Source organism: Gobius niger (assembly GCF_951799975.1).
Source record: "Gobius niger genome assembly, chromosome: 10".
NCBI lineage: Eukaryota > Metazoa > Chordata > Actinopteri > Gobiiformes > Gobiidae > Gobius > Gobius niger.
The window spans coordinates 22,896,635-23,016,701 of NC_136861.1; the positions used below are offsets into that span (position 1 = coordinate 22,896,635).

General features: G+C 40.9%; 11 protein-coding genes across 11 annotated transcripts in view; 4 read left to right on the forward strand and 7 right to left on the reverse strand.

The window, feature by feature from the left end:
• Positions 1-8,055: 8,055 nt before the first annotated feature.
• mosmoa (modulator of smoothened a) lies at positions 8,056-18,702 on the reverse strand. The gene is made up of 3 exons (XM_079565486.1): positions 17,738-18,702; positions 10,720-10,932; positions 8,056-8,990 (listed from the first exon to the last, which is right to left on the reverse strand). Exons 1-3 carry the CDS (start codon positions 17,841-17,843, stop codon positions 8,806-8,808), a joined length of 504 nt encoding a protein of 167 aa, XP_079421612.1. The 5' UTR covers positions 17,844-18,702; the 3' UTR covers positions 8,056-8,805.
• A 599-nt stretch (positions 18,703-19,301) lies between these two features.
• On the reverse strand, positions 19,302-24,755 carry uqcrc2a (ubiquinol-cytochrome c reductase core protein 2a). Its single transcript, XM_079563947.1, has 14 exons — positions 24,647-24,755; positions 22,961-23,062; positions 22,703-22,852; positions 22,534-22,598; positions 22,311-22,367; positions 22,085-22,209; positions 21,899-21,996; positions 21,754-21,811; positions 20,895-20,990; positions 20,568-20,767; positions 20,341-20,421; positions 20,180-20,256; positions 19,952-20,105; positions 19,302-19,874 (listed from the first exon to the last, which is right to left on the reverse strand). Exons 1-14 carry the CDS (start codon positions 24,677-24,679, stop codon positions 19,791-19,793), a joined length of 1,380 nt encoding a protein of 459 aa, XP_079420073.1. The 5' UTR covers positions 24,680-24,755; the 3' UTR covers positions 19,302-19,790.
• A 1,020-nt stretch (positions 24,756-25,775) lies between these two features.
• Positions 25,776-30,112, reverse strand: LOC306969712 (kelch-like protein 24). The gene is made up of 12 exons (XM_079565414.1): positions 30,003-30,112; positions 29,426-29,708; positions 29,226-29,360; positions 28,961-29,152; positions 28,722-28,865; positions 28,400-28,586; positions 27,702-27,848; positions 27,385-27,513; positions 27,088-27,264; positions 26,877-27,023; positions 26,548-26,713; positions 25,776-26,472 (listed from the first exon to the last, which is right to left on the reverse strand). Exons 2-12 carry the CDS (start codon positions 29,687-29,689, stop codon positions 26,319-26,321), a joined length of 1,842 nt encoding a protein of 613 aa, XP_079421540.1. The 5' UTR covers positions 29,690-29,708; positions 30,003-30,112; the 3' UTR covers positions 25,776-26,318.
• Positions 30,113-30,420: 308 nt separating this feature from the next.
• anks4b (ankyrin repeat and sterile alpha motif domain containing 4B) lies at positions 30,421-32,383 on the reverse strand. The gene is made up of 2 exons (XM_079564861.1): positions 32,101-32,383; positions 30,421-31,533 (listed from the first exon to the last, which is right to left on the reverse strand). The coding sequence occupies exons 1-2, from the start codon at positions 32,259-32,261 to the stop codon at positions 30,453-30,455; spliced, it is 1,242 nt and encodes a 413-aa protein (XP_079420987.1). The 5' UTR covers positions 32,262-32,383; the 3' UTR covers positions 30,421-30,452.
• Positions 32,384-33,885: 1,502 nt separating this feature from the next.
• Positions 33,886-36,920, forward strand: slc25a17l (solute carrier family 25 member 17-like). The gene is made up of 9 exons (XM_079565047.1): positions 33,886-34,089; positions 34,175-34,235; positions 34,636-34,702; positions 34,771-34,925; positions 35,008-35,124; positions 35,381-35,526; positions 35,611-35,706; positions 36,365-36,447; positions 36,516-36,920. The coding sequence occupies exons 1-9, from the start codon at positions 34,015-34,017 to the stop codon at positions 36,658-36,660; spliced, it is 945 nt and encodes a 314-aa protein (XP_079421173.1). The 5' UTR covers positions 33,886-34,014; the 3' UTR covers positions 36,661-36,920.
• Positions 36,921-37,393: 473 nt separating this feature from the next.
• On the reverse strand, positions 37,394-39,601 carry dxo (decapping exoribonuclease). The gene is made up of 7 exons (XM_079564847.1): positions 39,513-39,601; positions 38,825-39,297; positions 38,526-38,752; positions 38,039-38,258; positions 37,830-37,965; positions 37,655-37,749; positions 37,394-37,592 (listed from the first exon to the last, which is right to left on the reverse strand). The coding sequence occupies exons 2-7, from the start codon at positions 39,277-39,279 to the stop codon at positions 37,478-37,480; spliced, it is 1,248 nt and encodes a 415-aa protein (XP_079420973.1). The 5' UTR covers positions 39,280-39,297; positions 39,513-39,601; the 3' UTR covers positions 37,394-37,477.
• A 36-nt stretch (positions 39,602-39,637) lies between these two features.
• On the forward strand, positions 39,638-41,313 carry whr1 (winged helix repair factor 1). The gene is made up of 7 exons (XM_079565063.1): positions 39,638-39,764; positions 39,948-40,043; positions 40,114-40,256; positions 40,395-40,630; positions 40,720-40,817; positions 40,908-41,055; positions 41,137-41,313. The coding sequence occupies exons 2-7, from the start codon at positions 39,950-39,952 to the stop codon at positions 41,180-41,182; spliced, it is 765 nt and encodes a 254-aa protein (XP_079421189.1). The 5' UTR covers positions 39,638-39,764; positions 39,948-39,949; the 3' UTR covers positions 41,183-41,313.
• A 1,208-nt stretch (positions 41,314-42,521) lies between these two features.
• Positions 42,522-43,899, forward strand: smim10l3 (small integral membrane protein 10 like 3). The gene is made up of 2 exons (XM_079564228.1): positions 42,522-42,928; positions 43,153-43,899. Exons 1-2 carry the CDS (start codon positions 42,749-42,751, stop codon positions 43,171-43,173), a joined length of 201 nt encoding a protein of 66 aa, XP_079420354.1. The 5' UTR covers positions 42,522-42,748; the 3' UTR covers positions 43,174-43,899.
• A 6,437-nt stretch (positions 43,900-50,336) lies between these two features.
• On the forward strand, positions 50,337-80,413 carry cyth3b (cytohesin 3b). The gene is made up of 13 exons (XM_079563941.1): positions 50,337-50,676; positions 68,786-68,868; positions 69,688-69,752; positions 71,551-71,617; positions 71,708-71,826; positions 72,159-72,239; positions 72,746-72,858; positions 73,516-73,664; positions 73,855-73,966; positions 75,313-75,389; positions 77,180-77,251; positions 77,330-77,484; positions 79,122-80,413. The coding sequence occupies exons 1-13, from the start codon at positions 50,658-50,660 to the stop codon at positions 79,192-79,194; spliced, it is 1,185 nt and encodes a 394-aa protein (XP_079420067.1). The 5' UTR covers positions 50,337-50,657; the 3' UTR covers positions 79,195-80,413.
• A 436-nt stretch (positions 80,414-80,849) lies between these two features.
• On the reverse strand, positions 80,850-89,765 carry cacng5b (calcium channel, voltage-dependent, gamma subunit 5b). Its single transcript, XM_079563942.1, has 6 exons — positions 89,639-89,765; positions 88,049-88,259; positions 84,778-84,864; positions 83,017-83,157; positions 82,791-82,936; positions 80,850-81,512 (listed from the first exon to the last, which is right to left on the reverse strand). The coding sequence occupies exons 2-6, from the start codon at positions 88,242-88,244 to the stop codon at positions 81,252-81,254; spliced, it is 831 nt and encodes a 276-aa protein (XP_079420068.1). The 5' UTR covers positions 88,245-88,259; positions 89,639-89,765; the 3' UTR covers positions 80,850-81,251.
• A 7,287-nt stretch (positions 89,766-97,052) lies between these two features.
• prkcab (protein kinase C, alpha, b) overlaps positions 97,053-120,067 on the reverse strand; it is a 102,506-nt gene continuing 79,491 nt past the window's right edge. Inside the window, 14 exon segments of the mRNA XM_079563940.1 lie at positions 97,053-97,295; positions 97,298-97,432; positions 101,027-101,167; positions 101,681-101,788; positions 102,622-102,702; positions 103,246-103,384; positions 103,842-103,904; positions 104,230-104,321; positions 105,224-105,397; positions 105,537-105,677; positions 108,460-108,489; positions 109,461-109,554; positions 110,728-110,862; positions 112,109-112,265. Coding sequence (XP_079420066.1) covers positions 97,197-97,295; positions 97,298-97,432; positions 101,027-101,167; positions 101,681-101,788; positions 102,622-102,702; positions 103,246-103,384; positions 103,842-103,904; positions 104,230-104,321; positions 105,224-105,397; positions 105,537-105,677; positions 108,460-108,489; positions 109,461-109,554; positions 110,728-110,862; positions 112,109-112,265 — 1,589 coding nt within the window. The 3' untranslated portion in view covers positions 97,053-97,196.

Here is a 120,067-nt window from a genome sequence, read left to right on the forward strand (position 1 = left end):
TCTGTCTCGCGGACAATGCGCGCCCCTCTCGTGAGAATAACCCCATACACCTAGCTTTAACAGACACCGCAGCCCGGCCCCCAGCGTCAGGCACCTGTACGCTCGTCCGATTGGCGCGTGCGTAACGAGCGTTTGGTGACTCGGATCATCAGGTGAATGAGTGGTTCGTTCATCAATTATCGGTAAAGCAGTTTATGATAATGTTTGTGAACAGGTTAAAAAGTTGACACTTAGATAAATAGGTGGGCTAGGGGAGCAGGAAAAAGCAAATGCAGAACGTTTTTTTTTTTTTTTTTTTTTTTACAAATAAACGAGATCGATGTTTAAAACCAAAATGTTAATGTAAAGTATAGCCTCATGATGAAAAACGGATTCATAAATCACATGGAGAAAGTCAAATGAGGCTATATCAAGCAAGCAGTGTTAATTTTGACATTTTTTTTTAGTCTTAGTCTTTTGACTAAAATGTAATTTAATTTTAGTCGAGAGTCAAATTTTTTTTTTCAATTTTAGTCTAGTTTTAGTCGATTAAAATTGCATGTCAATTTAGTCGACTAAAATTAAGACTAATTTAGTCGACTTTGCATTTATAATATTCATTGTAATCATATTTAATCAAGGTCCTCGACTTAATGGAGCTGCTCCACATGAACAAAGCTCAGAGCTGATCCTTTTGCAGAGAATTTAAATGATCTGAGGCTCTTTCAGACGGTCAATAGAAGTTTGGCTGATTTTAGTCTCTCCTTTTCATTTTTATTTAGTCTTATTTTAGTCGACTAAAATATCTGGACATTTTAGTCATAGTTTTAGTCTCATGAGAAACTTTTAATTTAGTTTTAGTCCAATTTTAGTCGTCAATATCACTTTGACTAAAATTAAGAAATTAACACTGCAAGCAAGTCAATGTTTTCAAGTAAGTAACAATACCTATATGTCAAACGAATTAGCAATTTTATAGTAAATATTACAGTAAAAACAGAGGTCAGACTGAATAGCAGACATCATAAAATACTTTTATCGAATAGGCCTGTAGGATGAGACAGGTAAGAATCATTGGGTGAACAGGGTGCAGATGAATAGGCAAAAATCCTCATGTCTAACTTATGTAATCCTGAATCATGCTGAATGCAAAAACTCTGGCACATACGGTATGGTTCTCGATGTGTGTGTCTGACCGTCTTCACTGGCTGTTCTCACACATGCCCACACACTCCCCAGTGACTCATCAGAAGGAACAAAAATCCTTGGAAAAACAAAACAGGCATTAGCATTGTTGCCCATCATTTAAATTTAATGTGAATTGGTAAATGGACTCCACTTTTCTACCTTTATCAGGCCCAAAGCGCTTTACAGTAAGGAACCACTCACCCATTCACATTCTCATTCATACGCCAATGTACACAGACACTGGAGGCAAGTAGGGTGAAGTGTCTTGCCCAAGGACACAACGACAACGTGCATTTGCGGGAGCTGGGATTCGAACCCACGACCTTCCGATCCCGAGCTGACCCGCTTCACAAACTGTGCCACCGTCGCCCCAATGTGATTTAATTTACACTTTACCCAGTTTAGACCAGATTTAGTCACATTCAGTCCTATTTTAGACCTTTTTTATTTTTTATGGGCCCACTTTAATCCTGCTTTGATCTTGATCTAGGCCTGGTGACACTTGGAAAGTCAGACATTTTACGAGTTTGTAAGTTTGAGCCTCGGACTTAGTTTGTAAAATAAGGCTGTTTGGTCCTATGATTCCCTTGATTGTTGGAGCTATTAAATTGAGGAAGACTCTGGTTTAGGCAAGGCAAGTTTATTTGTATGGCACAGTTCATGTTCATGTACAACTCAAAGTAACTCACAAGAACACCAGACACCCAGACACAATAAAAGATGTGTTTGGGCCTAATAGGGCCTTTAATGAAATTCCTATTAGGCCCAAACACATTTTTTTTAGGGGTGTCCATGATTTACCGTTAAAAATTGTGTAACAGAGTATAAGCATTTTGCTCAGTTAATTGGTGTCCATAATTTGCCGGGTTGGTGAACACACACTACTGCTTCACTGAGTATTACCCAATGGGGCCTCGGTCAATGGTTAATGAAAAACTTGAAAATGTGCTATACCTACCATAACGCCCTATACCTGACGATGAACAATGAAAGCCACTAAATTATTAGTTGTGGGCCAAACTCATTCCTAACTTTTCTAATATATTTGTAATATCCCGACAAGTTTTTAGGCTCATTTCACAATTTGCAGGGTCACTTTTTAGGGTCATTGTCACAGAAATGCAAAAAAAAACCTGCCTAGGAGTTCATACAAATGCTTTGTAATTGTAACGCCCAGAGTTCTGTCTGACAACCAGTAGGTGGACAAAATTCACAGAGCCAGGTATTTGTTCTTAAAAGGTCAAGTTTTATTATTACAAAAAGTTAAAATGTTAAAATGTTAAAAAGGTAGGATAAAAGGGGGGATTAGTCCAAAAGTGCGGTGTGCGTAACGATCAGGAAGGGGAAAAGTTAATGGAGGAGTTGGGTCGGTTCTGTTGGTCCGACTGACAAGACCGGGCAGCTGTGGCGCGAAGCGTTGCTGGGCTGCGGTGTGTCGGACCTTTGGCTTGGACCCACTTTGCTTCTCCAGAGGGCCACGCCCGTAGCTTCCCCTTCCGCACACCTGCACATGTTTAACCAGAGACACAGAGAGAGAGAGAGAGCGGTTAGTCACATATATACACTCATTTAACAAAAGGTAAGCCTTCGTCAAGTGGTTAAAGTATAGTTTCGAAAGGTAGGGCTGCTGTGAGTTACCTGCACAAGTTTAACCAGAGACACAGAGAGACAGAGTGTTGTGTGCCTGCTGCTTAAGTAGAGTGTTCCCTGAGCTGATTCCCAACACCTGTGCTGCCACACCAAGACACGCCCACAGCACATACAAACACAAACACAAACACAAACACAAACACAAACACAAACACAAACACAAACACAAACACAAACACAAACACAAACACAAACACAAACACAAACAGGAGGAAGTGGGGATACAGCTCTACCAGGTTACATAATTAGATGGACAGTGCAGACAATTTCAATTCAATTCACAGATTTACTTGTCAGTTCATTTCAAAATTAATTGAAATAGCTCATTCTCTCATCCTTGTTGTGGAGCATGTCGTGGGGAGTAAGGGGTGAAACACAGAGAGGGAAGGGAGGGAGTTCAGCTTCCTGATAGCCTCGTGTGTGAAACTGTTCTTCACTCGACTCGAGCTGGCCCGTGGATTCCACAGTCTCCTCCCTGAAGGCATTACCTTGAAGGGACTTGTGATGGGTGCGAAGGGTCCCTGGTGATTCTGACAGCTTTGCGGGTGGAGCACATGTCCTTAATGGAGGGGAGAGGGGCTCCGCAGATCTTCTTCGCTGCTCTCACGATGCGCTGGAGGCTCCTTCGGCTGGAGGCTGTGCTGGCGCCGTGCCACACAGTGATGGAGCTGGTCAGGATGCTATCGTTCCTCTATAGACGTTGCACATAACGGAGGCTGGGACTCTTCTCAACTTGCGGAGAAAGTAGAGTACTTTTCTTGACTTGAGTGATGTAGTGTGCATGGTCCAGGAGAGCTTCTCTGTGATGTGCACACCCAGGAACTTAGTGCTGGTCTCCTTCTCCACTGCAGCACCATTGATTGTTAGAGGAGCATGCTGGACCCGCGCTCTTACAAAGTCCACAACAATCTCTTTTGTCTTCTCCACATTTAGAGAGAGGTTGTTCTGTGTGCACCACATGGCCAGACAGCTCACCTCGCTCCTGTAGTTTGACTCGTCTCTGTTGTGTCGTCTGCAAACTTGATAAAGAAATTTGAGTCGTACTTTGGAGTGCAGTGATGGGTCAGCAGAGTGAACAGGAGGGGGCTCAGCACACAGCCTTGGGGAGCCCCCGTGTTCAGTGTGATGGTTCTGGAGGACTTGCCGCCGATACGTACAGCCTGTGGTCTCCCCCGTCAGAAAGTCCAGCAGCCCAGTTGTACAGTGATGTGTTAAAGGAATAGGCCACCGTTTTTACATACTGAGATATGTTCTTACCTTAGCTTTGACGAGTTCTTTAGGACCTGTCTGGTCTTCCTCCGTGCCTTCAATCACGTAAACACAGCGCAGACGGCGTTAGTTAGTTTGTTTGTTTGTTTGTATACTTTATTGTCCCCGTAGGGAAATTTGTCCTCTGCATTTAACCCATCCTTCGATGCCGCTGGGGCAACCCGTAAGGAGCCAGGCTGATGGTCAGAATCACCTGGCTGGAGGATTCACCTATTGCACATGTTTTTAGTGGTAGGGGAAACCGGAGTACCCGGAGGAAACCTACGCAGACACGGGGAGAACATGCAAACTCCACACAGAAAGGCCCCGTCCTGGTGGGAATCGAACCCGGGACCTTCTAGCTGTGAAGCGGAGGCGCTAACCGCTGCGCTAGCCTCTCCCCCTCTCCACTATAGCTCCAAAACAGGTCAAGATAGAAGCTACCAAGCTCTTCCACGTTTTCCCTATTTAAATTTGGTTACGTGTTCCACTACAAAGTATAATTACACAAAATTAAGCAAAATCTGGATTTTCTAAGCGGATAAAAGGGGGAACTATAATGTAAGGCGTAGTAATACCAGGAGTAGTTTGGCATCCGCACAGTAAAGTGAAGATTACTGCGTGGATTTTGAACTACTCCTGGTATTATTATGCCTTGCAATATAGTTCCCCCTTTTATCCGCTTAGAAAATCCAGATTTTGCTTAATTTTGTGTAATTATACTTTGCACTGTAACACTTCACGTAACCATATTTAAATAGGGAAAATGTGGAAGAGCTTGGTAGCTTCTATCTTGACCAGTTTTGGAGCTATAGTGGAGAGGGGGAGAGGCTAAATGCTAACGCCGTCTGCGCTGTGTTTACGTGATAGAAGGCACGGGTGAAGATCAGACAGGTCCTAAAGAACTCGTCAAAGCTAAGGTAAGAACATATCTCAGTATGTAAAAACGGTGGCCTATTCCTTTAAACCCCAAGTGGAGGGGGGGGGGGGGGGGGGGGGAGTAGAGATGGCATCTTTGTTCCAGTACAAGAAAAAAAAAAATCATGTATAGTGCCTTTAAAGTTTGCAATTGTCCCTCATCTTTATGTATGTCCTTGAGTAACACTAGAAACTACATCATGTCATGAGCCACTTCTGTTTTCCACTGCTGCCATCTGGTGGAGTCTAATTAGTGTCAAAAGGCTACTGTTTCAATGGTGTGTGATTATACCTTCACACTTCACATTGACATTGTGAAATTGTCAGTGTGAAGGTTGTCAGGGCCGGCCGAAGCCACTTTGGTGCCCTGGGCAAGAGTGGCTTTTGCTCATTCCTATAAATAAGACATTGACATTGGAGCTATATATACATACACATCGGTATATGGAGATATATTTTACCAACTGATTTCAGACAATACTTTCTCTCCTGTTTTCTATGGAGTACATTGACCCTGATGAGGTTCAATGATTCAAATGTATTACATTTTTTGATAGATCTACATATTGGAGAGTGAATCCTAGGCCTCCTAACGGTGCAGTTGTGTTAAATAAAGCAGTCCACACAGTTTCATTGTCACACACACCCATCTTCTCTTTTTATTGAGTGATAAATAATTTCCTATGATCGTAGGCTTTATGTGTAGACATCCGATCAAGGCAAAAAGACAAAATTAGAGGGCACACAATGCCACCATTAGAAAATAATAGCAGAAACTTAAACAATGAGGTAAGAAGTTCTTTTTTTTTTATACATTTGCGGTGCTTCTAGTTCTGTTGCCTATACTGTTTGAATGCACAGTGCTTTCTAATACAGATCCTGTCCTTTGTGTCTGTACATTATAAAACAAAAACAGGTCATGGCACAATGATAAGCCCAACAGGACGCTAAAAGTTCACACCAGACCCAGTAAGAAAAACTCAGAAACAAAACAAAGGCTTCGACAATAAGCATTGAACCTGTTTAACACACACACTACACAGTGCTCCTAGCTCTGCAAGTCCTTTTACAGGCCTTTTATTTCAATGGATCAGCAGTGAGTGGGTTAACGGTGTCCTCAATTATGTAATTTAACAGTTTTCAGTTTTCTCTCGTCTTTAGTGCGGAGTGTAAATAGACGGAAAACCAATAAAAGTGTCCTCATGAAAGTCCACATGAAGACCTACAGTGCCGACCCAAACAAACAGACACTTGTACATTTGCCGCTAAACAAATGATCACAACTGGATCAAAATATGAATGGTTGCAGTTATCTGCATGGGGTCCCAGGACAACCTGCCAATCCTGACATTCAGACCTCGGCAAACATGGTCTGAAATGCATGTGATTTTTGTAATAGTTTAATATGTCTCATTTCTGTCTCTCAAAAGCACTTAAAACTAAAGATTGATTTTAAAACACAGAGATATTCTTCCAAAATCATGCAGCCTCTAATTGCAGAGAATAGCTGTGTGTTAAACATTTCCAAAGCTTCAGAGCAACAAACCGAGGCACAGCCCCATGCATGGACCTGACCCGCAGTCCCAGTGCCTTCACTGAATATAAAACTCAAATACTCCTGATCATTCATACTGTGATACTCAAGGGCAAAAGGAGGGTACTGTGAACCGAGCCAGGTTAATGCAGCTCCTTCATTTCTCAGTTCTCAACATACTGAGAGACGGCCGCGAATTAGGGCTACACAATATAATCCACAAATATTAGGTAACGCAATATTCATTTGGTAAGAAACCACTATAAATAACTAAAGTCTTATTTGGACAAAATTTGCTGAATAAACAAATGCTGAACAATTTTAGTTTGAAATGTACAGTGTAGTTTAGACATTAAGCTTCAAATCTCACTATTTTGTCTCATTGTGCAGCTTTATTAGAAATATTCTCAAACAGTAGTGACGGCAATATTCTTTAGATCAGGGGTCTCCATTCTTTAACTTTTATAAAATATAAAAAGCTGCTTATTCTTTAAAGGCACACTGCGTAACATTTTAGATTATACTGTTGCCAGCAACACAAAACATAATCTTAATGACCAGCTAGACACAAATAAGGCTATTTTTGCAGTGGGTAATCAAAGTATGGATTTGGATGAGGACCTATTTAAATCTCATATTTGTCAGCATCTCCATGGAGACGACCTGCTCCCAGTGAAGTTGTGTCAGGTCTTTGGAGACATGAGCCACTATGAACAAAAACTCATGTTTGTTCGATAAGTTTGTAAGCATTTTTCAATAATAAACATAACTGTAATAAATAAATGCTGTGTTTTTCCTGTTCATTGGATGAAATGTTGCGCAGTGTGGCTTTAAGGATACTTGAGCAAGTATGGGACTTGGGTGAAAGACACCCATTCAACACAAATGTGGTTTCCTCTTAATGCTTTAGCCATTAATGCTGTTCAAGGCGTTCATAAGGTGCATAAGGAGAACATTTGACTTGAAATCAGTCGTCAAAGTACTTGGTTTCATTACTTGAGAAAAAGTACAGATACAACCGGTCAAATATTCCTCCAATAAGAATAAAACATGCTCAGTCACCTTAGCCTCAAGTCAAAGTCTAAACCATTTGCTGTAGAAAATAAAGTATTCAAACTGGTATGTAAAAATCAGTTTACATAAGTGTTGCGAATAATGACTTTGTGGATTCAAAAACATGAACACTGCATCTGTACGGCAACACGACGGGGACAAATCTTCTTCCTTGTTCTGGGTCGCTGACAATGACCACACATTTACACACCGTCACCTACTGTCATAGAGCGTGCATCAAAGAGCTTCAAAATGAAACAAATGTAATACTTTTTGCTTTGGAGCTGTGTAGTATTAGCAACAAAAATGCCCCTCAAATAAAGTACAGTTTTGCCAGGACAGTAGCTTTAACAGGTTGGAGACCCCTGTTTTTTATCACTGTGGGTTAGGAACTACAAATATTTTAAGAACTATTCTGTATTTTCACAGTTAGAGATGTATGAACTGGTCTAATGTAAATCAGGTTTGATCTTTCAATAGTTAACAGAATATCCCATGTAAAGCAGTACCCTCCTTCAGCGTCCTTGGTCTCTGCTGCTGTTTGACACTCACAGGCTGCACACCTGCCTCTGCCCACAGCAGCAGCAGCACCTCAGGCCGACAGCTGCCGCAACAGCTGCCCCCTCCGCCGCTTTTACACCTGGAGGGCACGACAGAACAGCCCTCACACTAACCCCCCCCCCCCCCCCTCCCTCCCTCCAAGCCTTCAGTGAACCTCAACTGCTCTCTGCGACTTCGGTGAAAAGGCAGGGGGTGAGGAAAAAGCGCCCGACAGAAAATGAACGAGAACAGAAAAACACACACCGAAATAGCTCAGGGAAACCAAAAATAGCAACAGGAGCGATCGTGACGGAGCCAGAAGTGTGCTCAGGCAACCAAGCGTCAGAGCGGCCGCAGTGGTCCCCGACAAATGTGCGCCAGCATTGTGGCCGCGGTTGCCATGACAGCGGCACATAGGCACCCTCATCAAGAGAACAACAGAGGCGCCATATTGGAGCGCCACAGTGGCAGAGAGCCTCGGCTGCCCTCTGCGTCCGTGTCCATTTCTTTGTAGCGTTTGTTCATTTATTTATCTTCGCGGTGCTGCTCTCGCGCGCCGCAAACGTTTTCCCCCCGTTTTTCGGCTTCAGGACAGGAGTCTTTGTTTTCCTTTTCGAGTCTGTGCGTTTTTTTTGTAAATTCCATTAAGTATTCACAGCCCCTTGGTTTAGTTCAGAGGCAGGCGGGCGGGGACCTCAGCCCGGGAGGCACACCTTGCCTGCAAACAGCAGTCCCACTATCGTGAAGAAAATGGACAGGACGAAGAGCACGTAGGAAGAGCCCACCACAGTGTTGTTAGGCAGCTTGTACGGCTGGCCTCCCACTTCATTGATATAGAAACCTATGGGGAAGATGAGTGCCGCCATACAGAACAGGATCACTGAAAACAAGAGAGAAGAACAAGTTAGATCACCACGTGTGCGCTCCTGAAACATCCTGGTTATTTTAGAGCTGTGAATTTTATGCAATAATTTTGATATTATACTTCAATCTAGGTTTAAAAATGGCTGAACACACTCTTTTAAAACATCAGTGCCCGTTCCTTACTTTAGCAAAGCAGGAGGCCATTAAGGAGGCAGCCTGTGAGCGCAAAAACTATGTTATGGAAGCTGAAGTAGAGCCACAAAAATGTAGCTCAGCAGTTTTCCTGCGAGAAGCAAATGTGCCGCACGGCCCAAAGTGAGGACACGGGCGGCTGCACAATTCCATTGTACTTAAAAAAAAAAGACGAAGGACAAATGTGTGAAGCATAATGACACAAAGCAGGCCACTAATATGAAATACAAAATTATATTAAAACAGAAACAAGGAGAAAAAAATATCTCTCTCTATATATATACGTTTCGGGGGGTTTTTAAGCTAAAGTGCTGCATGTTGAGAGTAAAGTTATCTGCCTGTAATGAAGTTGTAATAATCATAAGTTGTAAAAAATTCACTTTACTTTTTGACAGACCCCCTAAAACCATATCATTAAAAATCAAACCTCTTCAGCTACGGACAGATTACTCGATTGCATTTGTAAATAGGCGATTAACAACATAATGAGCACATTTATGCGCAAAGGGCAGAGTTCAAATAGCCGTTTCTTAAAAGTGAGTTTTGGGGAAACTGTAGAAATAAACCTGATATTCAAGACACGTCCGTAGACAGAAAATAAACAGCACACTCAAGCCTCCCACTCAGGGAGCTGCATTAGTGAATATTTCAGCTCCAGGCGTATAAAAGGTCCAGCAGACTAACGCATCACTCTGACTGTGCACTGACTGTAATGTTTTTCACAACAGATGAAGTTGTGTGAATTCAACCTAAAAAGATTTATTTTCCATTTCTGCACCTCGGCCAAAATAAGCCTTGATCTGTAGCCTCAAGGACATCACATGACCAAAGCTTTGTTGGTGTAAATTAAGAATAAATTAGCTTTTGTGAGTGCATTTTTTATGTATTTATACCGGGCATGTTTGTATTGTCCCTAGTCTTGTGTTTTTATGTGTCGGTGAAAAGATGAATTGCTACCTCGATAAACAATAAAAACCTATTCAATTCTACTGGTTTATTAAATCGGGACAGTGAGGAAACAGCCCCCATGCGCACTCTCAAACACACTCTCATTCATTCTGGCCTATTGTACATGTTTCAGTGGTAGGGGGAAACCAGAGTAACCCAGAGGAAACCTACGCAGACACGGGGAAATGTTTTATAAATATTACTCATAACCAACAAAAGGTCAGATCTGCTGTATTCAACTCAGTGGTGAAAAAGCTGAAAAATGATCATATTTTTAATGAACCCAACAGAAGAGAAAGGCTGTATCGTACAAGATGCCATGAAGCTCCACTGCTTCAAAGTCCCATCACTTCAATTATGTAATAAAAAAAACTTTCTGGCATTCGAAACTACCCCGGGTAAATAGGCACTGACGACATGTGGACAGGGTAAGCACTTCCACAATTTTCATTATAAACAGTACCATCAACGAAAGTGTCAAAACACCTAAATTAAAATGGTCATAACTCCGCGTTGAAACTCATTTGGTTTCTGTTGCCATACCGTTGCTGTGCTGTGATATCATGTGCATAACCCCCGCACAGGTCGCCAAACTGAACACTTACTTCCAGTGAAGGCGATCCAGCGAGCATACTTGGTGGCTTCTCGACGCCAGTGCGACGCCACCAATAGCCCGCATGTGACGGTGAGAGAGATGATGCCCATGATGATGAAGAAGAGCGTGGTGACCCACTCCGGAGGCAGCCGCGGGGGAATGCAGGTGCGGTCACGCCCGTGGATGGTCTGACACTGCCGGACGAGACCCACCGTCAGAGCACCTGTGCACAGAGGGGAGACGAAATACACCACAGTGATTTATGCTTTCAATACTTTTTTTGCATCAGGGAATCGTAAATACATTAGGATTACATATCATTTCCAGATACAAAACTAGGATCATCACAACATCAAATCTGCACCCAACACATAAAGTAAATGGAGTGAACTATACAGTGATTTAACAAAAGACAATTCCAAACCACTGAAATCACAAACGGCAACTTGACTAATCTATCAAATAAACTTTATTTATTCAGCGCTCTTCATATATTTCATGAAACACAAAAAGAGCTTTATAGATAATAAATTATCATCATCATTATTTGGACCGGAGCCCTACTTTTAACTACTAAAAATAAATTACTAATTACTAAAAATAAAAAAGAGCCACTTTTTGTTTAAAACCACAATTATATGAAAGGGTTATTGATCCTCTTACCAGGTTTGACTGCAGTCACAAAGTATTAATATGATTTTTTCTTTTCTTATACTTTGCAAAACGGTTTCACTGTTAAGCAAGATCTGGACAGCAGGTTGGACAGTCGTACATCAATGAAATGGTTTAAACACTGTTCTTGCTACGTTCATGTCAGTAAAAATGGTGCAAAAAAAAAACTAACACTGCATTTTGTTTTGTTTTTCTTTTTATATTGGCTACACACTGTAGGCAAAAACATCCAGAGAATAAAAATAGCTCCAACAGCTTCATGAATTGAGATGCAGCTCCAAAGTGTTGCCATGACAACATTTCTACAAGACTTGGGACAAAATTTACTTTTCGCTCTTCATAAACAGCAGCAAGGTCTTGTTCAGCTAAATGTCTGGTCTGGTTTTTTGGCTTGTATTTATTGCATTAACAAAGCCAGTACTGTGCCACAGGAAGGCCAGAGGGAATTGGTAAAAGCGCACGTGCCAGCCTTTGTACCGGCCTCAGCATCGTGAGATTGACTCCCAAATCTACAAATTGCCGAATGTTGATCCATCGCCAAAATGCTTATTTTAAAACTTCTTTTACATGGCATGTGGTAGAAGGTTTTAGCCCCTTGAGTATAGTTCTTGCAATAAAACCAGAACCCTAAAGTTGTGTGGATGAGTTCAGACTTTGCATTTGCACGTTTGGCCTTGAACACAGGCGATAAGGTGAGGCTTGGACCTGATGGCTTTTGTTAATTGCACAGTTTTATGGCCACAGGAGAATCTGGGCTCCTGCAGTTTCATTACTTCATGATGAAATTCCTTCTCAACAGCAGCCAGTCACGCTATTGTACACATACTTGCACAGGTAAACAAGCTGCTTAGAGCCAGCGAGAGGATAACACAAGGAACTTTCATTTTAGTCAATAACAGCTGGGTTTGGGCCCATATCAGCTCGTGCCCCTTCCATGCCTCTATAGCAGCTGCCTAAACTAACGTAGCTACCATCATTTTCCCTTATTAAACCTTTCTGCAGCATGATATTTAACAAATAACAGGTGTTCAATACTGCGATAACGATATTATTTTGATATTTCACTAAACCGCTTCAACATGGTATGTTCCATTACACTTAAACACAAATCGCAATGAATTTGTTTCTGGGCAAATTGTGTCAAAACAGGACTTCAAAACTTTAAATCAGGATCAAGCTAATGTAACAAAATTAGGAAAATAATGACTAAAACTGAGCTTTTGCACATTTATAAGTTCACATTTTTTGGCTTCATGCAATATTGATACATTATGCACAATGCAGCCCTAAACACGCCTTTCAGTCATGTGACTTTTGTTGTTATGGCGGCCATTTTGAATACCAGAGTAGAATTATGCAGTACTACAACATGTGACAATATCTCTACTCAGGGTATAAATGAAAGACAACTGACTGACAGCGGCATTTTTATGTAATGGTAATAATTTCTCAAGAAGATAACAGTAAGCTCAAGACGTTAGCATGCTACCGGTTAGCATTCAAACATCTAGCCTTAGATTCAACATGCGACAGAGGTCAGAGCTGAACTGTTACTGTAGTATTTCCTCAGTGTTCATAGATGTGAGCCACACATGTGTTTATCGTGTTGAAGCCATTTACAGTTCATTGAATAACTGTCAATGGTTGACAGTTGCTAACCAGTATCATGCTAACGTCTTGAGCAGCTTAAACACTGACTTAGACTGAGACTCTGTGGACATGACAAACTGTAAAAATCACAGAGAAAGGTTTTCTGTTTCCTCTTTGATGTGTTAATTTAGTCTGAGGAGTGAAGCAGATCTTCAGTAGATCCTGCTGTAGCTCGACAGACAGAGCTGCTACGTCTGTGCCACATCTGCTGGTTATATCACAGAAACGTGCATCTCTGGGGCCATGTTTTAACTGTTATCTTTTTGAGCAATGATCACAGTAACATAAAAATTGTAGAAATTGTTGTTGTGCTGCACAATGCTACTTCGAAGGCCAGCCAGAACTATGCATGATGTCATTGGAAACGCATGTAGATCGATATTTATGTATTTAATGGTAATTATACATCATATTAGTTGCTCCAAAATCATTCAAATATGCCCCAAAATATTGAAAGAGACAATCGGCAGCTCTGGAATTTAAAAATCTGTATGGACATTGGCCCTGACACTGAAATAAGCCGATTTTCTAGTGACTATATGATTGTGTAGATGACGGTTGTTGAATGTTACGGCTCTCCAACTATGAAGATCTAAATCAAATGAAAGAGGAGTTATTTAGTTTTGGGCGGGCCTTTTTCTTTTCTTATTGTTCAATAATCACCAAACTGTCAAACAAGAGCGTACAAAAGCACGGGTCTGACCTTGCAGAATGCCTTGAAAAGAAATGCAGACAGTTTTCTCTTCCACAGGATAGAGATGTTGTCACTGAGGGAGCGCTGATCGCGGCTAAAAGCATCGGACAGATGACTCAAAGAGAATTCTGACCTGCAGTAGGCGGCAGGTAGGAACTGTTCAAGCGTCTGTCTCCGTGTGGCATTTCAGCACACTTACATGGGGCAATGGGAGGGAAGTTGTTGTGCAAGACACTGCAGTTAAAAACTACCAACAATGTGCTAATAATAAACAATGCTTGTTCACCAGTTTGGATAATTACTTCTCCAATGCCAACTAATCGTCAATATAGACATAAAGGCCTTGTGGTTCAGGTTCCTACCCTCTCCCTTGATGCACCACTGCACAAAGGGAGCTTTTAATGTACATACTCCTGAAAATCCATCTTGATTTGTGACTCACACTAATTAATACTGTAATAATAGTTGTTCTCTCTCTTCACAAACAATCTCCGGAGCATTACAGAGCCATTGTGCTCGTCTTATTGACACGGCAATACTAATGCGATTACAATTAATCCCGATGACGGAATTGGTTCAAGTACAGGCCACATTAATAGGTGTTTTTTTTTCAGGGGGTAGAGGGGCATCAGTCCGTGTGGGTGGTGACAGTGGAAACAGGTTCTTAGAGTCTCTACAGCAGCTGCCTCAAGGACTACAGAGAGAAAATAGCTTGAAAAATGTGTCTGATAGAAACACTTTGCTTTCCAGTTAACTGATATCATGCACGGCCCTGATAAATCCTCAGATAAATAAGAACTAAATTAAACAACTAGGGAGCTGATGTGAAATGCTTTGTGTTTCTCTTATTGGCTTTCTCACAACACAGATGAATCACGCACTTTCAGGCTGTCCTTTGTAGTTCTGAGCAAACAAACATTTTCTCCACAGCTCCTGTAGAGTTTTCTGTTTTTCAGGCCTTTTCCGCTCTTCCAGCTGGCTCATATTGGCTGCCGGCGTTGTCAGCCTGATAGTGAATGTCCTTATGCTTTAGTAAAAGGCACGTTTTTAACTACTCTGTCAACCAGGTTACAGATGTTTGGCTCTACCTGCTTAACACTGGCAGCAACCACCGCAACAATAGAGCATTGATTCATAATTTTAGTGATTTGTATCAACTGATTTGTATCAACTGTAGCATGAGGGAAGGCAGCCTGCACCAAGTGAGTCTCATTGCTTATAGATTCAATTTGACCTCCCTGGCAGCTCACCAATAGCATTCAATATGCAGCATGTTTTTCCCTCAAATGCTGAATAAATTAACCCAACAGACCACCTTTGCAGGAAGCACCATTACTGAGGAGTGTGTATGCATACAAAGAGTGTTAAAAGGTTATTCAAGGTCTAGCCAAGGATAACTGCAATGTGACATCTATCTGGTATTTCTGACTTTTGTGTGAGAGCAAATTAATGTGACGATTATGTCTTCAAACCAGACATAATCAGCCGCACATCCTTCATATATCAGCTTTAAGGCAATGATTAATACTTTTAAACATGTTTCAAATGTGCCCAAGGAACTCAAATGTTGATTTATAAACAAAACCTGCTAATCTAATCTAATCTAAACAAAAAGAGCACATGATGTAACTTTTCAAAAATTCCTCACCCCAATTCACCCCAGAGGAAGATGCCTCTTTCTCCACGCTTCACTATCAAAGAAGAGTCGCACAGGGACAGGGCAAACACCAGGGGTCTCCAATAATATGAACAACAACCCAAGGGCTGAGAGGACCTTCTACACAAGAGATCACACTCTGATAAGGGGTGAAGAGCGGGGGAGAGACGTGCATTTTTTGTTTTAGGCCAAGTTTGCAATGTGTAGTCTTCCATCAGACAGAAGGAAGACATAAGTGATTCTGTGATAGTATTGTGGCTCCTTTGCAGTACTGATATCGAGCCATACATATTTTGCAGCCCGAATACAGTACATAGTAAATACAAACTAAGGGGGACGAGCATGTTCAATATAAGAATTACCCTCAGAAAACAGAATGAAAATGAATAATGTGCTTTTGATGTGTTCATTTTGTGAAAGGATGTCTGTTAACGTGATGAAGTTACGATTTTAGATAAGAACAGGCACAATGAGCTTTAGCTTGTGTCTGCACCTGGTCATGGGAGGATACCGTTTGATTGGAATAGTTCATCTGCGTTTGCACAAGTGGGAAACGTTTAGCCCGCAGCAATCTCCTAAATGCGGTATGACAGAGGGTGAATAATGAACATATGACACAATATCAGTTCAGTTTGATTGTGTTTCATAGTGCAGCGTGCAGTCACTTCCCCTGGACTCCCCAGCGTCAGCATCATAAAATAGTATTAAAATTTAGAGTTAATAATAATCCTTTGAGTGTGCAACAAAATCTCGCAGATAGAATTTCAACATCTTTGTAGTTTTGAGGCTTAGTAGTAGCCCAGCACTCACTCTTCTCAGCACAAAGGAATACACTTGACATGTTTGTGAGAGAGAGAAAAGAAGCCCACACAAATAAAGATCTATGATTAGGAATAGAAGTACTGTGCAACTAGAGATATGCTATATGGCAGGGGTGTCCAAAGTGCGGCCCGGGGGCCAAATGCGGCCCTCAGACCAATTTTTGGTCTTCTTGCTGAATCGGGACACATCATCAGAGATAGTCCTTTTTATTTGAAATGTAATAATTCTACACAATTCTAACCAAACAACTAACCTTTTACTGTGAGACAGAGCTGGCATGAAGGTTTTTTGAGCATAAATAAAGGTGTGGGGCGCAATTTAAACCTCTGCTAGTCAAAGGTTTTGCGGCACTAACTACCGATCTATGGCCCTTCACCCTGTGTACGCTTCAGTTTGCGGCCCCCCATGAAAAAAGTGTGGACACCCCTGCTATATGGGATCTTCAAATATTATGTTAACATTATTAACCTCTTACCACCCGAGCACTTCCTCCAGTTCGGCTTTACTCAAATCTAGAAGCTTCTTTTCGTTTTTGCCACTTTTTTTCACGTTCATTTTCATCTGTTTTTTTTACCCATTTCTTGTTGCTCTTTTGTTGCTTTTATGGCATTTTCGTCACAATTTGGACACTTTTTTGTTGCTTTTTGTTGCACGTTCTTCGCTTTTTTGTCAGATTTTGATGCCTTTTTTTAATGTTTCTTAGCTTTTTACGACTAGCTTTTAGATGAACTATCTGTAAAGTAGGGCTGCAACTAATGATTATTTCGGTAATCGATTATTCTACCGATTATTTTTTTACGATTAATCGATTGGCTGTGAAAGGTGCATGGAAATGGTATTTTTTCAAAAAAAATTTATCACATAAGCTAAAGTGGCGGCGCTTGAGGACATGTTGATGGAGTAAACTTAAAGTAAACGTTTGTAGGAGGCTATTTGTGCTAATTCTGCTCTCTGATTGGACGAGACAAAGACAGATATTTATGAAATTTACAATGTACAAAACACTGCAGACCCTAACTTAAAAAACAAAGTAGGTTTTCATCCACATTACATAATTTTCATGTCTTTTTTGCTCTATTTTAGTCTGTGTTTACTAGAAAACGATTAATCAATTACTGAAATAGTTGACAACTACTTTAGTAATCGATTAGTTGTCGATTAATCGATTAGTTGTTTCAGCCGTAGCGTAAAGCCAAACTAGAAAAACTGTGCTCGGTTCAGGCGGGGGTTAAGAGGTGGAAAGGGTTGTGGGTGTCAGTAGTATACGCAGACAGCCTATGTCAGGATCAGATTAGGATACACACAGGTCACGTGGTTCAGGGTATGGTTGTGTACAGTGGTGCGAAAACACCGTGGAGGGACAAAAGACGCCGATTATCCCCCGCAGACAATAGACCGTGATGTTGTGGGAACTCATCTGAAGAGCTAACGCCGCTTCAGTGTAAAGACGCACATCTATGCCTCTGCCGGCGTTTGTCTGACATATTACACGCTCAAATCACACAGTTTTATCGTACGACCCCGTGCGTTTACCTGCTGATTCACCCGTGTTGATCCAGTCTGGATTTGCGATGCTGGCTATCGCGAAGATATCCGCAGCCAGAAACAAGCACCCTGAAATGATAGTTAGTTTATCCATATCGCCGGCTGACAGGGGAGCAAATGAGGCAGATAATGGTCGGTCCTTGTCCAAAGTAAAGCCCGGAGGTGGGGGGTAGATCAGTTCAACCTCGCCCCCTTTAACAAGAGCCCGCTGCTGCTGGGTCTTTGCTGTCCATTTTGCAGCAACACTAGCTTCTTTGCGTCAAGCCCAGGTCTGGAGCCCCCAAAAAGTACAGGGCCCAATCGAAACACCCGAGACCCCTCACATCTCAGTCGCTCCTTCCTTCCCAGTGTAAAGAGAAAAATCCTCCGCGCACAAAGGCCCGAACACCGCCGGACTCGTCCTTTTAGATGTGTTTACCAGGGGCAGCCGCTGCGCCCGCACCAGGCATAGCTGCGGCGGCTAGCGGGGAGCTACATAGCCGAGCTGCGGCCCAGGGGCTGCTCGACGGCATCTCGGACAATCGTGCCTTCGCGCAAAGTAAACCCAACTCTCCGCACTTTTCCGCGTCTTTGCGCCCCCCCAAAAAGTGCGTTACCCGTCCGGAAAGCGAGCACCCATCACCGTCTCTTTTATTGTTTCCCTCCGCTGCTGGAAAAGCATCTGCTGCTGCTGCTGGTCCTCCCCTGTCCCGCTAACCCTGCAGCCAGCTTCAGCTCCTCGGCCGATTTTCTCCCGGTCCCCTTTTGGAGGCGGTATCCCGGTTGGAATCACAAACTGCTTTAGATGCTACTGTCTCACTGTTTTGCTTACAGTGTGCCCGCCGCTACATCACACCCCCTCTCCTCTATCAAGTGACATCAGGCGAGTTCCCCCCACGCAGCAGCCGCACACAAACACAGCACTGTGCTCTCGTCCGTCCGAGGGGTCGGGCTGCTCTCGCGATAACAACGACCATGGGGGGGTCATGATGTCCTGATGGGAATACTGCATGGATCTATTCTTAAAACACTGAATACTGTTCTTATTATAATCTATCCTAAACGGACGGTGGCCTGGACGTGCAAAATACATCGACACCTTTTGAAACAAATGTACAATGAGTGACAACAAACACACGTTTTGAAACTAAATTAATGTGCGTTTTTTATGGAAAGGGTTGGTACTTTTGGGGGCGGGACTACCGGTCCTGGGGTTCACAGAGGTTTGAAGAACATGTCTATGGGTTAGACACACAGCACACATGCATAACCCCTGTGTCTGCATGTGTGCTGTGTCAAAAAAGCCACACAAAAAAGTGGTGAAATTTTGGCAACAAAGACAAAGCAACAAAAATGTGATTAAAAATGTGTAGTAAAAAAAAAAAAAGTGACAAGTGAGGCGGCACACTAAGCCCCAGTCAAGAAGCTCTCAGATTTGGGTAAAGCTGAACTGGTAAAAACATTTGGTTATGGTGGGGGGGAAGAGGTTGATGTATTTATATAAGTTTTCTATAAGTTGACGCTGAAGTTGAGTCAGTTTTATAAAGGAGTGGCTAATTACTTTTATTGCACCAACATAGATCTGGCCATTTACACTGTGGCACAAAGATAATTACATGTATTATCATACCTTGAGTTTTATTTCAATGTCATTTTTTTTTTTTCCAGTAGACGTATTAAGAGAATAAAACCTCTAGAATAATATTCAGTATGGAGGCGCAGTACGCGGTCTTTGGGTCCCTCTATTGGCTCACCCTGTCATTTACCGGCAGCAAATGTCAAGCAGAATCGGTACAAAGCTAAAATAAACTGGACAATACATTAGACACATTTTCCCAGTAGATTTTAAACATTTTACTTTCATTTACATAGATACAGTTGAAACATAACATTGTCAGAGTGAAATTATATTGTTCTGGTTTGACATTGTTTTTTACTGCAGAACAAATTCCAATACTGACACTGAATGACTTGTAGCACATGATTGCTCCTTTTGGTAGAGGTCCTTTCCATTTTTACGCTTGTATGTAGATCTGAGTTAAAAATTATTGCTTTCTCTATTTCACAATTCATCCACGAATGGTGTATTGACGAGCAGTCCACTGGCTGACATAGTTTTCTTGCTATCCACAAATGATTTTGCAGCCTGAAATCAGAAGCTTCAGTAAATAAACATTGTGAAACACAAGTTTTGACCTACAAGGCCATGGCATCATTGCTCACCTTGATCACGTCATCAGGTGTGACGGCATCAACTCCTTGAAGAACAACGGCAGGAACCTGGTAGGTTCCCGTCATCAAAGTCTGTGTCCCGACCTCCTCCAGCAGACCCGTAGAGCTCTCAAGTGACATCAAATACTCTGCTTTTACCTGGCTCCTAAATGAAGTCATGTGTGATCAGTGGATACGCCTCAGTCCTGTATTAACCTGGTATAAAAGAGCTGCACTTACTTTGCTCTTTCGATGTCAACATCGGACACATTGCCCTCAGCCACATCTCTCACTTGAGAAATGGCAGCTCTGATCACCTGAGAACACCGTCAAAGTAAATAGACAGGTCAATAGTTTACCAGAGATCATGACCGTTTTAAAAAGAGAAATCTGGTGTTTACCTCTGCTGCAGCACCAGCTTGTGAGATGGTATATACTCCGAACAGGCCGGAGTCTGAGTAAGAAGCACTGAAGGCAGTTGCCTGCACAAAATGGAAACTCAGGCTCAGTATAACAACAAATACAGTTATAAAGTTCAAAAAGCCTAGACACTGTTTTTCTATTTTATTATTAAGTTGAGTTACATGAGGGAAGATATTCCAACAGTAAAATTAAAAGAAGGTCTTACGTCAAACGGCTGTGAAGTGGCTTTGGCGATGCCCTGACTAAGTTTACTGGTGACATTTGAACCTCTTTTCACATGTAGACCAGCTCCAAGAATATGCTGCAGGACACTGAAGGCATTTGCAGCAGCACTTCCAGACACAGCACTTTCACCGGCGACCAGCAGGTGCACCAGGTCGTCAGTGTTGTGTATCCGAGCTTCACCTGAAAGATCAGACACAGGAGATGAGCACTGGTGGTGCCGGTGGATGGCTATGGAGTGACTTGTGTCATTTGAAAGCCCTACACAAAGAAGATACCCTTCACATTGATGGACAAATTGAAGTCCTACCTCCACGGTACAAAGCTTTAGCAACAGGAGCTCCAGGGCCACTGCGAGCACTAAGGATCCCCTCCCCAAACTGCCTCAGAACAGAGTGACTCACACCTGAGACAAAAGACCATTAGTCAATGGAACAAGATCATAAAACTCTGTAGAAAAATAAAATAATAAATAATGTATGCATGCATTGAAAGTGTTATTTGACCCAACTGAAGTATTGTCAACAATAGCAGCATTAACAGTATTGTAGATCGTCAGCCATTGACAAGATCAAAACAAGTTTGGTGACAGTGCCTGCTTTCTATACTCTCTATACTTTATAGATCGCTCCAGGCAGTTTATATCGGAGTGTGGGCTGGCGTTTTGAGTGCAGAAGATGGAAATCCACTGAAACATGCAGAAAACATCACTCCAGTTATGTTTTTGATGAGGATATAACAATATTACATGGTTAAAACACAGACTCTACAACATCAATCCACTAATTGTAGCCTGCTGGAGGTTCCTTGCTCTAATGCACTCTCCACTTAAACTTTTTTTTTTTTTTTTTTACCTCTGTTTAAGTAATTATTGGACAAAGGCTTATCACTCATATTTGTCTAAACATATCTTCCTATTTTTTCCTTTCCTTATATTATGGAGCGGGTTTAAATATGGAAGTGGATCCAACAAACCCAGCCAAACGTCTGCATGATGAAGCTTCCATCAGCTGCACTGAACGCTCTGGCAGCCACTCCTCCCTCAGTCCACTGATATTCATGGTCAATGGGGTAAAAGCTCAACAGAGAGGGTTTCTCATGATATAGGCCCTGTAATCACTAGCAAATGTTTTTAGTGTTTGTTGAAGTTTAGGAAAAGAAATACTTGCCTAATCCAACCAGAGCCATTCTGCCAGTGGTGACAGTGTCTTCAACAAAGGCATGTAGCTAAGAAGAGGAATCAGAGAGAGACACAGGTTTAATGTGATTTTCTGTTCACCAGGTAGAAGTAACTTCTGCAGTAAAGGCCTGTACCTGTGCAGGGGACACACGTCCAACCATAAAGTCAGGACAGTACAGAGAGTGGGACAAGGCATTTTTGTATGCAGCTTCGTGCAATTTCTCAATAACACCTGAATAAAAAAACATAGTAAGAAATGTAACAAAGCAGCAAAATAAACAATACAACCGTTCCATCATCCAGTTTTTAGGGTAGTTTACCTATTTGAGGAGACTGTTGTGCCAGGGCTTTATCGAGCTTCACTCTTGCGGTCAGTTCTTGCAGCTCCCATGGCCTGAACTCTTGGCCTGTGGTCACGTTGCCTAAATGCTCCAGGAGTGAGTGGCTACAGTCACATATGTATATACACAGTCATTATTATTAAAACTGATGTGACAAATGTCTTCAAAATGTTTTGAAACAAGCCTCTACTGAAAAGATACTTACATGTCATCTCTGAAACACTCTGCAGAATAGGTAATGGTTTCTCGTGTAGAGGTAGCACTGTAAGGCAGGTAAACAATGCCGTTAAAATGAAGGCGCTTTCCAACAATATTAGCATTTTTGATACAAGTGTCACAAAAAAAGACATGTTTAATGATAGATCCCAGGAATGGTAAGAGATCCATATAAACATGCATTTTATGACAAGCACAAACTTTTCACCAACCTGAAACTACCACCCAACGCTTCCACGCCTCGACAAAGCTTGAAAGCAGATGCACCTTTTGTTGTCTGTAAACCAGAGTAAATGGAGCATTCTTGAAGACTGTAAAGTTCAGAGCTTCTAATATATTGTTGTGAACTGGTATTGACCATGTTAGATAAAAGTAGATTACCAGGTTTGATGCTAGTCGCAGCAGATGAGCAACTCCAGGACTATTCACAGTCTCATGGCGGCTTCCAGCTTTCACAAACAAACCAACACTGGATATGGGCGAGTAGTTCTCCAGGGACGCAATGACGAGTCCATTTGGAAGTTTGGAAACCTAAAGCAACAAACAAACATCATTTCTTGTTTCTGGACTATATATCGGGTTATTTCTTGTTATAACTGTTGAAATGTGCACTATATATTGTGTTTAGCAATGCGTCACCTGGACATTTTGAGGAGGGAGAGGGGCTGCTCCTGATGGTTTTCGCAGCACAAGTGGTTCAGTCAAGGATTCGCTTCTTCTGGGTGCAGCGTAACACCGTTTCTGAGGAAAGACGGCACATTTTCTTGGCATTAATGGCGAGCCACAAAGCGGAACATTCCAGGTTAGATTGATATACGGCTGGGTACCGTTAAACGACACCAGTGCGGTATCGGAAAAAAGGTTTAGGTACTGGTATTGAAAACATTGAAGCATTGAAAGTAGGTACCGAAAAATAATATTTAGATCCGAGCTTTGATTCAACCCATTTTTCCCATTTGCTGCACAATTCTTTCTTATTTTTGCCAATTTTTCTTCTTCTTTTCCCAAATTTCCCCCTAATTTTTGCTCGTTTGTTATTACTAACATTTTCCCCTATTTCCCCCATTTTTTACCCACTTTATTCCCAATTTTTCCCCCTATTTGCTCAATTTTTTTCAAATTTTCCCCCATCTTCTTCCCCAATTTTCCAACATTCCCCCTATTTTTCCCCCACATTTTTTCCTTATCTTTGCTACAATTTTTCCCACACATTTCCTGAAATTGGAGATTAACCCAATATTGTAAATGTGCAGATCTCCCTCACATTATTGTTTTGTTTTCTGGTTCTAGATGACAAATACTTTAGTATAGGTATCGGTACCCAGCCCTATATTGATATAAACAAAGTCAGTCATACCAAAACTGTGACTATAATGATCAGCTAGACACCAATGCTACTATAGAGTTCGGGAATGTGACATCATAGGCATTATGGGATTAGCAGCAATTGTAAAGTAATGGAGATTTTAAAAGTTAAAATACTTGAGTTCTTGTCCACATCAGAACACTTGGACACCACAGTGAGTTAAATGTATTTACCAGCAGTAACTCAGCAGCTAACAGAGTTCTTCCACGTCTTTTTAATACTGATTTTAAGCTAATGTTAGTCAACGGAAATGTACGCTAACAGCTGCAAAGATGGCGGGTCTCCATGGTAACTGTGTAACTTCACGAACTCTATTTAATTCTTTTAATTCTAATTTACAGCAGGTTATCAAGATTTGAGACATGTTTGCTTTTATAATTTATAAACCAAAAAATAAAGACAAAATCAGTCACAAAGCTTGAAGTGCCATCATTTAAGTGGAAATACAGGCAGGTTGTGGGTCAGGTCATCATGTTGAGGCAAACATGGTGACCTGAGACAACCCTTGTGATTGTAAATATAGTACAGGGCATGCAGGGTCCCCACTCGTGTCATGTCAACTATGTGTAATTTTAAATATAGTGATAGTTCCTTTAAGCTTCCACTGATCATAACAATGTGTTTCTTATGAGGATTATCACTCTCAACAACAAGAGAACTGTTTAAATGCAATGACCTTCAGATTTATCACAACACAGTCCGAGAGAAACATTAAGATTCTGAAATAACATTTTAAGCACTGGGTTGAAACAATAGGTTGATACTACTATTCATGTTAAAGTTAAACAGAAAACTCGTTTCTAAAGCAGTGCTAACGACAAACATGCTACTGTGAGCCTCTGGCAGCTAACTGTGCAGCAGTGACAGAAACTGGCACTGACAAACATCGTGAGCCTCTGAGATACTATAATATGCCTCGTAATGGGTGAGATTGTGAAAAAACAACACGGGAAACTCACAGAAATGCAGTTCAAAGAGCGTATTCCTCTCATGACGGTGCCTCTCCTTCACCGGCTCCAAAGACAGCGATGGCGGCGGGACGACTCTGCACCCACAATGCCCCGCGACGCTCCGTCCGACCAAAGAGTAAGAACAATGTCAAGATACCGCCGTGCACCTAAAAGAGGTAGTTGGTTTATTTTACTTGCCAGATTTAAACTTTTATTTTAACCATAGATATAAGACAATATTATGAGCGATGTTATTAATCTCTTAACCTCCACCTGAACCGAACACATTTTTTCCAGCGTGGCATTACCTAAATCTAAAAGCTTCTGGGGGAAAACGCGTCAAAGTAGCAACAAAAATGGGACGAAAACAAGGATGAAAACATGACAGAAAAGCGACAAAATGCAAAAGAAAAGCGTAAAAAAAAATTGTGCAAAAAAAAAAAAAAAAAGCGACAAACGCGACAAAAAAAGTGAGAAAATAAAAAAAACCTCAAAAAGTACGAAAAGCGTCAAAAACGAAGCAAAAACACAAAAAGCAACAAAATTTAAAAAAAAAAGCGTCCAAAACGAAACAAAAACGCAAAAAGCGAACAAAAGGAGAAAAAAAACGCGCCAAAAATACATCCAAACAGTGACATTGCAGCAACGAGGAAATATCTTCGATCAGTTTTATAGGTCTTAGCTTTCAAATGAGGCGTTACACTGGCCTGTAAGAGGCTGTAAGCTCCAGTCGATTCGGGAAAGCCGAACTGGGGAAAATGTGCTCGTTTAAAGGCGGAGTTAACAGATTAAAGCACCTTTATATTTTTTTCCATTAGATTTTAATGAATAATAAAATCACCTTTTTTAAGCATACTCACGAGTGCCTCAGCTCATCCTCTTTTCTCAAGTATTATTTTGCCCCACAAGTTTGATGAGCACCTGATTTGTAAGTTTGTTTGCTATTTCCTTTTAGCAAATTTACTCGTTTACTACGTGTGAGCACTCTGCCTCTTCTCTTCTAGATTTTAATGACAGTTGATCTCAAGTGGCACAGATTAAAAATAGAGATCCTCAACAGCTAAAACGGAGGGTGAAAACATTTCGAAATTGGGTTTCAATGCACCTCTGTAGAACCAGGCCTGCTTTGCACAGAATGACAAATCACATTACAGAAATAATCTCCACATACATTAACATTTATTGATAGACTAAAATTGTTTACGAAACACAGGCTTCTGAATAGAAAACAAAAAGTCACACATACAAAAACATGTCCACTTGCCCATGGATCATCTTTTGACAACAGCAACGTACCTCCCAGCCATTATACAAACAGCACATACATTAACAATACAAAAATACACTGTCATGGCTTGGAAAATCAGCATTACGCTCTTCCAAAATAGTCATAAGCAATAGAAACATGTTCACATTACACAGAGGTTTGATCTGGCAACATAGCTCACTTTAGGCCCAAAACCCTTCCTTTCGTGTACAACCAAAGGCGGAACTCCGACCAGGCTACTCACGTTCGCACAAGCTGCCTTCAAACAGACATGAACTACACCTGCAACAAAATGTGCCAAATTAAGGCAGCTTATCTTCGTTAACGAGACCAGCAAAGAGCCAAGCATTGCAGCGTTTTGTTCTTGGCAAACGTTCAAAAAAACCTGTGTTTTAGCAGTCCTGTTTTTGTTCATCAGTCATTTGGCGACCCAGGACAGCTGCTCATCTGAATGTCCTTTCTCAGTTGCAAAGACACGCAGCTGAGCCAACTGCGACTGGTTGGCATCTCCCCAACGATCTCCCACGTGTCTGTGTCTTCACAGTACCTTTCTATAGTGTCATGATACCTGAATGAATAAAAATGATTACATATAAAAGCAGTAAGTGAACAACAAACGTCTGTTTAGATCCTCATCTCTTACCTATCCCAGCCCTCTTCTCCTCCCAGCACGTAGATCTTTCCATCTACCACAGCAGCTCCAGGGCGATAGCGGCGTTCCTTCATTGGCGCACACATCGTCCATTGGTTTGTTTTGGGGTTGTAACACTCAACTTTGTCTGTGTTTTCTGTGGATGCATGCCATCCCCCTACAATCATAGAAGACAGTTAATTGTAGAAGAATTCTCTGTTTCTTTTATGGTTGGCCTCAGTGAAACACTTGCATAGAACCTGCTCTCCTAAAGGCGAGCGCTCAAGTCACATGCTACAACAAAACACACCATCAGGAGAAAAATAATAATCAGCTGTTACCTATAACAAATATTTTCCCTTTGAGAGTGCAGGCTGCAGAACCAGAGCGTGCGATCTGCATCGGGGCAACCTCAGTCCACGTAGCAGTCTTAGGGTTGTACACTTGAGCAAGATCTGTGCCATCGCCGTCTTCCAGAACTGCGCCACCTAGAGGCATTTATCATTTCTATTAATCAACCATAGGTAAAGAATTGACAAACATTTCCGTTACCTGTAACATACAGCAGTCCATCTAGAGCCACAACTGCAGGGCTCGTCACTGCCATCTTCACAGACTCCGTAAACTGCCAACAGTTTGTGTGAGGGTTGTAGCACTCCACAGAGTCTAAACGTGAGCGCCCCTCCCATCCGCCTACTGCATACACGAAGCCATCCAGCATGACCAACCCTGGGAGAGTCACCAATACGAACATTAGGGAACAATTCAAGTGTACAACATTTCACTTGTTTGAGATCATTGCACAGAATAGAAAGCCATCAACATGTACAGTGTAACATAGTGTCCCACCCAGCTCGGAGCGCGCTACATTCATCGGCGCCATCTCTATCCAGGAGTCAAAACATGGGTCATAGCGCCACATTTCTCTGCTCGCTGAGCCGTCAGGAAACTCCCCTCCCGCCAGGTACAATGTAGAGTCTGCAACCAGAATTACAGACATGTGTAAGCTAAATCCTGTAAAACTATTTAAACATGTGCACACGCTTACACAATTGTATTTAAATAACATTTTTAATCCTTTCATATCAATTAATTGAGTTACTGTTTCATTCTGCTCATGTTTTGTTAATATTTTTTGTTGTTAAAAGTGGACACAGGTGACCCACCGGACACGACCAGCCCGTGCTTGCTCACGGCGAAGGGCAGACATGCCAGATTCTTCCACTGACTGCTGACGGGATCGAAGCTCTCCACGCTGCGCAGCACCACCTTGTCATCCTCTCCGCCGACTGTCACGATCACTTCTGCCGTCCCTGTTGCCACGGTAACATGCAATAGAAGCAAAACGCAGAGGAGAGGCACAAATGCTTTTAATACTTTTATCGAAAAGAAAATATCTACTCGATGAGAATAGCATGGTGGAGTGGAGGGGGAGGGGGGGAGTCTAATTATAACTTTATTTAAAGAACATTGCTTCATTAAATAATAAGTCAAACTGAAAAAAAAAAGAAATTCTCTGCAGTGGTTCTCATGTGGTATGGCTTCGGGACCTACCATTACCCTTGGACGACCAGCCTCGACCCAAATAAAAGTGTAATTCGTCATATATTGTATGAAATATTGTATTTTCCACACAAGTTTTTAAAGAACAAGCAGTAGATACGCCTTTAAGACTGAAATTATTATCAAAACAACCCAGTAACATTAACTTTAAAAGACTGTGGTGGCGTTTCCATGCAGCTTCAGAGGAAAATAATGGAGAAAAAAAGTCACGAGCCAACCCACTGATAATGGTCCATGCCCCACCAGTTTAGAGTCACTGTGTTAAAGTATTGAGGTGTTATTTCACAGACTATTGCTTTACCAGTGGACCGGCGTGGCCTTGCTCTGGGGCAGTAAAGCTCTCCACGGCGATCCTTCAACAGCAAATAGTCCTTGGCTTCAGAGATGAGTCTTTGACAGGCCTGATTATCTTTCACAACATCGAGAGACTCGATGACATCATGGAGGTAGTAAGGGCTGACGAGGGGCAGACGAATATGCTCCAGCACCTGCAAGTTGCAAAGCAAAGTTTGTTACTTCTGTTATTCCATTAGTCAGCCAATAAAATGATGCTCTTAATGTACTTAAAGTGAGGGTAGACCAAAGTAACAACTTCCGCTGAATGGGGTTCCAGGTTTCCTCACCTTTTCAAAGTTTTGTTTACGAGAAGGACATTTGTTAAGCCACTGCATAGCTGCCTCAAAGACAGCTTCCTCTTTGAGCACATTAAGATGGTCACTAGCAATAATCTCTGTTAGTTTGTCCACACACAGAGAAAGAAACTCCTCCTAGTAAAAAAAAAAAGCAGAATTTGTGTTTGAAATGAAACATTTAAAATCCCATCCGTGATCGTAGAGCCCATTAGACGTGCGAGATCAATCACCTGCTGATAAACACTGCTGAAGTGCTCGAGAATATAGTCCATGCTGCGTTTTTCAAGCACTTTACAAGAATGAGCTTCGGCAAAGCAGTGAATCCCCACACAGTTCATCTCGTCCATCTGACGCTCCATAAAGCGACAACAGGCCTCTCTGACAGCCATAACATCCAGAAGGTTGGCTGCTGCCAAAAGTGCCTGGATCAGAAATATCATTTATTTCTCTAGACAATTCAGGTCAGAAAAACTTAAGGCTGGATCATTGCTTCACCTGCACATTTGCCTTAGAAATGTAAACCTCAGATGTGTATGCGTAGCTCACGAGCATCCCAATCATTTGAGGTTCAACTCCATTAATGGCAACACGATCTTGTTTGGACTCGATAAGGTCAGTAGAAAACATTGCCTGTAGAAGTATCGTTAAAGGGTACATTTCAAATAAAAAAAGACAGTGTGTTTTGGTGAGTTTACCTGGAAGTAAGAGCTAAAAGAGGCCAGTACAATGCGATGGCAGGGGAACTCCTGTCCCCCACAGCACAGGGTCACATCACAGAAAGCATTGTTGAGGCGCAGACTGTTGAGTCCCTGCAGGACAGTGCTGGGGTGTCTGCTCTCCACAAAAAGGTAGTCCTCGCTGGTCAGGGGCACAGGAGGAGCCGCAGGGGGACTGGCTGCCAGATGGGTCACGTTCAAGGCGGGCGGTGAGTGTGTAACGTTTAATGTAAGATCTGCCATCTCACTTTGCTAAGCAAACCTGCAAGGCCAACAAGTCAGGTTAGGGGTCGCCAACAAGACCTCAACTCTTTCCCTCACGTGTGTCTGACTGTGAGAGAAGAAGCTCCATCAGAACAGTGTTCTTGTTATTAGCACGATGACAGTAGAACTATGCCTGACATGATGTCTGAGAGTCTATTAGCACTAATGAGGCTTAGCAGTGATGCAGCCACTGCTGCCGCTCTCACGGAGCTTCATGCGCTAAAACGGGTCTATCGGGACGAGTTCGACGTGAAGTTTTTAATGATGGTTAGTTGGATAAATAAATGCATACCTTGAATGCATAATCGTGACTGGAACAGAGCAACCCCGCTCCTCTCGCACAGTTTGGTTTGGCAGCAGCTGACGCTAGAAGAAGTTTACGCCTCTGTGATTGAGCTCCTCCCACAACAACGTGACTCAAGACACTTACGGTCCTTTACTTCCTGGTTTGTACCGTTCATAGTTTCCCACAAACAACCACTGACCATATTAAACAGACACAACAACACAGTTCTACATGATCAGGAACAGATATTTATTATCATATATTTATGTATCATTATAATCAGAAATGTTCTGAAAAACATGTAAGCTACATGTTAGGAGTCTCACTTGTATTATTGTATTATTATTATTATATTTACAACAAAAATACATTAACCTTTATTCATGATGTTTCTATTTTCAAACACATTATAGTCTATAATAAATTTACAACAGTAATTTGCCAATACAGTCGTTTCTAAAGACTGCTGTCATGCATAATGCCAGGACTCTTCAAAGCATGTTTTCTGCGGGCAATGGCCTCCAGAATCTTCTTCCTGGGGCCTAACTGGATCCGAATGCCTTTTAAATCATCATCAGAGCAAAGCATCAGCGCTTCTAGGTCTAGGTGCTCTTTGCTGAACGCCAGAGCAAACTCTGGCAACGCGATGGAGCTCAGGAACGCTTCGAGAGGAGAAGTGTCTTCACCCTCAACATCATCCAGCCCGAGGTCCTCCTGCTCCCAGGGCAAATGCCCATCACCATCCAGTGTCGGCTCATCCTCGGCTTCGATCATATTTTCTAACAAGTAGTCAAGATTTACACCACCACTTGGAAGTTCATCTGACTCAAAGCCTGGATTTTGCTGAAACATGAGGCCTCCAAGTCCAGGCCGGTTAAATATGGATGGTTTCACCTGGACTTCTTCTTCAGCATCCTCATCGTAGTTGCTTTCCGTTTCCTCCAAGATATTTTCATCTTGTTCATTGAAGACACCTAAAAAATCTGGTTTGCTATTGTGAGTTGATTTGAAAATCACATTGCTGCCTGCGCCCGATGCCTGCATTGTCCCCTTGTCTTTGTTTCCCATCCTCTGTAGTGTGTCTTTAACCCTTGCAGCCAGGGACCCGCCCTTGTTCTTCATGTTTTTCTCACTGAGACTGGTGATGGTGCCCATGTGAGCCGCCTCCATACTGGCCTCTGTGACTGACCCAGCGGCAGGTTGACGGTACATTTTGTCCATCTTGCTCTGGTGTCTTTTCTGAACCTTATCACACTGCTTCACCCGGACCTCTGCCTCCTTGACGGCCTTCTTCTTTTTGTCTGCCACCTTTTTAGGGTATTTGTTGGTCTCCTGGGAGGCGGAGGCATCCAGAAAGCGCACACAGTCCATGCGATCACGTGACGCCGCAACATCCATCGCTGTGTGCAAGTCATTGTCCAGGGAAAAGAGGTTGGCGCCGAAGTTGACGAGGAAACTCAGGATTTGCATGTGGTTGTTGGCTGCAGCAAGGTGCAACGGCGTGTTCCCCCAGATGTCACTTTTGTTCGGGTCCCCACTGTGCAAAGAACAAAAACAATCATGTGGTGGTTGTGGTTCATAGGAGACTCTTTGTAATTCTGATTGAGTGTTTGATGAGGCCTTTACAGTTAACTTTGTTCCTAATATTTTAGTCCTGTTTTGTCAGTGGTCAAGTTTCTGCATTATTGCAGGTTTATAAGAAATCATTCAGTATAGAAACCACACCTGGTGATAATGGGTAAGCTATTAAGTATGAAAGTCCTGTGGTGGTGCGTCATTTGTCGGCAATAAAAGCCAGGATTGCTTGCATAACTACCTCAGCTTGCCATAGAAAACCATGTAGGAAACGGGCATTGCCTTGGTTTAAATTCTGCATGAATTTTACCTCTTTACCTGAATTGTTTCAAAAGCCTATAGGGAAATATCTGATGCGACAGAGAGAGCAACAGGAACATTTGGAAAGAATTCTAAAGAAAAAATAGCCTCCTGCCTCTCAACACCGCAGTTAACATGTTTTCTTTCTATTCATGTTTTCTTTCTATTCCATTCTCCCTATTTCTGTATTAAGCCCAGTGTATGTGTGTATTTAGGATGAAAGTCTCACCCTCGGCTACAAATGAGCTGAAGTGCATCGACACGTCCATGGAAAGCTGCCAGTAAAGTGGGTGTCATGCCATCCTCGTCCGAGGTGTTCAGGTCCTTTGTTGTGGCCTCTTTTAAAATATCCAAATTCCCGTCAATGGCAGCTTTGTGATATCTCGACATCTTTCTTTCCTGTGAAGATGGAGATGGTAAGCAGCTCTCTCTACCTGAGAATGTACACCAGGGCCAGGGCGGGGTGTCAGTATATCACCAACTCACAGGCCATAAAACTAAAGCAAAGTCCAGTCGACGTGACTCTCTTTAAACACGCCTAAATGCAAGACAGGCTGCTTTATTTTCCATTCAGCGACAATTTGTTGAGAAAAATGATGTGATAGATATAAACAAACATTGTGATTTTTTAAAAAGACCCATTAAAGATGCAGTTTGAGCTTTTATCCATGTAAGAATTACTTGCATATTCAGTTCATCTGTTTTCAAGGGCTCAAGATCCACTTCACCTGCTGCTGTGCTCGACAGTCCTTAACAGACCAAACAAGTTCATTAGACACTAAGGTCATTTCTACAGTCAATTTTCAACATCACTCATTATTCTGCGATCATTTTATTTTTATACTTTTCAGCTTTGAAACATTTTATAATTCCATAATTTAAAGCGTATGCCTACGTGAACTTGAAAATTCATCAATTTATGCACGTTTGAGTATAGCCTAATTATGCATTCATCTCTTTCTCAAGAGTTCAACATTTGCAGCTGGTGCTTATACGGGTTCACTGGCCTTCATCTCAGTGCTGAAATTGCCTCCATTACAAAGAATGTTTTGGTACAAGCTGGCAGTTCATGTTTGAAGCTTCATGCTTCTTCCCTCCCCTCTGTCAGTGAGGATTATTAGCTTTTGCCACGTATAATGGTGTCCAGAGTAGCCTATGCTCGGGTAGAACCCAAGATGATTTTGAGATTTTGATTTAAACATCCGTTAAAATCTGGTTAAATACGCAACGTTTTTGTGGCACTGAAACAAATCTGGAAATAAAAACGTTGCTATGTGAAGAGGCATTTACAATAAACTGACCTAGTACAGAAACAGATGTTTAAATCACTGTTAAATGCACATTCCTCAAAATTATCTTGGTTGGATATATATCATCATGTACATACATCATATATGCATATTTATATGTATATCTATACACATGCAATCTTTTATTAAAGGGACACTGCGTAACATTTTGTACAATACTGTTCATCAGTACAAAACATGCTCTTGATTACTAGCTTGACCCATAAAATGTTATTATTGCAGTAGGTAATAAAATAATGGATTTGGCTGAAAACAGAACCTATATAAATCTCAAATTCTGCTGACTTTAGTCTAGCTCTCCATGGAGACGAGCTGAAGTTACAGTCATGTCTTCGAAGAGGTGAGCCGCTCACAGCAAAGGCACATGTTGGTTTACATTTATGAAGTAATTTTCAATATGAAAATATCTGTCGTTAAATAAATGCTTGAATTTCAATTTCAGTCATTGGGTAAAATTCTACGCGGTGTGGCTTTAATATACAGTATTTATTTTGTTTTGAAATGTTGCACATACACCTCGTCTTCCGCGCCGCTAGAGGGCGTTCGCGTTTACTTGGACCAGAAATGTATTCAGCAGCGAAGAAGCCACTTCAGCCAATCATGTCCCATGGGGGCGGGGTATTTGTGACGGGCTGTTGTACCAGTTTTCTTCTCTCTGTGTAAGACTTTCTACACTTTACACAACAACCTTTTACTATTTGACACGGTTTAATGCAACTGTTCTGACAATTGCATTTGTGGCTAAACCGTTTACAAAACCGTAGCCACGCGGGGAACCCATTCATCCGGTCCCGGTGCGTGTCAGAGGCTGTGACCGGCTGAAAGCTGCAGGGATGTCCCATAACGGCGGCTCATCGATCGGCCTTCTGTCTTACGAGACGCTGGTTCATGCCGTGGCTGGTGCGACGGTGAGCTTAAAAAAGGCCTAAATGTAAAATAAATGACTGAAGCTTGTTAATGACTCGGGGCTTTGGTCGTTTGTTCATGTTCCAGGGCAGTGTGACAGCGATGTCGGTCTTCTTCCCTTTAGATACAGCCAAAAGCAGATTGCAGGGTGAGTGTCTTATAATGTGGGGCAAGGTTCAAGAAGTGATAGTACACATAACTCAAAGCAAAGATGCAGCTGGGCAAATGAAAATGAAAAAAATGTGTTAATGTAGATGATTAGGTTTTCACTGTCTTTTAGACATTCGTTTAAATTTGACTTAACTTTTTTATACTTTGTGTCAAAATCAATGGAAAGGTTTGCCCTTTACCCTTTTTCAATATACTAATGTCACAAAGGTTCACGCATGATCTCTTATCAGTTTATAATCTGGACAGAGCACTCCCTTTGGAAACCCACATTTCTGAGTTTCCCACTATGGAGCCTGAATATTTTAGAAATGTACTAAGAAGTAACGTTTTTTTCAAAGTACACCTTTATAGACTTGTGTTCTTTCTTATCTTAAAAGTGGATGAGAAACGCAAATCCAAGTCCACACCAATCATCTTGGCTGAAATAGCGAAGGAAGAAGGCTTGTATGTTTTGTTTTCCTCTTGCTTATCATAGAAGAGGCTCTTGTTAACATTTGCACTCCTTCCATCAGACTGTCACTGTACAGAGGCTGGTTCCCGGTGATCTCCAGCCTCTGCTGCTCCAACTTTGTGTACTTCTACACCTTCAACACGCTAAAGAAGGTTTTGCTTGCTGGTCCTCAGAGGCCTGGACCTGGTAAAGATCTGCTCATGGGGATCGTCGCAGGTAGCAGCTACCACTGCACTAAACAATAACTGCTCGATTGCAAATGATAACTAGTGAAAGATAACATTTCGTTTTGATGCAGGTGCAGTGAATGTGATCCTGACCACACCCATGTGGGTGGTCAACACACGGCTCAAGCTGCAGGGAGTAAAGTTCAGAAACGAAGACCTCCATCAGACTCATTACAGAGGCATATTTGGTTTGTGTTTGTCTATTTATGTTTTAGTTCACATTTGAGCTGCACAATATCACCAAATTATTGTTAACACAATATGAGCAATATCAATTTAACAAGACACTGCGATATATTGCAGAATCACTGAGGTTTTCCATCTGGATTTAACTGTCAAATATTACAATAGACGAACATCCCATTATTTTCTCATATTGTGCAGCCCTACTTTAAACTACAAATGCTTCTGCCTTATAAATGGGGGAAATCTTTTTGCTTTTAGACGCCTTTTCCCAGATCATTGCTAACGAAGGAGTGCGGACTCTGTGGAATGGCACCTTGCCCTCTCTCATCCTTGTCCTGAACCCTGCTGTACAGTTTATGATTTATGAGGCCATGAAGAGGAGAGCAGGCAAAGGCAACAAGAAGGTAGCATGATGTACAGTACTAAGTTTTAAGATCAGTACAAAGTTCATTTAAATTTCAATTACCATATCAATACTATTTTCTCAGATTTCTTCAGCTGAAATTTTTCTTATTGGTGCCATTGCGAAAGCCATTGCTACCACTGTGACATATCCACTGCAGACGATTCAGGCAATTCTGAGGGTAACTATGAACTATGATGAACTCTGAACTACGCTCTGGAACATTGTTTGTCAACTGGACCCTCCTCTTTCAATCTATCAAAAAACACATTCACCATCAGTTGAGAACAGAGGGTGGGTAGAGTAGCCAATATATACTCAAGTAAGAGTAACATTACTTGGAAATAATTTTACACAAGAAGAAGTCAAAAGTAGTGATACAAATCAATACTCAGGTAAAAGTTTAAAAAAAAGTACTTGGAGATAATGTGACTTGAGTACGAGTAACTGTTTGAGCGTTTTGTTTCAGTTGTAACAAATTATGAGAAACTTGTCTTGTAATAACGTAAAATCCTAATATTTCCAAAGAAAATACTGTAAATCTATTGAAAACATATTTTTCCAAAGGAAACGGAGCACGAGACACAAACTACATGTATTTTAGGTTTAGGTTGAAGCTTTTGTAACTTTACTCAGTGGCCTAAGTCACGTTTAACTCAAGTAAGAGTAAAGATACTTCATTACAATATTGCTTAGGTAGAAAAAGTACTGAATGATATAACTACTCTAATAAGTAGAAGTACATAAGTAAATGTAGCCGAGTACTGCCCGCCTCTGGTTGAGAGCCACTGCTCTATAATCTGAAATCTCTATTAATTATGCGATTCCTTCTGTGCCAGTTCGGTCAGTACAAGGGCGATGGCAAAGGTGGCCTCATGGGAAGCCTGTCAAACGTGATAAAACTCTTTGTGGACAGAGTAAAGTAAGTGCATAACCGCATGCAAAACGTTTTTTTATCGTAGGTAATAATTCTCATGTCTTTTGTCTTAGGACCCAGGGTTTCTTTGGGCTTTACAAAGGTCTTGAAGCCAAGCTGCTGCAGACGGTACTGACTGCCGCTCTGATGTTTGTGGTGTATGAGAAGATCACGGCAGCTACGTTTAAAGTCATGGGGCTTAAGCGGACTATCAAGTGAAGACAGAGGGCAAAAACAACTGTTTAATTCCAGGCTAACCTACTGAATCATGATTGTATTTACCTCTAGGCCTCTTAACTGCACTTTGTCTTAAACCGAGAGTGTGAATCATTAACTGTGTAGGTAACTCAAGTTTAACAGGCTGCAACTATGCAAATCCCCATGAGTTAAACACTCAAAGTAAGTGGTTTGTGCATGTGCAAGATCGTACAGTTCATTCCGATATGTTTAGCTGCAATAATGTAAAAGAACGGTTTATAGTGTGTAAAAAAAATATAATTGTTTTTAACAGAACTGTGTGACTAGTAACACACTGCTGTCAAAGCAGCTCACCACAAAAGTTTTACACATTTTTTTATCATATTTTTTTTTACAGTTTTATACGTTTTTATTGGACAGGAACAACCTTTATGAAATGTCTCCGTAGGCTCTCGGTCGTACCGGAGTTATCCATCTTGAACCTTCATTGAAGTTTGTTATGAAATGTACTAATACAAAAGCAGTTGGTCAGAAGTTTTTCCCTCACACAAGTGAATGGACCAAACATGTCTGTGAAAGGTGAGGGAAGTGCATTTTTATTTATATTATGGAGTTTTTATTATTTTAATACTCGAGATCTTGCTGAATTGTCATGTGGAAGAAAAATTAATTGTTCTAAGTTACTTGTTTAGCTAAAATAAATGATAATTTAAAACCACACTTAAGAAAACTGTTTTATTTCATTTTGTTCTGGTAGAAAAACATAGCAAATAACATTGCATTTGGAACATGCTTAACCAAGCAGCTTTTCTGGCTTCAGATGTTGGTTGTGGTCCACTTATGTTCTTGTGATCTCCTCGACATACCACTCTGGCAGGAAGCAATACTGAGAGTCTCTATGGATAGTGTAGGTCACATCTCTTTGTGGTTCCCATTCGAACAGGTACACAACACTAAAAATGAATTTAACATTTTTTATTTAGCCTATGTTATTCATTTATAAGTTGCACCGTACCTCGGGTTGTCCTCAGAGACCACCTGCTTGACGAATGCCAAAAAGTTGTTGCAGAAGTTCATACAGACTGTTGGCTTCCAGCAGTTGTATTCACCCTAAAAAACAACAAACAAGAAATTAATTTACATGGATTTGACAAAATACAATATACATTTGGTCATTAAGAACTTCGAACCTTGATTAGTTGTGAAATTTTTGAAATGTGAAAGGTTTCTATTTTCACGACGACTCCCTCATGATCACGAAAGCCTGCCACAACCTGAGGCACTCCAGGCAGGAAAGACTGCGCCCACCACTTCAATAATTTAAACCTGAAAGAACAAACGTGCTTAGCTGAGACACAGACAGCAAATACCTCACGCTCGGCTCTACTCAAGCTCCCACCTGTGTAAGTTACTGCGCTGTTTGGGGGTGCAGATTTCGGCTGAAGTTTTGAGCTCTATGTAGCAGGCGGGCGGATCTGGAGCCTTGGAGTCTTTAACACGACAGTCCACTTCACCGGAGAACATGAGTTTGTGGTCTGCAAGCCGAGTTTTCACCACAGTGCAAAAGGCTTCATTGGTGTTAACCACTCCACCGGGGTCAGGGGCACTGTGGGTATCATCTGGAAAAATAGTAAGTTTATAAGTGACCATTGTATGTACTTAACAGTACTCGCAATGTTGCAAAAGCCAGAATCTGTACTTTGTCTACTGCTTTTTTGAACTGGATTAAAAGTATTCTAAATGTTGTGGTTTTGCAGTTCTGATGGGAAATGTCAGAATAATAAAGTCAGAAAACATCAGTGCCTCATTCTGGTTAGACCTGCCTCAGAGCTGATTTAGTCTTGTTTTAGGCATTTTTTAAAAGAAAGAAAGTACAGCAACAATACCTGCACACATGTACTGCTCAAACTTATATCCCCAGTACATCATTTCGCTATGTCTCTCAGTGCGATTGTCGCGATCTCTACGGGCAGCTTCCGTCTCCACTTCACTAATGTAGACTGTACCCCTGAACCTGCAGGCAGCCAACAGCCAGCCTTCACGATTCTCATACGGTGTCGTAAGCAGCTTGGTAAGATGCCCTCGCCAGGTCACAAAGTCTGCATCTATGGCACTGTTGAGAGTAGAGGACAACAAATGAAGACCATTTTTGTTACAATAATACAAGGGGAAAACAATATGTTACCATTTTGATGGGTCCTTAGAGATGATTTTGGCTTTATTAGAAATGATCCACCTCAAAATATGGTCCAACTTCTCTTTAACTTTTTCATCTCTCTTCACATACCGGTCTTTGTATCCATCTCTTAGATCAAAGCTTGGGTTTGACTCTGGCTCTGTGTAGTACCTCAGCTGTCTCTGATCATTAAAAAACCTTCGCTTCGAGTCCAAAGAGAAGCACCCAACCTCTACCGGTTGTTTATAGAGAGGAAAGTCTTTTTCATACAACTCCTTTCTGGTGCTTAGTGTTGTAAATCTAGCTTCATGGTGCGAGTGACTTGGGCGCGTGTGGCCAGATTCTGAGAGATGCTGATGGTGGAGGTTTGGTTTAAAGCGTTTATTTTGGTAGTGACTTCTTTCAGAGGCTTCTGCCATTTCTCTTTTCAGGTGACGATGTTGATAGCTGGAATGAGGATTCATTTGGGGGACAATGGCAATCTAAAAGCGAAAAAGATGATGCATTACACTTAATTTATATCACCATGCAGAACTTCAATGTAATAAGCAGCAGTAACCATAGATACAACAGTAACATTTCATTTAATAATCAATTCGCTCTTGAAAATGACATTGTCATTGTATAACTAGTCATACAACATTATTGAAATGAAAACGCATACAGAAAACCCGAACATACAAATAATCAAACTTACAAACGTGTCCTCACGATGTCACGCTAGCTTCAGCAGCAATGCTAAAAACATTGATTGCTTATCAACTTCCGGTTTGGTTTGTAGGTCGGATCCAGTCCAGCACGTGGCGCTCTCACAAAGGTTAACACACGACCTCGCGAAGAAGTCCTTTAAACTTTGTTTATTTTTAGCTTTAGCCTGTGCTTCAACACTCTTCTGGACACCGTTAGAAAGACTATGTTCTACTCTCGTTTCAGATTTGTCAAACGTGAGGTAAGCGTCTGCTAAAACGGATAACTTTATGAAATATGTGGGTTAATACTGAATTATGCATATCCTGGATGTTAGCATCAACGCTTAGCGTTTTACCTTCTGAATAAATAACCCCTAAAAAGTAACGTTTATGTAAATAATGAAGGCATAAATGACTGCCCAGTGGATCTCATATTTTCACAGAAATGAACCGGAAACGGGGTTTGATTTCTGATACATTTACTTCGAAAAAGAGAAAAGCTGTCCCTGACAGATTCGGAGTCAGTGATGATGTGGATGGTTTGTATGAACTTCTCAATATGCACTTTGTTTGCCACAGTGATTAGTTTCTAACTCTTGTCTTTAAAAGGACCTGTCGACATTAAATCCACGGTGGAGTATCTGATGACCCTGTTCCCCAGGAAGCTCTTCAATGATTCTTTACCCTTAATAGTGCTCAAGCACCAACTCTACAGTTTAATAAGTGATAAGACTACAGTGGACAAAGGCGTGGTGAGATCTAATTTTAAGTACATTTGTCAAAATAAACCCTTATTGTTTTAAGAACAGAAAAAATGTTCAGATTGTACTTCTAACATAGTGTGTGTATGAACATTTATGTATAGCATAATGATAATGCCTGTGTTTCAGAATAAACTGCGGGAACAAGGAGACCTTCTGATGTTCCAACTTGGTTTTGATTCAGAAGCTTTTGCGTTAGTCTTTACTTCAGATTTCAAAGCCAAAGTCTTAGCAGGACAGGATGGGAGAGACACTCAGGAGACTGTGCAGAAGTTTCTCGACAGAGTGCTGTCATCATGCACAGATTTAAGCTTCAGCAAGGACCAGATGCTACGTGACTTTCAATTCACTGATGCTGAAATCACGTATGTGTATAATATATCTCTTAATATACTGCAAGTAGTCACTAGTATTCAAAGGTTATTTCAGAACCCGTTCTCTACTGACCACCTAGGCAGCTGGTGAAGTCAGGGGTGCTGACTGTAAGAGACGCAGGCAGCTGGTGGCTGGCGATTCCCAACTCAGGAAAATTTACCAAGTACTTCATACAAGGTGGGTGACAATTTAACTCATGACTTTCTGCATTTTAGCAATTTCTAACGTTTAAGTACATGACCCATTCATCAGTGTTTCCCTTCTAAGGTCGTAAAGCAGTACTCAACATGGTTAAGAAGTCAAAATACAATGAAGTCTTAAAGGCCGACCTAGAGGAGCGAAAAACACCCTCTCAAGTGAAATTCCACATGAAATACCACATTCATGATATAGTTGGAGCAGAGCTGGTAGAAAGGTTTGTGATACTGCACATGAATACTGCATAACAAATTTACAGGCAATAAAAGTGATTTAAGTGTTTTATTTACTTTTGCAGTATACCAACAACCTCGGGAACACTTCTAAGACATGCTGATGTTTAAAACCAACTCTGATGGACTCAATATGTGAAATGAACAAAATGGATTGTAATTTATTTAAATTAAGTGCCAAACATACTGAACCTTGTGGGTTTATGTTTAAATTTATTAAAAAGGCCATGCCAGTTTTTTTTTTTATTGTAATAAAGACAGAAATTTGGCAGTTTTTGCTTGTCCTGTTATTGAAATGAAGCTGTAAAGTTAATTCACAGTTAATTTAAATTTAGGGATTGAATCATGGTTGATATCAAATCAAGTGGAAGTGATATTACATTAGCAGCATAAATTCACTTTCAAAACCCAATTTTATATCAAATATATGCAGACTGCAAATGTGTTCACTAATAGTTTATCAATGGAGCAAAATGTGGGTATTTAATTGTATACTGCTGAGGCCTAATAACTGTAGGATTAGGAATATTTAGAGGATAATTTCACTGTCTGTTGCTTAAAGGGACGCAGTTTAAAATGTTAAACTTATGTTTTTTCCTACATGTTCCAGCCATGTCCTAATGTGTAGAATGAGCCCAGACCTATTCACCACAACTGCCTCTAAAATCCTGCACTGTCACTCAAAAAGTTACTTCGGGTCGAATTGCCGTCATGCACGAGCTTAATATAGAAGGTGCAGTTACACGTATGACCTGAGGTGGCAGTAGTGAGTATAAAATGACCAACTTGCATCTAGCCCCTTTAATGGTTAACACCCAACTGCTGAAACTGATTATATTCTTCTTAAAAGTTTCTAAAAAATATATTACTTTAGAAGGATATATAGGTATAATGTCAAAATCAATAAATGAAATATTAAAATGGTGTATTTATATTTATTCTTCTGTAGGCCTATATCAATTTTCCGATTCGAACGTGTCCCATGGCTTGTGTGTATTGTTTATTTTTAGTAATTATAATGATCATGTTGAATATGCAGGCCCAAAAAGTTACGCCAACAGGTTCTACTGACACTCTTTACGCGTTGTCTTAAAGTAATAAAGCGACATATATTCTACAATACACAGAAAGGGAAACGGTTCTTTAAAAAAAAAAGTCCAGATAAATGATTGTTTACTTATACGGAGTAGCCTGTTTGTGTGTGACACCAACAGAGGAAATTACGTCATAACACTCTACTACGCTTTTCCCTCAATTTAAACTGGCAGGCTTAAAATGTACCCAGTTCCTTACATTATCTTTACGGCAGTGTGTAAATATATCCATGAAAAATAATGTGCGTGCTTGTGGGATGAAACTGTCTCCTTACCCGCCTCACAGCTGTGTTTTTTTTTTTTTTTTTTTGGGGGGGGGGGGGGGGGGGAGAACACCACCTCCTAGTGTCACGACGTTATCGGTCCTCCCTATGACCATAACAGGAGTCGATAGAGAAGGAGCGGGTGGAGCTCTTCTGCCACAACACAGTTAATCACCCAACGAAGAAAGATGGTGCCCGGTGCCAAAGAGAGATAGAAATATGACCTGTCACACCTCCGCCCGCGTACTTCTCGCCTCTTCACCGGTTCGCTGACCCAGTATCGTCGCCGTGGACTCCGGGGGGCCGAGCAGCGGGCCTGTATGGCTAGCCTGACCCATCTGGTGGTCCGATTCTCGGGCTCAGCTGGACGGACGTACGGGGTGTTTTCCAAAGGCTTGACGAGGACTTTGTTGATATTTTTTGATCTGGCGTGGCGGCTGCGGATACGGTTCCCATATATCTACCTTGTTGCATCGATGATGTTTAATGTCAGGCTACAGGTAACGTTAAGCTAAAAGCAAGCCCAGTTAGTGACAGGCTGATAATGGGGATTAACTAGCTTCCTTTGACACAGGTTCATTTTGTTGACTAAACTAGCTGGAGTGGGTGTAACCTGATAACCAACCGTTGTTATTGACAGTTGGCATTTTAAATAATCATAAACCAATGTGTCCAGAGTTCTTTTGTCTCTGTGTGTGTTGACCGTCTCCTTTTGTTTTCACAGGTGCACATTGAAATCCACTGAAACCAAGTCCACCAAAATTGTTGTGAGCACTGCCATGTTTACACCATGCAACACCACGTGTGCACATCAAAGGAGGATCATACTTCAGAACTGGTATGACAATGCAACAAAAGTGACATGACTGGCCTACGCAGCCAGCTTTTGTCACACAAGCCCAGTGCCTTTGGGAGAAGGGAGGAAGTGATGTCCGCTGAGATGAGCTAGCACAAGCAACTTTAGGGTCACCCCCTGGAAGCTGGCATGACATGAGATTGGAGGAGGGGAAGTGGAAGCAGGGGGACAACTTGAACACTGCCTTTTTGCTCGGGGAAACGAGGAGTGATGGACGACAAATCAAACTCAAAACTCACAACTGGATCTTTGCTACATCCATGGAATCTAATGTGTATATTAATTTTGGCATTCTGCGTCTCGTCATCTCACAAACAAACACGGTACCAGTTTTAGTTTGTTGATTTCGGTGTAGCATGGCACAAATCAACATGTTCTGTTACAGCTGCATATGGTGTCAATGGGTTGTTGTTTTTTAAAGTGGAGAAGCGCTGCAGGTACCTGTCTTAAACTCTTATTTTAAACACATACATGCTTTATGTTTACACACACAGGTCATCACATCAGAATGACATGCATTGTAATTTTAACTGTCTGCTGGAGATATTGTGTCTGAAAGTTCTGCCAATGATTTTTGTGATGGTTGAATTTGGCTAGAAATAAATTTGTAAAATGCCATCATTATTTTCAAATGTTTCTTCCTACAATACTCTAGGTATGCACAGGGTTTTCTGATATTTTCATTTATTTTTTTTAAATTATTTTTAAGATACAAGGACATAGCTTCCCATACGTGACCAGTGAGTAAACTTATCTTTGTGTTACTTTGTGTGCATTTTAACACAGACCAGTAACCCTTATATTGACTACTGACTTGAATATAGCTTGATCCTTATTTTTGGTGGTAAACTGTTTTTGAAGGCTCAGCTCTGCCATGATATTACACAAGTACGCCTTCTTTGTGTCTTGAACCGTATCTTGCATACTTGCATCACTGTTACATAAATCATATTTTACACTCATTTACTGTGTAAGAACAACAACAAAAAATCAGGACCAAAGCAGTATTTTTCAAGAAATACAGCAAAGGTTTTTATCTTTATGTGAGTGACGCATTGGATGACATTTTTTTAGTTCTACTTGCGTAAAATTCTTCAGATGAGCAGTCCTGCAGTTCTATATGTGTCCATACGGTGGCAGCAGAGGATTACAAAGTGAATCCTTACTGCCCTTCTCTGCAACTCTCAGACCTACAAATATAATTTACAACATTGAACCTACAACCTAAGTTTTTTTCCCCCACACTGAAAAGGGCTGACAGACTCGCTCCCTATTGTAATGTATGGTTTCACTTTGGCTATATCTTTACCTTCCCCTTTGATTCATGAACTACAGCCAACAAATCCATTTGGCACTTTCCTCTCATGCACACTTCTAAATAGGTTGTGCAAACTGCTTACACTTGTGATTTCAAAGCTATAAGTTAACGTAAAGTCAGTGATGCAAGGAGCTTTGTTTTTAGGATGATGGTACGACAATCATCAGTGGTTGCCAGGGAAACAGTATCCCTGACGTCAGAATATCGCGCTCCCTTCATGGAAAAGAGGGACTACGTTTCTCAGGATTTATTAAAGAAAGTGTTTTAATAAAAATAAAAAAAGTATATATATTTATATATATATTGGAGATGTGAGAAGGAGATGAAACATTATCTTTGTTTCGTTTTGCCCTCAGAAAATGGGTTGTGGAAATGGGATTATACAGCTGTAGCCTCTGGCCTCTCACATGTGTTTTATGCGAGTGTGTCAGAGCGATAACATGAAGGGAACGGGGCTGGAGTTCAATCAAAGCAGCTGCAGCAAAATGCACACTTTGCAGTTGAATGGATGGTCTACAAATAGCCTTTTTAGGAATATCGGCAAACTTTTGTGTGCTGTAGGTCAAGCTTGCCTCATGTAAAAGAAAACAAAAATCAAGGAGCATTTTCAAATATTGCCCTGTCTTGAGAGGAAGGGCTACTCAGGAGGACTTCTGTAACCCAAGTGGAAAATGTATATAGGACCGAGAGCACCAATGCACCTTTAATGACTTACACGGCCTACTATTCTGCTGTACAAGACCCCCATTCAAGTCCAAGTCCTGGCTGGGGCACCATCTGCTTGATCATTTGTGGAAGTGCATGCCTGCGTGGAGGTCTTGGTTTCACACTGTAGCTGGATTCCTTCATTATTACGATTGACCAAGTATTACTGAGGCTAAATGTAATCAAACCTTAATCCACTCAATCACGGCTTTGTGCACCGCAGACAGTCTCTAAAATCTGATTCGCCCTGATCCTTTTGCCTTTAGCCACGAGTGTGTGTGCCACTTCTCCCTTCATGGGCCTGTGTATGTTAACCTCGGAAGCACCTTTAGTTTAGACACCACTGAGCACGAGCCGCGCGTTGAAAGGGAATGAGATGATGAGCTCGATGCTGCTGACCTCAAAAAAACTGAATCAAAGCAGAAGGAAAGAAAAAGGGGGGGAGGAATGAGAAATGAAGGGAATTTAAGCTCAGTGCAAGTGACTGATTCTATAGCAGTGAAACAAATATAGGTCAATGAGAATTCCTCAGTTCAGTTTTATCAGCTTACCATGCAACTTTTCCCACATACCTTGTATAAAAGATCTCCACAGGCTTTGGCAAAGCGTCCCGAGGACTAAAAGGACTGTAGTTTTGCAAGCCGTATACTACAATCTTTGTGTCTATAAAGTGTGAAGTGTGCATTGGATCCATTTTAGGGCTGGTTAGGAGTGGAAGTTAGGAAGGAAATTCAGCACATTTTCTGCTTCCTTTGACCTTTTTAACAAAACACACAAAACCACTCAACATCTTAGAATAAACACCGACCTGTGCACAAATGGAAACATCAAAGACTGATTTAGGATTGAATTATTTAATGTTATAACATTTTCCCCTCCATTATATTGACATATGTGCTGTCTTACAAGGGTGAGAGGATTATGTTCTGACTTTTTTTTCCTTTTCCTTTTTTACATTTAGGACAAGGACCCAGTGATCAGTTAACAGAGCCTGTACCATGGGCAGTAACACCCTGGAAAGTTTGAATATCAGACGCTTTCTAACTTGAAGACCCAGCTAACTTCAGCAGTTCTCCAGGAAATGTTTTGGTGCTTCCCTGGAAACACAGGCCATTTTGAAAGCTAATTTATTATATTTGCAATTTCATAATGATTGCCCCACATACATTTCTTGAATTATTTTTGAATCTTTCCTTTTCCTGTCCACATACAAGTCCCATTCAGACAGAACTACTTAACAAAAGCAACACTGAGAAATCCTTCAGTTTATGCAACAGTATCAACAAATCCCCCTGGCCCTTTTTGTGTCTGGGATGTGTAATTAAAGGTGGACGTAACGCCATAGGCACAGCAGAGGTGAATGAAGCATATGAATCTCTGTGACTGCTCAATCAGGTCACGTGAAGTCGGTCAGGAGTCTCACAGACGCATCCCATCATGCTTTGCCAGGCGTGGGCTTCCCTGGGGCCAATCACACTCAGACGATCAGTATATCCATGCACCTCACATAGGCTCGGTTCATCCCCTTCACTGTCATTTTACTTCCTTATTGGAAATGGGCTCAGGAAATGACAAAAGTAAAGGGAAACATAAACATCTCATACTGTCGCTATGCAACCATATTGCACAGCAGGGCAATGAGCGAGTCTCTCTCTCAGAGTCAAGGTTAGGGTGAGAGTTGGGTCTTGTGTCTTGTACATTATGTACCTCCAAACAACAAATACATATTATTCCATTGTGTAAGTAACCCATAGATACAAGTTATTACTCGTTGTTACATTGCACATTACATTGTTCTATATAAGTGTTACCAAAATGTGTACTATACCACATAAAAGATGCTGTTTTTGTTTATTGGACAAGCGGTGATTACTTTGTGCCTATATAACCAGGTCTACAGATCTGTGTATCTTTCTAAAACTTTTTTAAAAACTTTAGGTATGACGTAAATACTTCACCCGAGGAAATGTGGATGTTTTGGTCGTGAAGCTAAAGACTTGCATTAATTTGTCATTTAAAAAAAATAAATAAATCTTGTTTTATTTTTTATTTACATTGAAACAGGAACAGGAGACAGTCGTTACCTATTCTATCATAGATTTTTTTATTAAAAGGCATTAAAAGTAATTACATGTTATTAAAAAGCATTACGTCTGATTTTATTGGAAAATTCATGACATTGCTCAACAATTTTTACTGTATACGTTCATCGAAAGTACCAAAAATAATGGTCTAAAACATATTCAGTTGCATATTCAGAACATATTCAGTGGCTGCTTCCCGTTTTGCCCAATTCTCTTTCCTCTGTTTGATGAATATTTGTAAATCTTAAAAAACTGAATATGCTCAGATTTCTTTCTGCATTCGTGGCATTAAATATAGTACAAATGGCACTAAAAAGCAATAAATTTGACTTGCCTCTGCCTGTATAAAACTGTTCTCCTTTGGTATGAAGTCACATGAATGCACTGATCAATGTGAACATGACAGCCTTCTTTAGAAATGTGATGTGCATGTGACAGGAATTTACCATTTACTTAATGCTGAGCTGCTGTATAACCCAGTTGTCTACTCATTACACTTTGACCCTGTTGGCATCTCTTTGAACGATATTTCTCTAACCACACCCGACAAGCTCACCCAAATATGATGCATATGACCTATTTTCTGTCGAAACACAAGTGGCATTCAAACAAGCAATGCATTTCTTTGTGGTCAATGTGTATATAAAACTAATGTTTTTTTGAACCAATAAGTGGTGTGGAGTCTGTTCATCCAGGTGCAATTTGTGCATCTTTTTTTGTATGGACCTCACTTCTCCCGCAGTGATGTCAAAGCATAGCAAAGCAGCGACAAAACTGTGTTGAGCAAAGAGGACAAATGGAGAGTGTAATCATAGCGTTATAACACTGTAGAACAACAGCCTTAAAAGTGCACAGTGAAATTTTGGATGCAAAAAAAGAAAAGATCTTCATATTTGTCTGTAATTTACCTTTTTGTGACCCAATGGCTGTATGTTTTGGTGCCTTTCCATTACAGAGGCCTCTACAACGCTCCAGGATAAATTGTTTTGTAAGTGTTCTGGTAATAAAGTTTGTCAGCAGTGAAACCTACCAGAAACTCTAAAAACAATTGAGCCAGGAGCACTGGAGACCTCTGTAGTGGAAAGTAAAGGCACCATGCTAACCACCCATACAGCCGCCGGGTCACTAAAAGGTTAAATACGCAGTGATAAAAAGTATATTTTTCACATAAAAAGTTCCATAACGCACCTTTAACTGACACCTTTAAACGAGTGAACATCTGCTCATGCTGACCAATGATGCAGTTATCGAATACAGGAAGTGAGACCTTCTCAGAGGCGGCAGGAATGCTATAATTGAAACCACGTGTGCAGCAGAAACAAGTCCTTTAAAAACGTAGCCTTTCCGTGTGAACTTGAGTAAGGCAGAGCTGATGAATCACTGTAGGGTTTGTTTTTACTCTTGCTTTGCAATATTAGACACTGACAGTGAATAAAGCCAGCTTAAAACTCTTAGTCTACCATACTCTAAGAAATTTTAATGCTAGAACCAACAGAAGTGATGATAATGTAATTGTCAGCAGTAAGTCAGACCTGTTGCAGAGCATGTTGGTTTCCATCAGGGCTGCCTTTTGTCACCAGCTCTATTCATTACGTTTATAAACAGAATTTCTATAAGTACAGTCAGGGGTTGGACATGGGAAAGTGGTTTGTGACCATAAAGTGTACTACTGTGTGCAGATGATGTTGTCCTACTGGCTTGATTGAATCCTCAGTGAGCACTCGAGCTGGGGATCCATCTAAGTCACCTGGGAGGGGCTTGAGTCGGTGCCCCTCCTCGTCGAAAAGAACAAACTGAGGTGGTGCTCGCTGGAGGAACTGTCTCTTGGTCGGCTTTGGAAGGCATTGATTCATGTGCATCTTTGCTTAGACTGTATACCTCCATGACACACATGGCCCAGGAAAGAAGAAATGGATTATTGTTATCATTATTATTATTATTATTATTATTATTATTATTATTATTATTATTATTATTATTATTATTATTATTATTATTATTATTATTATTATTATTATTATTATCATTATTATTATTATTATTATTATTATTATTATTATTGTTAATTACATTCTAAATAATCTAATAAAGAAAGAAATAAAGTATGGAAATGGATGCTATTGTGATGAAGAAGAAGAAGAAGAAGAAGAAGAAGAAGAAGAAGAAGAAGAAGAGGAAGAAGAAGAAAAGAAGAAGAAAAGAAGAAGAAGAAGAAGAAGAAAAGAAGAAGAAGAAAAGAAGAAGAAGAAGAAGTAGAAGAAGAAAAGAAGAAGAAAAGAAGAAGAAGAGGAAGAAGAAGAAAAGAAGAAGAAAAGAAGGAGAAGAAGAAGAAAAGAAGAAAAGAAGAAGAAGAAAAGAAGAAGAAGAAGAAGAAGTAGAAGAAGAAAAGAAGAAAAGAAGAAGAAGAAGAAGAAGAAGAAGAAGAAGAAGAAAAGAAGGAGAAGAAGAAGTAGAAGAAGAAAAGAAGAAGAAAAGAAGAAGAAGTAGAAGAAGAAGAAGAAGAAGAAAAGAAGGAGAAGAAGAAGTAGAAGAAGAAGAAAAGAAGAAGAAAAGAAGAAGAAAAGAAGAAGAAAAGAAGAAGAAGAAGAAGAAGTAGAAGAAGAAGAAAAGAAGAAGAAGAAGAAGAAGATGATGATGATGGTGGTGATGAAGATGATGATGATGATGATGATGATGATGATGATGATGAAGATTCTTATGAAGATGATGATGATGATGATGATTATGATGATGATGATGATGATGAAGATTCTTATGAAGATGATGATGATGATGATGATTATGAAGATAATAAAGAAGAAGAAACTCGGATTGAGTCATTTGTGATTACGTTCCGATAATGCAATAATACACCGTGGCGCGCGCTCCATGGCACTACTGCTTTTACTCTGACGGGGAGCACTTCCGGTACGGAGTGCTACGCTAACTTGACGTATAGTGCGTCCCCCTACTCCAAGCACTAGAGTGGAGAAGGCGTATTTAGAGGATGACGATAACACGGCGCTGTGAAGGACCACTGTGAGAGAGAAGACAGTCTGTGCGAGAGCCGCTCGTGGAGGAAAGGCAGGGAAAGACGAGGTGACAGACCGGACTGATGCGCAAATGGCTGCAACATTTCCGACAAAGGGACTCTGCGCTTGAGGCAACCTGTAAGCCAGATGCGTCCTAGAAATTCGGACCTAAATTTGCCATAAATTACTGACGTTTCATACGAGGGAAGTTTCAGTCAGCTTCTGGAGGGTTTCTTCATTGAAAAGCCTGTCAGAATGGACGAGGACAACCAAGGTAAGATACACCGAGCTCGGATGCTGATGTGCCTTTTGGAAAACTAATCTACCCCAATTGAACTGGCAGCATACAGCATACTGCGATGTGGAGAGCTATGAATAACACCAGTTTCAACACACTTTTAGCCATGGCTTCAAATAGATATTGCCTGATTTGGATCGTTTTTCATTTTAATTTAAGGCATCCAATTATTGTCTTTTGCCATATGCAAGTTTTACATTGACGCTAGAATTAATGTGCACATATTAACTTTTTTCTAGGAAAAGTTTCCAAATGAAGCCTTCACTTAGCAAGAACCAACAGGTGCTTAGAGGGGATTTATGAAGATTTATGAAGAATGCGCACAAAAAACCAAGCCTGTAATGGCAAAGCTGTGATGTCAAAACTTTAACTTGTGGTTTGCTCCCACCCATCATTCAAATACCTGCTGTAAGCCCGTGATTCATGTCTGTTCAAAATCCCAAAGTTTGTCAAGTTGTGTGGGTTGCATGTCTCTCCCCATTTGCAGGCCAGTTCTTGGCCCCTCACGTGTGCTTTGCTCAGGGGGAGTTTTGCCGGATGTGAGTATTTGCCGTAGTATTGGCTGTCTGGAGCAGGGGCATAAGGCTGTCATTGTTGCAGCTCCTGGCCTCCAGCGGTGGCACACGTCAGCGGCACAGCCTCACAGACAGACATATGGTGTTGTGATGCCAACCCTGGGGGAGCCAAACCAGCCACAGGCCAATGCGAAAAGACACAGACATGAACTGCTTCAGAGCTAAACTATTGCTGCTTGTATGAACTTTATCAAAACTTCTGATTTCAGAAAGGGAGAGTAAACCAACATTATACTGTGTGCAAATAAAGCCTGAACTCTTAACCTGTTTCCTGCCGTCCCCCCGATCAGGGAGCTATGTTTAGGGTTAATCAGGATATGATTAGGGTTAAGATTGGCATATGTACTAATGTAAGTTGTGTTTCACTCACAGATCACATACATATTTTTAAAAACTATAAGGTCTTGGCTTTCTAATGAGGTTCCACAATGACATATACGTTGTAAGCTCAATACGCTTTGAGATTTGGATATAAATAATTGTTAACCCTAATCCTAACCCTAAGGTGGCAGTTAACATGTTAAATTTAGTCCTGGTTTTGGTCTATAATTTGTTAAAGTTAGGTCTTGCTGACTTAATTTTTGGTTTATTCAGTATTTGTTTTGCCTTCACGATGTCAGAATATATAAAATATATATATTGTTATTGCACAATAATTAATATGCCACTTTAGGGGGAACACATTCCCCCAATTAAATTTTTTTCAGGGTAAAGGATCCGGGAAATATTTTGGAGGATTCGGCAAAAAATGTATCTGATATAATGGTGTCTAATGAGAGTGTTCCCCCAATCCATCACATCAGACCAAAAGTGTTTCTGAAAATACTAATTTACAAATTAAGCACTGCACATAAGTAAAATGCGACTTTGGGGGTGTTCATTGACCCAAATGTTTGCAAATGGTGTTCAGCGTGTTCAGAGCAAAAATAAAAAGACAAGCTACCGAGAAAGGGCTGGAGAGCTACTGAATGAATGCACATGATGATGTAAACTGTTTGTGCATCTGGAAGGAAATGTCCCACTGGAAATCTGCAATCATGTTTTGAGGCATAGTTTTGTAAGAACACCCAAAAATGATCAAACTCCTGGTCATTTCATGTAATACTGTCCCACCTCCGCATACACCCACAAGTGCCCACAGCAGAGCGCGAGAGCTCCGGGGGCGGCCCAACAAAGCGGAGGAGGACGCTCACACTAGAAGGATTGATCCACTCAACGGGATATACTTGACCGGTCTCAATATGTGGCATCTATTCCCTATAGGAGCACACACATAACATGCCAGGCTGTGAGACAACTCGCTGAGGGGACCGGGGGGGGGGGGAGAGCGTAATGGGCAGAAGGAGGCGGTGAGGGAGTGCGGATGGTGAATGAGAAAGCCAGGCAGGAGGTGTGCGATGGGGGCGAGGAGAAAAGTGGGAAAATGGCCAAATGAGAAACGCTGCCAGTGAGAGACATCCGTGGAGTGGAAGTGTCTGTGAGCTCCGTCTACTGTTTGAATCACATTTTTGAGATATTACTGTAATCTAAAATGCTCAGATGATGTATTAAGTTGACTGAATGCACTGGCCAAAGATTTTCTTGGGCCTTTTTAACCGTCCTTGACTGTCTGTCTTGGTGTAGGTAGTGGTCCAGCTATATCTTAAATGGTGCACTTCTTTTTTTCTCAGTTAATAAGACAACATCCCTGACACGGAGATATGTGAATTCTGTGAGAATGACTTGTGCCTCTCTCAAGCTTAATTAAATCAAGCTGTAATACAAAACCTGTATGTTCTACGCTGTTCAATAAAGCAGCAGAGAAAAGCTTGGCAAAATGAATTTCTATACAAAGTCCATATCATATAAAGAAGTAATCATTTTCCTGAAGCACAAGGGGAAATCATTTTGCAGACCAAGGCGCTGCTCTGACAGTGTAATAATCCATTCGTACACATGCCAGTTCACAACACCCCGAGTCTCGATCCTCAGTGAATGGACAATGAGCCCATACAATGGATACAGTGGAGCCTGCTTCAAATGTTCCCGATTCGCACGTTCTTTATCATTCAGTGCGGAGTGAACTAGTTGTAAGTTTGTGTTGTGGGCAGCTGTACACACAGTGGGGCGACAGCTAAATGAGTGATGCCCATATGGTTTGAATTGAGGCGCAGTGCTCGACGACGCGCTTTACGACAGCCACGGACCGCTGTATTTGCACACTGGGAAATTAACTGTTCAAAGTTTGAAAGGCAGATGTCAGTCATGTAGCAGACACCTTCAACACTTTAGGACTTGTTTTTGCAATTCAGCGCTTTATGTTTTAGGACGTCTGGATATTTTGTCATTGATATGAATTTCTACTGATTTGCATTTTGTTGAATACAGACTTTAACCTTTTGTGCTTGTTAGTTTGATCTGTCAATCTTTTTCAATAGTTTTTCAAAATGGTCCTTTGCTAAATTAAGCTACAGAATCTACTGTAGATTTTGAATAATGTGTATCCAGTGTGTTTGTAATAAATGCACATGAATGTATAGAGCATTTACCCCTGAACTAGAAAGTCCAGATTTAAGGCTTTGCACTTGTGCTCTGTGTGGTTATACATTTTACACAATTTCATATTATTGGTCACATTGCGTATCACACAACATGAAAATGAGAAATGAAAGGGGGAAAAAACACAATTTACTATCTGAACTTTGCAGATGATGGACAGTCCTCAAGCAAGGTTTTATTACATCTTCTCATTTATTCCAATCTTTTAAAACAAAAGGTACGTGTCATATAAAAAGCAGGAGATTTACCACAGCGCTCTTCGCATCCTATTTAAACACTGCTTTTTGCTTCGTCCCATGTTTTATGGGAAAAGAATGATTTGTGTTGTAGGTGATGTGTACATCCTGTGCGGATGTCCCTCCTGTCCCTCTCGAGAGCTCACTGCTTCCCCAGCCCGAAGGAGGATTAGGGCAAAAATGCAGGCTTTTCTAATCATTACCCATGTCAAAACTAAAGCACTATTTGCTGGGCTGGCCATGTCCATGATTGGATGCTACTCCCTGTCTCTAGTGTGTTGCATCAGTGCTTAATTATAACTGTCCCATACCCATGTGGTCCGTGTTGTTTTCGCTCTTGACGCTTTCTGAAAGACTTGATTGGGCTAAACATCACTGTATGACACACACACACACAAACCAATGTTATTGTCAGTAGTGACGCAGAGTTTGCCGGTGTTCCATCAGTCGTCATGTGAACTCATAACCCAGCCTTAAAACTGTCCAGTAAATTAACATCCAGGCATGATAAATTGTATATTTTTTCATTGTGTTCAACAAAGATTTGCAAACTCACTCCTTAGACCAAAAACAAGTCTCTGTACGACGTTTGTCCCGGCCTTGTAGCCCCAAGTGCGCACATGCGTTTCATCTCTGACAAAAAGGTCACTGAGCACAGAGGAGCCTTGTTGGATCTGCCCCCTCACGATATCTGATAGCACCTTCACCCGTGGCATTCCTCTATTTGGTTAAGGTTAGACTTTGCTGCCACGAAAAGCACGTCGGCCCATGTGGAAGTGGGTACTCTCGATCAAAGTCGCTACTGTACTTAACGCTACTCAGAGCCTTTCAAAAGCCGGCGTTTAAGTACATAAGGACTGTCCGTGACACATGAGAGAAAGATGTTTTATCTGAAAGTAAAGTGTTCAGGCCTTCAAAGGCATCTAGATGTACTAGATATAGTACAGGCCTTTAGTTTCAGAGGCACATGCAGCTCTTTAGACCTGCTGCGGTTGCCCTTCAGAGACTTCTTGGATCTTCTTGATGGTCGGGCAAAATCCTGCTCCATTCCTGGTGTAATCTTCAGTTAGTTATCATTTATGCCTAATTTTATTCAGTGCTCACATTTACATAGTTAACATATAAGAATAAGGACTGACCCAGGTCTAACTCGGGTCGGACGTTTTTTTTTCCTAGTTTGGAAGAGAAATCAGAGCATGCAAATGTTCCCATGTGTCCCGCAGAAATGTGCTCAAAAGGCTTTGAGGCGAACGTCCTGCTCCACTTGAGCTGTTTTGGGACACGGGGTTCATGGCTTCCCCAGCAGTCGTGCACGCGTTTCGTGAAAACTGGCGCAGGTCTGTCGGGAAAGGAAGACAAGGCCGAACAGAGTGGACAGGAAGAGCTGGAACAATTATGTAACGGCGCAGAGCCCGGTCAACGTGAAGGAAAAGGTGTGTTCACGTCTGCGAGGCTGTGCCAGGAAAGACAAGGTTCAGTGGAGGTCTTCGTTGCTGCCAAATTGATTCTCCACATTGGTTTGTTTTGGTTATCTAAAAGGAATAGTCAGATTTGGATGACATTTTCAGGAAAGATGGGCCAAGAAAGAAGTGTGTCTGTTGGATCAAAACCAGTGACTGATTCGCCAACGCTGAAGCTGCTTTGCACTGTCATCAACCGGCGGGGGTTTGATTCGCTCTGGCTGCGAGTGAAGCAACAATGATCACTTTTATGGAAACTCGGTTCTGTTTTATGATCATTTCTCCCATTTTAGTTTAGTGGGATCGTCCATTACTCATACATAGTGCTTTAGTCCCGTGAATATACTACACTACAGCCTGTCATTTGCAGCGGAGGGGATTTGTGAGGGCTTGCTCTTCAGGTCGTTGTGTCAGGGCGCTACTGAACTTTGCCAGTTCTTGATTGCAACGAATGCTTTTCTCCTTTTCGCAGAATTGGCAGAGAATGCAGGCCAGCGCCATCATGCAAAATTCACATTCAAGGGCTCCCGTTCAGTACTGTACACTGTTTTGCACATGACTCTGTGTTTGTATTAGCTGAGAGAGAGCTTTAATGACCGACGGGAAAAGCAAAACAATCGTGCCGCTAAAGTAGGTTAGTAGTGCGAGTCAAGCCCAGCTGTGAATACCTCATCTTTGTCTTGTGCGCCTTTTCACTTTGAGCACATACTGGATGTATACATGAGAGTGTTTTTAGAGTGTGCCGCGTATGGCTTTATATGGTGATCATGCGCAGAGGATTAATCGCGAGCTCTCCGCCTGCACATACAGACAAATGCGCGGGATAAAGGCGGGAGGGATATGGATGGATGACAGTTCGTAGATTATAGGTCAAGGGCTCACGTTTCCCGGCCGCGGCACTGGATAAAACATTCATGTGCGATTTGTGTTGATTAATTTGAAAATGGTCGTCAGGTCAAAGTTTAGAAGCAGGTTAAACCAAATATAGGCTTTCTTCAATCTAAAGTGGACACATCATATATACTGAAAGTGAAGCTTAAAAACATTCTTTTGGGCACTTCAGCATTGTCTATGTCAGGTAAACGCAGTATAGAGTGAGAAGCCAGACTGATTTGAAGGTCGCTGTGGGAATGACACGTGCAAACAGTGAATACAAGCTCTCACGTTTATGAAATGGCATGCTACCAAATCCTAGGCACCGCGATGAACACATTTTGTGCTCAGAACGGGTTCAGTGAACAGGATTACTGCCATCCCTGTGGTGCACTCTCTTGCCTTTTTACTGCTTTTGGATTGTTAAGCATTACAGGTCAGGTCAAGGTGACAGAGAGAGCCACCTGTGTTTTGGCGTTTCTCTTTTTTCCTGGACTATAATGGCCCTGCTCTGCTCTTGACAGGCTTTCACACACTTTTCTCAGCCCCACCACTTTCATGCGTCTCCTCCATACATCAGTGTCAGACGTTTCCAGTTGTCACAGTCACGTATGATTGATACATCAGTGACTTTGAGCAGGTCATGACCCCGGAGTACTCGCGTGTAGCAGCGCCAGAGGCTCGGTTGTATTAAAAATGATCTACAGGACTTTACGCATGTGTGATCCCTGCACTGACCTCTGTCGTGATGAATATGTTGCGGTCACAAGTTCTTCAATTTGATGTCATCATTTCAGATGGAAGACAGGGGCCCACACATTTGCCATATTAATCGTATGGCGTTTAAACTTTTCAATTGAAATGACTAATGCACCCCTTTGAAAGCTCACAGAAATATTTTTCTACGTTAGAATTCTGCTTTGTCCTCCACCTGAGTGCAACCTTGAGATGGGTCTCACAATGATTAAATATTCAAATATACAAATTCAAAACCCAATATTCAACTTTTTGAATGGTGAAAAGTCCACAAAATGGTGCCCATAGCAAAAAGTCATGTGATTGAAGCCCATCTATTCTCAGCATCCTCAATGACCTATATACGTATGGAATATTTTAATAACATTTACTCCTGAACTGAACAGGAGCAACATTATTCATTGACGGGAAAAATAAATGGTTCATGTATTCAGTGGCAACAATACTAAAGGGCTATTTCAGGATCTTTGACATCATGCAGTCCTTATATTTGAAGAGTTTAGTGGTGCTAGGCTAGTGCTAGGCTAGCGCGTGTCTATGGTAACTAGTAGCCTACATTAAAAACAGTCTGACCCAAGCACAGTGCACCTGAGGCAGATCACTTATAACACCAGACTACCGATATAAATGTCTGTGTCAATAGAATAATTTTAACCAATTTGCATTTAAAATAACTAATATTTGAGCAGCATCAGCTTTCTGGTTGTAAGCTACGCAGCGGCGGATCTGCTAGAAAAGAGTCCCTCAAAATGCTACGGTAATTCATGTGATGCAAGGGTCAGTTATATTTAAAAAATTACTCTATCAACACAGAGATTTATATGGGTGTTGTAAGTGATTTACCTCAGGTGCACTGTGGAGCGGGTCAGAAATGTGCTAGCCTAGCACTATAGCGCCACAAAACTCCACGAAATATCCCTTTAAGCCTGGTGTGAATATAGAAACATAGCAGAGGAAATTGGCCATGTCTGTTGTCAGCGAGCAGCAACGTCTAGTGTATAGTTACTTTAGCCAAAACCACATAAGAAGTAAACAAAAGATCCACTTGTTCAACTGTTCTTCAACTCACTCAACTAACCTCCTTGGAAGTGCAGATGTTAAAGTGCGCACATGAACTTAAGCAGTCATGAGCATTTGTGGCACATGTCAGTCAGGGCTTTGCAAACCTCAACATCAGAAAGTCTCATGGTTTTATTAGTGAGGAGTCAGAAGTCCCTCATATGTGTGTTTGGGACTTGATTGCAACAGTCATGAAAAAGGAAGTGGATACAAATCTGGTCGTTTTCAAACAGCATGGGATCATATTCAAATACTGGATGAGGAAACGTGCGGCGGTGTGACTGAATGTAAAGAGGAAGCAAGAGCCGGATTCTGGTAAACACCTCTCTTAAGCAACACATTATATATTGAGATGTATACAGTAAATGAAATAGGAAAAAATATAGCTTTTAAGTCACAAATCTTTTGGATTAAAATAGGCTTTTTCAAACCCAGTGACCTTGTTTATACACTCCTTTATTAATGCCTGAATTATGCCAAACCAATCTCTTTAAGACTCCAAATGGATTTATGGAAACTCAAAAGAAATTCTTACATCAGTGATACTGATCCAAATGTGATGTTTTTATTTGGCAGACAGACTGAGCCTGAGCAGTTTTTCCGAATGTGCAGCAATGGATTCGACAAATCAATGTTAGTTGCTGAGAAAAATGATGCTCTCAGGTTTATTTGAAGTATATCTCTCAGCTTTTAATTTCATTCAAGGTATTGCACTGAAAGTGCATTAAACTTTTCAACAATATAATCCTTAGTGAGATTACTGCAGAGGTCAAATAACAAAAGGCTGAATCTCATCACCTGGAAAACCTCTTAACTGAACCTGTAAAAACACAGTCAGACTTTTGCCTCCCACACTTTCCACAAAGAAAAGAAAACCTGACTTAACACGTTTAACTCTTCGTCATCCAGATGTGACATCACTAATAATAATGTTTAGACACTGCTCTTGTCTTGACTCAGGGTTTTTGCCGGGCATTAAACGCATTTAAGGAATTCTGCCAAAATGAAGCCTTAAAAGTCATTACATTTGATTCAAACTGGCATTAAAGGGATATTTCAGGATTTTTGACATAGGGCCTCATTTCCTAGTTATCCAGTGTTGTTGATTTCTGGAGATTGTTTTATTTTTTATTCATGCAGTCCTTATATTTGAAGAGTTTAGTGGTGCTAGGTTAGTGCTAGGCGAGTGCATGTCTATGGTAACTAGTAGCCTACATTAAAAACCTCCACGTGTAGTAATACCGGTGCTAAACAAACTACTGTAGATCCGGTAACCTAGCAGATCACTCCGCCGCTGCATAGCTTACAACCAGGAAGCTGTTCATATACAAGTTCTTTTAAATGCAAAATGGCTACATAAAAAAAAAAAATTCAGTCAACACAGACATTTATATCGGTAGTCTGGTGTTATAAGTGATTTGCCTCAGGTACACTGTGCTTGGGTCAGACTGTTTTTAATGCAGGCTACTATAGTTGCCATAGACATGCGCTAGCCTAGCACTAGCCTAGCACCACTAGACTCTTCAGGACTGCACTAATAAAAAAAAAAATATCCAGAAATCAGAGGATCTCTGGATAACTAGGAAATGAGGCCTTATGTCAAAGATCCTGAAATATCCCTTTAAAACTGAATTAAAAAAAAAAAAAAATCTTCTTATAGAGGCAGACACCACTCATTGACATTGCTCAACTATTTTTACTGTATTCTTTCTGTTCATCAAAAATGCAGAAAACATGGGGTAAAACTATAATTCAGCTGCAGTTTTGACAGAATTGTTACAAATAATTCCAAAGTAGCCTGTCGTGTCCAATTTGGTTTTCAATATAAACATTTCACCTTATTCCTCTGTTTTATTGAATGTTTACAAATCATCCGAAATGAAATATGCCAATATGTTTTTTCCATTTGCGGCTTTAAACATATCGTATTTAGGCATTAAAATGGCACAAAGAAGCATGCGATTTGACTTGCTGCCACCTGTAGAAACCCTGTGACCGCTTTGCCAGTTCAGCTCGCTCGATGTCAGACCGTGGGCGGTGACACACTACAGTTACTTCCCGCATGAGTCAGAGCGAGTCTGTGAGCAGTGCCAACACGAACGCATCCAAGTGCTGACTTAAACCTCAGGACCTCTCGAACAGGAAATCTCTGGCTTTCGAATGACTGTTTTTCAAAACCACATGCTTTTATCTGTGTTTGGTGGTTTGCTGATCTGTTGGTTAGGCGGGACACAAAGTCAAAGAGTAATATTCCAAGCCTGGGTTAAAAGATTGGGTCAAGTACGTAATATTTGCACTTGCCTCTCAGGTGCAGGTGTCATGAGGTCCTCTGTTCATAAACAACGGACTCACTGCACTGGAGAGCTTCTCGTGTCTAACCTTTATGCATCTACACCGGTAAAACAGTCACCTTCACCGCACAATGGGGATGTAATAGGGTCATAAATTACCTGTATAGGCTAATGAAATACATGACTGCAATGACAGAGATTTTAAATAACTTTGGTCTTCCCTGCACTTGGTAAACTCTGCCCCTCAGCGAACAAATGGCCCTGTGAGCATCCGCGCAAAGGGGTGCTGCCAGGGTAAGGTGACATTGCGGGAGAAGATAATTTGGGTTATAAAAGTCTCATTCGCAGCCTCATGCCTTCACACTCAGGTAAAGCAAAAAACTCCCTGTAGCGTAGTTTTAACACGCATTGGTCTCTGCGGTGTGAGTGCGCTATTGTAAAACTAAAGTTCTTGCTCAATTAAGAAGGTTATTGCAGAGTCTTGGGAGTTTTGAAGCCACTAAGAGGAAGTTGCATGATGGTAGTGAGGTCATTTGAAAGAACTGCTGAAATATTGCTGAAACACTCAATTCAGATTTGCAAAGAGGCTTCCCAATTTGCAAAGAGGAAGGCCTTGCGTTTTTTTTACCGAGGCATTCGGGATAGATGCTCTCCGTTCATGAATAAGTGACTGTGACTGGTGTGATCTGCGAGGAGGCTGTCTCGCTTCAAGGGATTCTGTTATGAGGCCTTTGAACCTTTGAGGAATCAAACGTCCGTGTTGCGTTTGATGTAACCCCTGATTCCTTTGTTGTAACGTACTTTTCATAAATTCAATGTCACAGATGTCCCTCTGCAGATGATGGCCAACAACAAGTGAGTGGAGATGGTTACATACATGGAGGATTGTGTTGTAAAAGCTTAGTGTTGTGTGGCTTACAGGGAATCCACTGCAGCAGTCTATACAAGTTTGAATCTTTCATGATACACACTTTCACACAGCTAACACAAAACTTCAAACAAGTTTATGTTATTTGTTTGACCGGAGCAGTACATGCATGAGACGCTCATTTGAACACGCTTGACTGTCCCCTACAGGGTTCATGCTCGTCTGTTGCCTTTATACTCACGAATACACACAGACACCGGAGGCAAAGCAGGTGTCTTGCTTTAAGACACATGGATAGTTGTTGTAAATTCTCTATGATAGTTGACCAGGTGGGAGGAGTTTATGGTTGCTAAGTAACGGAGATGGCATTGCGTCATAGAAGGGGGCATGGCTTTGTCAAGGGGGAAAATCACACTTTTCCACTCTTTTTAGCCATTTTCTGGTGGAATATGAACTTATTTATCACACATAAAGAAAGTCAAGTGTAAATCGGGCCCATGTGGATATTTTCTCACAGCAGATTGTTGTGAAAAAACGACAGTCGTAGCTAGCGCCAGCTAACCGTTAGCATTAGCACGATGCTAGCATGACGCATTGTGCTAGCATCTTCGTTATTCATGTATTTATGGACTGTTGAACCACTTTGCTCCTCTCCATGTCTTTGTATCTTTATTTAGTAGAAAACTATATTCATAATTCAGCATTTGTTTTTGAATAATTAGAAAAAGTTTATATTTTTCTCCAAATTGTTTTCAAACATGACCATATATGGGCGAATCCAGGGTTGCCGTCTGTATCTATCATTGAGCAGTCAGTTGGGCAGTTGCAAATGTTTGTATAGTATAGTTTCAGATGATATTTAGTTAATTATTTGTTTAAGCTAACTCAAGTATTGCGATAGAGGTGTCAGTTATGTGAATAATCTCAGTAATCAGTCTTTTCATATGTACTTTCAGATGTTTGCAACCTTATCAGATATCTGTAACCTTATCAGACCTTTGTAACAAATTGGACTTCAGTAAACCTTCCTAAACTGCCCTTTGTGTCCGATATCGATGTGTTGAGTGGATGAAGAATTCCAAAATCATTATACAGTCCTACAATCCCGAATAATGGTCCTTCGAGCCGGATCTTCACCCATCTCAACATGGATGCATCAAGGCAAGAAGTAACTGACAGTGGATTAGCAACACGACCGCGTCAGCTTCCACAGCACCTTCGGGACTACCAAGTCAGCCTTTCCACAGTCCCTCACATCCATACAAGTGGGAGAGCTGGGATCCATCATCCGAACACAACCTTGGGATTAGAGAGCTAACGCTGTCACTCCCAAGTCCTGGTTATGGTTAATGTAAGAAATGTATAGTCTGAGTATCTCCTGGGGGTGGACCATTGAGGCTCATTGCACCAGACTGAGTGGTGGGTTGCAGCAGGAATGTGGGCTATTTCCATAAGACTGCTGTCGTCTGTCGAGAGGCTTTCGTGGTGTGAGTGTTCAAATAGGCCTGCGTTGTGTAGGAGTGAAAGAGGGAAAAAACTATTATTACTGTATGCATTCCCTACCGAGTGCTATCACAGGTTTCAGGACAAGCTGCTAAAAGCGATGTACGTGTGAAGACTCCTTTGCTCCGGTCACATATGGATTGAACTTTACTCAACCCTGTTGTTTAGTTTTAAATACATGTCGCAAAAGGTTATACAAATTTGATGTACAGTATATTGTGTTGTCCTTTTTGTTATAAAGAATGGGATATATACTAAACCAAAATTGAATCTAACAACAAATTAAGTTCCACTTTCCACTCCAGTGCCATTTAACACATACCGTTTCCATTTTATTCTTTCAAAGTTTGAACTCCTAACTTTGTTCAGTTACGTCCACAAGACGGTGAGATGCAGTTCAATTTTAACTCTATTTTTGGCACAGCCGTGTAGAAAATGTATTGTTAAGTAAGGATTTGTCTTGATATACAGTGACCTTTAAGTGGTAAACTGTGTGGTTTGACATCACTTTGAACGTCATTCTTAGTAGTGTGTAGTAGTGTGTAGTAGTGTGTAGTAGTGTCTCGTAGTGTGTGTGTTTGCAGCATACCCCACTGTTCTACACAGCGGTTCACTTGTGCAATTATCTTTTTGTTTGAAAGACCTTTGCCCTGATGTTGTTTATGCAGATGCTATTGTTCCACACAGGCCATTGCTAATCATAGCCAACATCCCCTATTGTCTCGCTGCAAAACCGGGAAATGTTTCACTTGCACTAGTTGCTATTTTTCCTCTGGTTGAGCCGCACGGACGGCACTGCAAATTGTTGTCATTCTTGTATGGCACATTTCAGTATTCAGAACAACTCTTGTGTCTCCATATGTTGGCACTGTGACTTGTCATTGCCTCGAGCCCGAAACACCGAGCAGATTATTGTGTATATCAACCAAGCTCCTTGTAATGCATAGAATCAGAATCAAACTTCTTTTCCTTTTAACATTCGCACCAGTATTCATAGATATTTCAGTGGACATGGACTGTACAAAAGTTAGCATAGTATGTCTCCTGATTTTATACCATTATAGCTAGAAATTCTGTCAATACATTGGTCTGTATTGAGTTCAGCACAGTCATGACTCAAGCCTCTTTTCAGGCATCAGTATTGAAAGTGTGTTGTCCTCACAGTTTTCTGGCGAGGCATATTGAAAAAGCATGATGTCAGTGATCCCCCATTAGGAGTCTGTCGGTCATGTGGATCCGATCCCAATCTCTGTCAACAGTTAGTCTGGCTCCTCAGGAAAGACGTCTGCATGCATCACGAACCCATCCTGACCGAGAAATTAATGCAATATTCAATACATGTCTGTTGTAAAGGCAGGACAACAATAGACGTCTAGCAGATCAGAAAGTTGCAAATTTGGCACAAAAATCATCATTTCATTTAACCTCTTACCGAGTGACTTTACCTATAGGTGCTTGCAGCCTATAGGCCAGGGTAACGCCTCATTTGAAAGCTAAGACCCGCAAAACTGATCTAAACGGATCTTTTTCCTTGCGTTGTTGCCTTGTTGTCGTCACTTTTTTCACTTTCTTTTTCATCTCACTTTTTCCATCATTTTGTTGAGTTTTTGTCACCTGTTTGTTACACTAAGATTGTTACTTTTTTGTTGCGCTTCTGTAGATTTTTTGTGGCTTTTCTATTGTGTTTTTGTTACATTTTGTGTTGCGTTTTCATCTTTGTTTTCTCCTTGTTCTTGTCCCTATTTTGATGCATATTTCAAGAAGCGTTTTGGGTAAAGCTGAACTTATGAGAAAAAAATGTGCTTGGTTCAGGCGGGAGTTAAGAGGTTAAATCTCACCATTATCTGAAGATGTACTTGATTTGTAGCCCCATAGAGGTTATTTCCCACTTCCCTCTGACGCACACAGAATTGCGTGGCTATTACTTATTGTTGCCTGATGACGTTCTAGTAGCCTACGTTTTTTGCTTCATGTACCACCATTGTTTCACATTGTTTTTTACCACGCTTTTGTTGTAATTTTAGGTACACTGAACAGTAGCTAAAGGTATCATGTGAAAAAATGTAAATCAGAGTGTGACGTGATCATCTCATCTGATAAATTATCAATATGCAATGACTGGAACTGCTTAGGGATCAATGAACAGACCAACTTCCTTTGCCTCTGCCCTCTGAACTCTCGGCGCACTGTTGACACCAGAGCACAGAGCCTCAGGCGATAAGTAGTTGCTGAGTTTAAACCTGGCGACCTCTTCGTTCCCTGGAGGTGTCCACGTGAATGATTCATGAGTGTTAAACAAAAATAGTGACTGTTATTGGAAAAATGTCAAATAAATCAACATATCAAGGCCCGCAAAGCGCTTTGATTACACGTTTTGGTGGAAAAGTCGATTATTTTCCCCGCTGCAGTTCAAGAGGGAATGATACTGCTAGTTAAGCGTCTTGTATTGTAGATAAACTTTATTCTCTTTGCTTCAGTTCTGATTATTTTCACATATTTATTTCATAGCTTAATGAAATGGTTTTATTGGGAAACAGCTGCTTCAGGCTTATGGACCTTCATCTATAATGCAGCAGATATGCTGTAATTGTATCACTTGATTTGACCGTCATTTGAGGATACTTCCCGCTCTCACACAGTGCAGAGAATTGTTCTCCCTAATATGAGCGACTCTAGGGTCCGGCCGGTCCTATAGAGCTGGAGTGCGAGACGTTTGCGCAGTACTGACGTAGGTGGCACGTAGGGATGCTAACGAGAACTAGTCAGGGCTGGGTCAGAAACTAAGATAGAAATTCCTAAAGTAGCATTTCATAAATGAGTGTTTATGAAATGCTGTTAAAGAATAACGGATCAAACACATTTGTGATGATCAGATCACTTTGTGCGAGTTGTTGATATTAATATAACTTAATAGCCTGTCATGCAGCCTAGGAAATTCCAGTGATCGTTGTCAAAGGGATATTTCAGGATTTTTACATAGGGCCTCATTTCCTAGTTATCCAGAGTGTTGTTGATTTCTGGAGATATTTGTTTTTTTTAATCTGTATATTTGAAGCGTTTAGTGGTGCTAGGCTAGCGCATGTCTATGGTAACTAGTAGCCTGCATTAAAAATCTCTTCAAAATCATCGGGTAGTCCTCCAAACGTTGCCATATCTGATTTGTAGAAAGCTCCTTTGTGAATTCCACGTCTAGTAATGCCAGCCACAAACTAATGTAGATCCGGTAACCGAGCAGATCACTCTGCCGCTGCATAGCTACAACCAGGAAGCTGATGCTGCTCAAATATAAGTTCTTTTAAATGCAAAATTGTTATATTTCAACATCGTCAACACAGACATTTATATTGGTAGTCTGGTGTTCAAAGTGATTTGCCTCAGGTGCACTGTGCTTGGGTCAGACTGTTTTTAATGCAAGCTAGTCGTTACCATAGACATGCACTAGCCTAGCACAAGTAGACTCTTCAAATATAAGGACTGCATGAATTTCCCCCCAAAAATCTCCGGAAATCAACAACACTCTGGATAACAAGGAAATGAGGCCCTATGTCAAAAATCCTGAAATATCCCTTTGACAAGGATCACTGGAATTTCCTAGGCTGCATGACAGGCTATTAAGTTATATTAATCCTTATATTAATCCTGAAATATCCCTTTAAAAAACATTTTTCCATTAGTTTAGATATAATTGATAACATAATGACAAGAAAAGATAAGGCTTTATTGATTCTTAAAATGTAGAAAAGAGGACCATTCACTTTGTCACTCAGAGAAAGCCACTTTTAAGAAAGTCTTGGTATTGGTTAATGTCGGATATCGGCAGATACTAAAACCCCCAGTATTGGTATCAGAAGCAAAAAAGCTGGATCTTTAGGCACAATTACTGCCTTCATGGAGCTTCTTAACGCAAAGCCAAGAAGAAAGCGGCTGTGAGCGTGTGTAAAGACGTCTGTGGGGCTGCTATCTGTTGTTCATCGCTCTCGAGTCGATTTCTTTCACAATTTGTTGGCACCATTTCTAGGTCACACTTTTACGCGCCGCGAGAAGTTCATTTAGATTCTCTCTCCCTTGATATTTTTTACTGTAAGCCACTTTAGGAAACTGAATATAGAAGTGCAAGTGGACTGTTATCGTCGGCTAAAAGATTTGACAAACTTCAGTGCGTTTCTTGAAGCATAGTTTTGAGTTTTCCCCCTGTGTTGCGAGCTTTGGTTGATCCTGTGAAGAGTGAGGAGTGGATCAAAGCCGCAGAAAAAAGCCATCTCCTCCAGCCTGGCTGCATGCTCTCTTGACTGCCTGCTCATCTGTGATAACCCGAGCCCCATTCGCCACCAGAAAGGGAAAATACCGCAACGTCCGCCCGACTTTTTGTCTCACCACGAAAAGACACGCAAGAATCGATTTCAGTGAAACCAATTTAGCAGATAAATACAATAACTTTTGACTTTTCTCCCCACTGTATTATTTACAGCCAACGGGGGGTGGAAAATGGGTCCGGATTGGAAAAGCTGCTTATCCGTATGATTCAGCGGCAGGGGGGGGATTTTGAATGCGCACCCCCACTTTAAAGGCACGGGGGTGGAGGCGGACAAAGGGAGATAGATAGAGGAGAAGCGCAATCTGGTACACTGTGAAAATGACCTACTTCCTGTCTCTCAATTGGATCAGTGTGTTCAGATGTATGGAGGAGGGGGGGAGTCTTGTGTACGGTTGACGTGCTATGATATAAGTAGGTGGCACTGAGACTACTACACGTAGACACTAAAAATCAAGTCTGCATGATTTACAGGGTTATCATTTATCTAGCGCTAAAAGATGAATCACAGAGGAATTGTAACCACCTTGAATGGTTGAGACTGGGGCTGGGTGCCATTTTTCGATACCTATGAAATATTTGTTATATAGAACCATAAAACAGATTAAAAATTCCATTTCCTTCCATTCAATTTCTTTTGAATTTGTATCATTTGACAACCAATAAACTTTGTTTAACTACATAAGGGCGGAAAAAACACTCTCTAGATTTTCCCCAATTTTGTGATGTTTTTCCCCATTTCCCCCCCAATTTTTCCCCCCAAATTTATCTCAATTTTCCTCTTGTTTTTCCTTAATTGAATTTTTTTTTTCTCAATTTTGCCCCAAATTTCTCATATATTTCCCCAATTCCCCCCAATTTTTCCACTTGTTTTTCCCAAGTATTTCTCAATTTTCCCCCTTTTTACCAATTTTTTGTTCAACGCATGCTTCTCTTTTTAATTTCTTTTTTTTTTCTTCAATTAATTAAATTGTGATGACCAACAACATCAAAACATGAATATAAAGACTTTCTATTTCTTTGTTCGGTACCTGCTTTAAATACGTTTATTTTTTCCAATTCCAGTAGGGCCTTTTCCAATATCCAACTGGTATTGTTTAACAGTAGCCAGCCCTAGTCGCGACTTATAAAAGCTGCAATTATTTTAGTACAATGACATCCTCTGCAGAGAACTAAGCATCTTGTGTGCAGGGTCCGGGTTCATATTTCACTCTTCTCTCTCTTCTTGGACGTGTTGAAAATGTGCACACAGGACTTAAGCTGAATTTTAATTGCAGTTCTTGTCACTTTAAATTCAATGATCAAAGAGTGCAGAATTCAATGTGCAGAACGGCCCTCACTAGTGGTTTACTATACCCTTTATGTGATGCGGTGATGACAAAGAATGCGGCTACTAATTCTCCTAATTTAGGTCATTGCTTAAGTCCATAGACTGAATCACTACTTTCAAGTTTGTGCCGAGGCGTTTGATTGGCTGCCGGGAGTGTGAGTTTAATCCCTAGCCTTAACCCGGCCCCTCTCACTCACTCACTCACTCACTTACTCACTCACTCACTCACTCACTCACTCACTCACTCACTCACACAGATTTCTGATTCTTTCTGCCATCTACAGTACCTGAAGATCTGTCCGTGGAGGAGAGAGATGAGCTGTCCAACATTCGGCGCAGGAAAAAAGAGCTGCTGGATGACATTGAAGTAAGGCACATTGAAGTTACTGCCCATTTGTGCTTGATGATGATGCTTGATAAGACATTTTGCATGCACATTGAGTATTGAGTTTGGCTTTAGGGCTGTATAGTATAGGGCTGTATAGTATGAGAAAATTAAAATAGAATGTGATTGAAGTATGGCATCTGGAAACGCTTAAGGCTGTCAATGTTCAGATATTCATGAAAATTCCATCTAAAGCATTTGCAAGCTCTTAAGAATGACTGTTTATACACTGAACATAATGAATGTAATGATCTAGATACATCATTTCACTTTAGCTACTCATTGCTGTCCGAGGAAACATAGGGCTCTTTATGAGGATGATGGAACTGATTGGAAAAAGTAAGTTGTGCTGTATGTAAGAGAAAATTATACAGCATCATCAGAGAACTAGAACTAAGGGCAAAAAACATGATTTAGCAATTGTTTATTAAAGTTACACTGTGGAACATTCCAGGTTGTGTGTTGCTACACCACAGTAAACAAAACGCCAGCGATACTTTTATATTCTTTTGTAGAATGTTACGGAATGTTGCTTTAAGAAGAAGAAGTCTAAAATGTATCTTAAGTTAATAATTTATTTGATGATAATCCATGGCTATTACTGAAAATTGTCTCATTTATCTAAAGTGTAATGTGTTATGGTATTAGGCTGATGGTTGACAGTTAAGTCAGTAATTGCACAAGTGAATGTTCATCCCAAACAATAACAATATTACGTTTTCTGAAAAGCACGTAATTGGTTTTGCCCCTTTGTGTGTATCCCTATTACAAAGTAATCTGTTGCTTTGTCTCCTGCTGCAGCGGTTGAAGTTTGAGATCGCAGAGGTGATGACGGAGATCGAGCAGCTAACATGCGTAGGCGAGAGGTGAGACGCATCTTCTGTTTCTGCTTTGTTTCTATGGCGCTGTCTGCAGAAAAGGTCACTCCTGGATGTTTATTCTTGGCATTTTCCTCTGTCACGTTGACTCTGATAATTTGCTAAGCTGTTTAGTTTGTACCTATGACATTCATAAAAACAACGTAGGGAAAAAGACTTCAGGAGAGACACACAACACAAAAGACCAGTGATGCTTGGAGTGCAGTGGCAATAAGATCAGAGCATCTTCAAAACTAAAGCTATGATGGAGTGATCCCTGATACTCAGGTAGGGGTTTAAAGGAACAGGCCACCGTTTTTCCATACTGAGATATGTTCTTACCTGAGCTCGGACGAGTTGGTGTGTGCCTGTCTGGTCTTTACTCAGCGCTCAGTCACGCACCAAGACTAAAGACGTTGTTAGCCGCCTCTCCCAGCATATTCCTATAGCTCCAAACAGGGGTGAAGTTAGAAGTGACCAAGCTCTTCCACGTTTTCCATTTTTAAATACAATTACGTGAAAAGTTACATGATCCAAGCATAGTTACACAAAATTAAACATGCCGATTTTCTAAGCGGATAAAAAGGGGTACTACATTGTAAGGCGTAATAACACCTTAAGAGCACTTTGATGTCCGTGCAGTAGAGTCGAAGTGCTCCTAAGGTATTATTACGCCTTACAAATAGTACCCCTTTTTATCGACATGTTTAATTTTGTGTAACTATACTTGGATCATGTAACTACTACTACGTTTTTAAATAAGGAAAAAGTGGAAGAGCTTGGTCGCTTCTAACTTAACCCCTTTGGCCCCGTAGAGGAGAGGAGGAGAGGCTAAATGCTAACAACATCTTTGGTCTTTTTATGTGACTGAGCACACGCACAAAGACCAGACAGGTACACATTAACTCAACTAAGCTCAGGTAAGAACATATCTCAGTATGGAAAAACAGTGGCCTGTTCCTTTAAGAAAAATAAGGCCTTTATTGGTTTGTCTCCATATTGGTCCAGCGGTCACAATGATACTTAAGATGACTGACAAGACATAATAATAATGTCTTCCTTATTATGTCTTATAATGATAAGTAAGACATTTTTTTGTCTTCCTTGTTATTGTACTTGACGTAATCGAGTCCCAGTTTCCTCTTGAAACCTGGATTTCTCCTCCTTCCTGTGCCGCTTTTCTTCATTTTTCAGTCACTCTTCTTTGTGCCAGACGATTCAATCCCCCAGCCTCACACCTGCCGTTTTCTGTGAGCGCACGTAGTCTGCCTTTGTTTAAACAGTGAATGGGGCTCTGTGCGCAACTAAACATTACCCAAACAGTCACTTGTGGGCGCTTACTTGATTGGCTGATGAGGTGACACCAGGCCGTGTGTCAGACAGTGTCTCAGGTGCAGCTGATAACAAAGCCGGGGCTATTTTGGGAAAACAGGAAGCACAAGCAGGAGTCAGACACACAGCACACTGTCTCTTCAGGGAAAGTGACCTTTGAATGGGAAATTTCAAGGTGCCAGTGAACCCTCTTGTTTGTTGTTTTCATATTCATTATAAGTACACTATTATCCCTGTAGAAATGTGTCAATTTGTGCCGCCCTTCATTACTGCTGAGGCAAACTTTTCTATCTCTTTCAGCCTTCATTTAGCTCATATGTAAAAACCACGTAAAGAAAACAATGTCATAGACAAACACCCCTAAGCAAGCTTTTTACTAACCGTCATATCAACTCCTAAAGCAAACATTTACTACCTACAGCACAGCACCACTCCCTCACCTGCCACGAGAAATAACGCCATGTTTACATTGCAGCAAAACCTCACAGAGAAACAAACAGATCGCCATGGGCAGAAAGAAATTCAACATGGATCCCAAAAAGGTCAGAATTGTATTGCACTTTTAAAATATCTTTTTAATGGAATGAATAGGAGAAAGAAGTACAATAATTCCTTAATGGTTTCAATTTCAGGGCATCCAGTTCCTCTTGGAGAATGATCTTCTCCAGAACACCCCAGAAGACATTGCACAGTTCCTGTACAAAGGCGAGGGTCTCAACAAAACGGTCATCGGGGACTATTTGGGTGAACGGTGAGCTTTGTCTGTGCTGAAGCTGCCATGCGTGATCTCAGACATGAGCATAAAGCCTCAGGAAATTAGGAGTCTGGGTTTATGAGGCAAAGCAGTGGTGACTGGCAGCGCAGCAGTAAAGGAAACATGTGGTTCTTATGGAGGGATAGAGCTGTCAAAACAACAAGGATTTTACACTTCTCTGCACTGTGGCCTTGTGGTCAGGACATGACAGCCTTTTCCTTGACCTCTGAAATCATAACGCACCTTCTCAGATCCACTATGTGCACTGTGCAGTATCTGTCACTGAATGTTTGGACTTGAGTTTGAACACACTTGTGTGTCGTCTCCAGGGAAGACTTCAACATCAAAGTCCTGCAGGCGTTTGTGGAGCTACATGAGTTTGCAGACCTCAACCTTGTACAAGCCTTAAGGTGAGTTCAGACTAAAAAAATGAAAGAAAACAATGCTCATACATGAGTGTCTTTTTCTGTGTTAAAAAGCAGTTCACACTAAAAATCAATATACAAGTGAGTTTTACTTGTATGTGGGACTTTGATGAATATGTTACAGGCATCGTAGCTCTCCACAGTTGCATCAGCTCTTCTCTCATTTTAATTACAGTATGGACTAAACAAGCCTTGGGCTGGAGTTGGCTCCTTTGAAGATGCACATAAATATTTGTTTAATTGTAGGTCACCGAAGAGTTAGTCTCTTAAAACGAACACTGATTGGAACAAAAACTCTTTGTGCTTGTATTTCATTTTTGATTAATAATTGAGCACTAGCAGAGAGTGCTGTGCATCTTGCACATTAAACTGGCCTGGATGGCCCTTTGGCCCTGGCCTTCACCTTTTAAAGCTAATAGTTTAATGCATCCGCAGTGCATTACTCTCTCTGAATGTTCATTTTTCGTGTTGTGCCTCATGTCTCTGTGCAGGCAGTTTCTCTGGAGTTTCAGACTTCCCGGTGAAGCTCAGAAGATTGATCGAATGATGGAGGCCTTTGCCTCCCGGTACTGCCAGTGCAACCCCGGTGTATTTCAGTCCACAGGTACGACCCTCTGGAACAGGTTAGACAGACTAAAGGACACACTACAGACTGCTGTTGTTGGACACAGCGACTATTGGCACAGTTGTTACTTTCTGCAGCTCTTTGCTAATAGCTTTGTAATCAGTGTGAGTGTCTGGAGCCTGTGATAATGGGATTGATCAGTGGTCAATATCCCTTGTTAGTGCTGTGTTGGTGGCTCAGGCCTGGCTCTGTTCAGTGCGTGTGGACATGTATGGAGGGCACAGGTGACACTCGGGTCATGAATATTGATGCAGTGATACACGGTGAGTCGTTCTTGGTCATCTCTGTGCTCTACCCATGAGGCAGCTGTAAATTACAGAGCTGTGGTGTGGACTGCTGCAGTGAGTGAGTGCATGGTTAACACGAGTTATGATCTGACTGAGCCACAAGATGAATGCTTCGTGTGTGCGAGCTCATGATGACACTGATATTTCAGACTTCAGTATTCCAGGAATATCTGGCTCTGTTGATTAAATGTTCTTTTTATTGGACAGACCTGTGGATATGGTATATCCTGATGGATTGCTGTTAAATAAATCACAACTCAGTTTATTGACATTGATCAAAGTGATGCAAACCATGTACTTTTCTACAGCCTTCGCTTCTATTGACAATGTGTGCGTAATTGTCTCACAGACACCTGCTATGTCCTCTCATTCGCCATCATCATGCTGAACACCAGTCTACACAATCCTAACGTTAGAGATAAGCCCCCTGTGGAGCGCTTCATCTCCATGAACAGAGGGATCAATGAAGGGGGAGACCTCCCAGAGGAGCTGCTCAGGGTGAGTGTTCAGTTTACCGGTTCACAACAGTGAGCTGTACTGTCACATTGTGCACTTTTAGATAAGGGGCTTAAAACTAAGACAACCTGTACTGAAAATGATGCAGATTGTGAATTCAGAAGAACTTTGTCCTGTTTACTGTCTGGTATTATTTAATATGTGTTTTCCTCATTGACCTGTTTCTGTGCAGAATCTGTATGATAGCATCAAGAGTGAACCTTTCAAGATCCCAGAGGACGATGGGAATGACCTGACACACACATTTTTCAACCCTGACAGAGAAGGATGGCTGCTCAAACTAGGTTAGTCTCCACATATTTGTCAGCTCTATGTAAAAATAATATGAATATCCTCAAAACAGGTTATACATGGCTGGTCTTCATTAAGTTTGGTAGCGCTGAATACATTTTTAATAGCATAAAGCTAATATGTGTGGTCATTTATATGACATTTTCTTCAAGTTTTTTAATATTTTAACTTTTTGCTCTGGAACGCACACACATAGTTACGTAAAAGGCAAAGTGTGAACTCACACCTCGATCAGCACATTCCTGCACCTTTTATGTAATGTCTGTGGCCTCATCAAACTAATAAGAACCAGTGCAAATGGCCCCAGTGCGAGTCCCATCGTCATTACAGTCATGTGCTGTTCCTCCCTGGAGCCATTTACCGCAGCACCTCTCACGGTTCTCATTATTGCTGTTTTCACTCTAAAAATAAACCCTGGAGGATGTGGAGTAATAAATGCCTTTTGCACAATATCTCTCGGAGATGAGCGGAAATTTGGCCGTGATAATTCAATTGCCAGAGTCGAATGCATGGATTACAGACTCGAGCAAGCCCTTTGAAAACAGGAAGGGAGAATATGTCAGCTAATGTGCCCATAGGCAATCTCTCAGGAACTAATCAGGAATCAAGCACACACAATCACAAGCTGTTTATTATGTTCATTTAGAGCGCTGTTTTGAATCATACTTCGCCCACTTATCCCACCAGGGCTGACTCTGCTCAAGCAGCCCATGACTCTGCAGTCACCGCCCCAGGCTCCGTCCGTATTGCAACCCAACCATTTGGACATTTGCACATTCTCTTTTGTGCTTTTTGTGCATAAATTTACCATGCACAGCTGTGAACCACGTCTGTGGGGTAATGTGTCTCAGATTTGTGCATTCAGGGCAGATGTAGGTGCCATGTTCAGTTTTCTCCAAAGATGCACCAAGAGTTTTGTGTTTGATCCAATGTGCAATAATTTATAAGGGAACGATAATATGCTTAATCATATCCCTAGCCCAGAATATAGACATTAAATTACCAGTAGACATGGTTAATATTTTCCTGGTAATGAAATGGAACATGCAGGAACTTATCTACTACAATATGGAAGCAGGGCAAAATCCATTATTTCTGATTAATCCTATAGTTATTTCCATCCTATTACTATGTTATGACTGATTTGGATTAAACAAAAGGGCGTTGAAGACTCCTTCTGTTGTCTGTAGAAAGGACAAATTTCAACACAGTGCAAAAGTCTATAAATCCATGTACAGTGAAATGCAAGCCAAATAGTTTCTGCTGGCCAAGGTGAATAGTTGAATTTCCTGATTGGAGCCCGTCAGTCTGAGTTGTCTCCTCTCGCTCTTCCTGTCAGGGGGCCGCGTGAAAACCTGGAAGAGACGTTGGTTCATCCTGACCGACAACTGCCTCTACTACTTTGAATACACAACGGTACGTCTCTTTTCATGCAATTTAACGTTGCCATTTTTCGCAAGCCGTGCAAAAAAAACATACAACGGATTCGGCTTGATTTTGCCGACTCACAATAATTGCTAAATCTTCCGTCGTGACTGTTTCCGTAAGAACACACCATATCAGCATGTCCCTGCAACCCAAGCACTGTCCTCTCTGTAGCCCCGTATTATCCTTCATTACGTCCTGTCCTCTGCTTGCACTGCTCCACTATATAAACCAGGTCATGCTCCACGTCGTTGAATGATATTGCCTCAGCTGAAACGGACGATATACTGGAGGTTAAAGCGTTAGCCGTGTCCCCAACTGATTTCTAGCTTTTATTAGTTTTAATTTGGAGCACATAGATGACACCAGATGACCCTGAGTACAGTTAAAGCCACACCACGTAGAATTTGACCAAGTAAATAAAATGTAAATACATTTATTTTATGACAGATATTTTCATCATTAAAAAAAACCCATAAACAAACATGTGCCTTTGCTTTGAGCGGCTCACCTCTCCTAAGACTTGACTGTAACTTTACAGGAAGTGGGTACGTCTCCAGTTCGTCTACATGGAGATGTGACTAAAGTCAGCAGAATTTGATTTTTAAAGAGCTGAGTAACTTGTTTACCTTAATAAATCCTTTTAGTAGTCCCTCTGGGGGTAATACAAGTGTTGATTGGGGGGTCTTTCATCTCCCCCTGGTGTCTCTGGCCAGAAAACCACACTTGCAACTTTCCCTGCTCCGGGTCGGTGGCGCAATATACACTCATAGACTCACGAAGAAGAAGCTAGCTGTGGGCTGGCGCCACTTTAACAGTATTTACAGCTAAATTTGAGTGAAAAAATGATCTCCATTGTGTAATTGGATGTACAATATCCCTCTCTCCCTTTGTCTTTTCTGTCAGTGTAGTATTTACTCACACGGACAATTAATGAGTAAAAAAACACAACATGCTACGACACCTGCAGTGGCGCTTATGGCCTCTAGGGGCATGAGTTACTTAGTTCTGCTTTAAATAGGTTTGATCCTCATCCATGTCCATTCTTTGAGTAGCCCCTGCAGAAATAACATTTTCTGTGTTGAGCTGCCCATTAGGAGCATGTTTTGTATTGATGGCAACAGTGTAGTCCAAGATGTTGCGCAGTGTGCCTTTAAAGTGAAGCTGCACCTGAATTACTCTGTTTTCAAACCGTGAAATTTGGAGGTAGTTGAGTTCATTCTTTCAGCTGTTGCCTAAACACTTTTCTAACACGTTTCTTGCTCTCACTCAAGTTAATTCAAACATCTCAGCCGGAGTTCAGAGTGAGAAAAAGTGGAGACGTGCTAACACTGTGCTAATTTAGGCCCTGAAGTAAAAAGAGTAGGAAGTAGAAGAGTCGGAAGTAAAAAATCCCATTGTAAATCAACATACACATTGGGGAAAAAATCCAATATTAAGAGTTTAAAAGCACAACCAAGGCTAATCAACTACTGACCATAGTTAAGAAAGAAAATGCGGTATGACGAATTTGTCCTGTGCATTCTTCAACCCACCTGCTGAAGCCCCAGGGCCACCAATGTTACTCTAACCACAGTTTGGGAACCACTGCTCTACTACAATAGAAATGTGTCACCTAAGCTTTAAGTAGTTTCTGCATTGATTACAAAACAAAAGGATTACTAGAGACACAATAGTTGTGGACGTAATTAGAGAAGTCTTGTCTCTGATATTGTCGGGGAGTGTGAATGCCTTATGGAAGGACATTTGAACATTTCTACTTTTCTCTTCTGCTTCTTTAGGACAAGGAACCCCGTGGAATCATCCCCCTGGAGAATCTGAGCATTAGAGAAGTAGAGGAGCCTAGGAAACCGGTAAGCTCAACTTTCGTCAGAGATGGATTTCAGACTGCGGCAGCTTGTTAATGCCAGTGCTGTTTTGTCTCCCCCCAGAACTGTTTTGAGCTCTACAATCCTAATCACAAAGGCCAGGTGATCAAAGCCTGTAAGACGGAGGCAGATGGACGCGTTGTCGAGGGCAACCACGTGGTGTACAGAATCTCAGCGCCAACGCCGGAGGAGAAAGAGGAGTGGATCAAATCTATCAAGTAAGAACATTTACACAGCGGATGTGCGGCTGAAACAAGCTGCTTTTACTATCGTTCTAATTAGGCACAACATGTCACGAGATACGGAGTAGGATGCACAGTGTCAGGCAGAGAGAGAACAACTAGCTCTTGCACTTGTGGTTCTTTGGCTGGATCGTGAAAGGTGATCTGGTAAAGTCCTGATTTAGTCTTGAGTCTGCTTTACTCCTCACAATCACAGTGAGCTTACTGAAGAAAATTAGCAGTGTCTCTTTACTGGTAAGAATTTAGTATTTTGGCAAAGAATTGTCTCCCAAAGGTTGCAGACACAATCCAAATGGGGATGATTATAGAGTTTTTCCAGTCTGCGTGGGTCAATGTACATTAGAAATCCTTCCCTTTAATGTTAATCTGTTTGCATTAATAGCAACTAAACTGTTTTGTTCATTTTGTGGCTTGTCTCAGCTCTAGCTTTTTCAGGTGAAGTGAAGGTTAAAAGCAGTGATAGCCCAATGTCGGATAGAAAGTAGGAGGTCATTATGATACCAAATATGCTTGATTAATGATTGGAGAATACGCTACCTTGTTTAGTGCGTTTTTTCTAACATATGAATACCTAACCTACAGCTGACCTTGCTCTCATTGACCCAAGCTGAATGCAGTGTTATCAACCCGCACAGAATATGCTGCAATGTCGAACACAGTTGGCTCAGCAGAAGTTTATTGTAATGTGGAGCATCACCCTCCTCCACCTCCTCTCACTCGCCATAGCACTGACAGAGAGAGCTCCCGCAGGAACGGATGAGAGATTAGTCAGATCTCAGAAAACCCCGGGGCTAAGCTGGGCTCGCTACCCCCTAAAACTAACCAGTAGAGGGCGCTCTATACGGAGGTCTTTAGAGTTCTGCACAGGAGATTTTTAGAGGACTTTGGGTCACACTGAGGAAATTGCGTTAAAGTAAGCATGTGATGAGGTGAGAACAGCTCTTGTATTGGACTTGTTTATGTGATTCAAAATCCTTTAATTGTGTTTTTGTTTCTGATTTCAATAATCAGGTTTGTGGTGGTTGGTGGAAAATGCTATGGAGTAATTGTTTTTTGGCATGCGGCTGGGTAAAGTGAATGAAGGATATCCGCAGTGGGGGGTAGAGCCTCCGCGTGCTTTGTGGCGTGCTAACAGGATTTATAGCTGTGAAAGTGGGCTCTTCAGCGGAGCTCAAATGACTCACCGGCTCCACATTGTACAGTGCTGTTCCCTGTGCGTTAGCGGTTGTAACGAGTCCATAATCTCAAGTGGCATTGTCTGTCCCCTTTCAGACCCTCTAACCTGCAGCAGTGTTTCCACCACGCTCCACAGAGTCCTGGAGCAGGGATCATTGAGATGTTCCAGCAGAATGAGAAGAAAAGGGAAAACTTAGGGCAGAGCGTATAGGGGGGGGGGGGGGGGGGGGGGGGGGGGGGGGGGGGGGGGGTCTCTCCTCAGAAACCATGGAAACCAAACTAGGTCACTGTGTAAACTTTTTTTTTTTCTTTTTTGATCTAGTTAAGGCTGGGTTTGTGTAAATGTGGCTGCATTTCCATATCAAAGATGCCCGAGAGCATCCTCTCAAGTGGCCTTGTTAGTTATCTCATTACTGTGCTTTGATTGGCTTCTCCAGGGCCAGCATCAGCAGAGACCCCTTCTACGACATGTTGGCCACCAGGAAAAGACGCATTGCCAACAAAAAGTGATCGTGGACTATCTTCTTCAAACAGGACGCCTCATCTCTCACCCTCTTCAACTCACGAACCTGTTGTAACAGACGACAGCAGTTATTCTCTCTGAGAGGACGGTAAACAGGAGCCTCAGTTTGAGTGGAGCATTTCACTCACCCCTCACCCACATCCACTGCTCTGATCTGACAGGAAGGACGGCTCCTGTGTTTGCATGTGGACCATAGACCAATATGTTTGTTTGTGAATGAAGTGTGCATGCAGTCAAGCACTAAGGAGACAGTCTGAGATACACCTCTGCTGTGCTTTTTAAGACGTCCAAGTTTATGCAGAGGGGACTGATGAAGGTCACTCTGGGGGCATGGCTAAACCTCTACTCAGAGGAACCTCAGAAACAGTGCTGGCTCAGGTTAAGGCACAGTGTCTCGGGTCAGCTGGGCTGATTTCATGTGTCTGTGAAGTGTGTATATTTTATGTTTGTTCTATAGATATGGAGCATTAGCAAAGGCCGAAGAACTCCCTGGGTGGACTGAAGGGGGTGTATCTGTGGCTTTGCATCAGCCTAATGGGTACCAGTCTAATTAAGCTCATTTCTCTCTTTTCTTTGGTTGTGTCAGTGAAGATCAGTGTATTGTTGTACCTTTGTTTGTATTTTGTTTGTAATCTTAAACCGATGCTTGCTTTGTGATCATCTTAAACATATAACCAGTTATTGATTTGTATTTATTTTCTTTGTGTAATGGTTTATTACGTGTAAATGTTATTCTCCCTATACTTAAGTTATGTGTGTATATATCATGTACTGTATAGGTTTCTTGTCTGTGTTGCAGAATGCATATGTGTGTAACATGTTGGAGACGATTGGCAGAAGTTTGCGTCAGCAAATGTTTGGGTTATTCTTTACAAAAGCCTTAAACATAATCACATAGAAATACATAATATTGATGGGATTGTTGGTGTCATTGATAAGCCATGACTGAGGTAAAATGGTTGTATTTATCATGAAGACTATAGTAAAATGACTAAACTGATGCAATGTTTATAATATTAGCAAAGTACTATTGAAGATGTCAAATCTATAAAGTGAATCTGTAGTTTTCTATGTAATTTGTAAAATAAAATGCAAGCCTTGTGTTAGAGGCACAATATTGTAATGCCCATGTGGGCAACTGTTAATTTTTATATCCTGTAAAATCTATTGGTAACATTGCACATGACATGTATCTACATAAAGAATATATGAAGCCAACTGCAGTTGTATGATTCATGTATTATTGATGCAGATCTTGACCTACATATTTGCATAAGCTTTAAGTAATCTTTAATGAATCTCAGAGACTTCTCACGGGAGAAAGGTGACAGACTCTGAGGCTGTCGGGCTGTCATTAACGCACTGATTAATTACCTGAAAGCAGATTCATTTAAATGTAAAGGAAATGTGCAGGCTCAAAGCAAACTGAGCATCATAGGCAGAGCAGACACCAGTAAAGTGAGGTGACAGCGCCCTCTTGAGTTAAGACTGAATATAACACCTCAAATGTCTGAATTTGAGCTGCAATGGGTTAAACTTTATTGATTATGAATGGTTGTCACAGGGCTTCAATTAGGCAGAAAATAATATTGTATATTAAGAGCTTTAATAAACAAGCGTTTATATCGGTTACATAAAGATGGAGATATTACAGTATTTAAAACCAGTGGATTGTAATTCAACTGGAAGTATAAAATACATTCACATTTATGTTTGACTGTGACGACTTACAGCAGCAGGGCAGATCCGACATTAGAAGCAGGATGTCATTACAGAAAATTAAAGCCTTTTAAAGTTAAGAAGAGAAAACATGACACAGAACTGAGCCAGTGGAGAAAAAAATACATGCCATAAATGTAGGCTACATCATTCAACTGTATTTACATTGGACGTCACTATTTCTATCAATACCAATGTTCAATATGACTTTAGTATCTGTACATTTTAAAGATGTGCTTCAAAATGAATTTTCTGTTTCCTGAGATACATGAAGAAAAAAAACAATGTTTTATAAATATACAGTATGCAGTCAGTGCGTGAGGTTTCAGCATGGAGAAGAGGACACTTGGTCGTAGTCGGGACATTTGAGCAGTGCGGGGTAACTGGTGGTCATCTGCAGGGACGCCTCGCTGGAGATGTCTGAGGGGCTGCGTCCTCGGGACCAGGCCTCAGGGTGCAGGAACTGTCCCGAGTGGTCAGAGCAGTTACTGAGGCGCGGCCGGTAGAAGGCGGGGTGACGTGCCTGGTACATCTCCTCTGCTGAGTATCTCTTCATGAACAGGTACACGGACATCACCCCTGCACTCTGTGGGGACACAAGACACTGCATTCAGCCGTGGACAGTAACCATGGCAACCAGAGTAGCCTAAACATTTACTCCAGTAGGAGCAGCATTACTTTAAAATAATTTTACTCAAGTACAAGTGACAAGAAGTGGCCCAAATAATTACTCAAGTAAGAGTATAAAAGTACTTCGGGAAAATGTTGCTTGAGTACGGTACTGATTGTTTCAGTAGTGTCATAAATGATGAGAAACAAAACATGAAATAATGTGGACATTGGGTTTCATTTTATTTCACAGTACTTTGATACATTGTACCCACTAAAATTAGTACAATGTAATGTGCTCTGTAACCATGTGTAATAACTTGTACCTATGGGTTAGATACAGAATGGAATAACTTGTATTAGTACTTTGTAGGTACATAATGTAATAGGACACGAGACCCTTAGGGTTAAGGCTTAAGGTTAAGGTTATGTCTTATTACATGATGTCCCTACAGACTACAAATACATATTATTCCATTGTGTATCTAACCCATAGGTACAAGTTATTACACATTGTTACAGAGCCCATTACGTTGAGCTACATTTAGTCAGGTACAATGTGTCAAGGGTATTGTAAATAAAGTTGAAATTGTAATATTTTTAAAGGAAATACCATAAAATATATAAAAATAATTTACTATGAAGATTTAAGGAAACAAAACACAAAATACTATCTATTTTACGCGTCACTTAAAGAGTTATTCACAGTAAGAGTACAGATACTTAATTTTAATATTACTTAAGTAGAAGTAAAAACTACTTTTATATATTTTATTTTATTTAAAAACTGCTTGCAAAAGTACAGTTACTTCAAAAAATTACTGAGTGAGTACAACTATCCACCTTTGACAGTAACATAAAACTGAAGTGAAGAAAGTACAGTAAAAGCCAAAAAATGTACTTTAACTTTGCTAGATTTAGAGCCAGTATCTGTACTTTATACTTCTTACAGCTGGAAAAAGTGTATGTATTTTGAATTTGCTTTTGTCTTATTCAGGTCTATCTTTACACTTTTTAGACCCAGTTTAGGCCTGATTTCGTACTTGGTCAAATATTTAATGATGTGGTGCTTGGTGTGAAAAACTGAAAACCTCTGTAATAGTTTTCCTTTTATGGCACTGTTTCAGAAAAGGTTCCTGCACTTTCAGAATGTGACCACTAGATGCCACTAAAGATTAACTTCTGAAAACGGGCATAGCGACACCACATCACATCACAGTATGACATTTACAAAGAGGCTCAGTAACAAAAATACCTCCGTGAGCAGGAAGGAGATGGCAGCAAATGCGAAAGACCATCCGTACTTGTAGGAGAAATAGGCCTCGCTGCTCTTGGTCCTGTTCAGAACTTCATCGTTGATACTGGAAATGTACAGCACCAAACCCACCACGAGAGCCAGCCCTATAACCACAGGAAGAGGCGAAAGATTGGACCGCTGAGCTCACATGGGGTGTGACAGCAGATTGTGGATCAGTGGGTACCTGAGAGTATGAAGAAGATCCCAGAGACGAAGGCCAGGATGGTGCGGTGCGGTCGAACATGTCCGATGTTGTTGAGGACGAAGCCAATGAACATGAAGAACAGGCTGACCAGAGGGAAGGGGGTGGCCGAGCGGATCATCTCTACACAAAGAGAGAGAATAGACATTATTGATAACTATTGCTGTGTTAAGCGCTCAGTTGTAAAATCATCAAGTAACATTACATGGGACTAATATTTTAGTGCAATAAAGAAATCGTTCGCCATCAATTATACCCAGATCATAACCGTCACATTTATTTTAGCTCAAAAATGTCCTGACAAGAGCAACTTAAGATAAGACTTGTTGATCTCACAATGGAGAAATTCACTTGTTATATAGCTCTCAAGATAGTTAGGAAAATGGGCAATCAAAACATAACGTATGTACAATGAATATACACTTTAAAAAGGAGCAAAAATTTAAATAATCAAGGTGGCTATGACAGTTTTACCTGAATAAATAAGTAAATAAATAAGTTGTTATCTTAGGAGGGCAACATCACATAAAAGTGATAGTCTGTAGGTTTCAAAGATTCACAAACTTAATAGATGTGTATAATTGACGGCCTAGGTCTGAAGTGTGAGGTAACTTAAGTATTATTAAACAATAGTATTTTTTCAAACGCCCCTCCCATTGCTGATTTCAGACACTAATCAGAATCGGCGGGATGCCACTTTGACCAATGAGACGAGCTGTATTGTGCCACGTCCAATCAGGAAAGAAGGGGGAGGAGCTTGATCGCTTACTTTTGAAAATCCTGTTCCTGCTCTCTTCATTTTGCAAACTAAGAAGTGCTTTCTGGTTAAAGAGGGGAGGAATTTGACTCCATTTCTCCTTTGCAAACTTACGGACTATCACTTTAAAGCAAAGAGTAGAATTAAAGGAATCAGCCACTGTTTTTGCATACTGAGATATGTTCTTACCTCAGCCCCTGAACCCTAGCTTCACCCCAGTTTGGAGCTATACCTTTGCTGGGAGAGGCTAAATGCTAACAACATTTGCGTGACTGAGCGCACGCACAAAGACCAGACAGGTACGCATCAACTCGTCTAAGCTAAGGTAAGAACATATCTCAGTATGTTCTGGTCTATTCCTTTAATTTGCTTTCAGTGGGGATTTTTTAGGAGAACTTTGTGTCACGAGGTTCAATGCTATAACTAATGCTACTAAAATACTGATTTTCCCCAAACTTGCCTTGGTAGAAGTCATTCACCAGTCTATGGGAGTTCCCTTTAGTATTGTGAGGAATGAAATCATGAATATTACAAGTACTTGCCTGAGTCTTTGTCAATGAAGAAGTTCAGCTGGTACGTGAATTACAAGTTTAAGTCTATGTATAGATGGCTGCTTTTTTGAAAACTTCAAAAGCTAAGGCCTAAAAAAACTCATCTAAACTAATCTTTTTCCTTGCTGTTTGGTCACTTCTTTTGCTTTTTTGACCCTCTTTGTTGGCTTTTTGTGGCTTTTTTTGTCTCTTTTCAGATCCCTTTTTTTGGTCATATTTTAATCACCTTTCTGTCTCGTTTTTGGCACTTTGTTCAAGAAGCTTTTAGATTTGGGTAAAGCCAAACTGGAGAAAATGTGGTTGGTTCAGGTGGGGGTTAAGAGACAAATTTCCATCTCGGTGGACAATAAAGTTAATCTAAATCTAATCTAATCTTAATAATGCAGTTGTTGTTGTCAGAAATATGATCTGAAGTAGTCGCAGCATTATACTCACTGAGGACATTGACAGTGGACTCTGACGTCAGCTGCACATTCATGGGCATGATGTACTCGATGGTGAAACAGCGGCCGGTTTCTTCTCCTGAGAAAAATAAAAGGGTCAAACAGAGGAGACAGTCACAAACAGCTCTCAGGGAGGAGAGAATGGAAAAGAAAGGAGCCGTTGAAGTGACCAGGAGAGAGAAAATAGCCTGGTCACAGCAGCTGATGAGAGAGGTGTCCAGGTGGAGCAGGTGGGAAGTCATATGTCTCACTGTGGGATAGGAAACAGAAATGGGCAAAATCTCACTACAGTGATTCACTTGCAGGATGGGAAATACTGCAGCTGTTAGCGACTGAAGACCAGTAAATAATCAGGTCAGTTAGGTAAAGCTCTAACCCACAGCCTGAAGTAAAGCTGCCTTAGGAGAAACACTGCCGTGGGAAGTACAAACTTTTACTTGTCATATTTATTGCTCTGTTGAATTGCCTTAATGTTTGGTGCAGCCCTGTGAGGCGACTTCTGTTGTGATATTGGGCTATACAAAACCATTACACTTGAAACTTGAAATCCTTCCACCACTCAAAGGAGCTTGCAGGCGGGTACAACTGTTTCAACCAATAGCTCACAAACTGGTACATGGTGGTCCTAAAGGGCAAGTTGTGTAGCTGATGAATCACGGACATAAAAATAAAAGCACAAACTGAATGACCGCACTTTCCAACTGTTCGTAAGGGCAGTTGTGCAACACTATCATTCTCAAGGTGCACAAAACAGAGTGGACGTTCTGGAAGCACACCAGGGTTCACTTCAAGAAAACCAAACGAGCGTGAAAACTCCCAAACAATAACAAGCCAATGACAAGATCTAAGCCTGTTTTTTGTATGGAGAATTCTGATGTAGTTGGGTTGAAACCAGAGCCGGTGCTGGCACTTCTGGGGCCAAAGCAAAAATCCAAATGGGGGCCCTACAGTACGTAGCCCATGGTTATTCAACGAAGAGCGAACCCATTTATGGTCAAAAACATAATGACCTCAATTCAGGCCCTGCCCCTCAGTGTGAGAACCACTAAGCCACTGAGACTGGAATTTAGGACTGTTATAGTCTATTTCACAACTTTTTAAACTGGTAAATGGCAAATGGTCCCATTCTCTCACTGCTGGTCCCTGACCCACAGTTTGAGAACCACTGATTTAAAACTAACTGAAACCTGCACCTAATGGTTATTTCTGTCTGACCACTGAGAATTAGCCCAATTTTCGTTCAAAATTTGTTTTAGACTGTGCACATTCAGAGAACCAGAGTTGCTGTTAGTAACTGCGCACATGAGAACCGTGTGGACGCAACTCACCTTTGAGACAAATAGGCCGTAACAACACGTCTATTAATCAGTGTAACAACACCGTAGTTTGACTGAGATGCGGGGCCCTTGCGGCTGCGGGGGCCCTACGCACCTTGCATAGTTTGCCTATAGGAAAAACCGGGTCTGGTTGAAACATACAGTGGCAGGGAAATGTATGTGAACGCTTTGGAATTTCTCACATTTCTGCCTAAATTGGTCATAAAACAGTGTCTGCTTAAATGAATCCCACCAATACAATTACATTTTTATTGGTCATAACATGTAAACATTCACAGGACAGGGAGGAAAAAGTAAGTGAACCCAGGAATCTTGCTGAACTGCAGCAGTTTTGTAAAGAGGAGTGGTCCAAGATTCATCGTGATCGTTGTGAGCGTCGAATCTGCAACTACAGACAAGCAGTTATTGCTGCAAATGTGAATTAATTTTTCTATTGATGATAACACGTAGTCCAGGCCCTGAGTCAACAAAACAGCCCCACACCATGATTCTCCTGCACCAGACTTCACAGTGAGGATAGTTAAAGATGCTGTTCCGTTTGTCCTCCTCACATGACGTTTGTGTGTGTTCCTCTCAAACTGTTGAACTTTGGTTTGCGAAAGAGCTCTTGGATGCTCCACAGCACTACTGGAAAAACATACTGTGGACTGATGGACCCAAAGTTGAAGAGTTTGGGAGGAACACACAACAATGTGTGGAGGACAAATGGAACAGCACATCAACATCAAAACCCTATCCTCATCGTTAAGTATAGAGGAGAATCATGGTGTGGGGCTGTTTTGTTGCCTCAAGGTCTAGACAACGTGCTATCATCAATGGAACAAATAATCAAGATATTTTACAGAAAAAACTGAGACATTCACAACCATGTGGAATAAGTAAGTGAACCCTTGTATTATTAAATAGCTGGCTGATCCTCTTGCTGCAATAACTGCTTTAGTTGAAGATTAGATGCTCACAACGACCATTCCTCTTGACAAAACTGTCGCAGTTCAGCAAGATTCCTGGGTTCACTTACTTTTGCTCCCTGTCCTGTTAATGTTTACATGTTATGGCCAAAAAAATATGATAAAATGTACTGTAAAGGTTTGGGTGGTATTAGTTTAAGCAGACACTGTTTACTCATTCTTATAATTTTGATGAAGATTTTATGACCAATTTAGGCAGAAATGTGATAAATTCCAAAGCGTTCACATACATTTTCCTCCCACTGTAAACTCAGGAACAATAAAGGCTGCATAATGTCTCACACCAAGGGCTTCAAATCTCTTGTGTCTCATGAAGTATGAATAGGCCCTTTCCTTCACACATGACTTTGCTTTTGCGTGACTGAGAGCTACATCTTTTCTGACAGAGAAATGTGAGTTTATTATTGGCACATTTGACAGTCACTGACTCCAGCTGGTACCACTGCTTCTACCTCTGCCTATGATGCACGACACATCTGTTTCTAAACACTTGCTCAGGATGTGTGTGATTGTAGCGCAGTCAGTGTATATGAGGCTAAACTGCATTGATCATTTGTAACACAGTCCTCTCCATTTCCTGCCTCTTTATTCCCACACTGGCTCATGGCGCATCCAGATGAAGTCTCTGTGACTGTGTACAGTGAATGTCAATGCTGTCGAGAGCTCTGATGATGTGTCGCTGTGACATGACGAGGCGCCCAGAGCGGCGGCCGCATTTAGACCCAGGCCAGGACTTAAATCAGTGTTAAAACCAGTGGCCAGAATCCAAGTGACTGTAAACACAAAACAGTTTAATTCCCGTGTATTTTTGAAGAGGGAATCAACCAAAGAATGACCCTGAAATTTAAGTTTGCACATTCCTCTTCTTTATAAAAAAAAACAAACCAGCCAATTTCCACCCGATCACAAAACTTATGCTCCTCCTCCCGTCTGATATTCAAAAGCCTGCATTACTGACCCGCCAGGAAGCAGACTCTCCACATGCCCGAGTGCAGCGAGCTCTTGATTTCGGTGCTCTGATTGTGGGGCACGATGACGCCCTCCTCCAAATACAGCCAGTAGTCGGTGCTCACGGCGACACCCAGCAGCCCCAGCCCGCTGAGGGCAAAGACACTGCTCAACAGAGTCAGAGCCTTCCTGCTGCACGCGCTCATGGTGAAGAGTCAAATCTGGAGAGAGAGCAGGGAGAGTGTCAATTCAGAGATTCAGAGAGATTCTGTTCATGCACACTTCGAACATGCCAAGGAGGATTATACGTTGAGAAAGGACTGTTTAGATTAGACTATTAAATGCTGAACTAACACAAGAACAAGAAGCTCCAGCAGTTAGAGATCCAAACTACAGGGTTAGCTGGTTTTAAATATACAGTATAAGACCTCAAGGAGACAATAAATTGCAGAGGGTAATTAAATCCACTTGTGTTTGTACTTGAATCCCCAAATATCTCAGTAATGGAATGATTTAGGAAGTCAGATGTGTCCATGCGTAAAGCCAATCAATAACATCAGCTTTAGTTGACTTCCCTGTAATCCTGTATGACCACTGTAGTGCTATATTTAGACCGGGCAGTTAAAAATACTAGAGTTTATGTTTCCAGTAAATGTGAAGATTTTTTTTTTTTTATAGACGTCCGTCGTCCATCAGAGCAGAGCTGATCGACAATGCTTGACTGGGTTTATTATAAAAAGACATGTGTTGCAGCTTATACTAAATACAGAGGCTCACATTATCCGAAATATGGGCACTTCTATTGCAGAAGTCTCGGATAAAGGGTAATCACGCACACGGGATGGAAATGCAGCAATAAACTGACCATGTTTGTGGAGACAAGGTGATCATTTCAATCAGGTCCCGAGTGAATGAATTTTGGACTGTAATCGTAATAGAGAAGTGCACTAAAGCAACAGTAGTTTACCCTAAAATAACAGGGAAAAGAGGTAACATTTAAAAACGGACTAATTTGAAGTCACAAAGTGGCTCACTGAAATATTATTAAGGAATTATTCATGAATTTACTTGACAGGCTGGACAGTTCAGGGTCAAAGGAGGAGAAGCGCCGGGATAGACAGGTGTATTCACATTTAATGCAGTATAACACCTCACTAAGAAGTATTGCAAATTCACATCAAATATTAGAAAGCCTTTAAGCTTAGGGACTATTGATCTCTCAAAAGGGCAATTTAAGGGTGTCTCAAAAGTCACGTTTGTTTCCCTCCCTCAAGTCTATTCTGTCATTCATGTTTTATGATTCTTCATGTTCAATATCTGTTTCTATTTTAGTCAACACTCTGACCCTGTAACACCGATATGAGGCTCAATTTACAACAGCGTCAATAATATGTAGTTTAACCTGACATCCTGGTGCCCTTGCAGTTTCTTTACTTGTTTTACAGCTCCAACAGCGAACAGATTATTATAAAGGCAGTCACAAAGAAAACAAAACTTTTCACATGAGGTTAAACAACCAGATCATCCATCATTCATTACCATCACAACTTCATTACAATAGACAAATAACTCTGAGATCATTTTGAAGCTTTGTGCTTACCTCTTTAAAATCTTCTTTTGCTGCCAAGTAAAAGTTGATGTTTAACAAAGAAAAGGAAAATAAACGTGTTGGTTCCAGATAAAGATGATTTCTTGCAGCGCCGCACGGTGCGTGAGAGAAAGTGGTCCCGGAGCGGAGCCACAGAGCGCTGTCTCTGAGGGGGCGGGAGCAGCGCGTGAAGGAGGCGGTTCAGCACGCGGACAGCTCCTCTGGCGCCAAAACCAGAGCAGGGGCAGCTGGGTGACGTAGTTCAATCAGACAAATAACTGATCTAATTAACCACCAAGCCTATAGCTGCGTGTGAACTTCTATAGTTGTCTCTTCCTCTTTGCATTTTTTTTTTTTTTTTTTTTACATAGAAACGTGGACAGGCCTATTTATAAAGGATATGCATTTTCTCCTGTTCAGTTTTACCCAAATCTAAAAGCTTCTCAACTGGATTTATTGGCCAGTGTAACGCCTCATTTGAAAGCTAAGACCTACAAAACTCATATACGCTTCTATATAAGCTGTTATCACGTTTTTTTTTTGCGTTTTTCTCTCACGCTTTCATCTTTTTTTTTGTCGGGTTTTTGACACATATTTTGTATGTATGTAAAGCAACTGCGATCAAGCCACAAAAATGTGACCAAAACACATCAAAAAAAGCAACAAAAACACAATGAAAACACAACCAAAAAGAACGAAGCCGTGACAATCACAACAAGGAAGAAACTTGAGGTTAGGTTTGTAGGTCTTAGCTTTCAAATGAGGCGTTCCACTGCAATGCTCAACTGGAGAAAACGCACTCGGGCCACGTTTTGAGATATGTTCTTACCTGAGCTTAGACGAGTTGATGCGTACCTGTCTGGTCTTTACGCGTGTGCTCAGTCACGCACAAACACCGACATGTTGTTAGCGTTTAGCCTCCCCTCCTCTCCTCTATGGGGCCGAACGGGGCAAGGTACGCATCAACTCTTCTAAGCTAAAGTAAAAACATCTCAGTATGCAAAAACGGTGGCCTGTCCCTTTAAGGCGGGGGGTTAAGGGGTTAACATAATTTGCAATGAAAGGTTTCGGCATCGACCTGAGTGGTAAACAGGTAACATGAGTGATATTCAGCCTGTCTGTGAGGTAAGTTAAATGCCAGTTCATCACAAAGCATTGATTTCCCGATGGCTTGACATCTGTTTTAGGCCTGTATTGCAGAGCTGTGACAGACGAGACTGAAACAGAGCATTTACTAGATATTATAGTTTATTTTGTATACACAGTATCCATCATTGCACAATTAACAGAGGAGCAACGAGATTGAGGATAACAAAAGCAGGGGCAGTGAGAAGAAAACACAAGCAACCCTGTGATTACAGCCTGTACTGTACCCTGATTGGCCAGTAGCGCAGTGGTTCCCAAACTATTACAAGTGGAGCTTTGGATGATCCATCGCTTTACCCCCTACCAGTCTGTGAATGCAACACACAGTAATTAGATGATTTATTAATACAAATAATAAGACTTCCTATTCTTGTCTTGTCTTAAGGGGAGACACTATAGGCAAAAACTCCATTTGTTCAGTTTTCAGGTTTTGGGCCAAATTGGTCTCTGAACATATCAGCTTTCACCCGGAAACAGAAAATATGACTAATCTTCACAATAACATGTTTAAATATTGCGCTGATTCAATGTTCCCCCATAGACTTATATGGGACAATGCAATTTCAAGGGCCTTTTTCTCCAAACACATTTTTCTGTCATTGTGGCGACACTATGTTCACGTCAGTCGGACCTAAAGACTTCAAATGTTCCAGCCTTGGACTGAACATTATTTGGAAGATTTTTTCAGAGGGATTTTTTATTATCTAATCCCTTAAGCCCCATTTATTGAGTTTTGAATGTCAAAAAAATAAGGCGAAAATTAAATTTTTACAAAATTTTCCACTAAAAAACAGCTTATTTTAAAACTAAACAAGAAATCCAAAATCCCCTCTGAAAAAGTCTTGGCAACTCATTTATCAATAAAATAAAACCATAAATTGGAATGTAGCTCTATCCATTATTCAGATTTCGTTGCCGAAAAGATGGGAAATTTTGATCATTTTTAGGCATAAAACACTTTATTCTTATATGAAAAGATAAAATGACAGGACATCTGCAATGTATTTTTTTCTCACATTTATGCCAGTGATCGACAGCACAAGTTTCAAATTGTTATCTGTAAATATACATTTTTTTCCCTATTCACCTGCAGTGTCTCGCCTTAAATTGTCAAAATGTAACAGATTATCCCGAACTCTATAATCTCTCTTCACATAAGGGAGTTTGGGAACCACAGCTTTAAAAAGATCTGATTATCATGGGTCTTTCCTCTGTGTGCCAATACAAATTCTCAATGTGAGACATGTAAACATTCAGTTATGACCTCATCAATCGCGTTTTGGTCCAGATGTGACGGGTGTGTCTAGTGCAAGTTACAAAACCACACAAGGGAATTCAAAGACATTCAATTTGGCAGTTTTAAGAAGCTGTGCTGCGTTGTAGCTCGGTGTGCCTCGGAGTAGCAATAAAAAAAAAAAAGAAAAAAAAAAAGAAAAAACACAACAGGTAATACTCATGATGAAACGAAAAGAAAAAAAAGACCCGGTATGGCACCAACGAAAGCGTTTATATATTGTTATCCACTGTTTATAGTTCAGCACTTGAGCCAATATGGCGGGCTACATGAAGCACTGGGAAAAGATGAGGAGCAGGAAAAGCGTACAATACTCGCTGGTTTACTTCTTGTAAGGTCGGATTCTCCATGCTTCACATCGGGGGGGGGGGGAGTTTTTCAGTACCATGCAAAGGTTTTTTTCACATGCTTCGATCGCATGCACACAATATACACGGGAAATAAGACGTCCTTATTACAGTAGCTAGAGGTGGTGTCAGTTCATAAACGGGAGGAGGCGGTCCGGAGGCGACCAAGGCAAAGAGGGCATTCAATCACGTACAGTAGACGTGCTGCATATTCTCTATGACGCAGTAGTAGAAAACAAACAGAGGAAATACATATAAGATCTGCTCATACAAAGCTACTAAAGACTCTGCCAAACATTTTCTTTCGTTGTAGGGGTCAGCTAAAACACATACAAATCTTCAAATAGTCTGTAAGGTAGTAAAAGCACATTCATTTTAGTTGTATAAAATATCTTTTGAAATATATTTACAAAAACAGGGTAAACATATCTGGACTGAGCGGTTAAGCACAACGAAAACAGGAACATCTGCGTTTTTTTTCCATTGACATTTTAGAATAAGACTTTTTTTTAATTATACAACAGTAATACATAACATAGTGTTTTATCAATACTAAAATTACATTGATACCAGACTGCTTCCTCGAGTCGACGTCCCATAGAGTCAGAAAAACAGCGCGCAGGAAAGAACTATGTGTGCGAGGGCTTTAAGCGATTTTCGGAAATGTCAGTCGAGTGTCGCAATTAGATTTGCGATTTATGTTTTTGAATAGAGGTCCAGTTCACAGCGCACATTTTGAACACAGAGAGAAGACTGAAATAAACAATAATAATACAATAATGTCAAGCAGAAACATAATAAGAACCCACAATTCACTGCTTTCATGAGGATAAAAGACATTGCCCCAAATAACATTCTAAGGAGCCTATTCACCTTATTCCGGAGGTTTGCGTGGGCGCCGCCAGGAATTGTGCCCACCCCTTTTCTCCTATCAGTCAACATTGGACTGGAGAAGTTAAAGTGACTATACGAGTTTAAAAATGTTAAAATGATGTAACCCTAACCCCTACATGTTCCAGCCATGTCCTAATGTGTAGAATGAGCCCAGACCTGTTCATCACAACTGCCTCTAAAGTCCTGCACTGTCTTTCAAAAAGGTGTTAATTCGGGTCCGAATTGCCGTCATGCACGAGCTTAAAATAGAAGGTGCAGTTACACGTATGACCTGAGGTGGCAGTAGTGAGTATAAAATGGCCAACTTGCATCTCTCCCCTTTAAGATAAAATCAGTTGCTACACGAAAACAAAGCCAATTTTCGTCTGTGCAGAGAAATGTTGCAGTGTTGACATTTTACACATATCGATCTACTAAACATCAGATTTTAGCTGCGAACATTCTCCCTCGCAGGGGCAGATCTAGAGGGGTGGCACGGGTGCAAGCGGCCCCCCCTAGTAAAGGTCTTGCCACCCCAGCTGCCACCCCATTGATGCAAGACGCTTCACATCTGCTCTAGAAGCCACTTGGGTGCTTACAGAGGCTCACTCTCAGTTAATACAGGTAATTATAACTTTATGGCTAAATGAGTTGCTAGGTGCCAACTCCTGTGGCTTCCAAGATGATGATTTTATTTTTTTTACTTATTTACACCAAAGTTAAAATTTTACCTGAGTTAGAAACCACCTACATTATAGTAGCATTATACACAATGCTACTATTTGTAGATCATTTTGGGAGGCTCGGCCTGCATCTAAACGGAAAAAATTGCCTTGTGATCAAGCAAAACTTGCGTACCCCCGCTATAAATATTCGACACTGTAAAATGTGTTGCCACCCCAGAAATGGTCTTTCTACACCTGCCCCTGCTCCCTTGTTCTCCATTCAAATGAACGGGCTGAACTGGAAGTGCCGAGATGAAGCAAAAAGAGGCAAAAGTGGGCGGAGCGGAATAAGGTGAATACTTTAAAACTCAGGTGGAGGGCAAATGAAAATTCCATGGAGGTAACTATGGTAACTGTCAAAATGCAGATTTCTAGTCTTAGTTTATGGATAATTTCTCTGTAATTCCTGTGCCAATTCACAAGAAACAAAAAGAGTCACAAAGTTCAAAGTCATCACTTCCAGCACACGTGAACTATGGTCTAATTATTTCCTCATAAAGGCGTCCAAAAGTGGAGACCATAATCAAAGACATGGTCAGTAGAAAGGACTTTCAGCCATGAGAATAATGTGGCAGGTTTGTGAATCCAGTCACCATCAAATAATGATCAGGGGAAACATTTGGACATTTTCTTGTCCAATGTCTTTCTCGTGGAAATTTCATTCAAAACTGTTTCTCTCATATTGCTGGGTTGCAGGTGACATCACACGTTCTAAAGGCCTATAATAATATATAGAGATAAAATTATTTTGTTTTTGAGGACATTTTTGGTCTTGTCCAGAGAGATCATGGACCCAGTGACTGACATTAATGATCATTTGTAATTCATACATTTCCTTTTTAGACACAACTTGTGAAAGTGTAATGCTGTTAATAGGGAGAACTGGCTCCTGCGTCCAGTGACATCATCACACACTAGAACCTGCAACCCAGCAATAGAGTTGTATTGGCACTTGCCTTCCAACTGAAATATAACATGAACACGACCTATTGCGCAGACTTTGTGCGTTTTTAACTCAAACGAAAAACACCGTCTTTGAACCAAGTGTTTTCTGACTCTATTATTCCTCCACAATTCTCCTCAACATAAATGTGTTTCTGAAAGCGTCATGTCCATCCTCAACAGTAACTGAAACATCCATATCGAGTCTGTCAGAGTTTGTATTGTCTTGACAGAAGAACATCAGAAGAAACGTTTGAAAGACGTTGGAAATGCTTTTATCCACTTTGGCACTGGTGTTTCATGTAACAGTATCGTACTGCCTGTAATTGGTGTGGAAATTATAACAGCAGGCGAAATGGTTGAGAAGTTTACAATGAGAAAGGATACAGCTGGAACTGTGTGTAAAATGTAACTAATAAATACATTTCAAAATACATGGAGATGACATGAAACTACATGAAACACAGAGGAGACAGCAGTGTTTTTGTAAGATTACGGTCACATAGGAACCTTTGCAGGAAAGGTCATTTGCAAAAACAGATATATCCACGCATTAATATCTTCACTCCTATAGAATTCTCTGTGCGGACGTCGAAGTGCTCCTAAGGTGTTATTACGCCTTACAATATAGTACCTCCTTTTATCCGCTTAGAAATCTACATGTTCAATGTCGTGTAACTATATTTGGATCGTGTAAACACTCACTTAACTGTATTTAAATAGGGGAAATGTGTTAGAGCTTGGTCACTTCTAACTCCACCCCCTTTTGGCCCCATAGAGGAGAGGAGGAGAGGCTAAATGCTAACAACATCTGTTTTTTTTTTGGCGTGACTGAGCACACGCGTAAAGACCAGACAGGTACGCATCAACTCGTCTAAGCTCAACATCTCTCAGTATGGAAAAACGTTGTACTGTTCCTTTAAATTAAACCTGTTTCCATTTAATTTTAAAAAATTCCACAGACCCCTGCTATGTGATCAACGCTCGAGGGTCCCCATACCCCTGGTTGAGAAACACTTCACTATCAGAGTAATGGGGAAAGGTGGAGTGGGTTTGATTACAAAAGACATTTATTTATTTATTCTTTGCACTTAAATACCTGAATTTCCACTGCCATGTAAAAGCGAAACTACAATGTTTATCGTTTTTCAATGGCACTTCTGGTTTTGCAAATGATCTCTTCCTGTCAGCCAGGATTAATCCATAAAAACTAAATAAAATATAAACACAACAAAAGCCTTTCCTGCTGAACTTCTCACCTGTGTTTAGTAGTTTATTTAGTCGGGGCAGTGCACGTCATTTCCATCCACCGTCCCACACTCATACTCTCTAAAATACCAAATTATTATAATTATGTAATCAAAATAGCGTCTTAGTGCACCTGTTGATTTGGCAGAAGATGGTAATATTCAGTACGTTTCTTATTATATTTAATGTTTTCATACTGATTGGTTAATCCGGCTGCCAATAGATACAGACTGTCAGATCTCGTCATAGAAGGGGGCGTGGCTTCGCCGAGGGGGAAATAGAATCTTTATAGAAACACAATTTTTCACTCTTTTTAGCCATTTTCTGGTGGAATATGAACTTATTTATTACACATAAATTAAGTCAAGTCTAAATCATTCCCATATGGATATTTTCTCACAGCAGATTGTTCAGTAGAAGTGAAAAAAACGGCAGTTGTATCTAGCGTTAGCTAACCGTTAGCATTAGCCCGATGCTAACATACAGCATCATGTTAGCATTCTCCGTTATTTATGTATTTATAGGCTGTTGAACCACTTTGCTCCTCTCCATGTCTTTGTATCTGTATTTAGTAGAAAACTATATTCATATTTCAGCAATTGTTAAAGTAGCTTTTGAATAATTAGAGAAAAAAATTTCTCCAAATTGTTTTCCCCCTTTACTGTCTTCAAACATGACCATATATGGGCGATTCCAGAGGTGCCGTCTGTATCCATCATGCCCTTTAAAACTCACGGAGATAACGCCGATCACCAGACAACACGTCTTTGTAAAGAATTGTAAAAGCGTGTCGTCTCGCTGACGAGGCTAAAACATGTTACATTTTACACAGTTTACACAACCTTTAGGAAAATGGTGAAAACACAATAGACACATTTATACACAGGAAAAGATCACATGTAAATTATTAAATTAAATTAAATTAAATTAAAAGGAGATTGAATTGGTTGAGAAACGTGTAATTTGCAGCGCTGTTTTGACGTTTATGTAGCCGGCTAATGTGAAATATATGGCAGATGTCTGGGATTTGTAGTTTTTTTTTTGGAAGAGTCCTCATATTTCCTGCTCATACCACGCTGTGCAGTGACGGATGGAGGAACTGCGGGTTGATGTAGGAGAAGCCGGCAAACTCGCTCTGGTCAATGTTGGCGATCACCAGCTGGTCCGGCGGGGTCAGGACGGGCTGGGTACGAGTGAAGAACTTGTCAAAGTTTTCAGCGCCTTTGCCACACTGGAAATAAACAAAACAGGAGTGATTGTTATGAGCTAAACCTATAACAGATAACAATTGCAATTTTCATTTCGATGCAAAAGTTTACAGCTGATATTCTAGTCAAAAAGTAGAATGAGCCTTATGTTTTGGATTGCCAGATGTAAATGTTAAAGGTCTCTTACTAAGCTAAGTACTTGCTGATTAAATCATAGCACCTACAGTGGACCTAATTCATATAACAGTCTTTTTAAAGTGTTTTACCATATTTTTTTAATGTAGTTTTGCATCGTAATCACTTTAGAAAACATTTACTTGGAGTCACAAAACCATTTTGTAAAAGGCTTTGACGCTTGTTAAATGTAAGGAACAATAATGATTAATTTGATCTGTGGCTTGTAACTTCAAAACATCAGACTTTTTCATGTCGGTGCTTTTATCAGACAGAGTGCTGACAGTCCCAGAGGGAAGGTGTAGGGAAATGTCGAAGTGCGCTGTGTAACCAGGCAGAAGTTGTAATTAGATTAAGGGCGTCCACAGTGGAGGTCAGCACATCGCTGTAGTGTGGCTCTGGGCTGACATGTTTCAGACATGATGAAAGCAATGTTTCTCTTTTGTCACAATCAAAATCCCTTTAGTGTAACTCAAGCAGCTTCATGTTGTTTTAATAAAAGACCGTATTGGATTGAGTTCAGAGCACGTGCCACATTTGATCTCTACTAACAGCAGCAGCACAATAAACCTCGCTCGTCAGTGCCATATACAGTCACGCAGCAGCAACAAGAGCAGCCAGTGCACGGCGATCTCACACCACAGCACCACAAACAAGCTACTTCACAGGCAGGAAGAGTGGTGAAGATGTTATGGTTAAGACTCTGATGGCATCAAGATGGAGGCACGATCACCCTGACCCTGCGCAAGGGACGTTTTAATTAATGATCTGGTGAACAAGAATATTTCATTGAGATAATAAGGCATCAACAATAAAGCATTCCAAAATATGCACAACAGCAATTGCAAGATCTGCAATCACAATATGCAGCTGATTGTCCCAGGACATGTAGTAATAACAGTAACAATAATAATGATAATGCATTAGTCCTGCGTAGCTCTTTTCCCGATGCTCAAAGCCTCTTAACCATTTCACACATACATGTAGCCACAGCCGCCCTGGGGAAGACTCCGCCCTCCATTGACTCACACGCACACTACATTCACCCAGGCTTTCTAGTGTTCCCCGACGGTTTCCCATCCAAGCACCAACCAGGCCCTACAGTGCTCAGCTTCCGAGATCTGTAGGCTGTAGCATAAATAAATTAATGAAAATTTAATAGATGAAAAACAGTTAGTAAAACAGTAGAATTTTAATCATCTACATAGTTATTAAAATAGAGACATAATCATTACTCATATTTAAAGGGGCTAGATGCAAGTTGGCAATTTTATGCTCACTACTGCCACCTCAGGTCATACGTGTAACTGCCGCATGTAACGCTTCCTCAGACATGAAGGACTACGACAAATACACACAGTACTTATAGGGTGTGTTTGATTAGCGAAGTCACATGACCAGTCACATGTCTGAACAAAAAGAAACAATCAAAAACAAATATATAATCAAAGTGCAATATTTACAGCATTTACACATAATTAACAATTTATATAAAGATACAGGCACACTGTCTTGTTTAGTGTGAGAGCTTAAATGATTGTGTGCAAAATTTGCTTTTGTTATGTCAACCTTAGGGTACCCGTCATCTTGAGTAGCAAGTATTTTTTCTATGTGTGCAGAGGGTGTCCTAAGTTGGTTTTAAGTAGGTATAAGTAGTGTTCAACGACCAACATAGTATAACGTCGCGTAAAAAATGGAAGTTGACATAAAATAAATAGCAACACTGCAGCCATGTAGCAGTGTTGGCTATTTTATTAAGGCCCGAAACGTTACATGCGGTGTGAGTAATAAACACTTCTTCTGGGAGCTACTTAGTTGTGCAGACTTTTTTCTTTCTCATCTTCATAGTCTATTTTGGTCCTGTATACTATTAAGATTGGATGTGCGTGTTTTTCCTTTTTTTAACGCACACGTGTAACTGCACCTTCTATATTAAGCTTGTACATGACACCACTTCGGACCCCAATTAACACCTTTTATAGTCCCTTAAGTAAAAAAAAGTGTTTGTAGTGAGGATGAGGAATGCACATCAAAAGTGCGTTCTCTGCAGACACCTGATCTCAGGAGTCCTCACAGCACAACCTGCTTTGGTCGTATAAACTACAACTGCAGATGGGAATCCTGAGTGTCCCTCCAGTCTACTCATGACGTACAGCGTGACCGCACAGTGCACAAAGCCGACTCAATGGACCAGTCTACACTTAGCAGTGTGTCCTCTCTGTATGAATGGAGAATAATACATTCGCTATGTAAGCCAACCCATTACTGCGGCTGTAACATGGACAGCGAGGGAACTCTGCGGTGAACAGGGCTATTTATAATCAACCAGCCCGAGGCTCAGTGGCCGAGCAACACAGAATAAAGGTGGGCTAGTGGTGACAGGAGAAGCAGAGGTGTGAGGAGTGTCAGGCTAAACGGCTGGTGGCTTCAGCTGGGGCTACAGCGACATTAGTGGCGTTTTACACATTCAGCAGCTTCAAGCAGCACTTAGGTTGCCATACAGTGAACACCACTTACTAAAATAGATAAAGAAGAAAAGGAAAATCCATTTAAGATGATATAGTGCACAAAAATAGGCATAATTATATACATTAGAGATACTGAAACTTTTGCTTCAGATTAATGACAAAAATGTAAGAAAAACACATTACAAGTTTTCTATCAATACGTATGTTCTTGTCAAAATAAGGGGGGGAAATGGCTTTATTTAAGCCGGTTAAAGTAGTACTAAGGACTTGTTTACCTTAATAAATCCTTTTCATAGTCCCTCTGGGGGTAATACAAATGTTAATGGGATGATTGGGAGGTCTCTCATCTCCCCCTGGTGTCTCTGGCCAGAAAACCGCAATTGCAACTTTGCTGCCACCGGGTCGGTGTCACGAATACACACTTATAGAATCAAGAAGAAGAAGCTAACATGCTAATGGATAAAGCTAACTGTGGGCCAGACTAGTGCCACTTAAAAAGTATTTACATCCAAGTTTGAGTGAAAAAAATTATCTCCATTGTGTAACTGGATGTACAATATCACTCTCTACCTTTGTCCTTTCTGTCAGCGTAGTATTTACTGTCAAGGATTATTAATGCATAAAAAACTGCAACATGCTACGACACCTGCAGTGGCGTTTATGGCCTCTAGGGGCATGAGTTACTTAGTACTGCTTTAAAAATGGGGTTAGTTTGGTAACATCAGACTTAAGGTTTCACAGGGAATTTAATTTAGTCATTGAGTGAACTATTCATTACTGGGAAAAACAATCAATTGTCCTTTTGTTTTTGGGAGCTAAAGCTCATTATATAAAGTTAGGGAAATAAACAATAAATATATCAAAATGGTCTAAATAGTAGTCGGGGGATGACTTTAACAGTTCAATAGATTTCAACCTTTTTTCCAAACACACACAACACAGTAAACTTTGCGCATCTGCCAACTAAATGCTCACCACTTTGGGTTTGAAGGGGGGTTGGACCTCTCGGTTGGCGAGACGATCCCAGTCGATGCGTCTGAAGAAGGCCTGCTCCCTGATGTCCCGCTCCCCCTCCGGTCCACAGCCCAGGCGCTTCGATGGATGCTTGGTCATGAGCTGAGACATGACAGGACACACAACAAGCTTAACAACAATTTCACAGACGGTGGAGCTAAAAATGTTTCACTAAGGCTTAAAAACAAAGTCAGTTCAGAGGTTTCCAAACTTTTCAATTCTTTTTTCCGATGGTAAAAGACCAGTCTCTTTTGAAGTTGTTAATAAGATGTTTTGTGACAGTGAATCCCAACATGCTCAGGGAGTCATGTTTGCTTTTCTATGACTCAGGCTTGCATCCTAATTGAATCTACTCTGGTGTGAAAACTGAGAATGAAAACTCATTTCCTCGCAGGTAAATAATAATAGAGATGCATGACACCGCGTCTATGTGATAATATTGTTAAGGCCCAGGTGGGAAAACAGAGGCAGGTGTGTCTGAAAATAGACTCCACCAGACGCTCTCTGCGGCGAACAAAGCGGCACAACTATATCCAACATAATGAAAATCATAAATAGGATGAAGGGTTTAAATATAGTTCAACATCACAAGGCAGTGAATGGAGCGGCACTTACTCCTTTGCAGATGGACACCGCTTCTTTAGATAAGGATTTGGGATATGAAACGTTGTGCTCCATGATGGACTGGAAGAGCTCGTCCTCATCTTCCCCGTCAAACGGAGGCTGAAGAGGGACAGAGGTTGTGAGAAATAGGGATTATAGTTGAGATTAGTGCTGGGTAGCCTTGAATGATACCAGTATGGTATTAAAAAAAAAGTTTTGGTACTACTGGTATCAAAAAAAAAAGTCGAAAACAGGTACCGAAAGAAATATTTAAATCTTTATATTCAAGTTCTAATGCTGCTCAAAAATGGGGACGGAATTGGGGTGGGTGAGAAAAAAGTGTCACAAGTTAAAAGAAAAGAAGTGATACACAAATTGAAAAAAAGTGGGAAAATTGGGAAGAAAAAAAATGGGAAAGGTTCAGAAAAAAGGGAACAATTGGGGAAAAATATGAAAAAGTTAAAAAAACAAAAAAAGAGAAAGAACCAGAAAAAATTTGAAAAAAAAGGGGGGAAAAAAATCGGAAAGATTTTGAAAAAACGTGGAAAAAAATGTAAAATTGGGGAAAAAAATAAGAAAAAATGTCAAAAGTGTTTATTTCTGCTCTTTTGTCGTTAAAGGAAGTTTCTTGTTTCACCTCAAACTAAATTAGTTTGAGGTGAAACAATGATACAAATGTAAAAGTGTTAAATGGAAGAAAAAGATATAATTAACATTATTAATCTGTTTGATGGTTATACATGACAAATAACTTAGCATAAAAATATCGGTATCGAAAACCAAATATCGTTAAACTACTGGTATAAACAAAAAAGTGCAACAGTACCCGGCACTATGGGACATTTTAGGATTTTTACATGAAGTTTCTTTATTTTTTAGAAATTGGTGGGTGTACTGTACTGTTCTTATACATGTGTGTCTGCAAACGAAACTGTATCAAATGAACCAGTCACCTGTCCCGCAAGCATCTCGTACAGGAGAACTCCATAAGCCCACCAGTCCACTGACTTCCCGTAGGGCTGGTATGCAATTATCTAAGGACCACAGAATGCAATGAAAATCATGTTAGTGTAAAAAATTATCTTGAAACTTTTGCCAGTGCATTTAATCTTCTGTTGAGATAATGAAAAGAGCGGCAGCGATATATATTGGAAACTCAAAACCACCGCTACCAAATAGAACGGTCTATTTCGAGTTGCGAAAACAAAGGGATCTTTTCGCTACCAGCCAATTTGCCTTCCCACTTGTTACGCCCCCACACAGACACACACACACACACTCTCGAACACGAAGACAATCCGGCAGCGAGAGAAAGCGCAGCTGCACTTTTCAAACGCTTACAGTTCACTAAAGAGCAATTAGACGCTTTGCTGCCGACACATATCAGAAAAGGAGACAGATACAGTGCAATTTAGCAATAACTTTGGATCCTAGGATACGACTTATCAATATGACTCGCGATTAAACATCTCCAGACACGAAAGGTCAGAGTAGCACAAATGTGTCTGCTGTCCATCTTTGTCAGAGGAAATATACTTTGACACAACGTAAAAGAAATCGTAGATGATGTGTGTCACCTCGGGAGCGATGTAGTCCGGTGTGCCGCAGAAAGTGCGCGTGTTCATGCCTTCGTACATGTTTTCTTTGCACATGCCAAAGTCCGCGATTTTAATGTGGCCTTCGGAGTCCAGCATCACGTTGTCCAACTTCAGGTCCCTGCGGCAAAGCACAAGTTTAACATGATTCACGAGGTCACGCGGTGCAGTTTGTCTTGTCACACGGCTTCAGGTATCCCAGCTATCATTAACCATCGCAGAGTCACGGATTTGACATTCAGCAGTGACGCTTACATCCATCTCAAAATAAAGTCAGGATGTCAAGTGTAGGGCATATAAAAAGCCTTAGGGGAAGTGGTGATTGAAACAAAGTGTAATGTTTGTCCCCAGAACATCTGAGACACAAAGGTGAACAAGCCAAACTCACATAACTAAAAGACTTGAGTAGCACATTAAAAAACGCCCATGTCAAATATGTTTCTCTATCCAGACGAACCGACCTCATAGACGGTTTACTCAACTTATCAGAAACATTTTGCCTAATTAATGATGAGAAAGAACTAACCCTAACCCTGTTTGCCAGTCCAGTCATTAGTCATTCACACATTTATACAAACCTGTAAATGATTCCTCTTCGGTGCAGGAAAAATAGCCCAACAGCAATCTCTGCTGCGTAAAATCTGCAGAGGAAATTTTTTTTATAATAAAATGCGTCACCATGTTTACCCTTTGCATGCTAAGCCTACTATTTACAATACAAATCAACCATTTGAACGTAAAGGAAAAAGCTCAAGGCTACTGATGCATTTTCAACAAGGATCTGCACCACAATTAACAGAAAAGAAAATTGTTTTTGAAACGTTGAAATGTTTATTGGACTAGATTCCAAAAACAAAGCTGTCCATTGTTATTGGTTTGGTTGGGAAATGTCCCAGTGTTCAGAGTAAAGGACCTACGCATGAGTGCCTCTGATCTTCTGGTGTGTATAAAGCACATTGTCCTTACACTGCCTGTGGCTCTTTAAATTTGCCCATGCGCTGGATGTGATACATGAGGTCGCCTCCGTTGATGTACTCCATGACAAAGTAAAGTCGGTCCTGGAAAAAAATAAGAGTATTGTGTATAATATGTTGGCATTTGTCAATGTAAGCAGAATGTCAGCAGAGAGAGTTACTAAATGTACTGAAGGATATATTATCACATTCAAACTTTTCATGGCTCATAATATTTAATAGAGGTGATGACGTACAGGTAAAATTCCTATTGTTAATAGTACTGGTGAAATCAAGGTCTAAGTTCTTCTTCTGAACATGGTAAGAACATAGATATATCATCAAAAATCAGTACAAAACACTACACCCAAAACCACTAAGGATCTGCCCCTCTGCTGCTTTACCAACAAAAGCCACCCCAGCCTCTACCAGCTGTTCCAACAACCAAACGCCCCCTAACTCAGCCCCCACAGCCTGTGCCCAGAGCGATACTCTCACTGGCACATCCTGCCTACATCATCCTGAAGGTCTGTGAGAGCATTCTCCCCAAACCTACAGTCGAGCCACACAGATTGCAGAGGGACAGTCAGACTGTCCGATCGGAGAAATATAATTGTAAGAACATAACGTCCAGTCCCACAGAAATAAGTTTAATTTTGCTGATACAGCCAGGTCAAGGGCTTAATAGCCACAAATACCTTTAGATATTTCTGATAAAATAAATTGAGCTTCACATGTTTGAAAAACGCACCCTATACTTTTACGAAGTATTCCTTGAGTCACCCTGTGTGTGTCCACGGCCTACGTCATCTCTAATATGAGTGTCTTTGCATTCAAAGGTGGTCTCTGCTCTGTGATTTGTAAGGCAAGTAATAACTGCAGGTGGAGAGACGGAATGATCGATGATGGTGATGATGGCGCGCACAGACGAGAGCTACAGCTGAAACGATGATGAATGCACCATTGTATAAAATGATGAAAATGGTTGTGTGCGAGAAAGTACACACCACCGTCTGGAAGCAGGAGTGTAGCTGTGTGAGGAAAGCCGGCTTGTCTCTTTGGGCCAACACGCGCTTCTCCACCATCGTGCATTCCACGTCATCGTCCTGGATCACCACGTCTTTCTTTAGGATCTTGATCGCGTACAGCTCCTCGGTTGACTTCATCTCAGCCAACATCACCTAAAGACGGCAATGTCATGTGCAACATTAGGACTATATGATGAAGCAAATATTCATCTTTTTTTCCGGTACCATGCTATTTCTATCCTATTACCATGCTGTTGGTGTGTGTTAAAGTAAACTGCATTGTTTTCCAGACCTTGCCAAAGCTGCCTTTTCCGAGGAGAGCCAGGAAGTTGAAGTCACTGAGTCTGACCCGGTCCATGTTGCCAGAGGGGAAGCTGAAGCGCCGATGGTCGGACGGTGTGATCACTTTCTTACCGTGGCCGAGCTTGGCTTTCTATGATAACAAAAATACACTGAATTGATTTTTTTGGTTCTTTTATAATATTTTGCATTATTCAACTCATGGAGACACAACTTGTTTTACTTTTAGAGCTCAAATAATTATGTTTTACCAAAGCTGGGCTGTATGTCGGTTGTTTATTGCTTCGTGGCTTTTTGTAGTCCCAGTCCAGCTCTGAGGACTACTGTTTAGAAGGCTCACCTATTGGTTGACTGAATACATAAAGAACATTGAGGCTCCATCAGTGTAAATGGCAATGTATTATGGACCTGTTGCCATTCATACCGGGCAACCTTCTTTTCATTTCTATTTTTCGGGCCGACTGTCAGTGGCGGGGGGGGGGGGCAGCCGTCAGCCGAGCATCCCTGCAGCTAAAATGACAGGCCTGCCAGGAGACACGCACTAAAGGGCAATTAGGGCCTCGCCAGCACCCATCATTGCTGTCTCAGTCTGCTCCAGGAACCTTTAGCTGGCAGGACACCAAAAGCCGTTGCCAAGGAGACCATATCAATATGACCATACTACACTAGGCATCAAAAACTTGCATAATAGTTACACATTTGAATATGGAGATGCATAACTTGGTGAACTGAAGAGAAATGTCATTGTATGGCCCCTGAATGAATGAGCATATTAGATCAGCTGCTGTCATGGTGTCAAAATGAAAACATAAATGCAAGAAAGTTAATGTGAGTGAAGTATAAGATCCACATTGCACCAGTCTTGTGATACAATGCAACAGTGCCACTCGGTGTCCAGATGTGGCATGTGCAGGGGGAAGCGTTTCTGTGTTAATTCAGAATTAGTTAAGATGATAGTGTCCATGCATCATGTCCAAAAGGCCTTCTATAGTCCAGAGTCCAGACTATAGAGGAGGGACCACACTTCAGCCAGTTTAGCAGTGCAGTGGTGAGAGAGAAACTCATGAATTTACTAACAACATCGCCATCTTGTGTGGGGAAAGGGCAGTGCATGTGTGGAGCTTATCTCCTACCATCTAAGAAACATTTTCCCTAAGATTTCTATGCCATCATTATGCTGCCAAACCTCTCTTCAATCTGGGTAAAATGTAAGTAAATTGTACAGAAAATATGTGCCTTCCTGATTAAACCTATTTTTCAAGAGTTGTTACCAGGAGAAGCTGCACTACCCCGCTGATGGTAATTAGTGGTTATAATAAGCCATTTTTTTGGTGAACTACACTGCCCGACAAAAAAAAAAAAAGAGTGTCCACCTGGATCAAACTATTATGATCCTGGGGTTGCTGCTGTTGGTCCGGTCTAGGTTCAGGTTCAGCAACACTATGTGGCCAAAGAATGGGATCAGCTGACTACCCCAACATCCTGAATGACCAGGTTATTCAATGGATTTCTTCTTCCCTGATGGCATGGGCATATTCCAAGATGACAATGCCAGGATTCATCGGGCTCGCATTGTGAAAGAGTGGCTCAGGAGACATAATATTAATACACGGAGTCCAGATCTTAACCCCATTGATAATCTTTGGGATGTGCTGGAGAAGACTTTGCGCAGCGGTCACACTCTCTCATCATCGATACAAGATCTTGGTGAAGAATAAATGCAACAGAGGATCTTTTGACATTGCAGAAGCTTTTTGAAACAATGCCACAGCGAATGCGTGCTGTAATCAAAGCTAACGGCGGGCTCACAAGTTAAGTGCATGTGACCGTTTTATTTGCGATGACTTTTTTTTGGTCAGGCAGTGTACTTCAACATGACCCTAACTTCATTCACAGAAGCATGCGGTAAAGGTTAAAGGTTATTTCAGGATTTTTGACATAGGGCCTCATTTCCTAGTTATCCAGAGTGGTGTTGATTTCTGTAGATTTTATTTTATGTTTGAATTCATGCAGCCCTTATATTTGAAGAGTTTAGTGGTGCTAGGCTAGTGCTAGGCTAGTGCTTTGCTAGTGCATGTCTATGGTAACTAGTAGCCTGCATTAAAAACAGTCTGACCCAAGCAAGGTGCACCTGAGGCAAATCATTTACTGATATAAATGTCTGTGTTGACTGAATATTTTTTGATATATAACCATTTTGCATTTAAAAGAACTTATGTTTGAGCGGCATCAGCTTCCTGGTTGTAAGCTACGCAGCGGCGGAGTGATCTGCTAGGTTACCGGATCTACAGTAGTTTGTTTACCTGCGGCCGGCATTACTAGACGTGGAATTCACAAAGGAGCTTTATATAAATCAGATATGGCAAAGTTTGGAGGACTGCCCGATGATTTTGAAGAGGTTTTAAAGCAGGCTACTGGTTACCATAGACATGCCCTAGCCTAGCATGAGCCTAGCACTAGCCTAGCACCACTAAACTCTTCAAATATAAGGACTGCATGAAATAAAAAATAAAAAAATCTCCAGAAATCAACAACTCTCTGGATAACTAGGAAATGAGGCCCTATGTCAAAAATCCGGAAATATCTCTTTAAGTGCTTAATTTGTCATTGCACATATATATATATATATATACAGCAAAATGACATCGATCAGATGCAGGATTAGTCTTGTTATATGTGTGAATGTGATCAACTTTTCATTCACTGTTCGTCTACTGTCTACAGTAATGTAAATCAATCGGGAAACAGCTGTGGTATGTCTCAAGGCCAGCTTGACTCTTATGCAGCGGAAAGCTTTTGTTAGTAAATTGATTCATTTGCGGAAGTCCGACGACAGAGATCCACAAACAATCCTTATCTAAAGTGAGATGCAAGCTCATAGCGTTGGAAGAGGGGACAGAGCAGGCAGGGGCTACCTTTAGATAGTGGATATTTAACTGGCAAGCCTAGAAAAAGAAAACATTAATCATTAGAGGGTTATTTAGTGAACGTGTGTTTGCTTCTTACTGGAACAGGTTCAGAAAAAGCAACATGTTACAACGAACACAAACAAGAAAAGCATACATAAAGAACATATAATAATGCATCTCTCTTGCCAGAGGGGGGCATTGCAGCCTTTTTTCCCCTCCAGTTTCCACGGCAACGACAAGCTTATATGAACGCTCTCAAAAGGATAGTCAAGGTCGGGGCTTTATGAGGAGAAAATTAAACTCAAACAAAAAGAGTCTGCGGAGAGATAACAGTGGTATTGGAGTATTGACAAAAACAAAGCAGGCCTAAATGATGGCGCAGCCTCGATCTGCTCTGAATAGGTTGTTTTTGACAGATATGGTGTTGGAGAACTGTTGTTGGGAAACAATAAGTGATACAGACATGCAAAAGAATACAGATGAATGGACACTAGAGGGAGCAGTACACCGAAAATCAAAACCAAGAGTTTCTGCTTTGGTCTGTAAGAGTGATAAAATGACCGCTACATATACAGAAATTATTTACTAAACCATTTCAACACAGGTCTCCGTCAAATAAATCGGAAGCTAAAGGCGGTCCAACGATGCAGTATTACAGCATGTGACCTTTTCTGTGGTGATTTATTTTTTTGGTCAGGCAGTTTATGTAAGATAATATGCTGTGGTGCGTTTTTAAGTTTACAGCTTAAAGTGAATTATGAATCACACAGGAACAAATGTTATCAGAGTCTAAGTTTGCATTCAGCTCACTTGTTAATAACATGTAGAAGGCGGCCTAAAATAATTTCCTGATAAATGTGCAAATTCAGCAGGACGGTGGTGAAAAGTACAAGTGGCAAGCAGGTTACCATGGTGACAGAGGAGGCGAATACGTCGGACTGTCAATAATATATAATAGGTGACTGTGGAGAATAACATTTAGTGCTTGAAATCTTGAAAACCCTCACCTCGAATTTCTGTCGCAGTTCAAAGTTAACATCATCAACCTCTGGGATGGGGACGTTGTAGTATTCACCCTCTTCCTGGTTCAGCAACTTGTACCTGAAAAAAACAAAACAAAACTACTAGGCTATGTTCACCACTGTATTGTATGTATAAAGCTTGTGTCTACAAAACCACATTATTTTTCTGGGATTCACATGACTAGTGGAGTTGTTGTTATTTCAGATATTTGGACATGTGGCGGTTAATGTTTGTCTCTGGACCAAAATGTCAAATTTCTATGGCACTGTTAAAGTCTTTTGGTTTTTTTTCAAGTTTCATAAACATAAACTAAACCATAATGGCATTAAAATGAACTCTACTTTTATTTCCACGCCTGCTTTGTCTCGAGATCTGTCTTTCCCTCAGATGACCCTCAGGCTGTGTTTAGACTTTAAGTGGCAGCGGAAACATGGCTTTGGAAAATCCTGAACGGTGTGTTTATGAATGAGTCTGAGAGGAACCTATTACTATCAAACTGCTACTCCTTTTCTCCATGGAGACGCTATACATTCACGATAAGCCATATTGAAGTCCAGTGCCAATTTGATAAAAGGTTTGTAACTATATCATTAGTGTATTGAACTTCACAACAGACTGGAAATGACTGGACTTTAACCACACTCTCGAACTAAGTACTACTGACGTCATGGTCAGGAGCTAAGTACTTCTGACCATGAACCTAGCTCAAGATCTGGATATTGTTAGAGACTTTTCTAGCCCTTGCACAGCCTTACAAGGACACCTCTCATGCTGCCCATTATTGTCATTCTCTATGAAAAACTCCATCTATGTCTTAGCGTTGTGTATGCACCTCCTTTGGCACAACGTTGCCTCACAGACGCCTTATCCTCCCCACTTATTAATGCTCCTTGGCCAAGTTGTTTCATACAAGCCTTAATGGCATTCTTGAGGATACTTTTTAAACCTCCTTCTGTGGAGGCGCAACGAGACTTGAATGATCAATACTCTAACGACCAATAATACTAGACATCCAGAGTCTCCTGCCTCTCTGTACAACTCTACAGCAGGACTCATGAGGAGAACATGTACTTCTCCCACAGATATGAGACGGTTTGCCTTGAGGCACTGGCTGAAGGACGGGGCAAACACAGAATACAAAAATTACAACATGACTATTACAAGGGATTGGAGCAAATATCATGATGAGCAGCACAGATGGTCTATTGTTTGTTAGGGTTGAAAATGCAGTTGAAATTGATCGGCACTGACCATCCACATGTGGGAGCCTTGATGAGCTCTGAGACTCCAAACGACATGGAGCCCATGAAGTCATTCCTTGTGGTGCGGTCCCAGTCCCACACCTCGATGGACAGGCGCCGGTCTTTGTCCGAGGCCTTCAGCTTGCTGCACAAACACACAAATGAGTTTGATTCTAAATTATGACAAGGGAGAGCTTCACAGTTGTTCAAAGATATAGTAATAATAAGATTAAATAATATATGTACAGAAAAAATCTTAAAACTAAACTTGTAATAAAATAAATCATATGGGTCATGTTCAACCCCTTATCACCGTGTGTCGCTAATTCACGACATACCGCTTCCTGCAAGACTCCACTTAATTTAGCATCAGCTTGAAAGCAAAAACACTGATAATATATTTTTTTATATAATTGGAAATAGTGCATATGACACATTAGACAGTTTTGCCAAAACATAATAATATTTTGCTAAAGATTGTACCCAGCTTTTTTTGTTTATAGTTTCACTTCCTTATTGGACACTGACAGGAAGTGACATAGATGAAGGCAAGCAATTTTAAACTGTTGCCATGCCAACAATGTTAAGACAATGGGAAATTAATGAGTCAAATCGCTATGGACCTTTACCTTTATCTATGTCACTTCCTGTCAGCAGCTTAAAAATTCAAATAAAAATAACTCTTCTACCCAAAATGTCTTCATTAAAACTGCTGCTTCACTGAAATAAAACGATAATTATGCAACTGATGAACTTGCAACTGATGTTGTCCTTCTAAATAAGTCATATTTTAAAAGCATTAAAACCTGTCATATGCACTTTAAAGAGGAAAATGCTTCACCTTTCAGTACAGAAGTGTTCATTTACACTATACACTCTCCAAATTTCTCGGAATGATTTAAGGTAATGTACGATTCATTAAAGTCTTAATGACAGCACTTTTCATAGTACTCTTTACCCCTGAGTCCAACTTCTCTGAAAGGGACTGCATAAAAGCATGAATAGAGATATGCACAAAGTGGTTTGGTGAACATGAAGCTGAATCAAAAATCTATTTATTTGGCCGCTTCATTTCTTGTGAAGTCAATTTTATTTATTTATTTGACCTTTATTAAACCAGGAAAGTCTCACTGAGATTAAGAATCTCTTTTTCAGAGGAGTCCTGGCCCCTACATGTTTTTAGTGGTAGGGGAAACCCGAGTATCCGGAGGAAACCTACGCAGACACAGGGAGAACATGCAAACTCCACACAGAAATACCCCCGCCAGGTGGGAATCGAACCCGGGACCTTCTAGCTGTGAAGCACGAGCGCTAACCACAGAATTATGCATTAATGAAAGTAAATGTTTTGTTCAAACATGTGATTATATGTGCATCCGCGCAGGGCTCACAAGGTGAAGGACTCGTTCCAGGTGGGGTTGAGCGAGGAGCGGATGGTCCTGGTCTTCTGTTTGGTCTCATTCTTCGGATCCGGGATCAGTTTGAGTTTGACATATGGGTCTGACAAACCGTTGGGGTCCATGGGAATCAGGTTTCTGGCCTCACCGACTAAAAAAGAAGAGGAGAGAGCGGCAGAAAGATCAGACACAGATGGTAAAATAGCTTCTTGTTTTGATGCTGGTGAGTCATTACAAGCTTCTTCAGAAATAAAAAACAGAAACGGTCAGGAAGTGTGATGAATCTCTTGGTTCATTGTCACACCATATGGTATTTTTTAAATAAAACAAAGAACGTGTTAATAGGGAATAGTAGCATTAATAGATATGACATTTGGTGTGTTCTTAGTTGCTTGGACATAAATAATCAGTTCTTAGAATCTTAGTTATTGTAGTCATCTGTCAGAGCGAAACCTAATAAAAAAAAAAGTACAAGCCCCACCACAAAGGTACAATAAAGTACGTAAGTTTTGTACTTTGTACTTCAGTGTAGGATAATCAATGCAGTCAGTCTCGTTGACACTGGTGCTTGACGCTTGACCTCTCTTTTATTTTATCATTTTAATTTAAAGGTATCACAGTGTCCCCATTTCACATTGGCAGAGCTGCTTTTTCACAAAAGGTGCCGTGAGGTCAGTACTTAGCGATAAGTGTGTCTACAGACTGGAGCCCACCGCAGATCTAGGACTACAGATTTAAGCCCCTCATTTTCAAGATAGGAACATTTCTGTGTTAGGACAAGAACAGAGCACTCAAAGAAGACTGCTCTATCTAAATCCCAAACCCTTACTCTTAACCAGTTTGTCAACAAAAGTCATGTTTCGGATCAAAATGAGCATAAACAATATACCTACAAATGAAAGCTGCTACGCCTTCAATAGAAACAATCGAGTGTGGTATAATGAACATAGTTGTTTTAACCTAATTATATTACAATAAGGAACACATAATAATCAAAATAAGAATAGGTTCTATTTATTTTTTTGAGCAATTGTGCAACGTGAAACATAAACCAGTAATAAAATAAAAAAGTCTAGAAGGACATGCAAAAAAACATTGAGCAGGCTAATGGACTTAGCCTTCTTGCTAACAGAATCCAGTTTTGCTGAGCCCAGGATGAAACTCCCAGCAACTACAAAGGAAAGAAAAGAGCAAAAAAGCAGGCAAACAAGCAAGCTTCTGAAGTACCAGATACACAGGAGTCTATGGCAGAGCCCCAAGACACAGATACAGATGCTCAACTTGAGGAGGATCACACTGAAATGCTCCAGTCTGATGACCAGGGTGACTGCAGCACCTCTGCTGCTTCAGAGTCCCAAACGATGCTCCAAAAGACGAAGACCTCATTGACGAGGACCATGATGTTTTAAACATGGAGGTCCAGACAACGGAGATCCAGCCATTGCTGCAGTTCCTCCATATAGCTGCTAGTCTCCTATTGGAATGCACTGCACGCTAAAAACAACTTTAAAGACTAGTTTTTAATTTTCCTAAGCTTTCTACAGCTAGATATTCCTCCTGTGATAATGCTGGGTTACGTACAATTAAAGAAACCAGGCTGGTTTTCTTAAGAAAACATTTAGAAGTCTCGTACTAATGAGGCCCGGACTGTTAGCATTGGGGCTGTGCGAACTACACGCCACGTTTTTTTACTCATTAATTGTCAGTGAGAGTAAATACTACGCTGACAGAAAAGACAAAGGGAGTGAGGGATATTGTACATCCAATTAGACAATGGAAATTCTTTTTTCCACTCAAACTTGGCTGTAAATACTGTTTATGTGGCAGTAGCTCGTAGTTAGCTTTGCCCGTTAGCCTGTTAGGGGAGATGAAAGACCCCCCCAATCATAGCATTAATATTTGTATTACCCCCAGAAGGACTACGAAAAGGATTTATTAAGGTAAACAAGTTACTTAGTACTGCTTTAATGTTCACTCCAGAAGTACTGAATATGAACTGTTGAATGATAATAAACATCACATTAAATTCAATACTTTGTGTATGTGTAAGAGCTTTATACAAACTTCAATCTTTCTTTTTTTTGTTCATGTGTGACGGCTTATTATTGTATTGAAATAGCTTTATAATGAGGAAACCTGTTGAAACTGAAACTTTTTCGACGCTACTGGCACTTAGATTTAATAAATTCATGATCATCTGCAGCAGTCCAGTTATTACAGCGCTCCGGCCTGCAGGTTCATACTTTCGGGAACATTGGCACCTCCTGGCACGTTGTCCTGGCGGTGGGTGACACACTTTGGTCACAAAAGACGTATCTGACGTAATAATAAGGTGACGCCGGTCTTGTTGGGAGTTGCATCTGTTGTTTATCCGTGCTCAGGCGGTCAGTGAGCAGCCAGTGTGCAGGAGGGAGCCATGTTTTCCCCCCGTGCAGTAACTGACACATGGAGCATAAGAGTGCCGTCTCATAGCAACAAGAGCCAAGCAACGGGTGGAGCGCGAATGCTACCTTCACCATGGCGACGGGATACAACGAAATGGCCAGTGGCGCCGCACTGAAGAGCGCAAACAAACACCTGTCAGTCAACGCTCTCATGGACAAAGTAAATAATGAACAGCGACGGGAACAATCAGCAGCATCATTACATTACGATTAAACGATATTTCTTTAATCATCATTATAAGTAAAAAAATGTGTATCAAAATATTGCAATATTTCTGATAAAACTCGTAATGCACACACATTTCGTTGGTACTTGGTGTAACCTACAGTAACATTGACTTATGCTCTCTATCTGAGCTGTGGACGTCATAAGATTATTTATTGTGACAGAAAAATGAAAGGAGGAGGGATTTCATCTATCTACAGCGAGTCTGGACTTGACAGTGCGGTGACAGATGAAAAGAGGCCGAGCAGGGTCAGGTTAGAAACTGTATTTCTCTGCTCCAACTCAAAGCGCTGCATATTTTCAAGAAAACCAGCGCAGTTCTGAATAGAGACTGCATATCTCAGTTAGTGTGAATGGGTCCCACTCATTATACTAAACAAAATACACTTTTATAGCCACACATTAATATTCCAGGGCTCAGGGGAGAGGTGGCAGTTCAGCTACAATAACAAGTTTTAATCAGTTTAGGGTTGGCAATAAGGTCGTCTCGTTATGAAAAAACGCTGTCTACACGGGATAATGATGTTTAAAACCCAAAGGCCAAGCGACTTCATCATGTTTATTGTAAGCAATTTTTGCCATCTACAGTAAATGGCCAAAGGAAACCTTTCTCTTTCAAAACAAACACATCCTATCTCCTTGTAATTAAACATGAGCAGAGAATACGAGAAAAGAATTTAGGTTTATATAAAGTTATGTTTGAGGATATTATGCAGGGATTGTGTGTGTAAAATAGAAAGAGTTCTGCCTTACTTTTTATAGGTCTAGCTTGTATTTCATTCTCAATTTGCAATTTTGTCTGTGCAGCACAATGTGAACAGTGTTGCACATTGTCTATTTCTACAAAATTCAACAATATTTTTAAAGATTTTATTACATGTTTTGTAATTTCACCCATATGTCGTTGCATTACTTTCCTAATGTATGTTAAAAACTGACTGTGTCCTTGATGTCTCCCACCCTGTCTGTGTAAATGCTGTGAGTGAGTGGATGGTGGTGGTCCGGGCGACCGATGGCGCAGATTGAAAGCCTGACTTTTGTCAGTCTACCCCCGGGCAGCTGTGGCTACAATAATAGCTGACCACCACTGGATGTGAAATGAATAATAATCAGATCAGGTCATCAGATCATGTAGATAAAATATACGTATTTTTATTAGCATATAACCTAATATTTTATTGTAGCATGTGTGTGCTATTTTACCAGAGTGCCATTATTTGTACGTAATATGATGAATTTTCTTTGTTTTTTAAGAATTATGTAGACTAATGTGCCTATTTCTCATGGGGGGGGTCCACAAATCCCTTTAACTGTAATATTGGGGGTCGTGACTCCAAAAGGTTGAGAACCACTGGTCTATATAATTCTTACAAGACAGGGAAAAAAAACAAATGGCTAAACACATTTATAAAAATAAATAAGATCAAATCATGACACTGATAAAATAGCACACACACATGCTACAATAAAGTACAAATAATATCTTAAATAGTGTCATATTTTTTATCTGATCGCGACCCCCAGGTTGAGAACCACTGGACTAGAGTGATAAAGAGTGAGAGAGCCTGACACATTTATTACTTCTCCCACTAGAGGGCAGAGTCGTCCAGTATTGTCAAGGCTTTGTCTCAGATGCACCTTTCTTCTGATTTGATGATGATACAATCCTCAGTAGAAAACTCCAAGGCGGCCAGTACAAACATAATATTCACTGTCAACAACAGAAACTGATCCTCTTGGTCAGCGGCTTGGCGCCGAATGGCACAAAACCAACTTTGCACCATGCTATTATGACTCCCTCACATACCATACAGTATAACATCATCATAATCAAGGACCATTTCTGCCGTTGCTTGGATACAAAAGAGCAGCTCGCCTCCCTCTCTGCGCTCCTTATGAGGTAGTTACCAATAAAACTGAAGCTACAATAATGTTACCCTACCTGGCTGTCACTCTGTATTACTTTGGTCTAATACTAAAGGGAAAGCAGTGTCAGCAACAGAAAGACGAGAAAATATGCTTCAACTACACGCAGTTTAATGAAAAAGACACACAAAACAAATCAAGAACGTGGGCATCAAACTGCGTAGTCTGTCCATTGCTTCTTTTCTTTGGACGTCGGAGAATATAATTAGACAAAAATCCTCACAGTGGCTCAAAATGCTACAAAAAGAACACAATAAAAAAGTTAATCATTTGGGGGCAGATCACCAAAAGGCTCCAACTTAGTTTTACTGTTGTATTTTGCAACGTTTCAAGACTGCCCAAGCAGTAATACCAAGGAACGTCATCAAGAAATGATCAAAAAGACTTCTACGTTCTTGGGCTTTATCTTTTTCATGCACATAATTACATGACTTGGGCTGCAAACGGGCCAATAGAGCAATCTTCAAAAAAGCCTTTGAATTCCAAATGTGTTGTTGCATAACAAAACCATGTGCATCCAGTGAAGGCTGATAATGTCTGGGGAGAGCAGTGCAGCCAAACGGGAGCGGGAGGATCCCTGCTGCTCTGCCAGGGATGGAGCATGAGAGAGGGTAAACTTAGCATCAAAATCTGACAAAGGCCTGGCTTTTACTTTAGGCTTAGATTCTGTTGAGGGAAGGTGCTAGATTATGCTATGCTTTACTTTACTTACTTACTTTACAGGTCCCATGATGTGCTCTATTCAGGCTTTTACACCTGCTCTGAACATCTTTGTGGGGTAATTTACCGAGTGCTTGCTCATGTGTAAAACGAGTGGCCTGTGCGAGCAACATTCTCTAATTTACAAATAAGATGTGAGGCCCTAATGAAATTGAAACCTGTAAATTACAAAACAAAAAAGCTATACACAATTTTCCAGCTTGCACTCACTGTTTAGCCCCTGTCTTGATAACTAAATGATAAATTCATCTTTTTTTTGTAGCACAACGTAAGATAATGTATGCATCTGGAAAATACCCCTATAAGTTATACGGTATGTAGAAGTGCATACCGGCAAAAGAGGACAGACTTCTTTCTCTGCTCCAGTGACCGACAAGCAGAACATGAAACTTCGGAAATCATGAGCTACCGGAAAACGAGGTCTTCTGCTCTGTTATTGAAACGTGCACAATAAAATAAACCCAAACAAAGCTACATCAGGCATATTTTTAATAAGGATATAACATCAGCCCAAAAATTAATCGTAACCTCCACATGAACCGAGCACATTTTCTCCAGTTTGGCCCAAATCTAAAAGCTTCTTTAAAAAAAAAGAAAGGAAAATGGAGGTGAAAATGTGACACAAAACATGCCTAAAGAGTGATGAAAAAGCAGCATAAAAGCCACAAAAGAGTGACTAAAAACGTGACAAAACCGTGACAAAATAACCCCGATAAAAACACGGCGAAAAGGTGACAAAAAGTTTCAATCAGTTATGCAAGTCTTAGCTTTCAAATGAGGTGTTACACTGGCATATATGCATCGAAAGGCTTTAAGATTTTGGTAAAGCTGAACTGGAGACATCGGTTAAATGGAGTGGTAAGAGGTTTATGTTTATTGTTTGATTTTTGTAATACAGACAGTCCTACAATAAAAATGCTAAAAAAAAAGAAAAGAGAAATAATAAAAATTCTAAATGTAGCTTTTCTGTGCTTGTATTTTATGTGGTTGTATAACTTTCCATCAAAATAAGGCTGAAACAGCATCATATCAAGTCCAGTTATAAATAAATTCTTTATGCTCGCCGGCAGCGCTGTGAGAGATAACTGTGTGTGCACAAGTTCTCACTAAAGTTCAAATGCCTACAGTAATAATCATGCTATTGTCTCCGCCACATTTTTAAGTAACTTGCAACAGCAGCAAAACACAACCACAAACAATAGCCTTGCAATAATAATAATAATAGAACTTTCACACACCCCCCGAAATTCGCCAAGAACAAAATGCAAGTTTGAAATGTACACGGTAGGGCAGATTTGGCTTTGGGTACTGTCCGGGGATGTACAAAAAAAAAAAAAAAAGAGTATTCTTGTTCATGCTTTGAACCTGAGGCATGAGCATGTCAGCTGTGGGACTTTTCACCCTGAGTAAACCGCTGCTCCCACTTTGGCCTTATCCTCGCGCGCCCCCAGCAGCCCGGCTCAAATCACAAGGATCTTACACGCACACGCCTGATTATGCTTGTTACTTTAGGTAAATAATCACAAAAACAGAACGCTGGAATTAACAACGCAGAGTCGTATAAAGTTAGAAACAGTAGCCAAGAAAGAGAAGTCAACGCCGAGGGGGTTGTGTTACAGGGGACGTGTTTGTTTTGGTGGAACAGATTTAATCAAGCTCACAATGATGCGGTGAACCAGGGGGTACCGCTTGTCGGCTGAGGTCAAAGGGAGCTGCTGGGGATCTATTGAAGGCTCTATTTATTTACTTTCTATGTTAATTGTTTATACTTCATGACAACTGCGCCTGAACGACACTTTCAGCATTACCTTCACTACAGTAACCGTTTTTTCAAAGCTTAAACAAAATGATAATTGTAACGGTTCACATTCTTTTCCCCCTTGGTTGTTGTTGAGTGTTCTTGTTACAGTGTCCATGTTCTTTGTGTTTTATTTTGACATGTCAGTTCTGTCTTTGTGTCCTTGCTTTGTTTCCCTTGTGTTAGTTGCCTGCCCCGCCCTAAAGTGTTTCACCTGTTTCCTGTTCCTAGTGTATTTAGACCCTTGATTTCCCCTTGGGTACATCCAACACCTCAAATGCGCCGCTTCTATGCCCTGATCTTCGCTCCTAACCCTTACGACGTGGTAAGGTCAACTGTTAGATCACTATGCAGTTGGGGACTAGAGCTTCAACAGCATTTGCCCAGGCTGCGTCTGAAACCATCAAATTGTAGCCTCTAAGCACTAACACTAGCAACTAGCTCCTTAACCTTTCATGGGGTCGACTGTTTGACCTCTATGCAGTTAGTGAACTAGAGCTTCAGCAGCATTTTGAACAATCCGTTAAAAGTCCTTAAACAGGGAAAAGGAAGTGACATCACCAACAGCTGTTTTTCTTCTTCTTTAAAGTTATTGGTGGAGTGCAGGCCAAACAAAAGTGCATGTCGCCCCCTAGTGTCCAACAACAACATAGTGTCCAAACAAAGACATTTAAGGAGAAAAATAAATCCAAATGATCCACACATTTCCCTTTAGTGTTATTTTATTTCAACAGCTGTTTCTTAAAGCTACAGCAGCAAATGATCCATGTGGCTTAAGTTTCTACTAAATGAAAACAAAAGCATTTAATCCGTTTACTGAGTTTCCTCTTTAACACTGA

Bases quoted from the DNA above. Each gene is read 5' to 3' on its own strand.
- mosmoa (XM_079565486.1), bottom strand. From the start codon at position 17,843: ATGGATAAACTAACTATCATTTCAGGGTGCTTGTTTCTGGCTGCGGAT. The intron at 10,933-17,737 runs GTAAACGCACGG...CTCTGTGCACAG, and splicing joins CAACACGGGTGAATCAGCAG to GTGCTCTGACGGTGGGTCTC. The intron at 8,991-10,719 runs GTAAGTGTTCAG...TCTTGTTTTCAG, and splicing joins CTGGATCGCCTTCACTGGAA to TGATCCTGTTCTGTATGGCG.
- uqcrc2a (XM_079563947.1), bottom strand. From the start codon at position 24,679: ATGAGAGGAATACGCTCTTTGAACTGCATTTCT. The intron at 21,997-22,084 runs GTAAACTACCCT...TTTTTTATTCAG, and splicing joins ACAACAGTCTCCTCAAATAG to GTGTTATTGAGAAATTGCAC. The intron at 20,257-20,340 runs GTAAACACCAGA...CGGTGTTCTCAG, and splicing joins AAGCTGGTGCTGCAGCAGAG to GTGATCAGAGCTGCCATTTC.
- LOC306969712 (XM_079565414.1), bottom strand. From the start codon at position 29,689: ATGGCAGATCTTACATTAAACGTTACACACTCACCGCCCGCCTTGAAC. The intron at 29,361-29,425 runs GTAAACTCACCA...ATACTTCTACAG, and splicing joins CTTTTAGCTCTTACTTCCAG to GCAATGTTTTCTACTGACCT. The intron at 27,024-27,087 runs GTAACGGAAATG...AAATGCCTCTAG, and splicing joins TGGACTGCTGTATGTTACAG to GTGGCGCAGTTCTGGAAGAC.
- anks4b (XM_079564861.1), bottom strand. From the start codon at position 32,261: ATGTCGAGATATCACAAAGCTGCCATTGACGGGAATTTGGATATTTTA. The intron at 31,534-32,100 runs GTGAGACTTTCA...TTCTTTGCACAG, and splicing joins CAGCTCATTTGTAGCCGAGG to TGGGGACCCGAACAAAAGTG.
- slc25a17l (XM_079565047.1), top strand. From the start codon at position 34,015: ATGTCCCATAACGGCGGCTCATCGATCGGCCTTCTGTCTTACGAGACG. The intron at 34,926-35,007 runs GTAGCAGCTACC...GTTTTGATGCAG, and splicing joins GCTCATGGGGATCGTCGCAG to GTGCAGTGAATGTGATCCTG. The intron at 35,125-35,380 runs GTTTGTGTTTGT...TTTTGCTTTTAG, and splicing joins TCATTACAGAGGCATATTTG to ACGCCTTTTCCCAGATCATT.
- dxo (XM_079564847.1), bottom strand. From the start codon at position 39,279: ATGAATCCTCATTCCAGCTATCAACATCGTCACCTGAAAAGAGAAATG. The intron at 38,753-38,824 runs GTAACATATTGT...TACTCTCAACAG, and splicing joins TCTAAGGACCCATCAAAATG to TGCCATAGATGCAGACTTTG. The intron at 37,750-37,829 runs GTTCGAAGTTCT...GTTGTTTTTTAG, and splicing joins AAATTTCACAACTAATCAAG to GGTGAATACAACTGCTGGAA.
- whr1 (XM_079565063.1), top strand. From the start codon at position 39,950: ATGAACCGGAAACGGGGTTTGATTTCTGATACATTTACTTCGAAAAAG. The intron at 40,631-40,719 runs GTATGTGTATAA...CTGACCACCTAG, and splicing joins TTCACTGATGCTGAAATCAC to GCAGCTGGTGAAGTCAGGGG. The intron at 40,818-40,907 runs GTGGGTGACAAT...TTCCCTTCTAAG, and splicing joins TACCAAGTACTTCATACAAG to GTCGTAAAGCAGTACTCAAC.
- smim10l3 (XM_079564228.1), top strand. From the start codon at position 42,749: ATGGCTAGCCTGACCCATCTGGTGGTCCGATTCTCGGGCTCAGCTGGA. The intron at 42,929-43,152 runs GTAACGTTAAGC...TTGTTTTCACAG, and splicing joins TGTTTAATGTCAGGCTACAG to GTGCACATTGAAATCCACTG.
- cyth3b (XM_079563941.1), top strand. The intron at 71,827-72,158 runs GTGAGCTTTGTC...TGTCGTCTCCAG, and splicing joins GGGGACTATTTGGGTGAACG to GGAAGACTTCAACATCAAAG. The intron at 75,390-77,179 runs GTACGTCTCTTT...CTGCTTCTTTAG, and splicing joins ACTACTTTGAATACACAACG to GACAAGGAACCCCGTGGAAT.
- cacng5b (XM_079563942.1), bottom strand. From the start codon at position 88,244: ATGAGCGCGTGCAGCAGGAAGGCTCTGACTCTGTTGAGCAGTGTCTTT. The intron at 82,937-83,016 runs GTACCCACTGAT...CTGTGGTTATAG, and splicing joins GATCTTCTTCATACTCTCAG to GGCTGGCTCTCGTGGTGGGT. The intron at 81,513-82,790 runs GTATTTTTGTTA...GTGTCCCCACAG, and splicing joins TCTCCTTCCTGCTCACGGAG to AGTGCAGGGGTGATGTCCGT.